Here is a 144,179-nt window from a genome sequence, read left to right as displayed (position 1 = left end):
CGTCAACTGTGATGCAAGCTACTATCAACGCAAATCGGCTTCCAAAATTCCGAGAGAGGCTCGCCGCCGGAACGATGTATTCTGTCTCTGGCTTCGACGTGGTTCGCTGTTGCTCAGAACTTCAAGCTTGCGGACTCTTCTTTGATGATTCGGTTTAACGAATCAACTGAGTTTGACGTGCTAGCTGATCCGGTCTCACCATTACCTGTAGAGGGATGCCGGTTCCGTAACCAAACTGAGTTAGTTGGTTTGGCCAATACTAACACTTAGCTTCCAGGTACGGATGTGGTTATATAAATGTTTGTTTTGTATATTGCCTTTGTGCTATATGGATTAGTGTCTGTTTACCACGTAGCTTGCTTATATCGATTTTGGAATCTGTAGATATTATTGGTGAGATCATGGCAGTGAAGAGCACCGTGTCTGACCCTCCGGCGGACAAAAATCGTGTCATGGTCACCGTTAAACTAGACAAGTGATTTAGATTTTACTTTTGAACCTTCAATATTTGCTTATTCGTTTTAACTACACTAATGGTTGTTACAAATATGCAGTGATGTGTCTATTACTCTTAGCATGTTCGACGTTCAAGCCGTAGCTTTTCACCAAAAGCTTGGAGGCATGCGTGGTGATCTTAAAGTGATTGTTGCAACGAGCATAAATCCGAAGATGGTCGGAGGTATTCTGTTGTTTGTTTCGTACGGTGTCATGTGATATATGTAGAATCCTGTTTCTTATTTTTTTTCTATGATGTGTAGGTCGTTTATTCCTCAACGCGACATCAGGAACGCATGTCAATTACGATAAGGAGACAAATGCAGGGGAGTCTTTCTTTACAGGTAAGCTTAGCATGTATTGAGTGTGTAAGCATATGTTGTAAGTTTGTGATGCTGACGTTCATATATTTATGTACAGACTGGTGGCTAGAGACACAGGTCTTCCGGCCGCTGCACCACTGCTAAGGTTTTATGCCAAGGTTGAGCCTGTGACAATTGCTGAGCTTAACAATTTTATCACCACTGCTCAGTCACAGGTAATTAGTTTAACCTTGGCGCATTCGTGTGTATATATATTGGTTTTGTAATTTTGGACTGCATGTGATGTTGATGTATAAACCGTAGGAAATCGACTTCTTATGCACTGGGAGAGTTTCCCGAGCTGAAGCGGACAAGGGGTGGTGCTATGTTGCATGCTCTAAGTGCAGTAAGAAGTTGCAGCGCACTGTCACTTCGTTTGAATGTGCGCGTTGCAATAATACTAATGCTGTCGGGTCTCTTCGGTATGTAGCAAATTTGGTATAATATAATAGTTGGACGCTTTTCTGATCACATGCATCACACTAAGTACACTTCTATTTATTTGTTTTTTTAGTTATTGTGTTGAGATGGTTATAACGGATGATACTGCGGAAGGGACATTCGTTTGTTTTCATGGTATGATGGCTAAGCTGCACAATCTCAGGGCAAGTGAGGCTGTTCAGATATTGGTAAGCTATACGTGTGCTTCTTTATGTAGTTATTATATAACGTCACTAACACGTTTTCGGATTCCATCTGATAACAAGGCCGAGGAAGGAGTGAACCCTGAGTCCGTGGTGCCTCCGTTCGTTGCTGAAATGGAAGGCAAGACCTACACTTTCCAGGTCCGAATCACGTCATACAATTTCACCGTCAATCATCAGACGTTCACCGTCTCGCGTATCATCAATGAGGTTGAGCGTGCACCATCTCCTGACTTTGTCGATGATGTAAGTACAATGTTCGTTATGATGTTTCGTTATTAGCATATGCAATGTCTAACAATCTGAGTGTATCAGGGAGGTGATGACGATGATGATGATGATGCGCCGGATGGGACGACCAGTGGTGAGAAATCTGCTTCCGGCAAGGGCGGTAGTGAGACATCAAAGAGTGCTGGAAAGAAGCCAGTTGGAAATGTGCGCAAGAGGGCGCGTGTTGATTGATATGGATCGTCAGTGATCATCTTTCCATGTTCTGAATTCTAATAATGTTTTCACATTCTACTTATTTTTGGATTTTATCTATTTATGTTATAGATTTTCTTCTTTCACTTTCCTTTGTTTCTTTCTTTGTGGTTGTTATAAAATGATCTTTTGAATTGGTGGTTGATTTATTTTCGGTGAGTTAGTCAATTTTAATGATTATAATTATAAATATATATATATCCAGAAATTGTGATAACAATAGATACGAGTGTGAAAATTATTTGTGTTTTATGTTATGTGCATGAGTGTACGTCCATAATCATGTTATGGATTACAAAAACTTAAGTTTTTGGTTGTGTGCATGAGTATACGTCTACAATCCATAATATGATTATCTATGTTTCCCATGTGTTCACGTAAGTTTTTTCTGATTTTTTTTTTGTATCTTAGTGTTGTCGCAGATTAACTTATCGCATTAATTAATATTTTGGGGGTGGTGAGATGGCTATTCACACGTCTTCAAGACTGAATCATTTCTTTGGGACGTGATTCGACTATTCACATTGTATGTAACAAATGTTTGTAAAGCTTATAAAATAGTTGGGCCTTTGCATATATAAGAAAAAGTCGGACCTGGTATAACAAAATTTTATATGGTTTACGATTTCATTAACTTCCGCTGGGTCTTTTCCTTGAACATAAAGCTACGCACCATTTAATATTCTGTCTTACTATACAAATAATAATGCGGTTCCTACTCTAATACATAACATTATATTAAAATATTGGACTCTAATAAATGGCATAAAATATTTATCAAAATGGCATAAAATATTTAGTCTTCAAATACAATAACAATTTATATTTAATATTTATTTTAACTATTTACATAATTTTTAAAAAATCATCCCGCCCGTAGGGCGGGCCGACACTAGTGATTATATAAAGAAAACATAACTGTATGCATATTAAAAAAGTCAAATATATATATATATATATATATATTTATATTTAGTTTATCAATACTATATATTTTAAATATTTATTATATAAGTTCACCATTTGCAAAGCGCAGGTTATCCTAGTTCAGATGATTCTAAAAGATAGTTATATGAAGAAAAGGGATGCAAAACTGAGAAGAATGAGTCCGAAAGAAACTAGATTAAAGTCAATGCAATAATCTTTTGAGAGGATTAGAACTGAGATGAATGCTAATTTTTCTGCTGCTTCCGAGAAGAGACATGATTTTATAAGTGAAGAAAAATTCAGATCTTTTAGTTCTCGGTTAAGTATGAAAAAGTTTCAGGTCATCAATAGTTCTTTAGTTCCAGTGCTGATGAGGATGATAACAAGGATGATAACAGATATCCCTTTTATATTATTTGAGGAGCATTAATTTAAACTAACATTGACATCATGTGTTATTAACCAAATTGCCATTTCTTAGGTGTCAACACTAGAATCACTCTCACACTCTTTAATTAAATACCCTCTCCTTATTAGACTAATTACATATATTACCATTATTCATTACAATATAGCTTAACATAATATATTATATGACTCCTATCTAAATAACTGATAACTCATTTGATCATTCATTACCCATTTCTCACGCGGCCTCCTTCGTATTAATAAAAAAAAATTATTATTGATTTTCGTAGTCACTTTATGTTTCTATATCCGTCAAGTAGATACAAATATATTAGTAAAAGTAGTATAACACAGGTTTTAGTTCAAAAATATTTCTCATCTATCTTGAGACGCCTATCATCTTTATAATATAAATACAAATAAAATCGAATATAGCTCGAAACGCCTATCATCTTTGAGAATATAAAAATCTCAAGTATAAATCTGTTTTTGTATAAGTAAGAAAGTTCGTCTCACTTAAATGATATCAACTATAAAACAATTTTAATATCTTCAAATTGTAGAAGAAGCTATATAACTGCTTGATCTATATGGTTTGTATTAATTTTCTTATTTCAGAAGTTCTTATTGTCCAATGGTCATATGTTATTTTTTTTTATATCAACCTCACATATATAAACTCATTATAGGTATAGTTATATTGAATATATAAAAAAATGTATTAAGCTATAGACTTAACAGGTTAGCTACGTATGTTATTATGTTGAATTTGAAAAATTTATTAGTCCGCTTGGACAAATAAAATTAGATATCAATTCAAAATTTTCATTGATTGCCTTTTTAAGTGATTAAGTATTTATCGGTAATTACGGTTGTATATAAAGAAAGTTAGATTATTCTGATTGGACAAATTAAATTACATATCAATTCCTAATTTTAATTGATTGATTTTTTTTATAATCATTAATCATTCATCTGCAATTACGGTTGTATATAAAGAAAGTTAGATTTAAAACTGAGTTACGGCTTTACACCTTCAATCTACTTCAAAAACTAATATTTTTAAATCTACTTCAATTACACCTAACCAGTTACACAAGTTTTTTTGGGAAAAAAACTACATTATATAAATCTGCATAATTTCGTTCAATATTTTATTATATCTAATATTTGTGACTACTTTTTTTACTTTATAATATCTATAGATTAAAGTAATAATCTCTTTTAATCACTCATTCCGCACAGGGCGCAGATTATTAAGTTAAAGACCAACTTTGAATTGTTAACTACGTCAAATTTAGAATGGGAATGTGATTGTCACTGATTGATTTTTACATTTAATTTGATTGACCAGCACCACATTAATTTCCTATAATACAACAATCAAATAATGTATGATAAGGAACAAAGGAAGTAATATATTCAGATTTCGATTTGAAATAGAAAATTTGATTGTGGCAATTAATGATAGCGAGTATACCCTAGACCTAGGCGTCTTGCATATATAAATACTAGGCCTTATATCTACATCTCCTCACCATTCTCTCCTTCTCAAAACATCTTTACTACTACGATCTAGCATTCACAACAGTCATAGAATTGTTTAACCATCAATTTCTAATTTATTTTTATTTTCTTATATTTTGTTTTTGAAGGGTTTTATTAGTTTATTGCTTATGTTTCATTTTATTTCTACTTCAGAATTTATTTATATTAGTATTTGCTTACTCTTATTATTTATTAATTCAGCTCCACGACCTATAATTCAATTAAACAAACAAAAATACAAGTTAAAAAAAAAAAAAGATTAAATGGTTAGTGAAACGCACAATTTTCTTTAAAGTTTTTAAAATATGTAGTATTTCTTTCTATGGTTTCTACCTTTATAATAACTATTAATTAAAAGTGATAATCTCTTTAGATCTACTCACTCTGCGCATGGCGCGGGTTATCACCTAGTTGTATTATTGTTTGTAATGTGATGTGATTAACTCTTTTCAATCTTTTATACTGCTTCCTATAAATACAGCATCTTATAAGCTCGTTGCAAAGCGATGGAGAAGACGTAAGAGATAAGACAGTCAGTAGCCAATCCATCGGAAAGAGTGATTCTAGGAGCTCCCAGATTATAAAAGCTCCATCCCCGAACGAGACTCAAAACCATCAGGTAAATTTCAAACACTCACATTACTTGTTGAGAGGGAGAAGAACAACAGTAACCCTCTACTTCAACCTTTTTTAGTAAAAAAAAATAACAAATGGCTCCATCATTGGGTTTAGTGTTAAGTTGAATGCTCTTAATATTTCTTCACGTAATTTCGCCCCATAAATAATGGTTTCTTAATTATAATTCTTCAAATAAAACCACAGACCCCTTAGAGCAATATGCATGATTTCTTTCTCACTTCCTCTTATTATATATTCAATGCTAAACTCTATTTTACCTTCTGAAATTTTGTGCAAATACTGAATTTCGTACATACACCGTATGGCCAAAAAAGTTCATCAACAAAACATTAATAAAAGGACAACAAAACCTCATAGTTACTGCTATTAAAGCTTCAATTCAAAAACAAAACAACAACGAACATAAACCCATATAGATATGATCAATCATTCCTGAAACTTGGTAAGAAACAACGAGCTTCAGAGAATGAAACAGTGGAAGATGGTAGTTGTTCAACCTTGTTTGTATCGAGATTGAATACAAAGATGTCAGTGTCATACCAATTTATCTCATGAGCAGCAAAGTAAATGGAGTTCTTAGTGACGCCTTCTTGTTCCTTAGCAAGCACTGTAATACCCAAATCTAAAATAATCGCTTCGACTATTGTAGTTTTTGGTGCTAACTATTGCGATTCTTTGTTTACATATCTGATTGTCAACCAGTATAATTCTTAGGGGGGTTACTGGGCAAAGAATTCTAGAGGAATTATTAAATTTTGAGATTCCACTGTTATTGGTTTGTGAATTTTTAAAATCTACATAGAATCCATTGATATTGGGGTGATGATTTTTAAATTCCACTCAAAATCTTTAATTATTGGAAAAGTTTAGTTTTCATTGATTTTAAGATTCTTTTTAAATCTATTGTTATTGGGATGTAAATTTTCTTTGCTTTTACTCATAGTACTCAACTTTGAGAATATCATCTATACCCATAAGATTTCTGAAATCAATGTAATAAAATACACTCACATACAAAAACTCAAATTGAAGAATGAAATAATAAACAAATCACAACTTTAACATAATACAATTCACAACTTACAAAAATAGAAAAATATTAAAAAATTTAAATAAAAATTGTAAAAATTATTTTAAAAAGCACTTTCGATTTTTTTTTAAAAAAAATTAAAAATAAAAATTCAAAATTTCTTTACAAAAAATACAAATTTAAAGCATATATTTCGAAATTATATAAAAAATATTTTTTATTATTTATATATCTATAAAGTAAGAAGTAGAAATTAATTTTTTGGTCATTTTATTTCTTGAGATCTTTTTTGTGACAAATTTTTTTTTAAAGTTGTTTAAGAATTGCCTTAATTGAAATGATTTTATTTCTTTTTTTTTGTACCACCATAATTTCTTACTTCAAAAGTTAATAACAATCAATAGAATTCTATACACAAGTAATGAAAATCTATGTAAAAGTATTTGATAAAAATTTTAAAATCTAGTTAACTCGTAAAATCCTCTCAACTATTAAAATCATCAAATTTCACAAAATTATACTGGTTGACAATCAGATATGTAAACAAGAATCGCAATAGTTAGCACCAAAAATTACAATAGTCGAAGCGATTATTTTAGATTTGGGAATTACAGTGCTTGCTAAGGAACAAGAAGGCGTCACTAGTAACTCCATTTACTTCGCATATTATTAGTCTTCTTTATAAGGAGTTGTGGTATTAACAAACTACATCAAAAAAATAACAACAGTCACACATAACTATAAAAGAGAGAGATTCATTGCTTTAAAAAAACACATATGAACACGGAAATTCCTATTTGTTATTATTATATCTTAGCTTAGACTTGAAAAATTGGAATACAGCTGAATACAAGATATTTTTGTAGCACATCCACGTATTTATTTGAAAACAATTGTAAATAGTTTTCTATAAAATATGATATATTTATTTTATAAAATATGATAAGTTTATTTTATAATATAAATTTGCATGCGAGTTCCTTATCTAGTTTACATAGCAGCAAACCTATTTATATAAAAACATATAGGATCAATCATTCCTGAAACTTGGTAAGAACCAATGAGCTTCATAGAATGAAACAGTGGAAGAAAAAAGTTGTGGTAGTTGTTCAACCTTCTTTGTATCGAGATGGAATACAAATATTTCAGTGTCGTACCAATTTATCTCATGAGCAGCGAAGTAAATTGAGTTACTAGTGACACCTTCCAGGTCCTTAGCAAGCACCGTAATACCCAAATCTAAAATAATCGCTTCATCTCCCAAAGAAAAAATTTTCTCCCACTTAATCTTCCCATCTGATGAATCCATCTTAAAGATTCTAAAGTTCCATGTCTCAGACATAAAAGGACTTTTGCTCCTAACAATTAAGACATGTCCTCGTAAAGTGACTACCACATTATTCCTCCTGCGAACCTCTTGGACGGGTAATGGAATTCGAGGCAATCTTATCCGTGTTATTTTTTGTAGTTTTACGCATCCCCCTCCTAGGCTAACTCCGGAAACTTGCAGCGGAGATTCACCACCAGAAAAGTCGAAAACACAGAGTTCATCAATGGTGAGACAAAATTGCTTGTGATCTTTGAATACCATGTCTCGGATACCTGACAACCTTTCCGAGATTTGTTTCCACGAGTTATAACTTTTCTTCAAATAAACGAGAGTATCTCCTATAACAAGGTAATCTTTGGTTTTATCGTTTATCCACAATATCGGAGAGTAAAATCGTCGTCAATCCGATGATGTAGGAGGTAAATTGATCCTCTCGCAGGTTAAAAGATTTAAAATATAAACAGGGTCTTCCCTGTTTGCGTAATTACTAGGATCCATCAAAAGCCAGCTTCCACAAGTCGCCAAACATAAACTATCTGCAAAGTCATCGCCAAGATGGTGAGTTTTGTAGAGCTTTTCTTCTTTATCTTCAGGATTTAACAAGAGACAGTAATTCTTTTTCTCGGGATTAGAATCATCTAAGGGATCTTATTGTTCGGCTTAGATTGTCTCGCACCAGATAGCCAAGACGAACAAACTGATCTTGCTCGTTCGAAATCAGCAAATCCAAGGCGCTCGAAGATCAGTTGCATGAGATCACTCCCTCAAAAAAGACTATAATACTCCATCTGTTTCATAGTGTCATTTTGACCTTGTGCACACAAATTAAGAAACAATTAATTTTGTATATTTCCTATATAAAATACAATTACCTATACACCTAACCATATTTAAACCAATAGAAAAATAAATCACGGCATAAAATTAATAAAATTTGCATTAAAAATCGAAAACGACACTTATTTTGTAACGAAAATTTTTTCTACAACGACACTTAATATGAAACGGAGGGAGTAATATATTAAGAGATAATAACTCCATATCTTTAAGTAGCCTAGCCTACAGCTTTTATTATTAAAGAAACAAAAGTTGTTGTATTTGGCAATAATCTTCTTTTTTTTTAAATACTTATTTGGCAATAATCATTTATTTGTTTATCTAATGATTAAAAATCTGGAAAACATTAATTTGATGCATATCCATAAGACATGAGTATACCTTTTTTATTTATACAAAGAAAATCATACTTTAATACTTTGTAGCAAATATAATCAATATATGGTAGTTGATTTTCCCTTACTCATGCGCACATAGAAATATTGACAACATAAATATATTTTAAAGTATTAATATTATTATTTAATTCAATTATTTTGTAATTAATAGGTACCATTTGTTTAAAGAATAGATATATTATTTTAATTAGACATGTAATTTAGATATATAATATCTAGTCTATTTAGTTAATACTTGTGTATTTTTAATTGTATTTACTTCTTAAATTTAACCACAATATTTTTTGTGCTGAAATAAATTGCAATTTTCGTTAATTTCAGTTGTATTTTTTTAATCTTAAATATGCATGTATACTTTCTTATTCTTTTGTATAAATTGATATTTTTTTATTTATAAAAATAGTAAAAATAAAATAAAATGATGACTAGTACAAAGTTTTATAATAGAAAATAAAATTTTGGAAAAATTGTCAGTGTACTTGGTGTAATATGGTGGTAAATATCTAATATGTCAATAATATCACCATCTTTATGTTAATTCATGTCACATATACAAAGTAAAAATTAATATGGTGAAAACTACATAATCAGGTTTAATTGATTTTATCATTAATAAATAGGGTCAAAAAAAAAGTCGCACCTCTTCTCTCCCAAAGGCGACAAAACAGAACAAACTTTTCTCGGCGATAACTACCGGCCGGCACCGACTCCGGCGTCGGTTCGTACTCGTTTTTAATTATTGTTTTCAATTTATCTGTGTTATAGTGTATTGTATCATTAAGTATGGTTTCATCGAAATCATTATCTTCGACGTATTTTCGTTTCAAGCGACATGTCTTCTCGTCACAGTGTCTCTTCCCTTCCCGCCGCCGTGGTGAAATTGTCTCGTCATGGACAAACAGTCTGGTGGTTATCTATTGGTTCATTGCGCCGGTATGGGATTTGGATCAGATCTTTCACGAATTCAGTTTCTCCCTAATTGGTGAGTCTATTACCTCCTTAACTGTTGAGTATCATCTTCGGACAAACAGAACTTGGATGTTCTGCGTTGTCGGCGTGTTTCCGTGGCTAGTCAGGCACGACGGTTTATTATCTCCCATAAGTTCCTCAAAAGAATCACTAGTCCTTTGGAACAAAAGAAGGAATCTTAAACCGCCATGGCTGTGGGGACTAATATGGATATCATATTCGTTTAAGAATTTGATATGGATGATTGTGTCTTCACTACGTCAAGGAGATGGGTCACGTCTTTACTTGATAATAGGAGGAAAGATGGATTGGTTGTGCGAAGACATGTGGTGGAAGATGATGGTTTCAAATGATTATCAAGGTCAATATGAGGGGTTTCTTTGGAAATGGATAGAGATTACAACAAAACATGTTATCTCGTGCAGCGGGAGTGTATGGAATGGGTAACGATATAACAAATGGATCGTGCCTCCTGATCTATTAAGTGATGAAAGGTGTTGGATCACAATGGATGACAGCCAAACACAAGATCATATAAGACCGAGAACAACAATAGAAAAAGTTAGCGAATCAGTCTATCCTGCAATAGAGTTAGGAAGCATCGTGTTATTACTTTTCTATTATCATGTTCAGCTTAAAAATGTATTTGTTGTATGTTTCGATTCTGGTTCTCTGTTAACTCTCTTTTGATATTAATAAAGTTAAGATGTTTAAAAAAAAAAGGGGTCAAACTGTAATTAATAAAACTTGAACCACATTTTAAAAAATTAGATCCGACCCAAGACATCTAACCCAGCCATATTAACTCGTCTTTCCCTAAATCATTTCCCAGACAACTAACCTAGAAAGAAAATCACGAGGATAAAGCAATTGTCCGATAGCTGCAACATAAATAAAACACCATATGATCAAAATTCAGAAAAGAGATGCAGACAATAATGGAGAGAGAGAGAATAAGGATTACGCTGCTACGCTGTACCAATCCATATCCCTTGAGTCGTCTCCTCCTCTTCCTCAGAATCTGAGCCGCAACAAGATGAATCAATATCGGCTCCGCGGTGAAGAAAATAAAGCTCCGATGAGTAACACATCGTGCCATTGCCGTTTGAGCTTTGCTATTTCTATGCCACCTCAATTTCTACTAGCATTCCTTAAGATGCTAAGCTAAGCACAAAAGCCTCTTTTAATGGCTCTATGGGTTGAAGCCAAGTTTCATCCTTGGAGTTACAGTCTTACAGATGCATTTGTAGTGAGTTTTATTCTTCTATGGTTCTCCTTCCCATCTCACACTCTGTTTTCTCTCTCCGAAAGTCTCAATCTTTTCATTGTTTGTAACTTCGATAGGTGATTCTGGGTTAGTTGTCGGAAATAATTTAGGGGAAGATAAGCTAATATGGCTTGGGTCGGGTTAGATGTATTGGGTCGGATCTGATTTTTTAAAATATGGTTGTTAATTATAGATCGACCCATTTAATAATGCTAAAATCAATCGAACCAGATTATCTAGTTTCCACCCTATTAATTGTTACTTTGTACATGTGGCATGAATTAAGATTAATTAACATAAAGATGATGATGTTATCCCCTATATATTAAAAGAGAAGCATTAGAACATATTTTTGTAGCCACATGTCATCACCACAATCATTCTTAGAATCATTAGAAAAATATATTGGTCCATATAAATATATAATAAGCTTTTTATTAAACTAACCATAAATTAATCATAAATGTTCTTCATTGTTTCCTTAAATAAAAATCACGGAATTACCTAATGTGGCTAAAGTATATATGACAATTAATGATTTGAATAATAAAGATTTGATAAAACTTAGTCTATTCTCTATCATTTAAAAAAAAATAACTTATTAAAATAAATTAAACAACCACATTAACTATATAATAAAAAATTAGATTTTTTTTCCTGTATGTTGTATTTTGAATTTTTAAAAACGAATATAAATGACTAAGGGGGTGTTAGGGGACTTAGATTTTTATAGAGATTTGTTAAATTTGGAAAGAGATGTAGAGAATTTTGTATATTGTGAAAATCTATGAAAATAAAGTAATGTAATGATTCTAAGAATTCAAGGTAAACATGTAGTATTCTCAAAATCTTAATTTGTGAGTTAAAATGATAAGAATTCAATTCCCAATAACACTTACTTTAATAGATTTGTAGAATCATTAAAATCTAAACTTTTTGAATAATAAATGATTTTGTATAGAATTATAGAATCATCAAACCAATAACAATAGATTTTAATGAGAATATGAGAATCTATAAACCAATAACACTAGATTTAGACTCATTATAAATCTCATCCCCACTAACACCCCCTAAAGTTGTTAAAAACCTCACATTGAAATTTTGTGATCCATAGTTTAAAATTTATGTTATAACAAGATACAAATGATTACGAAATTACATAAAATTTATGTTATAACAAGATACAAATTATTAAGAAATTACATAAGTAGAAAAAAGTGTTTGTCTGGATTAATAAAATTTATTTAAGTATTTGTACCAATTTAATTATATGTAATAGTTACTAAATTTTTAATTATTCAATATATATTTATTATTTCATAATATGTAAAAAATATATAATACTTAAAAGTAATTTATATATAATATTTATCCCGCGCAAGGCGCGGGTCTTAACCTAGTTGACATATTATAATACTTGACATGTTTATCACCATATTATACAATAGATGGTGTAGTTGGCAATTTTTTTTTCTAAATTTTTTGAAAACTCACAAACGGATATTAATATTTACAAAATATTTTTTTTAAAAAAATTCTAAGTAACTTTATACTATAAATATATAAAATATAGATTAAAATATTATAAATAATCTGAACATAAAAATTGATATTGGTTTATGTATTCTTATTATAGATCTATTATGTTGCATAAATATATAAAAATATAAAAAATAAAAATATTAAGCCTTAAATTAATTTTTAATAGTCTGAGAAACTAGACTGATATAAACATTTGATTGACATAAATTATTAAATATTTTTTAATAATGGCAATAAGATACAGTATTTTAACTCATTAAGGGTATCTATTTAAGTAACCATTGTAAAGGATATAATACTTTTTAATGAAATCTAACCATAAAATTAATTATTAAATAATAAAGGATGACTCATAGCCTAACTCAAGTGTTGTGATGTTTATTAAATAATATATAATAGAATTCTAAAATAAAATCTTGAGAATTCTAAAATAAAATCTAAAGAACATTTTCCAAACGGTAAACTGTATAAACATGCATAAAAGATATACACACAGAAAGCATGTACGTTTCGTGTATAACAGAAAGGCATAAAAAGGTAGACACGTAATAAACACTTAAATATGGGGCAAAACGTAACGTCATCAACCTGGCATCTGGCCTCGTAGTCTGAAGGTAAAGGAACCTTGGTTGAGGTGTCCGCCATCACGAGTTCGAGCTCTGACCATAGCCGATTTAACATGGTTTCCGTTTGTCTTCCAAGACCTTTCTCGCCAGTTCCAGTTGGACGTTGTGGAATAGTCGGACTAAGTGAGAGATCCGGATATCTGGATTATCAAAAAAAAAAAAAACAAAACAAAAACGTAACGTCATCTTTTTTTTGTAGTTATAAAATTAAGGGCTTATTTGCTAAATAACCAAAAAAATAAGGGAAATTGGATTTTTAGAAAGAGAGGAGAGAGAGATAGGAAGAGAAAGTAAGAGAGAGGAGGTGTTTTTAGTTAGTTAATGAATTTTGGTTTTTGTTGTATATAGTGAATGCAATTTCCCTAAAATTAAACAAGTTTGTAGTTATAAATTTCGCTCGTTTCTTAGAGCACCCTTATCGCACGTCTTTAGTGGGTTTCTACTGCTAATTATCATTAAAAAGAAAATCAAAAAGAGAAATAAACAGGAGAGGCGTTCCTTATTTGGAGTAAGGAAAGAGACGTTTATTCATGACACGTGTGGGTAAAGTGAGAGGAGAGAGGAGGAGCATGGCTTCGGTTTCGTGATCTGGTTCTGTTCTCTCTCTTTCTCCGAAACCTCTCCATCTTCGTCTTCTCTCTCAGAGACGATTTTCTCTGTCCCCGTGGTTCCTCGACGAAACGGCGGTACTCCCTGTCTCCGTGGCTCATCGGCTTCCTTGAATCGTGTCTCCGTGGCTCGTCGATGAAACGAAGAGTCTCTCTCTTCGTGGCTCCTCGATCAACCGACAACGGACGTCTCTCTCTTCGTGCCTCCTCGAGTTCATCGCCGATTGGGTAATATCCCTCTCCGTGGGTCTCCTGGACGGCGAAGGACGGCTCTGTCTCTTGAGATACTTGAATCGGAAGGTAAATGTCTTGTTGTTTCATCAATCATGCATGTTATAGATTAGACTTGTTCTTGTTGTGATCGGAAGTTTTATTTGTTTGTAGGTTCGATTTGGTCTGGCGGTGGCTCACGTCAACGGCGAGGGAGGTCTCTGTCGAAGGCTCTCCGCGAATCGCTCAGGTAAAGCTTCTGTTGCATCTTCTTCAATCATACATGTGGGTTTGTTTGTTGCAAGTTTAAAAATGTAGATTTGGCTTCTTTCTCGTTAATAATATTTATGATTCAATCTCATTTTGATGGTTGCAAGTTGCAAAATGTAGATTTAGCTTTTTTATGGTGATTAATATTTATTTTGTTTCTGTTTTTGTGTGGTGAGATGAAGAGATCAACTCCCGTTTGATGTGTTCAGTGGAAAGAGAGCTTGGGAAGGTTCATCAATACGGTCATTGGACAAAAGAATTCGCAGCATGACGGGTTAGTCTTTCTCTATTTCCTCTGCTCTGAAATTAAAAGGTCTAGCTTGTTGTCTGTAATGAAATGGTGTAGCTTGTCGTCTGTAATGAAATGGTGTAGGTTCTGGTGAATTCAATTTAGGGTAGTTAATGGTGCTTTAGCCGTAGATTATGGTTGTCTCACAGTAATAAATGGAATTGATTGTCTTGTTTGTGCTATTTCAAATTGAAAAAGCATTGTTTGTTGTTTGTTGTTAGATATATGTCAAGTCATATAATGAGAAGTGTTGTTTCCAGCTGGGTGTGAAAGATGATTAAATTAGATAGCGTTGTTGTTTGGGTGTGTTGAATGTCACAGAGCTTTGTTTATTTAAAGCTCTTCCTTATCGTGTATAGACAACAGATGTATGCGGCTTCTAGTTCCTTCTCCTCTATCTCTTCCTTCTCCTCTATCTCCTCTTTATCCTCTTTCTCCTCTTTCTCCGCTCTCCTTGACTTGGAAAATGGATTTCAGGACTCGGCAAATTTTGTTGACTTACTTAATAGTCAGCAAAATGTTGTCTTTGGCAGTCAAGGAAGTGTTTCACTCTCTTCCTCGCAACCCCCATCCGTAGGCAGTCAACGTAACGACCTTCCAGCTGAGCATAAGGAACGAAAGACGTGGACGGTCACAGAAGATATAGTGCTTATTAGCGCGTGGTTAAACACGAGCAAAGATCCAGTTGTAGGCAATGAGCAAAGGGGAGACTCTTTCTGGATAAGAGTAGCAACATACTTTTCGGCTAGTCCCAAGGTTGCTGAGAGTGATAAAAGAGGGCGTAATCAATGCAAGCAACGTGGGCACAAGCTGAATGAAGTCGTTGGCAAGTTTTGTGGGGCTTATGAAGCAGCAACCAGAGAGAAAAGCAGTGGTATGAATGATAATGATGTTCTCAAATTAGCCCACGAAATCTACTTCAACAACCATAAAAAGAAGTTCACACTTGAACATGCTTGGAACTCTCTTCGCAATGACCAGAAGTGGTGTCAACTCTCTACAGAGAAAAATGATAGCAGCTCGAAAAGGAGGAAGTTTGTGGATGGTTCACATTCTGTAAGCTCTCAGATGAATGAAAATGATGCTGTAGATGGTGATGAAGGTCGTCCCTTGGGTGTTAAGGCAGCAAAAAGGCGTGGGAAGAAGGCGGTCGTTGAGGGGAAGGATCGGGAAGATTTTGATCATATGTGGGAACTGAAGAAGGAGGATTTGATCCTGAGGCAATCACACTCGAAGATGAACCTACTTTCCCAAATTGTTGCAAAACAAGGAGACCTAGATGATGCAGAAGAAGTTCTAAAGAAGAAGCTCATAGAAGCGTTGGTGTCTGTCGGGATCTAAGTGTAACTTCTCGGTTATGTTTTTCTTTTGCTTGTCTGCTTAATCTAAGTGTTCTTGCTTGTCTTAAAAAATGTGTTCTTGTTTCTTCTTGCTTGTAAAATATTTTGTGTTCTTGTTTCTTCTTGCTTGTAAAATATTTTGTGTTGTTGTGTTCTTGCTTAACCTAAGTGTTCTTGCTTGTCTTAAAAAATGTCTTGTCTCTTGCTTGTTCTTCATATAGATATTATGCCTCTGTCTTGTTTTTGATACTGATTTCATCTCTCTGTCTTGTTCTTGTGACTTTCAGGAGCGTTGGGAGTGGAAGAAGCTTGCATTACTGGGACTTGACAGTGTCTACTTATTGTAATCTAGTGTCACGGACTGGTGTGTGTCGTCACGGAGTTATGTACGCATGTGTAGTGTAGCACTTTTCAAGTCACAGACTTATGTATGCATGTGGAGTCTAGTACTCTAGTCTTGTCTTTTTCTTGTTTAGTGTAGTCACAGACTTGAGTCTTTTTCTTGCGTGTCATTTTGTAACCTTATGTAACCTTGACAACTTAATGTTCTCTCTTCTCACCATACAAAACGAGGAAAACATTAGATCAAAAAAAACTTCATTTTCAATCAACTTCATTTTCAATCAAACTACATAACGATCAAAACATTTGATCAAACCAACATCATTTTCTATCCCTTTCCTTCTTTCTTCGCAGCATCCAATTTCCCTCTTCTCACCATACCAACTTCATTTTCTATCCGTGTGATCAAACCAAATATCATTTTCCCTCTTCTTGTTTGGATCATAAATATGGCTTCCTCTTCTCAAATTTTTTTTCAAGATCCGATGGATGATGCATTTGATGAAGCTTTTGATCAATATTTTGAGCAAACCTTTGAGAAATTTACCAATCGTCTTCAAGAAGAAACAAGGAAAGAAAGGAAAAAAAGAATTTATATCGAAAGAAATCGCGAAGAAGGACATATTCATTTGTGGAATGATTATTTCAGCGATACTCCCACGTATCCCGAAAATTTGTTTCGACGAAGTTTTAGAATGAACAAGCCATTGTTTATGCACATTGTTGATCGTCTCTCCAACGAAGTTCAATACTTTCAACAAACGCATGATGGTCTCGGAAGGATCAGTCTCTCTCCCCTTCAAAAGTGTACTGCAGCCATTCGTGTCTTGGCATATGGTTCTTCGGCTGATACGGTCGACGAATACCTCCGGCTAGGTGAAACAACAACTCGGTTATGTGTAGAACATTTCGTGGAAGGAATAATAAATTTGTTAGACGATGAATGCCTAAGAAGACCAACACCGGCTGATCTTGAACGTCTACTTCATGTTGGAGAGTACCGTGGATTTCCCGGAATGATAGGAAGCATCGATTGTATGCATTGGGAGTGGAAGAATTGTCCCACCGCTTGGAAAGGGCAATATTATCGTGGTTCGGGTAAACCAACAATCGTTTTAGAAGCGTTTGCTTCATACGATCTCTGGATATGGCAAGCATTTTTTGGACTTCCAGGTACATTAAATGATATCAAGGTTCTTGATCGTTCACCTGTTTTTGATGACATAATTCAAGGTTATGCTCCGAATGTCACATTTTCTGTCAATGGAAGACAGTATCATATGGCTCACATTTTCAGTCAATGGAAGACAGTATCATATGGTTTACTATGTCACCGATGGTATTTATCCGAAATGGACAACTTTTATCCAATCAATTTCTTTACCACAAGCGCCGAAAGCAGTTTTATTTGCTCAATGTCAAGAAGTTGTCAAAAAAGATGTCGAGCGTGCTTTTAGAGTCTTGCAAGCTCGCTTTGCCATTGTTAAAAATCCGGTGCTCTTTTGGGATAAAGTTAAAAAAGGGAAGATTATGAAAGCATGTATCATACTCCATAATATGATAGTAGAAGACGAACGAGATGGATACTCTCTAAATCATGTTTCAGAGTCTTTCCAAGGAGAAGAAAACGGAAGTTCACATGTTGATCTCGATATTGATAGAGATATCCCTTCAAATATCGCAAATATGATGGATGCTCGAGAAGGAATTCATGATAACCCAATACATCACCAACTGAAATATGATTTAGTTGAGCATATATAGGATAAATTTGGCGGTTGAAGACGACAACTAAGCTCGGATGCTTTTTTCAAATTATTCTCGTTTATTTTACTAATCTTTGTTTTTATGTTTTTACTTAAAAATCTATGTTTAAATGTTATCTTTTAATTAAAAATTTCTAATAAAATAAGTTTAATAATTTTTTATTATTAAGAAACCTTAAATTAGAGACTTGCAATGGAGGGACACAAAATCTCAAGGTTTTAACTATGTCTCTTATTCAACCTTTCTCTTTAAATGCTATTAAAAAAAGATTAAGAGACGCCTAAGAACATGTTTATTGCGGTTGTTTAGGAGAGTTGCTTAGGTAAATTAAGATTAAAAATAAATGAAAAACATGAATTAAGCAAAGGGGTGTTGCCTAATTATTAGTACCGTGAAGCGTCCGTCCCTCGGTGCCACGCGTCGGAGCTTCATTGGATAGAGGAGAGAGAGAGGACACGGGTTGCGTCTCTTTTGTTTCTTTTCGTTTTTTCCTTCTTTCTTTCTTCCTTCTCTCTTCTCCGAGGCGATCAAATGGCGATTTCACTTCTTGACGGTGGCTCTCCTCAACGAAACAGTATCTCTCTCGGTGGGGCTTGTCGGCAAATGAAAACGGCGTTCCTCTATCGGTTCCTCTCCTCGACCAAGGAAAACAGCGAGATCTCCTTCGTGGTGGCTCTTCTCCGAGGAAGCAAAATGGTGACTGCTGATGCTCAGACAAATCGAAAGGTAAAGATTAGTTTTAATGTTTGAAAATTTCAATTATGCATGGCTTAAATAATTTCAATTAGATTGTTCTCTGTCATATTGAATCATAACGATTTCATTCTTCTGATTTTTTTTGTCTTTGTGTCTTGAGGTGAATTGATCAAGAGACATGATCGAGGCTGGAACTTTCTCTTTGTCAGACAAAACACCCACGATAGTTAATGAAGGTAAAACCTCTGTCTTTGATCTTTTGAATTGGATAAATACTTGATCTTTGCTCTGTTGAATTGGTTAAACCGTTGTTTTTATTGGTTGGTGTTGTGTGAGTTCAGTTGTGATTGTATTAGAATTTTATTGCTGTCTTGAATTGGTTGGTTTTTTGTGGTTAACTTTCTGTTTGAGTTCTTGTTCTTGAACCGTAATAAATTACGTTAGGTTAGAGTTGTGTTAAGATAATAAATTAAAAGTACGGTTGTGTTAAGATAATATATTGAAGTTTTGGTTTGTTAGATATGGATGGTGTAGTGTGATAATTGTGTTAGATATATGTCCACTCGGGTTTGGTTGTGATCAATGCTTCTCTTCCTTCTATTAAACTGTGTCCTTCTCCTCTTTCTTAAACAACCCGAACCCCACTTCCTCCCCTTTGTTCTTTAATTTATCTTTTCTTTTCCATCCTAGGATATGGATTCCAATCCATATAGACATAATCCAAATTTTGTTGATCTTCTAAATAGTCAACAAGATGTGGCCTTTGGTTCCTATGAAGATAGTGTCGAGCTATCTTCAAGCCAAGTTCCTTTTCTTCCCACTCAAGGTACAGCTGATTCGAACTTCGTTGGAAACACTCCTCCTGACCGTAAGGAACGAAGGAAGTGGACGCCTTCGGATGATATGTTGCTCATTAGCTCGTGGTTAAACACGAGCAAGGATGCAGTGGTTAACAATGAGCAAAAATTAGGCGCTTTCTGGTCAAGAGTAGCAGCGTATTTTTCAGCGAGTCAGGTCTCTGGAGGCAACAGAGAGAGGGAAATCATTGTAAGCATCGTTGGCACAAGATAAATGAACAAGTTTGCAAGTTCTGTGGCGCCTATGAAGCTGCAACAAGGGAGAGAAGTAGTGGCCAGAACGAGAATGATGTGGTGAAACGTGCGCATGAATTTTTTTTCAACAACTATAATAAGAGATTTCTCCTTGAACATGCTTGGGAGGAGCTGAGGAACGATCAGAAGTGGTGTGAGCTTTCATCTTCCAAAAACGCAGGAAGCTCAGAAAAAAGAAAGGTTGATGAGGACGGGGCAGACTGTTCAAGCTCTCAACCAAGTGAAACAATGCGTCCAGAGGGAGTTAAAGCCGCTAAGGCCCGTGGTAAGAAGACAGTGGTTGAGGAGAATGCACAGAAGGAGAATGCGGCCAAGGAGTTTCAGTCTATGGTGTCATTAAAACAACAAGACTTGGTCTTGAAAGATCGCTTGTCTAAGAACATGCTTCTAGACAGTTTAATTAGCAACTCCAAAGGACCGGAGAGAATCAGAGAGTTGAAAATCGATTCTCTCCCAACTCCAAAGACGACCATCCGCCACGAAACCAGTCTCATAACCTCGCCGTGAAGCCACCAGAAGAAGAGACGTCTCCCAAATTGAAGATCTCGCGTGCGACCTCGCACCGGAAAGAAACCCAACGGCAGGACCACGAGAATATCAGAGAGAGGACTATGGATCTAGCGAACAGCAAGGAGAAAAGAGGAAAAAGGGGGAGGAGGGGGTCCTCCGGCGGCCGCACGCGCGCGGACGCGCCGAAGACAGACGACTGTTGCTTTTGGAGTTCTGTGGTCGGGGAGGAGGAGGGGATAGAGGAGAGAGAAAAAAATTTTGGATAACATTACATGCGTTTTCTTTTATCAACAGTATGTATTATTTCCTAAGCATAATTTACATTTATGTGTTGCGTGTTTATAAGCTGCAAAAATCCACGCGTGGTTTTAGGGGGTGATAGTGGGTACTAATATTAAGATTGAAATCTTATGCATGGTAGATTTTTGGGGGTACTTGGTATGAGAATGTTTTCATAGTCTGTCTGATGTTTGCCATATGTGACAGTTTCTCTATATGTATAACGATGGTAACGTTATCATACATATTATTATTGATGTTGGAGCTTCTCGACATATCATCGGTGGTGACAGTTTTTAATATATCATCTTTGACGGGGGAACCATCGACATATAATCAATGAGGGTTATACGTCGAAAGCTATCACCATCAAATATGTTATGTCAAAACCCATCACTAATAAGAGTGATAGGTGCCTCGTTAGTCGTTAACAATCTAGTTATGGTAAAATTCATTGCGATTATTGGGGTCAAAAACGGTCATGACGAAATTAACACCCGAAAATCCTCGGAAATCGTATTTCCGAAAAGATAGTAAAATAAATAATATGATTTTCGTAAAAATTAACCGAAGAAGTATCCTTGAAGGCTCAAAGTGGACAAACCAAACTCGGTCATTGCGCAATTACCGCACATGCACGCTGTCCGGTCGCTACGTAGCGACCGAGCTCGAGCCAAAGCTTGGTCGCTACGTAGCGACCGAGCGCTCATCCCGCTCGGTCGCTACGTAGCGACCAAGCTCGAGCCAAAGCTCGGAATGCGGTAGAACGATCGCATGATCTCGAGGAACTCGTCTGTACTCCTGCTTGGTGCCTCTTTCTCGATCGCACGATGGGTCGGGACCGGGAACGACTTTTCTTTGGGAGGAGTCATCGAACCGTAATGCGTAACCCACAACGCCTCATTCTCGCAGGATCTACCGAGTGAGGCACGAACTCTATCTTCGGAACAAGGAGCTCTTCATGAGCACTTGCGGACGAAGACCCTTTCCTCGCAATCTTTTTCTTACTCGACATTTTATACTTCTCTTTTGGGAAAATAGAAGGAAAGGATGGAGAGAAAGAAAAAAAGTTTTTCTTAAGAGAAATCTTAGAAAAACAAGAAAGTGAAAAAAATGTGAAGAAATAACTCCACTTTCTTATAGGCATGAGAATTTACTATTCAAACTCGGACTTTCGGATATTAATTCCATCCAACACGCCTAACTTGCCAAACATGCCTAACCGAACGATAGGACCCTACGATGCATGGTCCTAACGGGCTGGGAGGCTAACTGTTGGGGTCAAAAACGGTCATGATGGAATTAACACCCGAAAACCCTCGGAAATCGTATTTTCGAAAAGATAGTAAGAGAAAAATATGATTTTTGTAAAAATTAACCAATACGAAATTTTAACGAAGAAGTATCCTTGAAGGCTCAAAGTGGACAAACCAAGCTCGGTCATTGCGCAACTACCGCACATGCACGCTGTCCGGTCGCTACGTAGCGACAGAGCTCGAACCAAAGCTCGTTCGCTACGTAGCGACCGAGCGTCCAACCCGCTCGGTTGCTCCGTAGCGACCGAGCGCTCGTCCCGCTCAGTCGCTACGTAGCGACCGAGCTCGAGCCAAAGCTCGGTCGCTACGTAGCGACCAAGCTCGAGCCAAAGCTCGGTCTCTACGTAGCAACCGAGCGCTCGTCCCGCTCGGTCGCTACGTAGCATACGGGCTCAAGCCAAAGCTCGATCGCTACGTAGCGACCGAGCTCTTCCGAAACGTCAATACGACACCAGTCCATACATTCTCGTCAAACCTTCGATGCTATCTCCCGAAGACCGTAGCAAACTCGGTCCATGTTTTTCGCTATTCTAAACCATCGATCAAACTTTGCGGATTAAAACCGCGGAAAGTTCGTTCTTTATCGAAAGAAGTCGCAGTAAACGCTTCGAGTCGGAAGACGGCCCAAAGGGACCTAAAACACGACTCGAGGCCCACCCTACGATTTCTAAAACCAAAAGCCCGTAAACCGTAGCACGGTTTATGCTTGGCGCGCAAGGAATGATAAATGTCAAGTTTCCTCGGATAAATACGAAATTTTGAGGATAATTATGAAGATCGGGAAAAAAAGAATATCTCCATTTTATGCTATGACGGCTTAAGGGCAGAAGAGTAAAAGCGTAAACCGACCTTAGAGCAAGTATATAAGGAGTCCTAGGCGAGAGGCATGGAGAGAGACTTTTTTCAGAGCAAACTTAGCACTTAGAGCATTTAGGCAATTTTTCGTTTTTGTTATTTTGAGCTGCGACTCAATTAGGTTTAGCCGTCTTAGGGTTGCTAGAACTAGGAATCTCGCCGACAGCTCTCGAGCCCAGGCTTATACGTTGTTGTAAACGCTCATACGCAAATTCAGAATAAGATCTACTTTGCTCTTTCAATTTTTTTATACTTTATCGTTGTTATTCTCGTGTTCTGATTGCTTGACGTGTGGTATTAGCAGATATCCGGGTGCTCTGGGAAATTAGGGTTTTCCTAGTTTCTTTATTTAAACGGAAATCGACAGTGCAAATTTCGATTCCCACAGCGATAAAAATTATGACGAGAGAAAAAGAGTACAGCGAGGTAATCTCTCTCTGAAAATAATGAATATAGTTTTTTTTTCATAGGTCATACAGATGTTACATTTCCATTTTGATACCGTAGATGTATTTTCGAAATGTTGTAATGAAAAATGCATGTGTAAACAATCAGCCAGATTATCGCATATTCACTTTTTAAATTTTCTCGAGTTCCCATATGTACAAAATACTTTTTGAAGGGATGTGCTTTATTATGTTGCTTATGATAAAGTTTTGTTTGAGTTGAGCGACATAAATTGAGTTATTTTCAAAAAAATTGTTGGTTCTTTTTTAATGACTATTCGACTTGATTTTTGCATGTAGTAAATCATTCACTTCAGCCGCACACATTCTTGATATGTTTTATGAAGCGCAATAGTTTCTACTTGATTCAGATATTGCAACCAAGAACTTCAAGATAACTGATCATCCTTATAAAAATTCCAACTTTAAATATATTAACCAAAGCAGAAAGTTCGAATTAGGTAATTACATACAAAACGCTTCTTTACAATTAACAAACAAAGATTTCGATATTCCTTGCAGACGCATCAACTCAAAAACACATAAACACAACCTCTTCAATACCTGCCACACCTGCTACGCTCATCTATCTTAGTATTAAAATTTTAAAACTTAAATATTATGAAATATATTTTTATGTGGAATATTACATAAAATGGCACTGAATTTAATATTGATCCTAAGTTTTCATTGATGGGCGTTTTTGTCATTTAATATATATTTACCTAAGCATAATATATATTGAAGTGTAATTTGAGATTTTCAAAAAGCTTAAGCAAATACAGATATACTATCTGGAGTAGTAGAATTATATTATCTGAATTAAACATAATATTAACAAAATAAAATATAAAATTTATATAAACCTCCCGCAGCTTATCGCATGTAGTACATGGTTAAAGCTTAAATTCAAGGGAAATCTGTTTTTTTAGAGCAAAAAAATAGTAACTATGTCCCTTTAGACTAATCTGTACTACTTTATGTCCTATTAGACTAATTTTTTCAAAAATGGCAGTAATGCCCTTAAAATTGTAATTTTTTTAAAAAGATAAATAATGAGTTCGACAAGCGGGATCGATCGATCCAGCTTTACAAGTTACAGTGGATCGATCGATCCCGATAATTATTCAGAACAAAAAAACGCGAAATATATACTGATCGACCTGGTCCATTTCACTCGATCGGCGAAGGTCGATTCTTTACAGATCGACCGATCCACTAAGGATAGATCGATCGATCCCGTGCCCAGGAAAGAATCCCAAATCGATTTTTTTGGTTTTGTATGATTATATCCGGGTTGATTCCCACTTGATTTGAACCGACTAAGCATGATTTCAACTCTTTAAACTCGATTTCTCTGGGACGAAATCCTTAATTTCCCATTCACGAACAAAGGGGGAGAAAATCAAATTCTCACCCAAACTCGATTTGTCGTTTTTTTTTGTTCTTTTTCGTTTTTTTTTTTTTTTTTTTTAAAAAAATCGATTTTTTAAAAAAATATAAAAGTGAATATTCTCAAATATTTTGTTTCCATATTTTTAGGAACTGATTTCTTATCCGTAGAATACAACTAATATGTAGAAATCAATTTCTACAGTTTTGTAGAATTATAGTAATTTTTAGAATTTGATTTCTACATGTTTTAGATTTATAGTAAATCTGTAGAAGTCGGTTTCTACATGTTTTAGAATTAGATTAATGTGTAGATTTTGATTTCTAAGAACTTTAGAATGGTAGGTTAAGCGCGGAATGTGTATTCTACATATTTGTAGAATACTCCTATTTACGTAGATCACGTATTCTAAACATTGTAGATTCAATGAAAAAAGTAGATTTCGTTTTCTACTTCGTAGAATGTCATTTCTACTTTTTTTAGAACATAATCTGAAATTTATAATTTTAACTTTTTTATAACTGGAAAATATACCATTAAGTTCATATAGGTATTTTAACAAATGTTACTATTTTTCCAAATTTTTTTTGTTTGTAAAACTATTTATTAAAATTATTTTCATAAATATTAAAGGGTATTATAGGAAAATATGACACAAAATATAGATTAGTCTAAAGGGACATAGTTACTATTTTTTTGCTCTAAAAAAACAGTTTTCCCTAAATTCAAAACAACAACGAAGGGTAGATATGGATCAAACATTCATGAAACTTGGTAAGAACCAACGAACTGTAGAGAATGAAAGAGATGAAGAAACAAGTTGAGGTAGTTTTTCAACCTTCTTCGTATCGAGATTTAATACAAAGATTTCAGTGTCGTCCAAATTTATCTGATCACCAGTGAAGTAAATGGAGTTACTAGTGACGCCTTCCTGGTCCTTAGCCAGCACTGTAATACCCAAATCCAAAATAATTGCCTCATCTCCCAAAGAAACAATTTCCTCTAACCCCTTTGATGAATAGATTTTAAAGTTCCATGTTTCGGACATAAAAGGACTTTCGCTCTTAACAATTAAGACATCTCCTCGTACAGTGACTACCACATTCTTCCTCCTGCGAACCGCTTGGACATGCCATGGAATTCGAGGCAATCTCATCCGGCCGCCTTTTTTTGCTAGTTTTACGCATCCCCCTCCTACGCTAACTTTGGAAGCTTGTAGCGGAAATTCACCAGAAAAGTCGAAAATTTGGAGTTCATCATTGGTGAGACAATAGAGCTTGCAATCTTTGAATACCATGTCTCGGATACCTGACAACTGTTCCGGGATTTGTTTCCACGATTTATCACCTTTCTTGAAATAAACTAGAGTTTCTCCTATAACAAGGTATTCTTTGGTTTTATCGTCTATCCATAATATCGGAGAGTCAAGTCGTTGATCCGATGTTATAGGTAGTAGATTGATCCTCTCTCGGGTTAAGAGATTTAAAATGTAAAGAGGATTTTCATGACAATACTCCATCAAAAGCCAGCTTCTACAAGTCGCCAGACAAGAACTCTTTGCAAAGTCGTCGCCAAGATGTTGGGTTTTGTAGAGCTTTCCTTCTGTATCTTCAGGATTGAACAAGAGACAGTAATTCTTTTCCTCGGGGAAAATAATCATCCAAGGGATCTTATTGTTTGGCGTAGATTTTCCCGAACCAGTTTGCCAAGATGAACAAACTGATTTAGCTCGTTCAAAATCAGCAAATCCAAGGCGCTCGAAGATCAATCGCATGATATCTAGAGGAAGCTCGGACCAGCAACAGAGTTTTCTTTTTGGTCCTGGTCGAGTGACTGCCATAGCAGAGGCAACGTGAGAGGCCATCCGGCGGAATCTGGGAGAAAAGTAGGTTTTTCTCTCTCTTTCTATTGGAGAAAGTTTATAAAGAGCTAACTTAGAGACGTAGATAACTCTTATATATTTAGGTCAGGGTTATCGGTTACCCTGTAAATAAGATAAGCATGCGTTTCCATCACGGATATTATGTTATTTTATAATTTATATATTACTATAAAAGAAATACTATTGTGCTAAGGCCTAAGGCTATAACGGTGGTGAAGCCATCTGACGAAACTTTAACGGTAAAGCCTTCCATTTTGGGAGAAAATATTTGATGTTTCTTTATCTATCATATTTTTTTTTTGACTTTTCTATATAATCATTAAAGCTGATATTATAAAAATTAAATTAGTTAATTTAACATTTAACCAACTAATAATATTTTTTTTACATATCTTTTACGTATCTTTTGCATATCTTTTTAATTTGATAATAAATAATTATTTATTGTTCAAAAGTTTACAAAAATATTTTCTACTCTAACTTTTGAAAAGTATTATAAATATTTATATATGTCTTTAATAGCCTACAGCTTCATTTTTAAGGAAACAAAAAACTTGTATTTGGCAATAATCATTTATTTGTTTATATAATGATTACAAATTTTGGAAAACCTTAATTGATGCATGTCCATAAGACATATGTATATTAGTAAAAAAATATTATACCCTTTTGTCACTGAACATTTGAGTACAATTTAGCAAAAAAAAAATGGGGAAATTGTTTTTTTTTTTAAACCAAAAAATGGTCACTATGTTTCTTTAGACTAATTTCTATTTTTTTTACCATTTTTGCCTCTAATGCCCTTTTGTATTTTGAATAATAAATGAAATAAATAGTTTTATAACCTAAAGAAAATTTGAAAAATAGTAACTATTTATAAAATACCTATATGAACTTACTTATACTTTTTTCTAGTTGTAAAAATGTTTAAATAATAATTTCAGATTATGTTCTGCATAAAGTAAAATTGGCATTCTACAAAGTAGAACATGAATTCCACTTATTTTATTGAATCTACTATGTTTAGAATAAACATTCTACGCTTAACATATTACTCTAAAATCTGTAGAAATCAGAATCCACAGATTACTATAAATCTAAAAGATGTAGAAACTGATTTCTACATATTTACTAGAAATCTAAAACCTGTAGAAATCAAAATCTACACATTGCTATAAATCTGAAAACCAGTAGAAACCGAGTTCTACAAATTTATTGTGTTCTACGAATAAATATAATTAGTTCCTAAAAATATGGAAAAAAAATATTTGGAAATATTTTGTTTCCTTATATGAAAAAATAAAAATAAAATACTATTTAACAGAAAAATTGAAATTTTTAAAAAAGAAATTAAAAAACGAAATTTTAAAAAATCGAAATTATATTTTTTTTAAATTTGAAAATATTCTGTTTCCTTATATGTAAAAATCAAGATTTAAAAAAAAAAACTAAAATTTTTAAAAGAAATAAAAAAAATTAAAAATATATATATTTTGTTAAATTTAATTACAAATTAAAAATTAAAAATTTAAGGGTAGTATTACCATTTTGAAAGTAATTAGTCTATTGAAACATAAAATATATGAGATTAACCTAATGAGACATAGTTACCATTTTTTGGCCTAAAAACACTATTTTCCCAAAAAAATATTTAGCAAAAACATTTGAGTACATTTCCAAAATCAGATCTTAAGAATATTTTCGGAACGGCAAACTATAAACACACGCATGTCCATAAGACACATGTATATTAGTAAAACAAAATATTATACCCTTTTGTCACTGAGCATTTGAGGACATTTTAGCAAAAAAAAAATATTTAGCAAAAACATTTGAGTACATTTCTAAAATCAGATCTTAAGAATATTTTCGGAACGGCAAACTATAAACACACGCATAAAAGATGTACACACACAAAAATCATGTACGCAAGAAATCATACATAAGGTGTGTGTTTAAAATGCATGTTCGTTTCGAGTATAACAAAAACGCATAAAAAGTTAAGACATGTAAAGAACACTTTTTTTTTTTTGGTAAAATGTTAAGCTTACCATTTTCTGAGAAGAGAATACAGTGTTGTTGTTGAACAACTTATTACAAGGAGGAAACAGAAGAAGAAGTACAGAAAAAAGACAATACGAGAACTAAGGACAACAGAAGACAAAGCAGAACACCGAGAGACTGCGAGAGACTGAAAGACAGGCCGACTAAGGCGGGAAGAAAGAGCGAGATGAGAGGAACAGCAGCAAGTAGGAGGCTGATCCCTCACGAGGCGGTGGCAGCGAAAGGAGACGATCCCTCATCAAGCGGTCAACCCTGGAGATGATCGCAGCTTCGGTAGATGATACTTGACGGAAGATGCGATGGTTCCTCTCATTCCACAGACAGTAAACAATGACCTGCGCCAAAAGCTTAATAACAGTTGCAGCACCAGGACAAGAGGCAATGTAGGGCCTGTCGATGATGGTGATAACAGAGTCTGGGGAGACCGGCGGAGTAGAAAACATCCATCCAGCAAAATGAGACCAAACTGCTGAGGAAAAAGTACAGTTGAAGAACATATGAGCATGAGATTCCAGACCCGAGGAGCAGAGGGTACATGCTGCTGGGACCGTCATTCCCCATGAGATTAGCCTGTCCCTAGTAGGCAACCTTGCTAACACTGTCATCCAAGATACAAAGGAGAATCTAGGAACCGCTTCTTTGAACCAAACAAGATTACACCAAGGAACGACAGGAGATCTTTGTCTCAAGAGATTCCACGTTGCTTTTGATGAAAATCTCTTAGAGAAAGACCAATCAGCCCAATCACCATTCCGCCAAAGGAAAACGTCCTTCCCGCGCGAGTCTGATGGAGGCTGCATAGTTGAGAGAACCAGTTGAAGAGTTTCAGCTTCGTGAGATCGAGCTGGAGGAAGAAACCAATCTCCATTGGCTGCAGCCGAGGAGACAGTAGAATGTAACGGGATTTGTAAATCCCTCGGCCCTCTAGCACCAAAGACAGAGATTAGGGGTCCAAGGTCAGTCCACCAGTCGTACCAGAAGCTGGCAGTCTTGCCATCACCCACGTTACATCTCATCAAGTCATTTAGTTTCGGCTTCAACTGCAGCATCCTGTTTACTGAGGATGAGAGATTAGATGAAGTCGAAACTGTCCAAAACCTTTGGTCACAGAGAACATTGTGACGCAGCCAAGCGACCCAAATGGAGCCAGATTCAGAGAAAAAGTTCCAAACTCTTTTGAGTTCGAAGATAAGTTGAAATTCCTCTAACCTTCTTATACCAAGGCCTCCCTCATTCTTAGGCTTACAGATATCTTCCCAGCTAACTCGAGCACCGGAAGCCGAAGTTGTTCTATTTTTCCACAGAAAAGAGGCACACATTGAATCTACGGTTGCGTAGAACCTCTTTGGGAGGGAGAAGACCGAGCTCCAGAAGTTTACCATCCCATAAATCACTGAAGACACAAGAGTAATCTTTCCTGCGAAGGAGAGGGTCTTGACAGTCCACGAGTTTAACTTCGTAGATATCCTCTCCAGAAATGGCTGAAGTGTTGCATAGCTGATCTTCTTCGGACTGAGAGGTAGACCTAGATACCGGGTAGGGAATGAGCCTCTTTTAAAGCCTGTGATGTCGCTTATGACAGTAGCCTGCAGGTCCGTGTATCCCCCGAAGAAAATTTCTGATTTCTCAGCGTTCATGTCCAGACCAGTCCAAGATTTAAACCCTGCCATGACGTCTTTTACCCCCGAGATGGAAAATCTAGAGCCGTCAGTGAAGACCAGAAGGTCGTCCGCAAACAGTAAGTGGGTAACTCGCGGAGTTAAACAGTTCGGGTGCACTCTGAAGGCTCCATCCTCTACAGCTTTTTCCAAAAGTTTGGACAACACCTCCATGACCATAATGAAGAGATAAGGTGAGATAGCATCACCTTGGCGGAGGCCTTTCTTACCCGGGAAGAAGCCAGCAAGTTCTCCATTGATGGCTACAGAAAATCTTGGCGTGGATATGCATTCTCTGATCCAAGTAACAAAGATGGGAGGGAAGCCTTGAGCCTGCAGCACTTTGATGACAAAATCCCAGCAAATTGTGTCGAACGCCTTCCGGATATCTATCTTGAGCATGCTACTTTTACCACAGGTAGGGGATTCATATTTCCTGATCAACTCAACTGCTAAGAGCACATTTTCACCCAAACTGCGGCCCTTAAGAACACTTAATACACTATTTCATGTTTACGTGGAAGATGATCTGATGAAGAACACAATTAATGTATGCATTCATCAATTCTCTTCAAGACCATTATACAAAGATTAACCAGGCGGCTCTCCACATAGTATAGCAAACCCAGTCTTTCACGAATGCATGAAACACATAAGAGTGTTAACATATCTCTATTCATAGGGCATCATAAAAATAAAGGCATAAAATTTTAAGTAAGCTTGGAGCATCAAGAAAAATTTGGAAATGTTGGACACTGAATAGGACACATGTACATAAGATTTATGCATATCGTAAGTTCATAATTTTAGAAGAAAAACATACACTTTTTCTATATTTACAAATTTCATCAAATCTTAAATAAGAATACGGTATCTTCATTATTTGCAAAATGTATCAAATATGCTGGAGTCGTTTTGTTTCTTTGGGAGATGAGGCGATTATTTTGGATTTAGGTATTACAGTGCTTGCTAAGGACTAGGAAGGCGTCATTAGGAATTCCATTTACTTCACTGGTGATGAGATAAATTGGTACAACACTGAAATCTTTGTATTCAATCTCGATACAAAGAAGGTTGAACAACTACCACAACTTGTTTCTTCCTCTGTTTCATTCTCTAGTTGGTTCTTACCAAGTTTCAGGAATGATTGATCACTATCTATTGGGCTTTCTCTTCTTTGTTTTGTTTTTGATTAAAGCATTAATAAAAATTGATAATATTTTATTGATTATTATTTTTATCCCGACCTTCATGATTATCTATAAAGGCCAGCCATAATGATATTGGGCCTGCGTATAAAGCCCAAATGGAGGAAATGAAGAAGACCGTTCTGTCTTTGTCGGCTTCAGAGAAACAGAGCAAGCATCTCTTACGTGAGCATGGTACGAACAGGCCAGCTCACTGTGTCACGACAAAGAACAGATTTGAATGTTTGGACAGCTGTGCTGTAGTGGATAGAACTTAACCTAATTTTGATGAATGTATATAAAGATGTAAAGGGCTAGTCTTTGCCGTCAAGTTGAAAGAGTTAATAAAGAACAAGTTTTCATCTTTGTCTTGTCTTTGTTTCTTGACATTCACATGGTATCAGAGCCATGGAAGAGGCTTCATAAACGTTTTCAACTCCAACATTGAGTATCTCTCATTGTGTTACTCTGAAGCTCTCATCTTCGAACTATTATCTCTGGAAGACTCAGTTCGAATCGTTCCTTTCGAGTCAGTCTCTGCTTGGTTACATAGATGGATCTACTCTGCGCCCAACACCTACAGTCACAAGAAGACACGGTGATGATGTTACAGAAGAACCAAATCCAGATTTCGTCAAATGGGTTCGTAAAGATCAGTTGGTGATGGCGTGGTTGTTTGGGTCTCTGTCAGAAGAAGCTCTACGTTCTGTGTATGGTCTACACTCAGTGCAGGAAGTATGGCTCAGTCTAGCGAAGAAGTACAACAGAGTCTCTGGAACATGCAAGTTAGATCTACAACGTAAACTACAAGGTATGTCCAAAGGGTCAAAGTCTATGACTGAGTACTTAGGAGAAGTCAAAGGTGTCTGTGATCAACTGGACTCTATAGGAAGTATACTTACTGATCAGGAGATGATTTATGGAGCACTCAGTGGGTTAGGCAAAGAGTATGAATCTATCTGCACTGTGATAGAACATTCCATGGACGTTGTTCCACACATGAGTTTTGAAGATGATGTGTTCAAGTTGGTTGCTTTTGATGAGGAACTTCAGACGTTCACTCAACAACCTGAAGTCAATCCCCACTTAGCCTTTCACGCTGGAAGAGGTTACAACACTCGAGGTCGTGGAAGCTATAATCATCGAGGAGGTTACCGTGGTCGTGGTAACATGTCATACTCCACCAGAGGAAGAGGTTTTCAACAACAATTCTCAGGAGGTTCTGGATCAAACACAAACACAAGACCTACTTGTCAAATCTGTGGGAGATATGGTCACACTGCTGCTCGCTGCTACAATAGATTTGATCAGGATTTTCAAACACCAAACAACATTCACACCACTCTTGCTACAATGAAAGTCTCTGATCAAGGTCACCACTCAGGACATGAATGGTACCCGGACTCAGCCGCAACAGCTCACATTACCAGCAACAGTGGACAACTCCAGTCATCAGAACCTTACTTTGGAAATGATCAAGTCATGGTCGGTAATGGAGACTACTTACTAATCACCCATGTAGGCTCTATCGCTCTTCAAACACCCCAAGGTACCTTACCTCTTAATGATGTGTTGATATGTCCTGGTATATCTAAGTCACTGTTGTCAGTTTCCAAGTTAACGTCTGACTATCCTTGTGAGTTCACCTTCGACTGTGATTCTGTATGTGTTAAGGACAAAGCAACAAAGAGGGTGATAACTCAAGGACAAAGACTTAAAGATCTCTATGTGCTGAAGGAACTGCAGTTTCAAGCATTCTATTCAACCAGACAGCAAGCAGCGAGTGATGGTGTGTGTCATAAAAGGCTTGGTCATACAAATGCGGATGTTCTTCAGCATCTCTCCAGAAGTCTAGCAATAGTTATGAATAACACAAGCTCACGTCTCTGTTGTGATGCTTGTCATTTAGGAAAGAGCTCCAAGCTTCCCTTTGTAGACTCTGTTTCTGTCTCTAGTCATCCATTAGAAATGATTCATTGTGATTTGTCGGGACCTAGTCATGTGGTTTCATCCCAGGGGTTCACTTGGTTTTATCCCCTCAAGCTCAAGTCTGACTTCTTTTCTATCTTTCTCCGGTTTCAAACAATGGTTGAGAACCAATACAAGCATCATATGCAACACTTGCAGACTTGTGGTATTAAGCAGCTTGTGTCCTGTCCCCACACTCCGCAGCAAAACGGCTTGGCAGAGAGGAAACATCGACACATAACTCACATAACTGAACTTGCGATCACAATGATGTTTGAGAGTAAAGTGCCACAACAGCTATGGGTGGAGGCGTTCTTCACTTCAGCATTTCTTGGTAACTTATTGCCATCATCTGTTCTCAAATATAGAAAGAGTCCATATGAAGTGCTCAATGGAACAGCTCCGGTCTACACTTCACTAAGAGTTTTTGGGTGCAAATGTTATCCTTATCTCAGACCATATATGAAGAATAAAATGGATCCAAAGTCACTTGTGTGTGTGTTCTTGGGATACAAAAAAAGATATAAGGGATATCGGTGCTTATATCCACCTACTGGGAAGGTTTTCATCTCAAGACATGTCTTGTTTGATGAAAATCATTTTCCTTTTGGAGATATGTATAGTCGCTTTCACAAACAGTCAGATTCAACATTGTTAAATGCTTGGAGGAGTGTGAATCTGGTACAAGAAGAAGAATATAGAGAAGTTGAAGTAGTTGAAGATGATTTACCTTCGCTTGTCACAAGACAAGTGATAGTTCAAATGCCACCAAGTCTAGTGCCTCAGAATCAAAATGGTGAGGACTCAACAACTGAGACTGCATCAACCTCTTCTAATTCTCAGTCTGATACTGATAACGATGAAGCTGAACAGATAGTTCTACCAGTTCCAGCTGTGCAAAATCCTCATCCTATGACTACAAGAGCTAGAGCTGATATTATCAAACCAAACCCAAGATACGCAATGGTAACCATCAAAACAGACTGTCCTGAGCCTAAAAGTGTCAAAGCAGCTTTGAAAGATCCAAGGTGGAACGGAGCAATGCAAGAAGAGACAAATAACATGGAAGAAACAGAGACATATGAATTGGTTCCACCAGAAGAAGATCAACACCCGGTTGGCTGTGGATGGGTTTACAAGATAAAACTAAATGCTGATGGTACAGTTTTGAAACCTAGAGCTCGTTTGGTTGCCAGAGGAAACAAACAAGAAGAAGGAGTTGATTTTTTGGAGACATTTAGTCCAGTTGTTAAAACCGCTACTATAAGGACAGTGTTACATGTTGTAGTTACAAAGAAATGGAAGATCAAGCAGCTTGATGTTCAGAATGCATTTCTTCATGGAGATCTAAAGTAGTCAGTGTATATGATGCATCCTCTCGGTTTTGAGGATCCAACGAGACCAGATCATGTGTGCAAGTTGAAGAAAGCCATCTATGGTCTTAAACAAGCACCAAGGGCTTGGTTTGATAAGTTTAGCAACTTCTTACTAGAGTTTGAGTTTCAGTGTAGCTTTCCAGACCCTTCTATGTTCATCTATCATAAAGATAAATATGTTATTTATCTGTTACTATATGTAGATGATATGATTTTAACAGGAAACAACGAGATCTTGCTGACAGTTCTCCTTGAAAAGCTCAATTCAGTCTTCTGTATGAAGGACATCGGATCAATACACTACTTTCTTGGAATTCAAGTGCATCAGTGTAATGATGGTTTGTTCCTAAATCAGTCAAAGTATGCTCAAGATCTTCTAGTAACTGCTGGTATGAGAGACTGCTCACCCATGCCTACTCCGCTCCCAATGAAGCTAGATAATCTTCCTGGTCATGATGAACTATTCCCTGAGCCATCATACTTCAGAAGTCTTGCTGGTAAACTACAGTACCTAACTCTGACAAGACCTAATCTTCAATTTTCAGTCAACTACATATGCCAGAAGATGCATCAACCAAGTGTTTCGGATTTTAGTCTACTAAAGCGAATCTTGCGTTATGTTAAGGGAACATTTGATATGGGGATCAGTATTAAAGGTCACACTGATTCTACTCTGGTATGTTACAGTGATTCCGACTGGGCTGGATGCAAAGATACTCGTCGCTCAACTGGTGGATTCTGTACAATGTTGGGAACTAATGTGATTTCATGGTCAGCTAAATGACATGATATTGTATCCAAGTCTTCCACGGAGGCAGAGTATCGAACGATGCCAGCAGCAACATCAGAGATAGTATGGTTACAAAATCTACTGAAGATAATGGGATTACAGCAAAGAGTAACTCCTATGTTATTGTGCGACAATCTGTCTTTCAGTCTGCCTTACCGCCAATCCGATGTTTCATAAACGGACGAAGCATTTTGATGTCGATTTCCATTATGTCAGAGAGAGGGTTGCAATGAAGGCTTTGGAGGTGAAACACATCCCCGCGACGATGCAAATTGCGGATGTCTTTACCAAATCTTTATCGCATGAATCATTTTTCAAATGGCGTAACAAACTTGGAGTCTCCGTGCCGTATACGCCAAGTTTGAGGGGGAGTAAAGGCCATAATGATATTGGGCCTGCGTATAAAGCCCAAATGGAGGAAATGAAGAAGACCGTTCTGTCTTTGTCGGCTTCAGAGAAACAGAGCAAGCATCTCTTACGTGAGCATGGTACGAACAGACCAGCTCACTGTGTCAAGACAAAGAACAGATTTGAATGTTTGGACAGTTGTGCTGTAGTGGATAGAGCTTAACCTAATTTTGATGAATGTATATAAAGATGTAAAGGGCTAGTCTTTGCCGTCAAGTTGAAAGAGTTAATAAAGAACAAGTTTTCATCTTTGTCTTGTCTTTGTTTCTTGCCATTCACAATCTAAACTCCAAGCTACTATGCCGATAATATGGGACAACAACTGGTTTGTGGCATGACTTAAATGTGCATAAGAGCTTTTCCTTGTATGTTACTAAATCAATTCCTTTCTCGACATTTATTTATTTTTTGTAACGTGGCTTTCATATTTAGAGTTCGCAATGCTTTTTTCTTGACAAAAGTACGAGTAGTTGAATTTTGTCACATGCACTGGAATGCTTAGGTAGGTGAAGCACGTAGTAGAATATGATTAAGTTGGTAAACAATTCCCACGATCCTTTATGGATTAAATGAGTCCTATTATACCTATATGGATGAACATGAAATCGACATTCAAAGAGTATTCGTGTATATATATTATCCTCTAATATTAGTTAAATATTTATATTGATCATTTAGCTCATAGTCCATTCTTATTTCAAACCTCATAAATGTAATAAATAATAGTACTGTGTTAGTTACATATTCATATCAATATACACAATGAACAGGTTGCTTTTGTTGAGTTTACGGAGGTAATTACCTCTTTAGTTAAAACTAAAATAGTTAATAATAAGGCCGGCTCCGAGGAAAGAAATGTTGATTGCTGGAGAGGATTGGCCTTATGATCCAGAGAGGAAAGCGATGAGGATTGAGGACGAATAGGAAATGTCATAAGTGCCACAGAATCTCAGCTGAGAAAAGAGAGAGGATTGCGAAGCTGATGCTGGAGATACCTCATATGCTTGTTGATTACCAGAAGAGAAGGTGGGAGAAGAAGATGAAGGAAGAAGAGAAAGCTAAAAAAGACAAGTGATTTGATGAGATTTTGTTAATAAAGCTAATATCGTGTTTCGACATAAACCATAAATATATTATGATAATCTTATCAAACTAAGGCAGTAAGCTATATTTTCTTGTAAATTAGAAATTAGATAAATAATTAGTTCTTATCTTAATCAGATTTCTAGAATAAAATAAAATCTATAAATAGAATTTGAATAACAATTAGCGTCAAAAAATATGTTTCGTATTATCGAAAATGAGTTACATATTCGAGAAAAAAGATTTGTGCGGCCAATGTTGACCAAGCTTCTGTACCACACGACCAAAACTGACGCAAGCAATGATAAAAAAGAGATGCCGCCACTTAAAATAAAAAAAGGTGTCCAGATTCAATGAACCTAGTTTCACCTGCTTCTTTTATAACCCCTCATTTGTTCAGACAGAGAGATCTCAAACCAAACAAAACAACACTTAGATCGTACAATTGTCTGAAAATTTTATAAAATAAATCTTGTTTTGTGTGAAATGGCACTAGCAATCAACGTTTCTTCATCTTCTTCTTCGATCTCAACCTCTAGCTTCCCTTCTTCAGACCTCAAAGCTCCACAAATCGGTTCGTTGAGGTTATCAGATCGTATCAATGTCTCATCAGCGTCTCTAAGTATATCCGGGAAACGATCCTCGGTGAAAGCTCTGAACGTGCAGTCAATCACAAAGGAATCCATGGTTCCTCCTCAAGCAGCATCCATGGTTGCTTCTGGTAAGTTATTTTAAATCGGATCTTGGTTTAGTTTTTGTTGGTTTAGTATATATATATATGCTAATGATCTTGTCCTCCTTTTTCTACAAAAACAGAGATTAGAAAGAAAGTAGATGTGATCGACGTGGAAGACTTTGAGGAGCTAGCAAAGAAGCTAGAAACTGCTTCTCCTCTTGAAATCATGGACAAGGCTCTTGAAAAATTCGGAAACGACATTGCAATTGCGTTTAGGTAATAAATCATTATAATATTTAAACTTTTTTCAGTTAATAACGTTTTTTGCTAATTTATTTTTTGTTTTTTTTGTTATCAGTGGAGCTGAAGACGTTGCTCTTATTGAGTATGCTCATTTAACAGGAAGACCTTACAGAGTATTCAGCTTAGACACAGGGAGGTTGAATCCAGAAACATACAGACTCTTCGACACCGTGGAGAAACACTACGGTATTCGAATCGAGTACATGTTTCCTGACGCTGTCGAGGTTCAAGCTTTGGTTAGAAACAAAGGTTTGTTCTCTTTCTACGAAGACGGTCACCAAGAGTGTTGCCGTATCAGAAAAGTGAGACCGTTGAGGCGTGCTTTAAAAGGTTTACGCGCTTGGATCACCGGACAAAGAAAAGATCAATCACCAGGGACAAGATCAGAGATCCCTGTGGTTCAGGTTGATCCAGTTTTCGAAGGACTAGACGGTGGAGCTGGTAGCTTGGTGAAGTGGAACCCCGTTGCGAACGTAGAAGGGAACGATGTTTGGAGCTTCTTGAGGACTATGGATGTTCCCGTCAACACGCTGCACGCTGCGGGGTATGTTTCCATAGGGTGCGAGCCGTGCACGAGGGCGGTTTTGCCAGGTCAGCATGAGAGAGAAGGGAGGTGGTGGTGGGAAGACGCTAAGGCGAAAGAGTGTGGGCTTCACAAAGGGAACATCAAAGAGAGTAGCAACGGAAACAACGCAGCGGTTAATGGCAATGGGACAACGTCAACGGTCGATGATATTTTCAAAAGCGAGAACGTTGTGAGTTTGAGCAGGCAAGGGATTGAGAATCTGATGAAGCTGGAGAACAGGAAGGAGGCGTGGATCGTTGTGCTTTACGCGCCTTGGTGCCCGTTTTGCCAAGCGATGGAGGCTTCGTTCGATGAGTTGGCAGATAAGTTGAAGGGAGGAGATGGCGTGAAGGTGGCTAAGTTTAGAGCGGACGGTGAGCAAAAGGAGTTTGCTAAGAGTGAGTTGCAGCTAGGGAGCTTTCCGACTATACTTGTGTTCCCAAAGAACTCTTCGAGACCTATCAAGTATCCTTCTGAGAAGAGGGATGTTGATTCTTTGACATCTTTCTTGAATCTTGTTAGGTAAAACTGTTGAAAATCCGTCGACTTTACGATGTGAAAGAGATGAGTTAAATTCAGTCTTGTTCCAGAATGCTAGAACAGATGAAGATCATGAGATCGTCTACTGAATGTATAGTTGTGGTTAAAATGTTTGCTTTTGTGCTTATAATTTTATTTTACCAAACTTCTCAGCTTTGTACTTTGTTTGCTTATGTGATCGTGTAAACAAGTTTTCCAACATGGTTTTAATATTGGAGTGTAAAAGAATGTAAAAAAAAGGTTTCTAAATATTATAAATCCAAAACATGAAAAGCAAAGCAAAAGCCAGATAGAAGGAAGAGGAATGTACATCTTATCTTCCTAGTTTATGTATATACATCATCAAAAGTCATGAAAAGATTGAAAGTTTTATTCAATGAGCAATAAGAGATCCAAAAGTGTTCTCTCCACTGTAAGTCATGTAGAGGAACCCATCTTCATCTTTGTGCTCTTCATAGATTGCAGACATCAATGCAGCTGGTAATTAATAAACAAGAGACATGAGACTTTTTAAAATTACTTTGATCATGAATGTTATCAAGTCTTGAAAGAGTCCACTTACCAGTTGGAGGCAATGTGTTTTTGACAAAGACAAAGATTGCTTTCTCAGCACCAAGCTTGATTCTTTTGCGAACCACGTAAACAAATTGACCAACCGTTAGGTCTGCTGGGACGAGATACCTAAGCAAACAATATTTGTGTGTTGATTAAGCATACATAATCTTCAGGATTAGAGAGAAGATGAACTAAGCAAATAACTTACTTCTTCTTGTCAATATCAGGAACATCACTTTGTCCAGCCTTTTCAACAATCACCTATACAATATAAGTTTCTAAGATTAGAACAATGCTTAACCAAAATTAGTAAAAGAATATTATGTTTAAGTTAATCAAGTGAGAGCGTACAGGGACTCTGTCAGGGTACTTCTCTCTGATTCGAGTAGCTTCACCCATCCTTGCTTCTGATTTAACAAAATAACAAAGCAAAAAATCAAACCACATTAGAATAAATCTGGCGTTTAGAGAATAACTAGGCTTTGGTTTAGTCTTAATTAGTATTACTAGGAAGCAAGAAAGAACACAAACAGAGAGAGAGGAATAAAAATCATATGCAAAAGTTGAACCAAAACAAGGTTCTGTAAATTTTACCGACAAAACTAAACGACCTGAAGCTTATGTTCTGTAACTTAAAAACTCAGAAACTTATGTTCGGTAATAAAAGAACTTAAGAAACAAAAACGAGAGGATCTGAGGAACTAACCGAGAGGATGAGAAAGCTTGAAGGAACTCTTAGCCATGGCCATTCGATCTGACTCTGGAAATTTCAAACACGCAAAGATCATAATCTCGAGATTTATAAAACACGATCTATGATTAAACTCGACCTTATGCGAGATCAAGAAATTAATAAACAGAGAACAACCCTAGAAACATACCCGAAGAAGAAACTGTATGCGATTCGTCGAAACTTAGGGTTCTGCTGGAGAAAAAACGATTTGATAAGGATAAGAAGTCAATATCAAAAGAGGCTAAAGAGTATTAAAACTAAACCAAAAAGTAAATAATTGATTTAGGGCTTTCTAAAAGGGTTGCCTACACGGAACCGTTACTTCCACTGTTTGTGGAATCGTTAACCACTTGGCTTAGTATTTTGATAGTTGATTGGACGACAAGCAATCTCTTACACCTGTCTTACATCAGCACCGTGGAATTATTTCGAGCCTTTTGGGCTCAAGTGGGCCTTATTATTCGGTTAGTTGTATAGCTTCTCATATATTTCATAGTGTTAAGCTAATGGCACAATTGTCATCACAGAAACAAAATTTTAAATTTCGGAAGAGTCAATTATAGAATAAATAAATCATGTATAAAGAATGTTGGTTTTGGGCATATATCAATGAAACATTGGCCTTCACGTAACGGGGTTGCTGGTTGCTGCTACTTTTTTTTGGGTAAAAATAGTTGCTGCTACTTGCTAGCAAAGCTGACTCTAAGTGAGAATATAGATAGGATCGAAGTACAGAAACTAAACTGAATTTTACTTGAAGTACAGAAAAATTTGTTGAAGATTGAAAAAACTAGTTATGTTTATAAACTATCTATATTATTAAAAGAGAAGTACTCATTAAAAATACCCCTTAATTTTTAAATTTAATTACACTTTCATGCCATTGAGAATTAAATTGAATTTTCTATTTTAATGTTTTTCTTTTTCAATTAGATTAATGTGTTTTCCTCAAATAAATTTGAGTTAAATGTAATTAAATCAACTTTAAAATACATCTATATTAACAAACTATTGAAACAACCTAAACTATGAAAAACAATTTAGTAGCTAGCTTCCACGCTTTTGGTCTTATAATATGTATACATTACTATATATAAACAAAATTAATGCTTATTACTATAACTTACCAATAAAATATTGTGCAAATATATTAGACATGATTCACTTATGTTATAAACTTCCTTATTATAAACTTTTTGGAATATTAGCATTAATTTTTTTTAATAAAAAAAGAATATTTCAGCAATATCAGCTTCATATTTTGAATATAAAATTAACTTTATTCCCATGGTTTTAGTTAAAATAGACGGGTCAATTTATATCCCGTCTAGTTGGGTTTTTAGAATAGTTGTAACTCATTTTTAGTTTGACCCAAACGTATAATATACTAATAATATATTTCAATTATACAATTAAATATGAAAGAAATATCAATATAAATTTGATCCAACATAGTATATTAATATATATATATATATATATATTTACATCCAATTTTTTTGTATAGTTACATAACTGTTCTAACACACATTTAATAAAACACGATACGTTAACAAAATATATGATATATGATTATGATATACATAAATTGTTACATAAACAACGGTGCGGTCACACGGATCAAGCTCTAGTGTTTTGTTAATAAAATGAACAAACTAAACCAATGCCCAACCATAGTGCAGTTAATAATATATTAGTTTGAAATAAATATTGGGAACCCAATAAATATTAGTGCCTTATTAAAGTAAAAACATTCTGAAAGTGATTTGTAAGAGAAATTAAACAAATTTCAAATATTATAAACATATTAAAAAAAATAAACAGATTTCAAACAAAACAAAACAAAATGATTTTCAGCTGTAAGAGAATTTCAAACTAAATATCCAAAACTAAAACCCGAAATGGGTCAAAGATACCCATCACCTAGCAACACCATCTCTACTTGATAGGACTTATACAGCAATGAAAAGGGAAAGCTAATGAGCAATATGGCACGAGCCCTTAATCTTATGTCGGACCAAAAATGATAGTATCATCACCAACATTTTCTCCTTGATCGAGCACAGCAAATGGCGAGTAGATCGAGGGGTTCTCAAAATTCATTATCAAAGGTTCCAAAGGATATGCCATTTTCCGAAAATTAAAATCTTAAGCTTATTAATACAAACTCACAACATAAGAAAAAATGATATGGGTCCCATGCATGGGCTTGACAAGTCATCCTCATCGTCATCATACTTATCTAAAAAATCTAAAAACCTAACAACAAAAAACAAGAAAGAGAACTCAACCATATTGGTATAGTCATGATTCCCTACATGATGATAACGACAATAACATTGCATTTTTAAATAAATCATGTGGATACCATAAAGTTTAGGTTTAAATTCATGATAATGAGATGGTATGGTGGGGGTAAAGAGAGTTACGAGATATTGATCATGCTCTCCATACCAGGACATAACTATGGTGGCGATGATGTGGATGTGACGTTCGATTCCAAGAAGCCTGTCTTGGTTAAGACAGCATTTCTTGTTTTGCTGAGATCTCTTCCTTTGAGTGTTCTTCCAATTCCTTCACACATGGAGAAAGATGAGATCTGCGTTCTTGCAAGTCTTTTTGCCAGCAGTTCGTGTGGAGGAACCATTGAGTCTTCATCATCATCTTCATCATGAGTGGCCCACGAATGCAAATGGTTGCTTCTGGTGCTCTTCTTCGTATTCCCATAAATCTTGGACCAGTCAGGAACATTCATTGGAGCAGATGACTGTTTTTCCCCCGAGACCTCCTTACCCTTAGGAATGTACCTTGCAGAAGAAGAAGAAGCGGCTGAGAAGAGATTGCTACCTTTGGAAATTCTCATTTGAGGACCTTGAGTTTCCTTTTCTCTCAAAACTGACCACACATCTTCTTCTTGAAACTCTTCTCCCCCTTCCATTGTCACTCAAGAAAACCCTACTGCTGTATATTTCTTCTTATAGCTGCAACTAAGTGTTATTCTTCCTCCTGAAACCATGAAAATACTCCAACATTTTATCTTAAGACCAAGAGAAAGAAGAGATAGAGATAAGGAGAGAAAGAGGAGAGAGAGGGAGATAATTAAATTACCTGAGAGAAGCAGAGGAAGATTCAGTGAAAATATGATGTATAAAAATGTGAACCATAAACAACATTAAACAATCTCTCTTTGCTGGCAAATGAGAGACAGATAGGTCATTGATTGCTTCAAGGGAATCAAAAGCCTCCACAATAGGCAGAGGATTCATAAAGATCCAAAACTGTAATAATTTCGTACTTTTTTGGGGTGCCATAACTATGAATTAAATCTATAATAAATAAAATAATTAAAAGGTTGGATCATAGAGGAGTGGTAGCCTTTGGTACTATTTCTACTAAGACCTGCCAAAATTATTGATAGAGTCTGATTCATGCAAGAAGACAAATAAACTGTACTATAAGAAAAGACTTGCTTTATCTCAATCTTTTTCCTAACCCACATTGTACTCTCTAATCATTTTTATCTATACAGATTTTGTTAGTAATTAAAGAGGAAATATCATATATGTAAAAAAATTCTCTCCAAAAAGGGCTTATTCGTTCTATATTATCCCTTTTTTGAGAATCTTTGCTTAATTGTTTCTTTTAAACAAGTTTTTTTTTTAAGATTCTTGGTTTTCTATTGCGAAGTACGTATTACTGAAAAGGTGTTCTAGAAAGATACTCTATAGTATTTATCACACCAAAAATCTGAATCCCGTGTTCGTACACACACGTAAATACATCAAACTTTTTGGTGGGGTAAGAATCAAATGGATTTGTAGTTTCTGAAAATCAATTTGTTAGGCTATCCAATCAAACGCTTCGTGGGTCTCCTCGCAAGGGATGTTATTCGAAAGCACGATGTATGGAAAAGTGTAGTTTTCATATAACACCTCTAAATTGTAAAGTTTCTTATTTAACCTCTCCAGTTTTAAAAACTCGAGTCCGAACTTAAGAAAAAGCCTCAAAGAATATATTTTGAATCAACAAATTGACCCTTTAAAAGGAACATATAATATTATTCCTTACAAAGCTCATGACTTCATGTACATTGAAAGTGTAGAAACTATGAAATTAGAATGATATGTATATGTTGGAACATATGGGGCTTTAACCGTTTGGCTGTAAATTCGAGTTGTGGACGATGGCTTTTTTAGCTTATGAGTTTTGAGTTATAACATGAAAATTATCAATCTACAAGAGAAGAATAGAAGTGCAGAATGTGTTGAACATGAGACGGTATATTGGGAACTCTTTCTCGATCGGCTGCATGTGACGATGGTTTTATAGGCTTCTAGCTATACTCTTTTGAGTAGTTATTCACTCCAATCACTAGGGCTGGGCAAAAAATCCGGATCCGAAGAACCGAACCGAATCCAACCCGAAAAAGTAATATTGAATCCGAATCGAAATTTATTAAATATCTGAATGGGTTTTCAATTTTGGTATTTAAAAAACATAACCGAACCTGATCTGAATCGAAGTATTTCGGATACCCTAACGTATCCGAATTAGATTTTAAATATATTAGTTATTTTTAGATTTAATATATATAAAAATATCCATAATAGATCAGATATTTTTAAGTTATCCAAAATACTTGAAAATATTTACAAATATTCAAAATTAAAAGTGTAAAATAGCTAAACAATATTCAAAACACCAAAAATATTTAAAATATCTATTGATTATCTATCTAAACATTTAAACCAAACAAATTTTTATGTTAAATTTAGGTATGATGGCATATGTTATTCAAAGTTATATGTAATATTTATTTTGTTTTAAAATTTTGGGAAATTTGAATTTTATAGTGAATTTAAAATTTTTAAAAATTATTTAAACGGGTTATCCGAACTCGATCCGAATTCGCAAAGATCCGAACCGAACCCGAACCGAAATTTATAAAAACCCGAATGAAGTTAAAATCTTTAATCCCAAAAATCTGAAACTCAAATAGATCCAAACCGAAGTATCCGAACTCTCACCGTCAATCACATTGGTGACAAGCTGACATTGACATAATTCAAATGACTACATAAGTTTGGGTTTCTTTATACTATATGGGCTTTGCTCAGTCTCATTTAATGTTGGTTCTTTATTACATTAACTTGTGGGCTTATCATTTGAAACAGAAACTAGACCTGAGAAGATTTGTAAAACACTCAATTTTATCATCTCCTACTTTTAATAGAAAGATTTTTATATTACAAAAAAACAAATGCAGGATTTAAAGTGGTACTAAAAGTTGAATAAATTATCAAGAATATATATAAAGATATACAAGGACTACGTCCTCTGGAAACCTTGGCTCCTACTTGTTAGTGGAAGCTGAGGATGAAGCTTCCTAAAGTCAATTAAATTAAGTTTTCGTTCAGCGTAACCTACCTTTTGTAAAGTTCTACGCACTATTCAAGAAAAATGGTGGGGTTGAAGCCGAGGATGAAGCTTCCTGAGAAGATTAGACTGATCTCTTTGCTGTGAAATTTTGATGTAGATACATTGATATCGATCACTACTTTCTTGAAGATGCTTCTGTTCTTCCTTGCCTTTTTCCTTCTTTGAATAGACCCAACTATAGAGAGAAGGCTGAATACATTATCATTAGGTATAGGAGAGGTATTTATACAGAGTTGTACATAGGGTAAATACAAGTATTATGTAATTACAAAGAGAGTCTCTAAGTATAACTTATTTCCTTAACACGCCCCCTCAAGATGGTGATGCTGGAGCAACACCAATCTTGCCTCGCATGATCTGAAAAGGAGTTCGAGCCAATGGTTTCGTCAGACCATCTGCGAGTTGATCCTTAGTTGATACGTGAGCTACACGCAATACCCCCAACTGAATCATGGCGCGAACAAAGTGATAATCAATGGCTATATGTTTCATCCGGGAGTGAAATACTGGATTGGCACATAAGTAAGTCGCACCAATATTATCACAGTAGACAGTGGGAGTTGCAGGTACGCTGATGCCGAGCTCGGTGAGAAGAGAACATATCCATTGGAGCTCAGACGCTGTATTGGCTACAGCTCGATACTCTGCCTCAGTAGAGGAGCGAGCGACATCCTTCTGTTTCTTGGAAGTCCATGATACAGGGTGAGAGCCAATGTAGATGATATAAGCGTTGGTAGAGACACAGTCATCAGAATCTCCAGCCCAGTCCGCGTCGGAGAATGCATGAAGAACTGTCGTGTTCTTTCTGCGCAAGAAGAGACCATGGGACAAGGTTCCTGAGAGATAACGAAGAACTCGTTTGAGAGCTTGCCAATGATCAACGGTTGGCTGATGCATGAATTGTGAGAGCCGGTTCACGGCATATGAGATGTCTGGTCGCGTAAGCGCTAGGTACTGCAGACTACCAACCAGCTGACGATATTCGTGAGGATCGGACAGCGGGGAGCCAGAGTTCAGAGTGAGCTTCGGATGTGTGGGAAGAGGTGTGGCTACAGGCTTAGCATGAAGCATGTTAGCCTTGACAAGAAGATCGGTGATGTACTTCTTTTGCATTAAGTGCATGCCTTGTGGAGTACGTATCGTCTCAATGCCTAAGAAGTAGCTGAGGTTTCCCATATCTTTGATCGAAAAACGATTAGCAAGGCTGGTGATAACACGCTGAATCATTTCTGAGTCGCTGCCAGTGACCAAGATATCATCAACGTAAACCAAGACATATATGAATTTCCCTTGGACCTTCAAGATGAAGAGAGAAGTGTCAGAGAGAGAGTTTTGAAAGCCAGACGTCAGGAGAAATGTTCGTAGCTCAGAGTACCAAGCCCTTGGAGCTTGCTTCAAACCGTAAATTGCTTTCCTCAAACGACATACATGTGAAGGCCGATTAGAGTCTGTGAATCCAGGTGGTTGAGCCATGAACACTTCTTCATTCAAATGACCTTGGAGAAATGCCGTATTGACATCAATCTGTCGCACATGCCAGTCATGTGTCACCGCCAAACCCAAGACAATTCTGATCGTAGTCGCTTTAATCACTGGACTGAAGGTGTCCATATAGTCAACACCGTGCTGTTGGTGAAAGCCTTTTGCCACAATACGTGCCTTGTATTTAGCAATACTCCCGTCTGGATTATATTTGATCGTAAAGACCCATCGACAGCCAACGATATTCATCGTCTCAGTAGCAGCTACAAGATCCCAAGTGTGATTATCATTGGTTGAGGTGAACTCTGAGCTCATCGCTTTTCGCCAGTGTTCATGTTTGATAGCCTGCTGCCAAGTAGAAGGAATCCAGTGAGGATCACAATGTAGAGCTGCAGTTAAATTATACCTGGTAACCGGTTTCACAATATTGTTACGTGAACGTGTCGTCATGGAGTGACGTGGAGGTTCCGGTTGGGAACTAGGACCAGCAGAGGTATTTGTGGAAACCAGTACAGGAGCTGCAGCTTCTTGATCATGAGACGATGAAGAGGGAGGAAGTGAAGCAGAGTCATTAGCCGGAGCAGAGGAGCTCGATGACTGTTGTGGTGAAGGCGACGGTGATGGTGAAGAATCACCACTAGGAGAAGGATTACTCTGAGACACCGTTGGAGATTGTACGAGTGGCGGAGGGACAGGGATTGTGGTAAAAGGAGGAGAGGGTTCGGGTGGAATTGTTTCAGGAACTGGAGAGGATGGTGAGGCATGGAGTTTAGCAAAGGGGAATTGGGTTTCATTAAACCGCACATGGCGAGATATATATAAACGACCAGAAGCAGGATCAAGACACTGATAAGCACTTTGAGTTAAAGAATAGCCAACAAAAACACAAGGAGATGATCTGTGCTCAAGCTTATTAGGCGCATAAGGGCGGAGCCATGGAAAACACAAGCAACCAAAGGTTCTGAGTTTGTGATAGTTTGGTGGGATAGCAAAGAGCTTTTGGTATGGGGAAATATTGGACAGAACTGGTGTGGGTAATCTGTTTATGAGGAAGACAGCAGTGGCAAAAGCAAGAGGCCAATAGGTGAGAGGCATGTGGGCTGAGGACAACAAGGATAAACCAGTTTCAACAACATGTCTGTGTTTTCGTTCAGACAAGCCATTGTGCTCAGGTGTGTGAGGAGGGGTAGTAAGATGAGTAACACCATGAGCAGAAAGGAATTGGCGAAGAGCAATAAACTCACCACCATTATCAGTATAGAGGTTGTGAAGTTGGGTTTTGAACTTGGTTTCGGCTAAGGGTTTGAATTTGAGGAAGATCTCTTTAACTTGAGATTTGGTTTGAAGGGGAAAGAGCCATGTATAACGAGTGAAATGGTCTACTAGAACCAGATAGTATTTGAAGTTTTGAGTGGAAGTAATAGGAGATTGCCATACATCAGAAAACACATACTCAAGAGGGTGAGTAGAAACAATGGTAGTTTGATGAAAAGGGAGCTTGTGGGTTTTATTCAATAGGCAATCATTGCATGGAGAAACACTCGAATTTTTATTGAAACATGGCAAAGAAAAGCTGGAAACAATTGTTTTAAGAGTAGAAGAAGTGGGGTGGCCTAATCTATGATGCCACTGAAAAATAGTTGTCTTGGTATCAGGATAAGAGGCGTGAGAGGCAGAGGGTTGAGGTTTGGATAGAGGCCACTCATACAGATCACCCTTCGTGTAGCCTTGGAGCAACCGGATTCCCGTTGTGAGATCCTTCACCTGAAAACAAGAAGGAAAGAATTCCACAGAGACTTGATTAGCATTGCACAGTCTATATACTGATATCAAGTTCTTGTTAACATTTGGCACACATAAAATATCTTGCAATTTGAGTGATCGCACTGGCGTAAAGATTGAAGAAGAACCAGTATGTGTAATACTCAAACCTGAACCGTCTGCGATCGCAACTTCATCACCACCGTGATATGGTTGGTGGATGGCTAAGTTACTGAGATCAGAAGTGAGGTGATGCGTTGCACCACTGTCAAGAAGCCATGCGTTCGGGTTGTAGAGCGAGGCTTGAGCAGCATTAGCTCGCGGCTGCCAGGCAGAAGCAGGAGGTAGAGTCTGTTGTTGAGCCATGTAAGGCGAGTTTCCACCTTGGAGTTGTGGACATCTCCGAGCACTGTGCCCAAAAACACTACAAATTTGACACTTCCCCTGATAGCCACGGTTCTGTGATTGCTGAGGGTGAGGATTGAACGGTTGTTGCTGATGAGATGAACTCCCACGGTAGCCTCCACGACGATAGTTGTTGTTGTTGCGATTGTTGGAAGGACCTTTGTAGTTGGTGAAGTTCGCAGTGACTGGAACAGAGGATACTTCAGCAGAGGCAGCCTGAAGTTTAGCTTCATGATTGAGAAGCTTCTCATGAATCTCAGTCAGGGAGGGTAGAGTGTCACGACCTTCTATCTGATCAGCTACCGTCTTGTACTCCTCGGAGAGACCAGCAAGGATGTGTTCAATTTGGTCTTCAGAGTCGAGAGCTTTTCCCAGGAGAGCGAGTTCATCAAAGCGAGTTGTAAGTCCCTGAAAGTACTCATTAATGGACTTAGTTCCTTTCTTCCACAAACGTATCTGTTGGCGAATCTGTTGAACATGGCCACGACTAGGCTTCGCATAGGTAGCTTGGAGAATGGTCCAGATCTCTGTTGCCGTTGTAGCAGTCGAGAGAATAGGTTGGAGAGTTACCGTGATGGCTCCAAGAAGTGAACTGTAGATCAAGCGATCTTGACGTTTCCACAACGTGTAGGAAGGGTTGGGAGTGATTGATCCGTCTTCAGCGGTGATGGTAGGCGTCGGAACAACACCAGATCCATCGAGAAAACCAGCCAAATCATATCCATCTAGGAGAGCTTGAACCTGTCTACTCCACATAAGAAAGTTGGAGTTGGTGAGCTTTGTGACGTTTGTCATATTGATGTTGAGAAGAGTCGGGGTATTGGAAACAGTGATGGTCTCACTGTGTGAAGCCGGGGTGGTGGAGCTACCAGACATGGTGAGGCTCGAGACAAGAAAATTTTTGAAATAAAAAGAGGCGGCTTAGATAGATGGCTCTGATACCATATAGAGAGAAGGCTGAATACATTATCATTAGGTATAGGAGAGGTATTTATACAGAGTTGTACATAGGGTAAATACAAGTATTATGTAATTACAAAGAGAGTCTCTAAGTATAACTTATTTCCTTAACACCAACCACTACAAAGAATGGTGGACACCTTCAACTTTAGGCACTGTTATTATGACCGGTGAAATTATTTCCACAAAGTCTCTCTAAGTTTTACGGAGTCAACGTTTTATGTCCCATTGTTTAATTACACAAAAGCCTCTTTGTTTCACTTTTTGCTCCACAAATGGATTTCTCTCTTAACATCGTTGCTGCTGCAATAGGCTTCTTCTTGATTTTCCGGAAACTCAGATCCCATCATGAAAACGAAGAATCTGATTCTTCTTCTTTGTCTACTTCATCAACTCCATCTTCTTCATCAGTTTCTCCATCTTCTTCCTCTCACGTCTGGTTACACGATGTCTTTCCGAGCTTCCGCGGGGAAGATGTCCGCGATAACTTTCTTAGTCACATTAAAAAGGAGTTCAAAAGAAAGACAATCACATTTTTCAACGATAATGGGATCAGGAGAGGAGAATCCATCGCTCCCGAACTCATACGGGCGATTAGAGGATCTAAGATTGCGATCGTCTTGCTCTCTAAGAATTACGCTTCTTCTAAGTGGTGTCTTGAGGAGTTGGTGGAGATTATGAAGTGCAGGGAGGAGCTGCGTCAAACTGTGATTGCTATTTTCTATAAAGTAGATCCATCTGATGTAAAGAAGCTGACCGGTGATTTTGGGGAGGTGTTCAGGAAAACTTGTAAGGGTAAAGCTAAGGAGGAGATTAGGAGGTGGGAACAAGCTTTGGAGAAAGTGGCCGTAATAGCTGGTTACCATTTATCCAACTGGTTTGTCCGCTTAACTTTTACTTGCTATCTTTCAAACACATCCAACATATTATATGTATTGAGAAATACAATAATTCAAAAAATAAAAAAAAAAACAGTTTCTATATAACATGATTTAAGAAATCTGGTGTTAAAAACATCACAGAGTTTAGGTTTACGAATGATCTCCTTCTAAAATTATAGAAGCCTAAAAAAATTATTGCATTTAAAAAAAAAAAAAAGGTCTCGGTGATAATTTTAGATTACAAAATGTGAATCGAAACGTGAAAGTTTGTTAGTTTGTTTGTTTTTTATTGAAAGTTTCTTATATATGTAAAAATAATTTGCTTATCTTTTATACAAAAATTTAAAATAAAAACCCCTAAAATTTGATCATTGATCTCTTTATCTTTTTTGTTTGTTTTTGATTATGTATTGAAAATTTTCAAATGATGTATATATTCATCTTTGTGGATTCATCTTTTCCCTTGTTAGGGATAATGAAGCATCAATGGTCGAAGAAATTGCCACTAACATTTCAAATGAGCTGATTAAATTTGTGCCATCAAGTGATTTCAAAGGTTTTGTTGGGATGGAAGCTCATATGAAAGAGATGGAGCCGTTCTTACTCTTAGGCTCCATAAAAGTGAGGATGATAGGGATTTGGGGTCCTTCTGGAATTGGTAAGAGTACGATCGCCAGAGTTCTATTTAGCCAACACTCTCACGAGTTCCAGCTTAGTGTCTTCATGGAGAACATCAAAAGACGTTGTCCAGGACCTTGTTCTGATGAATATAGTGCGAAACTGCAATTACAAGAAGAGTTCCTATCTAAAATAGTCAACCAGGAGGATATCAAGATTCATCATTTAGGAGTTGCGCCAGACAAGTTAAAAGACAAGAAAGTGCTTGTCGTTCTCGATGATGTAGACCATTTGATGCAACTAAATGCCATGGCGAAAGACCTTCACTGGTTTGGTCCTGGAAGCCGGATTATTGTCACAACGCAAGATAAAAAAATATTGACTGCACATGGGATTGAACATATTTACAAGGTTGAGTTTCCAGGTTTCCATGAAGCTCTTGAAATCTTCTGCATGAATGCTTTTGGTCAAAAGTACCCAGATGGTGACTTCGAGGAACTTGCTTGGGAAGTAACAGAACTTGTTGGTAAGCTCCCTCTGGGACTAAAGGTAATAGGATCTTATTTCAAAGGAATGGCCAAGCAAGAGTGGGAAGAGGAACTACCAAGGTTAAGAACTAGACTTGATGGAGAAATAGAAAGTAGTTTAAAGTTAAGTTATGATGCCTTATGCGTTGATGATCAAGATTTATTTCTTCATTTAGCTTGCTTTTTCAACAATGAGCTGATTGAGAAAGTGGAAGAGTATCTTGCAAGGAATTTTGTAGGTGTGAAAGGTCGTCTACGGGTTTTAGTTGAGAAATCATTCATATCCGTTGACGGAGGATATATAAAGATCCATGATTTGCTAGCACGTTTAGGTAGAGAAATAGTTCGTAAACAATCCATTCATGAACCTGGGCAGCGTCAGTTTTTGGCTGATGTTGGAGATATATGCCAAGTACTACGAAATGAGACACTAGTAAGTTTTCCACATTAGTAGTTCACTGCGTTTTCCCTACAAAATTTGATTTAAAAAAAAATCAGAGTTCTTTTTGCAGGGTAGTCGAAGTGTTATAGGCATAGATTTGAAGCTTTCAGAGTTGAAGACTGAGTTGAAGATAAGTGACAGGGCCTTTGAAAGAATGTTCAATGTTCAATTCTTAAGACTTGCGTATTCAGATTCTGGTTCTGGACGTCCCAAACAGACATGTCAATCCAGCATAGATCTAATGACACGTCTGCCTCCAAATCTTATACCTTTGGATTCTGATTTAAATTCTGATTCTGGACGTCCCAAACAGACATGCCATCACAGCGTAGATCTAATGACATGTCTGCCTCCAAATCTTAGACTTTTGCATTGGGATTTTTTTCCTATGACATGTCTGCCTTCAAATTTTATTCCGGAGTTCCTGGTGGAGTTAGCCTTGCGTAAAAGCAACTACCTTGAAAAATTGTGGGAAGGACTGCGTCTTCTTTTTATTGATGTTTTTTCTTTTCTGTACAGACAATCAGAAATCTCAAATGGATGTATTTGTCCGATTCCAAAAATCTAAAGGAGCTTCCTGATCTCTCAACTGCTATTAATCTCATAAGATTGGATCTTAGTCATTGCTCAAGTCTAGTGAGACTTCCATTTTTTTCTGGGAATGCCATAATTAAACTCGAAGAACTGAATCTCTTTGGATGTACAAGTCTGATAGAACTCCCCTCTTCTATGGAAAACGCCACTAATCTCGAGGAATTGGATCTCACGGGATGCTTACATCTAGCTAAGCTCCCGTCGTCTATTGGTAATCTCAAGAAATTGTTTCTCAAGGATTGCTCAAGTTTGGTGGAGCTTCCATCTTCTGTTATAAATTCCCTGAATCTCATGGTTTTTACGTTTAGTGGATGTTCAAATCTTGTGGAGCTCCCTTCCTATCTTAGTAATGCCGATGATCACAAGGAATTTGATTTGAGTGGATGCTCAAGTCTACTAGAGCTCCCCTATTCTATTGGAAATATGATTAAACTCAGGAAGTTGTCTCTCAGTGGATGCTCGAGTCTACTGGAGCTCCCCCCTTCTATCGGAAATATGATTAATCTCCAGCAGTTGTATCTCAGTGGATGCTCGAGTCTACAGGAGCTCCCCTCTTCTATCGGAAATATGACTAATCTCATGGAGTTGCGTCTCAATGGATGCTCAAGTCTACGGAAGCTCCCCTCTTCTATTGGATATATGATTAATCTCATGAAATTGCGTCTCAGTGGATGCTCAAGTCTTGTGGAACTCCCATCTTCTATTGGATATATGAATAATCTCAAGAAGTTATCTCTCCATAGATGCTCAAAGCTAAAGGCCCTTCCGATCAACATCAACATGAAATCTCTTGATGAGGTTGATCTCACTGACTGCTCGTCATTGAAAAGTTTTCCCGAGATTTCCACAAACATCAGAGTTCTAAAGCTCACTGGAACTTCAATAGAAGAATTCCCTCCATCAATCATGTCATGGCCTCATCTTCGTGAGTTACATTTGCCATATTTTGAAAACCTCAAGAAATCCCAGCAAGCTTTTGATTGCATCACGAAGTTACACTTGGGAGATACAAGAATACAAGAAATTGCTCCATGGGTCAAGGAAATGTCTCGTCTACGTTATCTTGTAATCAAGGGATGCACGAAGCTGGTTTCTCTTCCACAGCTTCCGGACTCCTTAAAGATCCTAGTCGCAGACAATTGTGAGTCCCTCGAGAGACTAGATTGCTCTTTTTACAAGACAAAGTTTCATGGGCTCAGCTTTGTTAACTGCTTTGGACTGAATCAAGAAGCAAGAGAGATTATCATCAACACATGGACAAGAGACTTTGCAATTTTTCCAGGAGAAACAATGCCTACATATTTCATTTACCGAGCCACCAGGAGTTCCCTGTCAATGACGTGGAATGGATTAGATACACAGTACTTTCCTACGTCCTTGAGATTTAAAGCTTGCCTCTTGCTGGTTTATAAGGGTGACGTAGATGCTGGTGATTGGTGCTGGCCTGATATATCTTATTGCATCAAGGACAAACTGAATGGCGTTAAATCTGGTTATGTAGCTTATGCTTATTCATGGCACCGCTCTTCTCCAACTTCAAAGGAGCATCTACTGGTATTCAAAATTGAAGAAAAAGTGGGCTCCCCCGAATTAGCCTTTGAGTTCAGATCCCATGACAAAAATTGGGAGATTGAGGAATGCGGGCTACGTCCTCTGGAGAGTTGGAAACAATTGCTTTGGAATCCTTGGCTCCCTCACGTTCATGGAAGCTGAGATAAAAACAAATCACATTTTCATTAATAACTTGTAACAAAAAAAAAAATCTTCATCTTTAGCACTCTGGTTGGCTCTCAAAAATCAATCTTATATATTAAAAAGAAGTCACAATCTTGATTCATCTGTGATTTAAAAAAAAAAAAGGATCTAATGTACTTATTCCTAGAAAATCATGTTACATTTAATCTATAATCTTATCATTTAAATTTTGAGCATACCAAAAAACTTTATTGGGCGATCAATAATTAGATTTAAACAATAGATGATCCATTGAATTTATAGATAATATAAATTAAATAAATATAATTTAATGTTTTAATTTTATACCTCCATATGATAAATATTTTAATATTTGTCGATGTTAACTTTTAAAACGATAAAGATTTTTTTTAAAAATAACAAAAATATTATCTAACAATGATTAATCTTTACTAGCTTAAACCAATGAAAACAAATTTTAAACTATATAGTTTATTTTAAAAATTAAACAAAAAATAAATATTTAATTATTTACTCGATAATATAAATCTATGAAGCGAAAAGTTTAATTTTTTAAAAACTTTCTAAATTTGTGAAATGTTACAATATCTTCGAATATGACAATAAAACAATATTTTACTAATTTTTATATGCATAGTTACGATTTTAATAGTGAAATAATAATCTGAAAATATATATATAGAAGAAGATAAAAATACATGTGAAAGTTTGAAACAATCTATTCAATGAAAAAAATATACCGTAAACTTATTATATTATAATATACACAATTTAGAATTAAAAACAAAATATTTATATAAAAATAAATGAAAACAAAAACCCGTGCGGTTGTGCGGATCAAGATCTAGTTTATTATTATTATTGTATCAGGAATTTTAAAAGCTTATAAAATCATTGTAAAACGGTATTAATCATATGTAAAAGTATTAAATATTTATGAAGCTTTATAAATCGGTTATAGAGTAATGTATTACAATTTATAAATTTGTTTTAAAAGTTTATATATCAATATAAAAAATGTATAATGATAATAAATATTTTAAAACATTTAATGATTTTTAGTGATAAAACCTCTCAACTATTTTTTGAATCGTAAAAAAACCCTCAACTAAGTTTTCAACATTATAAACCCTTAACTTATAAATCGTTAACGTATGTCACCATTCGTTATGATTTTTTAAACAGAGGATAACATATGTTAACGAAATTAAAGTTGATGGTTTATTTCAGAGAATTTTTAGCAAAGAGTTTTTTTAAGGATTATTTTTAGTCGAGGAGTTTAATTACTAGAAAAAGAAAGATATGGTGACAGAGTGAAAAATTGGTGGTGACAAAGGTGTTGATTGTATTTGTATAGATGGAAGTGATTAAAACATGATGACCTTTGATTTGTGTCCGTCAATAATACTAAGAGAACAGAAGCAGAGATCTGAAAGTAGAAGAAGAATAAAAAAAAAAAGTTTACCAGTTGATTGTCAAAGTAGTTTGGCATATATTAAAGAAAATATATATGGGAGGACCTCTCTCTTCTTTCCTCTGTTCTCTCTCTCGTATCCTTCACAGAGGAGAAGAGATGAGGTTTATAATTTTGGTTTTTGTTTTCTGATCTTAGATCAGACTTCCCTTCGGTTTGCCGATATATATATTCCGGTAGCGGATGATAATAAATTTCCAGAGGCCGGATTTTGTTGTGTTTTTTGTTTCTCAAATCAAACCGATGGTGTTCTTTACTCTTCATCATTTATCATCGAGTTTTGGTTTGATTATCTCTATCCTTTCACTTGGTTACATCTAAATCCCGATTGGCTGTTGATTAGATGTCTTATTTCGCTGGTTGAGTTTGATGGTCTCGTTAAGTCACCCTGAAGAGCGGATTCAGTAGATGTTGGCGTTCTAGTAACGGTCCGACGAAGAGTCCTCCTTCAATTCGACTTAAGCTTCCTCGGTGTCTCATACGGTGGACTAAGGCCTCGGAGTCTGGCGTGAAAGGTGATCGGGATTAGAAGTGAGGTTCATCGGAGTCTGGCGTCGAAATGGGTGTTAATGGTGACTTAGCCGGTGGTGCGATGTCGGATTTCTTTCTACACGGAGGCGCGTTCGAAGTTACAAGATCACAGGTGGTTCGGAATGTTGAGGAAGATAGGTTCAGATCACAGGTTAATATCGATCTTGTAATTTAGTGGATAGTGTCCTAAACTTCTGATTTATCTTCTAAGCCCATTGGGCATTTCATTTCAAGGAAATGAATATGTTGACAAAAAAAATATATTGAATATTGTGGTCAATTATTATTGGTTAGTTACTGAATTATAATATATTTTTGAGCGATTTGCACATAAAATACCACCTAATTTGATAATTTGCAAAACTGGAAAAAGTGCCGGCCCAACCGTAAAGCCCAACTCCAAACCTTGCAAAATGACCATTTTGACCCTATTCCTCTGTTTGTTCACTTGTGAAGCGTAAAAATTTTGTAATGATGAAATGCATATAATGATGACTTATAATCTATATATACAAGCAACGTAAGTATTGGTGTAGCGCGTACAGGCCTGTTAAAAGCCAACAACAACTAACGAATACGGCATCACTAATTGACGACTTGCACATGAAATGAATAATAGACAATAACTTGAAAAAAAAATAGACAGTTACTTTGTGTGTTATCCCTATTTTTTTTTACTGATTTGTAAAAATACAAATTTATACAAAACTGTATTATTAATTAAAATATTAGAAAAGTATGTGTAGCCGGTTATGTCGAATATAAAATTGATTAATAAAAATGTAGCCGGATACTAAAAATACCGATTGGTAAAAATACAAATTTATACGAAGCTGTATTATTACTTAAAATATTAGAAAGTATGTGTAGCCGGTTATGTGTCGAATATAAAATTGATAATCAAAAATGTAGCCGGATATTAAAAACCTATTTTCTTACCAATTTGAAGAAATACAAATTTATATGAATCTGTATTATTACTTAAATATTAGAAAGTATGTTTAGCCGGCTATGTCAAATATGTACCGAATATAAAATTGATTAATAAAAATGTAGCCGGATACTAAAAATACAGATTGGTAAAAATACAAATTTTTACGAAGCTGTATTATTACTTAAAATATTAGAAAGTATGTGTAGCCGGTTATGTCGAATATAAAATTGATAATCAAAAATGTAGCCGGATATTAAAAACCTATTTTCTTACCAATTTGAAGAAATACAAATTTATATGAATCTGTATTATTACTTAAATATTAGAAAGTATGTTTAGCCGGCTATGTCGAATATGTAATTGGAAATAGAAAATGTAGCCGGATACTAAAATTGGTGTAGATATTTTTTTGTGCCATTGCATGTGTCATTATAATATTTACAGCATGCTAACTCTAATAAGGAAGAAATATAAAGTTTAATATCCGGATAATAAAAGCGTTGGTTCATACAAAAAACATGTAGCCGGATAATAAAAATGTTGATTCATTATAAAGTATATATAGCCTGATAAATACAAGTATGTTCGATAATGTATTTGTAGTTGTCTAGCTGCTATGTAAGTTCATATCTTAAATCTGAGCATTTTCTTTTCTGCTTTAAGCTTCTCATCTTCCTTTCCAACATTTTCAGGAGTTGAATTAGGACTTCGCTTGTTGGATTTTAACATATTCTCTATATCTTTGCACATGATGAGTCCTCACAGAAAAACTAGAATCATACATATTGAAAATATTCAGTTTCTACATGCTCCAGTTATTCAAGTGTTGCAGCAATTCTGGTATGCAGAGTAGGTGAGAGAATCAGGTCTAGCGAGCTCCAATCAATGAGTTCCATCCACGGGTGGTGAGAGAGGCCGTGGCGGAGAGATGAGATACATGAGAGGGATGTGCAGAAAGCGTGAGAGTTGATTTGTGTTGCGGTTGAGTGGCTTGTTGGTTGGTGGTTGGGAACGTCGCCGGAGAAGATATTGGTGTCGTCGTCTCTCTCATCACGCGTAATCATTAAAGAGAAATAAGGTTTTCGCAAATATTATTACATATTAGGCTTCGATATATGATAAGGGTAGTAAGGCCATTAAAAAAAACACGTCACTCCAAAAGCCAAAAATCCATCCTTGCAAATATGCAGGTTATGTTTGTATAGGAGTCCTAATTTCTCTATATTTTTTGGTCTTCGGGTGCAATTTTCCATACTTTCGTCGGTGACAATCGTTTCGTGTCAGTTACTCAATTATACATACGAATTTTTTTTTATTTTTTTTTTTTGACTAACGCACGTATTTTCCACACGTGTCTTTGTTTCATTGGCTACATTTCGTATCTAGAAATGGATATACTTGGTCCTCTCGCCACCACACAGATTGGTTATTTTTCCCTTTCATTTGCCATTCGGCGTCTCCTGCATATGCTTCTTCATATTGTTTTTGAAAATTCAGATTCCATCAAGAAAACCAAGAAATCAATTTTCCTTTTATCTACTTATTTCTTCAACTCCACTGTTTTGTTTTGTGATATACTAATACTTCATTCCCCAAAAAGAAAAGCTTTTCAAAAATGAGATTTCGATCGTTTTTGAAAGAAATTAAGAAACAGAGAAAGATAGTAGAAAAGAGAAAGAAGAGGAAAGCAGATGAGCTTTCAAATCCGATCGCTAAACCAGTGAGAAAGAAAATCCGATTGCAAAACCAGAGCCAAACTCAAGTCCCATCATCACCTCCGTCTCCTTTGTCTTCTTCTTCACCTCCGTCTTCGTTGTCTCCACTACCACCTCTGTCTGCCTTGTCTCCTTCATCGGCTCCATCTTCTTCCTCTCACGTCTGGTTACACGATGTCTTTCCGAGCTTCCGTGGGGAAGATGTCCGCAAAAACTTTCTTAGTCACATTAAAAAGGAGTTTAAGAGAAAGACAATCACATTTTTCAACGATAATGGGATCGAGAGAGGAGAGTCCATCGCTCCCGAACTCATACGGGGGATTAGAGGATCTAAGATTGCGATCATCTTGCTCTCTAAGAACTATGCTTCTTCTAAGTGGTGTCTTGAGGAGTTGGTGGAGATTATGAAGTGCAGGGAGGAGCTGGGTCAAACTGTGATGGCCATTTTCTATGAAGTTGATCCATCTGATGTAAAGAAGCTGAACGGTGATTTTGGGAAGGTGTTCAGAAAAACTTGTGAGGGTAAATCTAAGGAGGACATTAGGAGGTGGAAACAAGCTTTGGAGAAGGTGGCCACAATAGCTGGTTACCATTCATGCAACTGGTTTGTCCGCTTAACTTTTACTTGCCATCTTTCAAAATATTATATGTACAGAAAAAATTACTCAAAATAAACAACTTTTCAGCTTACTATATACATGCCTGACTATATGACATGATTTGAGAAATGTTCCAAAAATATGACAGAACTAGATGATAATAAGCGGGCATGAGCGGGATGAACTTTTTATACTAATGTTTGTTCATTAAATGGTTTTAACATTTTGCAACATTACAATCTTTATCGATTGTAAAATGATCAATACAAATGTTGGTAACTTAAATGCATCATCGTTGTTAAAGAGTTAACATATTATAGGTCATTTTAAGAACTTCATCTGTATAAACGGAAATTAAGTTTTGCGGATGACACAAATCACCAAAACTAGATAGATAATATCGATTGTAAAATGACCAAATGGGATTAGGTTTTTTGCTCTTGATTTGTTTGATATTGATTCTCCATAAGTGATTTCATTTTCTACCTCTATTAAATTTGGCTTTCGTTCTCGTTTATGTTTTACTGATATGAGTTTGTTTTTTTTAACTTATTATGTGAATTACATACGTATCAGTTTAAAAAGATAAACATCTTTAAAAATTAGTTCCACTCCAAAAAAATATCTAAGAATCAAATTTTTGAAGAAAATCACCGGCAAACTGTATTCACGGGTTAGTGTTCAAATATAATATATCAAGTTGTTATAGAATATAAGTGCACATCCAAAATATAAATGTCAAGACTAAGTTATTTAATTTGAATAAAATAATATATATAATGTTTCCAATATTAAAAATCATTTTGAGTTGAAGAAGTGTATTTATTAGATTGTCATGATCAAATAACATATTAGAAACCACTTATTTAAAAAATAATTTGTATACATAAAAGTATATACATTAGAGTAAGCACATAAATCAAAACCAATACCTTTTATTTATTTACAATCATGTTTTTGGTAAATAAATCAAATCAATCATTTTGACATAAATATATATAGTATATTTTGATATAAATATTTATTATTGATACTTCCTACTTATATGATTTTATTAACATTTGTATATTTGTTGTAACAAAAATTTAAATTATTAATCACAAATATTTAATGTGAGATTTTTCAATACAAATTTTAAAATTAAATTATTAATATTTGAATAATTTTTCAATGCAAATTTTGAAATTAACCTATTTTTATATAATATGATTCATAATCGTTAATTGCCATATATATGTTAATCATATTAGGTAATTTTGTAGTTTTTTTTAAGAAAAAATTGAAAATATTCTTTTGTACATTATTAATCAATCTTATAATTAATTTAATAAAAATTATAACATATATGGACCAACTTATTTTTTTCTAAAGAATTCTAAGAATCATCATAGTTTTGACACATGGCTACAAAAACATATTGTAATGCTCCATGATTAATATATAGGGGAAGTTGTGGTGTTTTGAAAATATTAGGATTTCGGTAATAATTTTGGAAAAAAATGTGAATTCTTGTTTTTTTCTAACCACAATATGTGAAAGTTTGTTGATTCAATTGTTTTTATAAAAAAAACCTCTTAAATTTGATCATGTCTGTATCAATTTTGTTTACAATAACTATTTTATTATGTATTCATGTTTTCTCTTTTTAGGGTTGATGAAGCTGCCATGATCGAGGATATATCCACCGATGTTTTTAACAAGCTGAATAATTCTGCACAATCGAGTGATTTCGACAATCTCGTTGGGATGAGTACTCATATGATAAAACTGAAACTGTTGCTACGCCTAGGCTCCAATGAAGTGAGGATGATAGGGATTTGGGGTCCTTCTGGAATTGGTAAGAGCACCATCGCCAGAGTTCTATTCAGCCATTACTCCCGTGAGTTCCAATTTAGTGTCTTTATGGAGAATATTAAAAGACGTTTTCCCAGACCTTACTATGATGAGTACAGTGCGAAACTGCAATTACAAAAAGAGTTCATGTACCAAATAGTCAACCAAGAAGATATGAAGATTCAGCATTTAGGAGTTGTGGAAGACAGGTTAAAAGACAAGAGAGTGCTTGCCATTCTTGATGACGTGGATCATTCGTTGCAAATAGAAGCCATAGCGAAAGAAGCTCGGTGGTTTGGTCCTGGAAGTAGGATAATAATCACAACACAAGATAAAAGTCTTTTAAATGCACGTAGGATTGACGATATCTACGAGGTGGAGTTTCCACCTGACGACGAGGCTCTTGAAATTTTCTGCATGTATGCTTTTGGCCAAAAGTCTCCACATGATGGATTTAAGGAACTTGCTTGGGAAGTTACAAAACTTGCCGGTAATCTCCCTTTGGGACTAAAGGTTATAGGATCTTATTTCGAAGGAAGGCCCAAGCAGGAGTGGGAAGAGGATTTACCAAGGTTAAGAAGTATACTTGATGGAGAAATAGAAAGTATTTTAAAGTTCAGTTACGATGCCCTATGCGTTGATGATCAAGATTTATTTCTTCATTTATCTTGCTTTTTCAACGATGAAACGCTTGAAATTGTGGAAGGGTGTCTTGAAAAGAATTTTGTTGGTGTGAAAGACTGAAAGGTCGTCTCCGTGGTTTAGCTGAGAAAGCTTTCATATCCTTCGAGGGGGGATATACAGAAATCCATGATTTGTTAGCACGTTTTGGTAGAGAGATTGTTCATAAACAATCCATTCGTGAACCTGGGCAGCGCCAGTTTTTGGTTGATGCTGGAGATATATGTCAAGTACTATGTAACGATACACTAGTAAGTTTTTCACATTAGCCGTTCTCTTCCTCCAAAATTTGATAAAATTCATCTTTGCTTATGTATCTTTTTTGTTTTGTTTTTGAACACACAAACTTTGCTTATGTATCTTTGGGTTCTTTTGCAGGGTAGTCGAAATGTTATAGGCATAGATTTGGACTTTTCAGAGTTGGATACGGAGTTGAAGATAAGTGACGGAGTTTTTGAAAGAATGTCCAATGTCCAATTCTTAAGAGTCAAAGACAGGAAGCCATATCCTTACAGCATAGACCCCATGACATGTCTGCCCCGAAATCTAAGAATTTTGCATTGGGATTATTTTCCGCTGACATGTCTGCCTTCTAATTTCAATCCAGAGTTCCTGGTGAAACTAATCTTGACTGAAAGCAACTACCTTGAGAAATTGTGGGAAGGAAATAAAGTAAGTAAAAATAATATTTGTAATATTACTTATCTTATTCGAATCTATTATTTGTCTTAATGGTCCGTCTTCTTTTATTGATGTTTTTCTTCTTCTTTTTTCCTGTACAGACGATTAGAAATCTCAAGTTGATGAATTTGTCGGACTCAGGAAATCTAAAGGAGCTTCCTGATCTCTCAACTGCTACAAATCTCCAAGAATTGAATCTTTATGGTTGCTCAAGTCTAACGGAGCTCCCCTTTTCTATTGGAAATGCTATCAATCTCCGGCGTTTGAATCTTAGTCATTGCTCAAGTCTAGTGGAGTTCCCCTCTTCTATGGAAAATGTCACTACTCTCGAGGAATTGCTTCTCACGGGATGCTCACATCTAGCTAATCTCCCACCTTCCATTGGTAATCTCAAGACGTTGTATCTCGAGAATTGCTCAAGTTTGGTGGCGCTTCCATCTTCTGTTAGAAATTCCTTTAATCTCAAGACTTTTTTTTCTAGTGGTTGCTTAAATCTTGTGGAGCTCCCTTTGTATATTCCCGCCAGTTACCTCAAGAAATTTGAATTGCGCGGATGCTCAAGTCTACGGGAGCTCCCTTCTTCTATTGGGAATATGACTAATCTTGAGGAGTTGTATCTTGGTGGATGCTCAAGTCTTGTTGAGCTCCCTTCTTCCATTGGGAATATGACTAATCTCAGGAAGTTGTCTCTTAATCTATGCTCAAACCTAACGGCCCTTCCCATCAATATCAACATGAAATCTCTTGATGAACTTGTTCTCACTGACTGCTCCTCATTGAAACTCTTTCCCGAGATTTCCACGAACATCAGCGTTCTAAAGCTCGCTGGAACTGCAATAGAAGAAGTCCCTCCATCAATCATGTCATGGCCTCATCTTCGTGAACTTGTAATCAAGGGATGCTCGAAGCTGGTGTCTCTTCCGCAGCTTCCGGACTCCTTAGAATTCCTAGTCGCAGACAATTGTGGGTCCCTCGAAAGACTCGGTTGTTCTTTTAACAAGAAAAAGTTTAACGCGCTCAGATTTGTTAACTGCTTTAAACTGAATCAAGAAGCAAGAGACCTTATCATCAACACATGGACAAGAGACTTTGCAACTTTGCCCGGAGAAACAGTGCCTACATATTTCAGTTACCGAGCCACCGGGAGTGCCCTGTCAATGACGTGGAATGGATTAGATACACTGTACTTTCCTACATCCTTGAGATTTAGAGTTTGCCTCTTGCTGGTCTATAAGGGTGATGCTGGTTATGGGCGCTGCCCTGAAATATCTTGTTGCATCAATGACAGACTCAATGGTGTTAAACCAGCTGGTTATTCTTCTTATAGGTTGGGCGCATTCTCTCCAACTTTAGGGGAGCATCTGTTCATATTCGAAATTGAAGGAACTGTGAGTGCCCCCGAGTTAGTCTTTGAGTTCGGAAACAACAACAACAAATGGGAGATTAAAGAATGCGGGATACATCCCCAAGAAACCTTGGCTCCCTCATGTTAATGGAAGCTGTGAAAAAACAAATCACATTTTCACCAAATAACTTCTTTTCTTAGAAAACCTTACTTTCAAGTTAATGTGCATCTTTTGCTCCATTTGTATAAGATTACTTGAAAGAACTTACCCGCTGTTGTCTTTGTCGAAGTATTGGAAGGCTTTGAATAAGTGCTCATCTTGATCCAGTCTGTATCTACGCAACGTCCCTGAGATAAGCCTGAAAATATAAAAAGGCATCTCAATCATTTTTAAGACGACTATAAGGAAGTATGCAAGCATGGAGAGAAATGGCCGAACTAACAGCTTCCATGAGCTGTTTAACTTCAGCTTCAGAGAGCTTAGAACCAGTCCGGTGTTAAGTTCTTCTTGAGTTAATGTTCAACTTTTGTCGGTATCCATATTAAGGAAACATGGTTTTAAGACCTTTAGTTTCTTCTTCTGATAGACTCTCTGCAATAATCTGCTAAACAAAATCAGAAACACAAGCAATGATCAGAGAGGCAAAACAGAAGAGAATGCTTACTTCCACAAGAGAAGTTTGTAGTTTTTCTTACCTTTAGAGCTAGCTTCTTAAGCTTGCTCATTGCTCGGAATTGCTTCATCATAGATAACGCAGCACTATCAATAGGATTGTCTGAAGCTTCACCCCCTCTGATCCAAGGATCTTCTATGAAGACATTAGAAAGCATGCTGATTACACAACCACACTTAATGTTTTGTTTTAAAAAGAGACTAAGTGGACTTTACAACAATTACATTACAGATTCACAAACCATATAAACTACAGAGATAAATAAATAAAACAATCAAAGAATATGTTAGCTTTATATTACCTTACCAAAAAGGAGGTACACCACAAAGCAAGATGTATAGAATAACCCCTGCACTCCAGATGCTGATCTACTTCTTGTAGCTTCGTCTTAATACTTCAGCAGCAACATAGAAAGCACACCAGATTATCAATTAAAAGGGCATAACTTGACAACGTAACTGTGTATCAAGCAGACAATTAATTACCCACACTAAAACTTGCAAAGCCTCTGTTTTGAAGCAGACCACTATGTACTAAATGAGATCAGATTCATAAACTCCAAGCATTCATTAGAATCTTAACAAAATCAGAAGACACATATTTGATTACACACCTCACCTTCTTCTATGAACACAGACAATCCAAAGTCAGTAGCTTTGAGCACAGCATCCTCATCTTTACTAGTAGCGAGAACAGTAAAAAGAAAAAGTTTCATACGCTCCGTTTGTTAACTGCTTTAAACTGAATCAAGAAGCAAGAGATTATCATCAACACATCCATAGGAAACCTGGCAGTTTTTTCCCGGAGAATCAGTGCCTGCATATTTCAATTATAAGCCTGACGTTGAGGCTTGTGACTGGAGGGAGATGAAAATCTCTTGTTGCATCAAGGACAAACTGAATGTTGTTAAATCTAGACATTCAACTTTATGGTTCAAATTCTTTCCAACTTCAAAGGAGCATCTGGTCGTATTCGAATTTGAAGAAGTATGAAATGGAAGATTGGAGAATTCGGGCTACGTCCTCTGAAATCTCATTTTCATTAGTTACTGTTTTTAAATCCTTAATTTTCAATTGATGTGCATTTTTTTCTGTATTAATTAGTGCAAGATTATCATTTTGTGATATTGAGTTTGAACAAAAATGTGTAGCCAAATATATGTTTATAAGAGTATGTGCATCATATAATTATTCGTTCCTTCTATACCTTGAATATCAAGCAAACAATTGTTAACAAAACAGAAACAAAATAAAAATGTCTGCAATCTGTCCCAAGTTAAATGAAGTTCCCATTCACCATCATCTGTTCTAAAACATATAATGAGATCAGATTCTTAAGTTATAAACTATTGTATGATCATAATCTTAAGAAATCTAAAACATTTGTTTATATTTAAATGATAAAGCAGAAGAAGAAAGTTGATTGCAGATACTTTATTAAACCTACTTTATTGTCAATAGAGTTGAAGCCCATGATGAAACTTCCAGAGAAGATTAATCTCTTTGCAGTGAAATTTCAAGTGTGAACTCATTAATATTTGATGTAGAGACACTGATGTCAATCACTACTTCCTTGAAGTTGCTTCAGCTCTTCCTTGCCTTTTCCTCCTTAGCATAGGATGCCCCCAACGCACTGTTCCCACTACAAAGAATGGTGGAGCCATGCATTACCTTTATCTGTGAATTTTTTTTTTGCCACAAAGTCTCTCTCAGTCAACGGAGTCAACTTTTCATGTAGCTTTGTTCAATTATACAAAAAGCATCTTTGTTTCACTCTTTGCTCCACAATCAGTAGCAAGCTCATTGATCCTTTTCCCCACCTCACAAATGGATTTCTCTCTTTTCCTTACCATCGTTGCTGCTGCAATAGGTTTCTTCGTGATTCGAAGATTCAGATTCAATCCAGAAAACAATGAAATCGATACCTCGTCTTTGTCTCCATCATCACCACCATCTTCTTTATCTTCTTTGTCTTTGTCTACTTCATCAACTCCATCTTCTTTATCTATTTCATCTTCTTCTCCTTCTTCTTCCTCTCATGTCTGGATACATGATGTCTTTCCGAGCTTCCGCGGGGAAGACGTCCGAAAAGACTTTCTCAGTCACGTTCAAAAGGAGTTTAAAAGAAAGGGAATCACGCTATTCAACGATAATGGGATCAAGAGAGGGGAGTCCATCGGTCCTGAACTCATACGGGGGATTAGAGAATCTAAGATTGCGATCGTCTTTCTCTCTAAGAACTATGCTTCTTCAAAGTGGTGTCTTGAGGAGCTGGCGGAGATTATGAAGTGCAGGGAGGAGCTGCGTCAAACTGTGATGGCCATTTTCTACAAAGTAGATCCTTCTGATGTAAAGAAGCTGACCGGTGATTTCGGAAGCGTTTTCAGAAAAACTTGCGAGGGTAAAGGTGAGGAGGACATTGGAAGATGGAAACAAGCTTTGGAGAAGGTGGCCACAATCGCTGGATACCATTCCTACAACTGGTTAGTCCGTTAGATTTTTATACTTGCTAAACTATCCAAAATATAATATTTACAGTCAAGTCACACAATTTAGGTGGACGGAAAGACCATTAAAGTCTACTGACTCTCTCCTAAATTTTTTAGAAACAAAATGCGAATTTTTTTAAGGGAAAATTACAAAAACAGAACAAAAATCCATCATTGCTGTTCTTTTGATATAAAACTTTTTTGTCATTTTTTTTTCTATATTGCTCTTTCCAATTCTAAAACTAATGAAATAAAGAGAATTATGAATAAAAAATTATAAAAAACAGAAACAATTAATAAATCACTCATATACACAAACTGATATATTTTTTAATTGAAAAACTTGATAAATTAAATTTTAAAACTACGTTCCACTAAAACTAGATTTCATATTCTACAAAAAAAATGAGTAAGTGAATTCTAAATTAAAAAAAATCATCTATTTTTTAGAACGAATAATTTACTTTTAATTAAACATCTAAAGTGTGAAAATGCGAATTCTACAAGTTATAAAGATAGTTACTTTTTTCCGAATGCAGTTTCTACTTTTATGAGGCATTCAAAAATTTTAAGAATGTGAAATTTAGACACAACTCCAACAGCTACATATGGTAAAATATGTTTATGGAATTTTTGTCTTGTTTCTACGCAGTGTAGAAAATGCATTCTATGGATAAGAAAACCTGATTTTGCGAAAATTTAGAAAGTTTAGTTGAAAAATATATTCTAAAAATATTTGGAATTCAATTGTGTATATCACAGGGAATACATAAATATTAGTGCCCATGCTATGTATGAGAATATTTTATTTTTAGTTGACATTATATATAAAAAATAATAATGGAATTTAAGTATATAATTATCGTAAACATATTATTATAAGTGTTACTTATTATAAATATTTAAGGTATTTCATAAAAGTTTAAGATATTTAAAATTTATAAAATTGTTAACATACATACAATAAAAACAATTTAATCGATATTTTGAAAATATCAGTTTGTAAATTTAAACGTACAATTTATAAAAAAATGAACGTTTTTTATGTTCATTAAATTTTTATTAATATATTTATTTCTTTTATTATTATTTTTTATAAAATTCTTTGGAATTCAATTGTTTATATCAAATTTTTTTATATTAATATAAAAGCGTTAAATATATTATGTTTGTTAATTTTTATTAATATATTATAAAATGTCGAATTAAAATTTTATATAAACATATTTTAAATTAATTGGTTATTTTTAATTCGTTTTTTAATATTTATATACTTTAAAATTTTATTTATTTGATTAATCAAAGGTTAGTTTTTGTTTATGAAAAAAATTATTACTAAAAAGACAATTTAATGATGATATTATACTAAAGAGACAATTATATTGAATTTTTGTTCTGTTTTGGCAAATTTTTTTTATTCACATAACGTGAAACTTCGTTATATTGGTCAACTAAATATTTAATTAGCATTGTAAATCTTGAATATAATTTATTTATTTATTTTTAAATTTCATATAATTCATTTAAATGACGTGAAATTTTTATTTAAGAACAATTTTGACCTGCATTATATAAATTTATTTTAAGGCAAATATTAAAAAATTTAATGATAAAAAATTGATTCTAAGTATTATTTTTAAATTTACTCTAGCTAAACATTCTTATATTTTTATTTCAAATTTAGTAGTAAAAATGAAACTTTACTTGACATGTCGAATATATTTAGTTTTAAAAAAGATGAAAAGTAATTTCAATATAAATGGAAGGATCTGTCTATATTTATGTCTGGGTAGAGTTTGTGTATAATACAGAACTAAAATTTTATAAAAAAAAATTTTTACTTTAATATATTAGTGATTCTAAATTTGATCCAGAATGTTTTTAAAAATATTACTAGATTCTTACTTTCAAATGCATGATTAATTTTTATAAAAATTATATTTTAATGTCTTTTATAATTATGTTTAATTTTTTTATGTATTTTATTTTAATTAATCTCATTAAATACATTAAATTTTTAAATTCTGAGAAACAATAATTTCTGCTATATGTTGAAAATTTATATGAAAATAACTTACCAAAATACAATTCCTGATTTACTATAGTTGGATAAGTATAGTTATGTTATCGTATATTTGTTAATAACGATAATCTTTATTTTGTGGAACTGAATATATCTATTGTTTGAGACTGTGAAGAGTAATTTTTTATATAAAATATAAACTATATTTAAAACTATATTATATTTGATTTCTTTAAATAATAATTTTAAAAATGTAATATCTTATTATTGATAAAATACACATTGTAAGTCTTATATGTATTTTACTTATTTATGATATATTATATATTTACTAAATAATATATTTTTATGTAAAATTTATTTATTTTAAATTTTAATTCATCTCATATTAATTCAAAATTTATTTACATTAATAAATTAAAATAGAAATGAAATGAAATAATTCACATTTTAAATGTATTTTACATTAGCCAAAAATTATTTTAATATTTTTATATTCGAAAGGAGCTAGTATGTTCTCTTACTCATATTATATTTAATAAATATATTTTCAAGCTAATTGAAACAACATGCAAAAAACTGATATCACAAAAGTATCAATTATAACATGATCTTGTATTTAATTAAGTAGTATAAATATTTTTTATTATTTTCTTTTATTAAGTTAGTATTTATTGATCTAATTTTAAATATTCAAATTTTTATAAATTTAATTTGATAAATTATTTATTGTTGATTTATAAATAATATAAATATGCGTTATTTTATGTACAAGTACCTAAATTTAATTTATAACTTATAAAATAATTGGTATATTAAGTCATTTTAATTATATATATTATTTGGTGTAGGTTTAAATAATTCTTCTGAAATTTATATAAAATATCATATATTTAAAAAATTTATCATGTAAGTTAAATTTATAGAGAAAATCCTCCTAAACAGCCTTTTTCTTTTATTTTTATATTGAACAGCTCTCAAATATCAAAGTGACCAAGTAAGGTTTAATTAAAGCACTAAAAATTACAACCTCATTATAATTTAATTTAACTGGTTTAATAAATATATATAAAATAATAAATATTAAAATAAAAAAATATTATTTTCACAATTGTTTGAACCTTTTCGAACATTCTCCAAATAAGGTTTTTTTTCCTTAAATCTGTAGGAAAAAGATTATTTAAAAAATATTTAGTAAGATATTCCTAAATATCTATGATATATTTTTGAATTATTAAAATGTTTTCTTCGAATTCATGAATGCCTTTGAAAATTTGTAATTAGACTTTTAATTAAACTTGTATGAATATTTAGGAAGGTCTTTCTAATTGTGGAAAGGTTTAGTAAACTTTTAGGAAGATATTATACATATTAAAAAATATCTAATTAATATATATATATATAATTCAAATCAGTAAGGTATTCGTGTATAAATATATCAAAGTTTTTCTAAATATACATTTAAAATGTATTTTTCGATATACATCTATGAAAGTTTTTTTAAATTTTTTATTAAAATATTATACACATTTATCAATATGTTCCTAAATACTAAGAAGATTTTATAGCTATTCAGTATTTTTTTCCCTTAAATATGCATATACACGTTGAGGAAACTAAACTTTCAATTTTTTTTTTAAAAAAAATTCATTTCTAAAAGATATTTGAAAATAAATTTGGAAAAAAATCAAAAAACATATTTCAAAAAAAATATTTGTAATTGTTTTATTTTATAATTTAACTATTTTTTATTAAATCTATCCTTAAAAGTGTTATAATTTTCATTTATTCCTTTAACAAAGCACCTTTTAATTTTTGTTTTGTTGTATATTCTGACTATTTGAAGCCATTTATAAATTTTTATGATATAATATAGAACTAAATCAATATTTTAATTGACTATTAGACATAAACAATATTACTATATTCAGATAACTCTTTTTAATTTTAAAAAGGCTTTTCAAAACCACAAAATTGAAAAAACATATTAAATTAATTCTCTGTGAAAGATCACTTGCTCTGTTTTCAAGTACATAATCACATATTATTTTAATATAATATTATATGTTTATTTGATACGATTTATAAAATAATACTATATTTGAAGGGTGTCTTTTTGTTATAAACAACTTTTTGTTATTATGTTACAAAATCGCATTATATCGAAAAACTGAAATGATATTTTTTTAAATTATATAACTTAAGAATTATTCCATTCGTTTCAAAATAATGTATATTTTAGAGTTTCACATATATTAAAAAACACATAAAGTTTTGATAATAAATATATTAATTTTCATGACTGACTATTTTCACAATTTTTAACCAATCAAAATTTATTAAATACAATTAATGTCTTCGAAGTATATAATTTATCATTATTACATGCATTGAAAATGTAAATATGTATCTTTTAGAAATATATTTGAGATGTTGTATATGAATACTTTCATGAATACACATAATATTCATGAAAGACTTATAAATATTAGACTGTTTAAAAAAAAATACATTAACTCTATTTCAAATAAGTACATGAAATGGTATAGGTGACAGGATTTTTGTTTGTTTTGAAAATATGCTATGTATGGTTCATAGTTATGACATAAATGCATGAATACTTGAATAGGTTCAATCATACGTTTGGTTTTCTCTTTTATAATTAGAACGCATATATTCGTGAACTTTGGTATGACATTTTGTTGTGAGAAAAGAGAATATATTAGTTGTTATATGAATGGCCCAAATGAGGGATATACATTGTGTACTATAGAATAAACCTGTATAAATCTATAATGTAAAAACATTAATCATAGTCTGTTTCACAGTATTATCAAATAATATAAATATCAGCTAATTAATATTTTATACTTTATTTTATCAAGTAAACATATATTGATGTAATTTATAATATAAAATATATTTTTAAAATTAAAATTAATTATCTTTGATTTAATATTTATTTTAAGAATATTTTATTAATTAAATTAATGCTAGAAAATCTAGGATATTGTTTTAATTTTGTGTGTATAATTACTTTAGTTTAGTTTAATTGGTAACAAATTCATCATCATTTTCTTTTTAAAAAGTGGTCACCTATTGAAACCTTAGTTTAATTATCTGTTTTAACCATTTTTTTTAATTTTATTGATTATGTATTTTAATTTTGGACTTATTTGCTAAATAACCTAAATCATAAGTGAAACTAAGTGCATGCTTATGATTTTGACATAATTAAGTAAGTAACAATTATGTCTCTTATGATCCGGTTATAACTCTCTCTCATACAAGTAGCAGGTAAAAGTAAAAAGGTAATGACACATCACTTAAATTAAATATGGTTAATAATGAGGCCACATCACACACATACAAACCACATCACCCAAATTAAATGAAGCCACATCATACACATACAAACCACATATATTTTATTGTTTCAGTAAATATGTAAAGGATAATAGAAAAACAATAGTTTGATAAATGGTGTAGTCCATTCATTTGTGTAAATATAATGATGTCGTTCTCCATTAAAAAAGAAATGTTGACAAATATGTAGATGATGTAATATGGTAAAGTTACAATGTCTTGCGTACTATTCTTTAAGGAATTGAATATCTCTAATCTAATTTGGATATGTCAACCTACATCCAAGATATAAATAATTTCTCACGTTTTCAAATATCAAGTGTACCCAGGTTCATACCACTATACTATATGGTGGATATAGTATAGTATGTTTATAATATGGTTTACTATATACCCAAATATAAACCCAAATAGAATGTATATAATATGGTTTACTATACTCAAACCTTTACTTAGTAAATCTAAACCCTAGGCAGGAACCTATAAACCCAAATACAATCTATAAATTGTTTTCCAATATTAAATACATGAAAGCACATTTACTTCAAATAAATAGATTAAGCTAAACTCTAATCAAGAAAATATAAACCCAAATAGAATATATATAATATGGTTTACTATACCCAAACCTTTACTTAGTAAATCTAAACCCTAAACTCTAATCACTAAACCCTAACTCAAATATAAACCCTAAACCCAAATATAAACACAAAACCCAAATAGAATATAACAAAATAAATAACATAGTACCTATTAGTGAAACTATAAAATATCTATGATTGCATGAAAGAAGTTAATGCTCACTCCAACCATACCCCCTCACCTTCTAAATACTAAACCTTACATTCTAGTCACTAAACCCTAATCCAAATATACCCTAAACCCTAAACCTAAATAAATAGATTAAGCTAAACCCTAATCAAAGAAGTATAAACCCAAATAGAATGTATATAATGTGGTTTACTATACCCAAACTTTTACTTAGTAAATCTAAACTCTAGGCAGAAACCTATAAACTCAAATACAATCTATAAATTGTTTTCTAATATTTAACACTTGAAATCACATTTACTTGGTTAGCATATTACATATCTTATATTCCATATATTTTAAGTAGTATAGTAAACGAATGTTCCAAATAATCAAATTTGTCCAACACTCGAAAAATAAATTTCATATTACAATCAATCACACAAATTGACAAAGAAGAGACCTATCAAATTTAAAAACATGACATATTATTACATTTTTAAAGAATAGTATAGAAATATGTCTCAAATAGTATGGTAACTGTACATAAGTAGTTATACTTAAAAATATATACTATACTATTCATTTCACCAAATATAGTATAGACGGCAAATTCATCTTCTTCAATTCTTTTTTTTTAGATAGGCTGATACATATTCATTTCGTTCACCACCATATATAGAGATCATCTTTATCTCCTCTCTTTTTTCTGACACGATGATGCTTTAACCGATTCGCCGTCGTTGTTCTTCACCACTAGATCTGTAAAACAAAAACATAAAGGAAAACAGAGTATGTAAACAAAATCATGATTGTGAGAATCAATTGATTTAGGAAAAAAAAAGGAGAAAAAAAAAGTTTTAATGTGTGCTCTCACCGTCTACGCTTTCATCGCTGTCTGTTCTTCACCACTAGATCTTTAAAACAAAAACAGAAACGAAAACAGAGTATGAAAACAAAAGTATAATTGTGAGAATCAATTGATTTTTAAAAAAAAATGAAAGAGTTGTTGTGTATGATCACCGTCTATGACTTCATCGTTGTCTCTTCTTTAGAATTGATTGTTGTTTTGGTGAAGTATTGAAAGAGAAAAATTATGTGACAGAAAAAAATGTATGATTTTTTTGATAATCTGAAGAAGAAAGAGAGATACTGGAAAGAGATGGTGGAGTAGAGACGTGGAGGTGGTGGTGATAGATTAGAAGATGTGGCTAAAATTTTTTTTATATTTTTTAATTATTTTTGTCAGCATGTTTCACCGGTTGGTTGCAAGGGTAATATGACAATAATCCATAATGTGTATAGTGTATATTGAAAAAACAGGGTTTTTAGTTAGTGGATGAATTATAAATTGTTTGATGGATGTAGGATGCAATTCCCCTTTAATTTTCATGACTTTTTTCTTTTGTTTAAGGGTTTAGTAATTTTTCATGACTTTAAATTGATGTATTCATCTTTCTCTTTGTTAGGGATAATGAAGCATCCATGGTCGAAACAATTGCCAGTGACGTTTCAAATGAGCTCTTTAATTTTGTGCCATCAAGGGATTTCGAAGTTTTTGTTGGCATGAGAGCTCATATGATAAATCTGAAACCGCTGTTGCTCCTAGGCACCAATGAAGTGAGGATGATAGGGATTTGGGGTCCTTCTGGGATTGGTAAGAGCACCATCGCCAGAGTTCTATTTAACCAACACTCTCATCAGTTCCCGTTTAGTGTCTTCATGGAGGAAATCAAGATACGTTATCGGGGACCTTATTACAATACGTACAGTGCAAAAATTCAATTACAGAAAGAGTTCCTGTCCCAACTAATCAACCAAAAAGATATCGAGATTCATCATTTAGAAGTTGTGTCAAACAGGTTAAAAGGCAAGAAAGTGTTTGTCGTTCTTGATGACGTGGACCATTTGTTGCAACTACAAGCCGTGGCGGAAAAAGCTGAGTGGTTTGGTCCTGGAAGTATAATTGTCATCACAACTCAAGATAAAAAGCTTTTGACTGCTCATGAAGTTAAATATATTTACGAGGTCGAGCTTCCACCTGACAAAGAGGCTCTTGAAATTTTCTGCAGGTATGCTTTTGGTCAAAAGTATCCACCTGATGGCTTCAAAGAACTTGCCTGGGAGGTTACAAATCTTGCTGGTAAGCTCCCTTTGGGACTGAGGGTTATGGGATCTCATTTCAAAGGAAGGCCCAAGCATGAATGGGAAGAGGGACTGCCAAGGTTAAGAACTAGACTTGATGGAGAAATAGAAAGTACTTTAAAGTTCAGTTATGATGCCTTATGCGATGACAATCAAGCTATATTTCTTCACTTAGCATGCTTTCTCAAAGGCGAATTGCCCGAAACTGTGGAAAGGTGTCTTGAAAAGAATTTTGTTGGTGTGAAAGGTTGTCTTCGTGTTTTAGCTGAGAAATCTTTCATATACTTCGAGTGGGGATGTATAAAGATGCATGATTTGCTAGCACTTTTGGGTAGAGAAATTGTTCGTAAAAAATCCATTCATGAACCTGGGCAGCGCCAGTTTTTGGTTGATGCTGGAGATATATGCCAAGTACTACGTGATGATGCACTAGTAAGTTGTCACATTAGTCGTTCACTGCATTTCTCCCTACAAAATTTTATAAAAAATCATATTTGTTTATGTATCTTTGGGTTCTTTTGCAGGGTAGTCGAAATGTTATAGGCATAGATTTGGTCCTTCCAAAGTTCGAGACAGAGTTGAAGATAAGTGACAGAGTTTTTAAAAGAATGCCCAATGTCCAATTCTTAAGAGTCAAATATCACAGTAAGCCATATCCTCACAGCATAGATCCCGTGAGATGTCTGCCCTCAAATCTAAGAATTTTGGATTGGGATTATTTTCCGATGACATGCCTGCCTTCTAATTTTAATCCAGAGTTCCTGGTGAAAATAATCTTGACTAAAAGCAACTTCCTTGAGAAATTGTGGGAAGGAAATAAAGTAAGTAAAAATAATATTTGTGCTATGTATTACTTATTTTATTTGAATATATTATTTGTCTTTTTGTACATGTACGTCAGCTGAAACGATTATCTTTATATTTGTCTTGACGGACCTTCTTTTATTGATGGTTTTCTTCTTCTCGTCTTGTATAGACGATTAGAAATCTCAGATCGTTGGATTTGAATGGTTCCAAAAATCTAAAGGAGCTACCTAATCTTTCAACTGCCACTAATCTGCAAAGCTTGTCTCTTTTTGGTTGCTCAAGTCTTACGGAGCTCCCCTTTTCTATTGGAAATGCTATCAATCTCCGGCGTTTGGATCTTAGTCATTGCTCAAGTCTAGTGGAGTTCCCCTCTTCTATGAAAAATGTCACTACTCTCGAGCAATTGCTTCTCTACGGATGCGTACATCTAGCTAATCTCCCACCTTCTATTGGTAATCTCAAGAAGTTGTATCTTCACAATTGCTCAAGTTTGGTTGAGCTTCCGTCTTCTGTTAGAAATTCCTTTAATCTCAAGACTTTTTTTTCTAGTGGTTGCTCAAATCTTGTGGAGCTCCCTCTGTATTTTGATAATGCCAATGGTGGCAAGAGATTGAATCTTAGTGGATGCTCAAGTCTACGGGAGCTCCCCTCTTCTATTGGGAATATGACTAATCTCATGGAGTTGGATCTTAGTGGATGCTCAAGTCTACGGGAGCTCTCCTCTTCTATTGGGAATATAACTAGTCTTGAAAAGTTGTATCTCAATGGATGTTCAAGTCTGGTAGAGCTCTCCTCTTCTATTGGGAATATGACTAATCTCATGAAGTTGTATCTGAGAGAATGCTCAAGTCTGAGAGAGCTCCCTTCTTCTATTGGGAATATGACTAATCTTGAAGAGTTGAATCTTATTGGATGCTCAAGTCTTGTTGAGCTCCCCTCTTCTATTGGGAATATGACTAATCTCATGGAGTTGGATCTGAGAAGATGCTCAAGTCTACGGGAGCTCCCCTCTTCTATTGGGAATATAACTAGTCTTGAAAAGTTGTATCTCAATGGATGTTCAAGTCTGGTAGAGCTCTCCTCTTCTATTGGGAATATGACTAGTCTCATGAAGTTGTATATGAGAGAATGCTCAAGTCTACGGGAGCTCCCTTCTTCTATTGGGAATATGACTAATCTTGAAGAGTTGAATCTTATTGGATGCACAAGTCTTGTTGAGCTCCCTTCTTCTATTGGAAATATGGCTAATCTCATGGAGTTGGATCTGAGAAGATGCTCAAGTCTGGTAGAGTTTCCCTCTTCCATTGGGAATATGACTAGTTGTAAGGAGTTGAATCTTAATGGATGCTCAAGTCTTGTAGAGCTCTCCTCTTCCATTGGGAATATGACTAGTCTTGAAGAATTGAATCTTAATGGATGCTCAAGTTTTGTGAAGCTCCCCTCTTCCGTTGGGGATATGAGTAATCTCAGGAAGTTGTATCTCGAAAATTGCTCAAATCTAACGGTCCTTCCGATCAATATCAACATGAAATCTCTTGATGAACTTGTTCTCACTGACTGCTCCTCATTGAAACTCTTTCCCGAGATTTCCACAAACATCAGAGTTCTAAAGCTCAGTGGAACTGCAATAGAAGAATTGCCTCCATCAATCATGTCATGGCCTCGTCTACGTGAACTTGTAATCAAGGGATGCACGAAGCTGGTGTCTCTTCCGCAGCTTCCGGACTCCTTAGAATTCCTAGTCGCAGACAATTGTGGGTCCCTCGAAAGACTCGATTGCTCTTTTAACAAGAAAAAATTTCATGCGCTCAGATTTGTCAACTGCTTTAAACTGAATCAAGAAGCAAGAGACCTTATCATCAACACATCGACAAGAGACCTTACAATTTTGCCCGGAGAAACAGTGCCTACATATTTCAGTTACCGAGCCACCGGGAGTTCCCTGTCAATGACGTGGAATGGATTAGATACAGAGCACTTTCCTACATCCTTGAGATTTAAAGCTTGCATCTTGGTGGTTTATAAGGGTGAAGTTGATGCTTATGATTGGGGCTGTCCTGAAATATGTTGTTGCATCACGGACGAACTCAATGGTGTTAAACATTATTCTCATAGATGGGTCAAATGGCCTCCAACTTCAGGGGAGCATCTGTTCGTATTTGAAATTGAAGACGCTGTGAGTGCCCCCGAGTTAGTCTTTGAGTTCGAATACGGCCAAGAAAATTGGGAGATTAAAGAATGTTGGATACATCCTCTGGAAACCTTGGCTCCCTCGTGTTAATGGAACCTGTGAAAAACAAATCACATTTTCACTAAATAACTTCTCTTTAGAAAACCTTACTTTCAAGTTGATGAGCATCTTTTGCTCTATTTTCTCTATTTGTATGCATATGTCGGGTTTGAGTACGAAACAAATGTGTCGGCATATATATGTAATGCATGTATGTGCATAATTATTCATAATAATGATGCAATTCCTTTTATATCGTAAATATCAAGCAAACAATTTGCTATCGTAATCTTTGTTGAAATGGATCAACAAAACAAAATCAAAACCGTTTCATCTCCCATACCAGAAGCAAACAAGTTTGGCTAAGACACAATTCTGCACTGGAAAAACGAGTAGAACCAGAAGAAATGATATCACTTCAAACCGCTCCTAAACTCAAGCTTCCCATTTGGAAAATCAAACACAGAGCACTACCAGTAGGTGACAGATTAGAGGCAAGACAGATCATAGCTGAGTCTACATGCGTTCATTGTGATGGTGTGGAAACTATAAAGCATCATTTCGGATATCTATCTTCTTTCTGATTTGCTTTGAGTCAGCTTCCTTTAGGTTTTGTCGTAGAGAATGTTTTAACTTTCGTAGCGAAGAAAGCTCTTGCAGACTTTTGTCTAAACCAGGAGGCTATACCGGCTCTGGTTTAAACCAATTTAATGAAATCGTTTGGTTGTGAACAAAAAAAAAAGAAGAATAAGTGCTCATCTTGATTCAGTCTGTAATCTATGCAACGTCCCTGAGATAAGCCTGAAAATATAAAAAAGGCTTCTCAATCATTTTTAAGACGACTATAAGGAAGTATGCAAGCATGGAGAGAAATGGCCGAACTAACAGCTTCCATGAGCTGTTTAACTTCAGCTTCAGAGAGCTTAGAACCAGTCCGGTGTTAAGTTCTTCTTGAGTTAATATTCAACTTTTGTCGGTATCCATATTAAGCAAACATGGTTTTAAGACCTTTAATTTCCTCTTCTGATAGACTCTCTGCAATAATCTGCTAAACAAAATCAGAAACACGACAGAAGAGAATGCTTACTTCCACAAGAGAAGTTGTGTTTCAACGAATGCTCAAGTCTACAGGAACTTCCATCTTCTATTGGAAATCTTCATGATTTGCGAATGTTGTCTCTGAAAGGTTGCTCAAGGCTAAAGGCCCTTCAACATGAAATCTCTTGATGAGGTTGATCTCACTGACTGCTCCTCGTTGAAAAGCTTTCCTATGATTTCCACAAACAATAGATTTCTAAAGCTCAATGGAACTGCAGTTGAAGAAATCCCTCCATCAACCAAGATATGGCCTCGTCTTCAAAAGTTACGTATGCCATACTCTGAAAACCTCGGTAGATCCCAGCATGCTTTTGTCCACATCGAGGAGCTGCACTTGAGCGACACAAGAATATAAGAAATTGCTCCATGGATCAAGGAAATGTGTCGTCTATATAAACTTGTAACCAAGGGATGCACGAAGCTGGTTTCGCTCCCACAGCTTCCAGCGTCATTAGCAATCCTTGATGCATACAACTGTGAGTCCCTCGAGAGACTAGATTGCTCTTTTAACAGGAAAAAGTTTCATACACTCAGCTTTGTTAACTTCTTTAAACTGAATCAAGAAGCAAGAGACCTTATCATCAACACATGGATAGGAAACATGGCAGTTTTTCCCGGAGAATCAGTGCCTGCATATTTCACTTACAAAGCCACCGGGAATTCATTATCCATGAAACGGAATGGATTAGATACACATTTTCGTTAACGCTTGAGATTTAAAGCTTGTGCTTGCTGGTTTAATAGGCCTGACGCTGAGGCTTGTGACTGGAGGGAGATGAAAATCTCTTGTTGCATCAAGGACAAACCAAATGTTGTTAAATCTACACATTCAACTTTATGGTTCGAATTCTATCCAACTTCAAAGGAGCATCTGGTCGTATTCGAATTTGAAGAAGTATAAAATGGAAGATTGAAGAATGCGGGCTACGTCCTCTGAAATCTCATTTTCATTAGTTACTGTTTTTAAATCCTTAATTTTCAATTGATGTGCATTTTTTTCTGTATTAATTAGTGTAAGATTATCATTGTGTGATATTGAGTTTGAACAAAAATGTGTAGCCAAATATATGTTTATAAGAGTATGTGCATCATATAAATTATTCATTCCTTCTATACCTTGAATATCAAGCAAACAATTGTTAACAAAACAGAAACAAAATAAAAATGTCTGCAATCTGTCCCAAGTCAGTTAAATGAAGTTCCCATTCACCATAACCTACTTTTTCTAAAGTTCTACACACGATCAAAGTTTCCATTCACCATCATCTGTGCTAAAACATATAATGAGATCAGATTCTTAGGTTATAAACTATTGTATGATCGTAATCTTAAGAAATCTAAAACATTTGTTTATATATTAATGATAAAGCAGAAGAAGAAAGTTGATTGCAGATACTTTGTTAAACCTACTTTCTTGTCAATAGAGTTGAAGCCCATGATGAAACTTCCAGAGAAGATTAATCTCTTTGCAGTGAAATTTCAAGTGTGAACTCATTAATATTGATGTAGAGACACTGATGTCAATCACTACTTCCTTGAAGTTGCTTCAGCTCTTCCTTGCCTTTTCCTCCTTAGCATAGGATGCCCCCAACGCACTGTTCCCACTACAAAGAATGGTGGAGCCATGCATTACCTTTATCTGTGAATTTTTTTTTGCCACAAAGTCTCTCTCAGTCAACGGAGTCAACTTTTCATCTCGCTTTGTTCAATTATACAAAAAGCATCTTTGTTTCACTCTTTGCTCCACAATCTGTAGCAAGCTCATTGATCCTTTTCCCCACCTCACAAATGGATTTCTCTCTTTTCCTTTGTTAGAAAGTGCCTTAGTCAAAGATGTTGCAAGGTGGTCAAGTGATTACGTAATCTATTTTGGTATGACTTGCATGTGGAAAGCAAGTAACTATGTTTAGACATCTGTAATATTACGTGGGTTGTGTTTTGAGAAGCCTTTGCTTCTAGGAAACCTTTAGATTATATATGTACTAAACTGTTGTAAAGTTGTAGACGAGAGTGTGAAATATCATAATAAAATTTACAAAACAACAAATTGGTATCAGAGCACTTTTCTTAAGGGATCTTTGATGGAAACAGAAACAAATTTCTCCAGTACACCACCTGTATTCGATGGTGAAAATTACCAAGCTTGGGCAGTTAGGATGACGGTTCATCTTGAAGCTCTTGATCTTTGGGAGGCTATAGAAGAAGATTATGAAGTGTTTCCCCTGCCTGAAAATCCCACACTAGCCCAGCTTAGAAATCACAAAGAAAAGAAGACAAGGAAGTCTAAAGCCAAGGCATGTTTATTCTCTGCTCTGTCAAGCACCATATTTACAAGAGTAATGAATCTAGGATCAGCAAAAAGCATTTGGGAATATCTCAAAAAAGAGTATGAAGGAAATGAAAGAACCAAGAACATGCAAATACTTAATCTGATTCGGGAGTTTGAGATTCAGAAAATGAAGGAAACAGAGACCATAAGAGAATATTCAAATAAGCTACTAAGTATTGTCAACAAGGTGAGATTGCTTGGTAAGGACTTCTCAGATGAAAGAATTGTAGAAAAGATTTTGGTATCCATACCTGAGAGATATGAATCTAAAATCTCTTCACTTGAAGAAACCAAAGATTTATCCAGTATCTCTTTAGCAGAATTGGTAAACGCAATGCAAGCTCAAGAGCAAAGACGATCAATGCGAGAAGAAGGATCAATGGAAGGAGCTTTTCAAGCAAATAATGAAACTCAAGAGGCTTTTCAAGCAAAGGGAGTTTCAGATAAACGGATATACAAACCTAATAGCAATGAAACCTGTCCTCACTGCAAGAAGACAGGTCATGAAGAAAGAAAGTGTTGGTGGAGACCAGATATTAAATGCAGAAAATGTGGTAAACTCGGTCATGTGGAGCGAGTTTGCAAGACACAACAAAAGGATGAAGCAAATGCTATGATTGAAGAAAATGAAGAAAAATTGTTTGTCGCAACAAGCTCTGTAGCAGCTAACCTCTCAAGTGATTCTTGGTTGATTGACAGTGGTTGTACAAACCATATGACCAACGATAAGGAACTGTTCAAGGTATTAGACACATCTGTTACTTCTAAAGTAAGAATTGGAAATGGTGATTTTCTTTCCGTTAAAGGGCAAGGAACGGTGGCCATCGAAAGTGTAACAGGTGTCAAGTATATTCAAGATGTTCTTTATGTGCCTCAAATCAATCAGAATCTACTAAGTGTTGGACAGTTGCTAGAGAAAGGCTTCAAAGTCATTTTTGAAGACAAATGGTGTTTGATACAAGATGCAAAAGGATGTGACTTGTTCAGAATTAGAATGAGATCGAAAAGCTTTCATCTAAACCTTATGGAGAAAGACCATATGGCTTACACAAGCACAATCAGCAATGCAAGTTTATGGCATAAACGGCTTGGTCACTTTCATCATGGTGGAATTCTTTATATGCAGAAAAACGACATGGTAAAAGGAATTCCATTGTTAGAAAGTGAGTTAGGAGATTGTTCATCTTGTCAATATGGGAAAATCACAAGAAAACCATTTCCTCAAACAACTTGGAGAGCTACAAAAAAGCTGCAGCTAGTACACACGGATGTTGGAGGTCCTATGAGCACACCATCCTTGAATGGTAGTAAGTACTATATTGTGTTCATTGATGATTACAGCAGATTTTGTTGGATTTACTTCATTAAATTCAAGAGTGAGGTACCTAACATATTCTGGAAATTCAAGGCTTGGGTGGAAAATCAAAGTGGTTGCAAGTTGCAAATTTTGAGGTCTGATAATGGGACTGAATACACAAATAAGACTTTTGGAAAGTTTTGTGAAGAATCCGGTATTGAGCATCAGTTTACAGCTCCATACAGCCCTCAACAAAATGGTGTAAGTGAGAGAAAAAATCGAAGCATTATGGAGATGACAAGATGCATGTTGCATGAAAAAGAGCTTCCAAAGAAGTTATGGGCAGAAGCTGCAAACACTGCAGTATTCTTACTCAATAGGTTACCAACAAGAGCCTTGGACAAAAAGACACCATATGAAGTCTGGTATGGGTACAAGCCAAACATGTGTAATCTGAAGACGTTTGGTTGTCTTTGTTTCACTCATGTTCCATATGTGAAACGAGATAAGCTTGACAAGAAGGCAGAACCTGGGGTGTTTGTTGGTTACAGTGATTCCTGCAAAGCTTACAGAATCTTTCATCCTCAAAATGAAAAGCTTTTGGTAAGCAGAGATGTGACTTTTATGGAAGATAAACAATGGAATTGGGAGCAATCAGATTCAGAACAGGTGCCTAGGATTCTACGAGACACTGGAGATAACATCGATGATATTCCAGTGAGAGGTACAAGATTACTGTCTGACATCTATCAAAATTGCAATATTGCTGTCTTTGAACCTGGTGAATATGAGGATGCTGAAAAGGATCAAAGCTGGGTTGAAGCAATGAATGAAGAGCTTAGAATGATTGATAAAAATGATACTTGGCAGCTAGTAGACAGGCCATCAGACAGAAAGATCATTGGTGTTAAATGGGTTTATAGGACCAAACTCAATGCTGATGGATCTATAAACAAGCATAAAGCCAGATTAGTGGCGAAGGGCTATAGCCAAATATATGGAGTGGATTTTTCAGAAACCTTTGCTCCAGTGGCAAGGTTAGACATGATACGAATGATGCTTGCATTGGCTGCTCAAAATACTTGGAAAGTATTTCATTTAGATGTCAAATCAGCTTTTCTAAATGGCTATCTTGAAGAAGAAATCTATGTAGAACAGCCTGCTGGGTTTAGAGTAAAGGAACAAGAGGATAAAGTCTATTTGTTGAAAAAAGCTTTGTATGGTCTTAGACAGGCACCAAGAGTATGGTACACAAGAATTGATGATCATCTTCAGAAGATGGGATTTGTCAAAAGTCAAAGTGAAGCTACATTTTATATCAAAGAGACAAGTGGTAATTTACTTGTGGTTTCCATTTATGTTGATGACCTGCTTGTGACCGGAAATAACGAGATGTTAGTGGGCGCTTTCAAGTCTGAAATTCTCAAAGCCTTTGAGATGACAGATCTCGGTTTGATGTCTTATTTTCTGGGAATGGAAGTGCAACAAAAAGGTGATGGAATTATTATACATCAAAGGAAGTATGCAAAAGAGATTCTTAAGAAGTTTCAGATGGAAGATTGCAAGAGAACAGACACACCAATGAATCAAAAGGAGAAATTCAGCAAAGAAGATGGAGCTGAAAAGATAGATGAAAATAAATACAGAAGCTTGATTGGTTGCTTGATGTATCTCACATCCACCAGACCTGACATAATGTTTTCTGTAAGTTCTCTCTCAAGGTTTATGCATTGTGCCAGTGAAATACATTTTCAAGCTGCAAAAAGAATCTTGAGATATGTTAGAGGAACAACAGAGTATGGCATCAAGTATACATGTTCTCACAGTCCCAAGCTTACTGGATTTTCTGATAGTGATTGGGCTGGATCTATTGATGATATGAGAAGCACAACAGGTTTCTGTTTCACTTTTGGATCAGGAATGTTTTCATGGTGTTCAAAGAAACAGGACGTTATAGCTCAGAGTACTGCAGAAGCAGAGTATGTTGCAGCAAATGCCTCGGTAAATCAAGCAGTTTGGATCAGAAAACTACTTACTGATCTACATATGGAGCAAGAGGAACCAACAGAGATATTTGTTGATAATCAAGCTGCTATTGCTATCTCAAAGGATTCTGTTTTTCATGGCAAAACCAAGCATTTCAATATCAAGCTGAATCATTTAAGAGAAGAACAGAAGAATGGAGAGATAAAGTTGGTGTACTGCAAAACAAATGATCAAATCGCTGATGTATTCACCAAAGCTTCACCAAAAGCAAGGTTTGAATATCTGAGAAACAAACTAGGTGTTTGCAGGAACTAAGGCAAGGAGGAGATTTGTTAGAAAGTGCCTTAGTCAAAGATGTTGCAAGGTGGTCAAGTGATTACGTAATCTATTTTGGTATGACTTGCATGTGGAAAGCAAGTAACTATGTTTAGACATCTGTAATATTACGTGGGTTGTGTTTTGAGAAGCCTTTGCTTCTAGGAAACCTTTAGATTATATATGTACTAAACTGTTGTAAAGTTGTAGACGAGAGTGTGAAATATCATAATAAAATTTACAAAACAACATCCTTACCATCGTTGCTGCTGCAATAGGTTTCTTCGTGATTCGAAGATTCAGATTCAATCCAGAAAACAATGAAATCGATACTTCGTCTTTGTCTCCATCATCACCACCATCTTCTTTATCTTCTAGGTCTTTGTCTACTTCATCAACTCCATCTGCTTTGTCTCCTTCATCGGCTTCTCCATCTTCTTCCTCTCATGTCTGGATGTACGATGTCTTTCCGAGCTTCCGTGGGGAAGATGTCCGCTACAACTTTCTCAGTCACATTAAAAAGGAGTTTGAAAGGAAGACAATCACATTTTTCAACGATAATGGGATCGAGAGAGGAGAATCCATCGCTCCTGAACTCATACAGGGGATTAGAGGATCTAAGATTGCGATCGTCTTGCTCTCTAAGAACTATGCTTCTTCAAAGTGGTGTCTTGAGGAGTTGGTGGAGATTATGAAGTGCAGGGAGGAGCTTGGTCAAACTGTGATTGCTATTTTCTACAAAGTAGATCCATCTGACGTAAAGAAGCTGACCGGAGACTTTGGGGAGGTTTTCAGAAAGACTTGTAAGGGTAAAGCTAAGGAGGAGATTAGGAGGTGGGAACAAGCTTTGGAGAAGGTGGCCGTAATAGCTGGTTACCATTTATCCAACTGGTTTGTCCGCTTAACTTTTACTTGCTATCTTTCAAACACATCCTACCTATGATACGTATAGAAAAATACTCAAAATATGAAACAAAAATAAACAAAATTTTCAAAAATATGACAGAGATTAGGTTCACGAAAAGTCCATAAAAGTTTACTACGGTACTCTCCTAAAATTTTAGAAACGTAATAAAGTTGTGGCGTTTTGAACTTTTTATTGATTTCCGTTATAATTTTGGAACAGAAAAAATGTAAGTTCTTCCATTTTTCTAGTCACATAATGTGAAAGTTATACATGCTTAATTTTTAGGGAAGTTTACTCAAATATACAATATTTTAGGACAATTGACTAAAACCATATAAATCTATTTTTTAATACTGACATTTTTCAAAAACCAAACGTGCCATTTTTTATGTTATAAGGAAAAAAGTATTTACAAGAATATCATTACTTTTTTATGCCACGTAATCAAAAATCCGGTGTCACGTAGGAATTCGGTTCCGTGTTTTCATTAAGTCGGCCATAAAGAGCTATATACGTCGTTACGGCGGAGTTATTGCTACGTTGCGGCTGAATTAAACAACGCGGCTGACTTAAGAGAAAACGGCTGACATAAGAACATAAATCAGCCGTTAGTTACGGCTGATTTACAGAAATCTGGCTGATTTATAGGATAACGGCTGACTTATGTACACAAGTTACGGCTGACTTATACATCGACGGTTTGATTTCTGGAAAATTTGGCTGAGTTGTAGTTAAGACAAGGCTGAGTTATGTTTCTACGGCTGAGTTAATGAACATCGACTAGCTGAGTTATTGAATTTACGGCCGACTTATGAGATTTTGTTACGGTTGAGTTATATTTAATCAGCCATCATTGGATGGATTAATAGTAAACTCAGCTCTACGGCTGACTTATTAACGAAAGAGTAATTACTAGAATATCATTTGTTTGACGACTGATTTATTTGACGATACGATTAACTTAAGATTTTTCATCCTAATTACAGCTGATTTATTAGCAAAAGATTAATTACTGAAATAGTATCCACGTTTTGGCTGACTTACATTATACATGAGGGCTGATTTATTTAGGCTGAGTGATATATTTGTTTGGCGGCTGACTAATCGATTTTCCATGTTATCCGCCATGTCATCAATTCGGATTTGCCATGTCATCACTAATGTTACAACAATAAAATAAGGGTCTATGTTATTCTTCATCTTCTTTATCTATCTTCATCAACTTATTATTTATCTTTCTCTGAGATTTTATGGTTCTGGTAATTTTTGTTTCCGCAACTGGCTCCAAAAACATAGATTTTTTAAAATTGAAAATTTGATAAAGATTTACTACAGTCGTCGTTGTTTTCGATAATGATTGGTTAAAGAAGAAGCTTTCCCTCCTCCAGGTTCATATATGGCGGTCCTATATCCTGTTGCTCCCTCTCTCATTGGATTCGTCGTCTTGCAGAAAAAAAAGACTCAAAGAAAGAGATGAAGAAGTTAAGTCCCGTAAATTGTAAGAAAAGATGAGAGTTGAACAAAAAAAATAAGAAAATGAGAAAAGACGAAGAAGATGATGAATTTGAAAGCTGAGTTTATATGTTTGATGACTCAGATGGTGCGTCATCTGAATATGATAACTTTAGTTCATACATTAAGTCTCCAACACATACGTTAGGGCTGAATTATCCTTACGTTATGGCCGAGTTATTCATACATTACGGCTGAGTTTATAATTTTTATAACTTTATAGTTTTAGGGCTTGAAATTCAAATTTAAGAAAAGATTAAAGTTTTAATATTGTTTTTAAATGATTAACTTTATAATTTTTATAACTTTATAATTCTATAGTTTAGGGTTTGAGGTTCAAATTTTAGAAAAGATTAAAGTTTTAATATTGTGTTCAGAGTAGAAGGAATGAGTTTGTTCCCGCCCAAAATATGAAACGTCGCGAAACAAATTACACTTGACGGCTGAGTTTTAGGAATGTTACAGCTGGCGTTTACCATTCAAATATGTTACGGCTGAGTTATGCATACTTTACAGCTGAGTTATGCATACATTACGGCTAAGTTATAATCAAATTACGGCTGAGTTATGCATACGTTACGACTGAGTTTATAATTTTTATAACTTTATAGTTCTATAGTTTTGGGTTTGAGGTTCAAATTTAAGAAAAGATTAAAGTTTTAATATTGTGTTCAAAAGATAAATTTTACAATTCTTATAACTTTATAGTTCTATAGTTTAGGGTTTGAGGTTCAAACTTAAGAAAATATTAAAGTTTAAATATTGTGCTCAGAGTTGAAGGAATGATTTTTTCCCGCCCAAAATATTTTTTCCCGCCCAAAATACGAAACGTCGTGAAACATATTACACTTAACGGCTGAGTTATAGGAACGTTACAGCTGACTTAAACCATTCAGATACGTTACGGCTGAGTTATGCATAATTTACAGCTGAGTTATGCATAGGTTACGACTGAGTTTATAATTTATATAACTTTATAGTTATATAGTTTTGGGTTTGAGGTTCAAATTTAAGAAAATATTAAAGTTTAAATATTGTGTTCAGAGTTGAAAGAATGAGTTTTTCCCGCCCAAAATATTTTTTCCCGCCCAAAATACGAAACGTCGTGAAACATATTACACTTAACGGCTGAGTTATATGAACGTTACGACTGGCTTATACCATTCAGATATGTTACGGCTGAATTATGTACACTTACAGCTGAGTTATGCATACGTTACGACTGAGTTTAATTATAAACCAACCCTAATCTAAAACCTAAAAACAAAAAAGCTTGCAGCCGTGTCGACAAAATCTAAACCTAACTAAACCACTGTGTGTTTCTTCCATATCACGAGAGCCGGGAGGTCATTATTGTCTTCTTCCTTCGCCACTGCAGTCTCGTTACCATGAGAGCTCCGACGTCTTCAAGCCACACAACGATTTTGTTATCTCCTCCACCATCAAGCTCTTCTGCCTTATCCACCTTTTAGTAACAAGAACAAATTCAAAACACAGAGAAAGAGCGAGAGAGATTGAAAGAGAGAGAGGTGACCAGTGTGGTGACAAGCGGTGGTAGTGGCGACTACGGTGAAGATTGAGACCGGCAAAATTGAATCTGAGAAACTGAAACAAGGACGACGTGGGCAAGTATAGATGGCGACGAGCTCAATATCCGTGATGATGGCGAAGACCAGTCTTCTTCGACACTTTCTCTTCTTCGCCGACAATCTTCTTTTCTTCTTTGACGTTTCTTCTTTTCTCACTTCTAAGATTTACAAACCAAATATACTAAGGCATAAAAAATGAATGATAATGTATGATTCTCTCTTGTTTAGAAGACAAAAAGTGAGAGAGATGAAAAAGATCTGAAACTGTAAAAAACTCCCGAAAAAAGAGAAGAGGAGAAGGAGACGTCAAATAGAAGAGAGAATGTGAAGAAAAAAATGCATTTTAAACCATTAGATCAAAACTAATCAATGGTCAAGAATTGTAATCCTTGTACTAAAAAATCTAACCAATGAGAAAGAAGTTAGAAGATAACCACTAGATGGATTTGTAGCCCTTAGATTAAAACAATCAATGGTTAATGTTTTAATTTTGATGGTTAAAATTATATTTTATATTAAAGTGTATTTTTTATAAAGCTTTAAATTTTAAAACTTGGATTTTATGATTATATTTTGATTTTTTTATGTGTGGTTTAAATATGAGGTTTAAAGTTTAGGGTATATAACCGAGTGAGTTTAAAGTTTGGTATATAGTGTTTTGGGTTTCGATTTAAGATTTAAGATTATATTTTTAAATAACAAAAATATTATAGTTTTAACATTTGTAGTTAGAATTTATGGTAGATGATTAATTTTTTTTTTTTTAAAGTTTGAAGTTTAATGTTTTATGGTATAGGTCAAAGTATGTGGTTCAGGGTTTAGGGTTAAAGGTTCGAAATATATATGGTTTGAGATCATGTTTTGAACATATTTAACTTTACAATATTATATTTAATATTTGTAGTTTAAATTTTAAAACGTTATAAAATATTATAATTTTATATCGAAAATATTGAACCCTTAGATTAAAATCAATCAATGGTCATGAAAAAAGCAATATAATTAGTAATTTTAGTTCTTTTCAATTTTTTTTAAAAAAATTGCTTAAATTTATAAAATGTAGTTACAGGTTTAAATCAAAATTTAAAATGGAACTTTAAATTAAATATTATTTTTTAAATGATTAAAATTTGAGTTTAACTTTAAACTATAAACCTAAACCTTAAACTTTAAATAATAATAAAAATATTCGATTTAATGTTCAAAGATAAACTTTAAATTTTTATAACTTTATAATTCTATAATTTATGGTTTGAGGTTTTATATTTAAGAAAATATTAAAGTTAGAGTCTTGTAAGTAAGAATTGTATAAGTGATTGTAAGAGAACATATATGTCAAGATCAAGTTAACGTCTCAACTTGAAATTCATGAAACTATACACATTCAGTTGATTTATATTCACTTGATATTGATAAGATGATCTTCAATATATCTTCTTAAAGTACTTGAATTCAGTTTTCCGATTTTAGGATCTGTCTGAGGTATTGCTGATTTATATAAACGATACGGCTGAGTTATCTAAACGATACGGCTGAGTTGTCTAAACATTTTCTGATTTTAGGGTATGTTTGAGGTATGGCTGAGTTTTGTAAACGACACGGCTGTGATATATAAACGACACAGATGAATAGTGTAAACATATGATGTTAGGAGTTTTCAAGGCTCCTAAGACAAATGCTGTAGTATAAAAGATTGTCGAACCAGTTCTGAGAGATATTAAAGCACCGAGAATGCAAGTAATCACTTAATCTAAGTGCAACCAATGATTTAGATGGGTTTTTAACTATGACTAATTAATAGGAATAACTAAACGATACTTTCTTAACTATTGGAAAAGAGAACTCATGGATATAGGGATTAGACATCGGGTGATCAAGCTTCGAACTAAAGATGGCAAACGATCAATCAATCTATTAACCTTAAGCTTAGACACAATCCTAAACAAACTCTATGTCTAGATGAATGTTCATTTACTTAACACAATTCAAGCATCAAATGTCTTTGGTTGAATATATGAAAGCAATCATTACTAACAAGTCTATTAGCTATCTTAGCATCTTTAACAACAAATGTCTTTGGCAAGGTATGCTAAAAGTCTAGGAGAGTTATCTCGGGCATTTCATCGAACACCTTTCGGGTGAGAAATGCCTAAGGATCAACAACTGAGTGGCCAACTCAGAAGATGCTTTATGTTCACTCTACTAGCAAGGCAATATGAATGATCTACACTAAAACATCCTAGTTCTAACCTAATCACCCTTAATCTCCCTAACCCATGAATTCAAAAGGTGATTACTCACTAATCTCCATGATTCCTCTTAAACCCATGGTGGATTTCAGATTAATCATGCAGAGAAACACAAAATATAAATAAGAACACAGAATTTCAATAATAAAACTGATCAATTGATTCAAAGAGATCACTTTCCAAAGGTTTTTGGTGGTTTTTCTAAGAACAAAGATGATCCCCCTCCTGGTGGCTTACAGAGTAATAAAACATAGGTTTAGAAAATAAAAACGTGCATAATGAAATGACCAAAATGCCCTTGAGAAAACACAAGTTCGAGCAGAAACAAAACACGGAGCGACCTCAGCCTGTCGCTCCGACAAGTCGCTCCAAGCTTCGGGAGCGACCTCGCTGTGTCGCTGCGAGAGGTCGCTCCGGGCTTGTTCTCGCGTCTCCGGGTGGTGAATTCGCGAGCGACTTCTTCCTGTCGCTCTGGGACGTCGCTCCAAGCTTCGGGAGCGACTTCAGCACGTCGCTCTGGAAGGTCGCTCCGAGCTTGTTCTCGCGTCTCCCAGTGATGAAAACGCGAGCGACCTTGCTGTGTCGCTCTGGATGAGTCGCTCCGGGATGTGGTGCACAGCGACCTCATGCCGTCGCTCCGAGAGGTCGCTCCAGCAGTGCTCGTCCAAAGCTCACTCTAATCACCTCCTTTTGAGCTCCAAATGCACTCAAATGTCTCCAGAAACTCCATGTGGTGCTCAACTACCTGATAGAGACATATGTATGCAAAATGCAACCTAGACATGGCTAAATCCTAAACTATATGATGAAAATGCACATGAATAAATGGATAAAACAATGTAAATATGCAAGATATCAACTCCCCCAAACTTGTTCTTTTACTTGTCCTCAAGTGAACTTTCTAGAACTTGCAAGGAGAGAGGTTTGAAGGTGGGAGCTCATAGCCAAAAGAAACACAACTAGCAAATATAATTAGCACACTCTCTTATTACACTCTAGCTTCTCTAGGCCTATCTCAAATCCTTTTGTCTCTACACTCATCATCAAGCATCCACACATTCAAATCAACCAACTATCACATTCATTAAGCACAAAACATCAGGTGAATTCTTGCAAATGGTCGATTGGTCCAAGTCATTTGGTTGGGTAAGGGAAGGCTTTTATTCAAGTGATTCAAGAGGTTCAAAACATATGATCTTTAAGGTGGTTTACTCTCAAAACAAGTAGCCTTGACATTGCACATAATATATCTAAGAAAGGGACCAACTCATGCATACAATGCTCAATCTCCATTGTTCTACCCTTTTCCCAAACATACAATTACACAATCATTCCCAAATGTCAAACCCAACTCACATCTCTCACCAAAGGATCTTAAGAACTTTAACTCTTCCTTTTTGAAATCTACAAGGGATTTTTCTACAACCTCAAAACATTTCTTAGCTCTTAACAACTTTGCTAGCCCCCTTTTCTTTCTTTTCTTTTTTTTTTTTTTCGATTTCTTTTCTTTCTTTTTTTTTTATTATTTTTTTTTTTAGGTTGGGGGCCAAGACTTTTCAAAACTAGAGCTAGAGGTTCTCTACTTATCCCAGAAAATCAATTCACTTAAGCACAAAGAGTCTATCCATTTTTACTTTTCATTTCTCCCAAATCATGATCACAACACTCGCCCTCCCACCTATAGCTAGACAATAGAGTGTCCAATCTAGCAAAAATGAAGATCAAGCATTGTCGTTCCCGATACTCTCAACATTATGCGCATGTAAGACTTTCCGAAGAAGGCCTCACTCATCAAACAATGAAAGCTTAAAAGGAAGGAAAGGTTTTGGGAGTGGTCTACCACTAGAGTTTGTCAAAAAGATTGGCATAAAAGATGTGACAACTCAAGTGTGTATAGCCATGACTCAGTACACAAAGGACCCTAAGCAAGAAGTATTAAGTTCATTCAGTTCAAATAAGGTTGTAGTTGGCTTCAAAGACTGAGTTTCAGCAATCAACAAGTTTCAAGAAGAGTTTTCAAGGCTCGAAACATACAAGTCTTTTCGAGAGGTGCATGGCTACTCAATGGTGCAACGTAGTGTTCTTTACAAGGCATTTAAAATCATTGCTCCCTATGCAAGTGAATGCAACCTATATGCTCTAGACTCTCCTAATGGTGCAAATGATGCAAACTAAATGAAAAATCCTTTTTTTTTTTTATGCAAATAGGCGTGCAATGCATGACTCAAATGAAACACAATCAAAGCAAACATGATCAAATGCTTGGTACCTCCCCCAAACTTGAGTTACACAGTCTCTGTGTTGTCAAAGAAAGAAGGAGATACCGAGAAGAAAACTAATATGCAGGAATGAAATGATATATACAAGGGAGTGAGAGAAGTACCTCCTATGGATAGTAGGTAGGGGCAGATGCCCCAGCATCGTCGTCGTCAGGAGGGAAGGTGGTGTAGTACCCACCGGATGCTGTACCGGAGCCTCCATACCATGGCTGGCTCTCAACCTCGTCAATCTCGTCCTCACTATCTGAAGAAGCAAGGGATGGGGATTTGTTGCCGGAAGTGGAAGGTTGAGTGGGTGGGTTTCTCCACTTACGCTGAAGCTGCGCAGCAGTGAGGGGGAAACCAAGAGCATCAGGCGGGGGTGGAGGTTGGGGGTTTGAGGTGTTCGCGAAAGCGAAATCAGCTGAGCTACATCCAGCTATTCCTCCCCTAGTTAAAACATCAGCTACTTTCTTCATGAACTTTGCTGAAGTCTTTGCCTGCTTCTTCACGGTCTTGCTGAGTGCCTTGCACTTATCCTTGAGCTTTTCTATCGTTCTGTCCTGAGCTTTGTTCCATCGCTGGAGGCGACCAATGTGGTCATGAGCATCACGGAGAGCTCCAGGAGGAAGGACTCCGTCATGGGGCTTGAAGTAGTAGCGCGGAGGTCCATAAATATGCTCAGGGGTGTCTGCAACAGGTGGTTCAGGTTGCACGGGGACACTCCTTCTCCTTGATGGAGCTGCTTGAATTGGATCGAGAGGCCCGTGTTCTCCAAGAAAGTATTCCTGGGGAATGTTGAAGCTGATAGCTCCAGGTATCTCTAAACTCGTCAGGTTCCGGTTTGGAAGAACCACCTCGACTGGCTTGCCGTACAAGTAGTAGTGGTAGACGTAGTCTTTCCCGTACATCCCACTGAAATAGGTGGCAATCCTCAAGTAGGTGCCATCAATGAACCTAGGCCCCGATGCGTCCTTTCCCAAGGGAACATTCAGAAATTGGAGCAGTGGTGTGATCATTCCGCCTATCCCTATCTTTGGGCGCGAATCAGTGGTGTACCACGCCCAGTCTCTGTAGTGTTCGAGACGGCCCACGAAGAAACTGACCACCCCAAATGTAGCATAGATATCAGTGCTGGGAAGGGGTAACACTCCGGGTTGAGTGTAGGGACGGATAGCAGGGCAGAGCAGTCGCATGTCTTCCTCAGTAACATTACCAGCTTGCTTCCGTGGGTAGAAAGCATGGACTAGCAATGTGTGGAGGTAGCGTACAGACGGGTGTCGGATGTGTGAGTTCTTGTCAGCCCCGGTGGAGTGTCTGTTTCCAGTGATCAACTTCCAAAGCTCTGTGGGAAGGTTTTCACATTTGGGAAGGGAGTGGTCTTCTAGGTCTTGGAACCCCATCACTCTCCCAATGTCTTTGAAGTTCATGTTGTACTCTCTTCCATTGACCTTGAAGCTGATTTTTCCCCATCCTTGCCTCACATGCGCCGTGTCGTGGTAAGTGACCACAAGAGAGGAGAGGAACTGACAAGTGACATCCTTGTAGAAAGGATAAGCCATGGTGAGGAGTTTCGGCATCTTCAAATGCCCCAGCATTGCCTCAATATCAGAGTCTAGACCCAACTCCTTCAGTAGGTTGAGGTCGGCGAACCTTGTTGGAACCCAGGTGACTCCATCCTTCAAATGATCGTACAGCTCCTCTACAGATGGAGTTTTCGCCCTATCTCGATCAACAGCAACCCCTTTGCCCTTTGACATCTTGGCTTTCTTCGTAGGTGCTGGCTCATCATCACTCTCAGTTTCACCTTCCTCATGGGTGGGAACCGCTACACTTTTCCCTGCCCTCTTCTCGTGTTCTTTCGATTTCCTTGCAGCCAACGTCTGTTGTCGCACAGTCCGCTGCGTTCCTGAGCCAGTTGGCTCGCTGGTTAAAGCTTTTCCTCTTTGTGCAAACTCTTGACTTTCGGCTTCTTGCCTCTCAGCTTCCAACCTGCCCTTTGTCTTCTTAACCATTTTCACCTGAAAAGTTACAAACTTGGAAAGGGATAAGTAGATGGAAGTGAAGAAAAAGAAGACTTTGCAAGCGAACATTTTGCAAGAATGAACTTAACAAATGAATTTCTCAGTTTAAACTCAAGTTCAGCACAATGCAACAATGTGACATCTTAACGCATCTAAAACACCCGCAAACACACCCAATTAAGGTCAAATTCAAAATTCCCCCAAATCCATGAACCCTAATTTGGCCAAAGTGCAAATTAAACTCAATTTCACCCTTAATTCAACAACCCAACTTGATAGATAAGCTTTCCCTAGTCTATTTCACCACAATCTAGCAAGAAAATGACCAAATTTCGACTTTCAAATTCTAGGGTTCATGGACCTACGAATTTGAATTTAAAAACTCAATACCTTGCTTTGGATGAAAGGAAATGGTGAAAGGGTGGTGAGGAATAGACTACAGGGGCGAAAGCTTGGATTTAGAAACAAGAACTAGTTGATTTGGGTGAGAATTTAGGAAGTTTTGGGAATTTTGGTGGGGGTGAGTTTGGAGAGAGTTTGTGAGTTTGTGAGAGGAGGGGAGAGTGAGAGAGATGAAATCGCTGGGGTTGGGGTAGGTTTAGGGTCGTCTGGTTCGGTTTAGGGTGGTTAGGATCGGTTTACTTGAATTAAACCGGGGTTTAGAGTTAGCAAACTTACCTGAACCGGTGCGGGAGCGACGTGAGGGTCTCGCTGGGAGAGGTCGCTCCCGAGGCGTTTCCTCGCGTCGCGAGTCGATGAAAACGCGAGCGACCTCGGAGTGTCGCTCCAGAAAGCTCGCTCTGAGCTGGAGCGACCTCGAGGTGTCGCTGTGAAACCTCGCTCCGCGTCAGTTCTTGAGTGCCCGTTCCGTCGAAATCGCGAGCGACGTGAGGGTGTCGCTCCCATAACGTCGCTCCCAGCTGGAGCGACCCTTCGACCTCGCTCCGAGACCTCGCTCTGAGGTGATTGTTTTCTCGAGACAACGACGAAAACGCGAGCGACTTCTAGGTGTCGCTCCCATAACCTCGCTCCCAGCTGGAGCGACCTCGAGGTGTCGCTGTGAGACCTCGCTCCCACGCACGACTCCTTCTCAAAACTGAACCGATCAAGTACCTGCATACAACTTCTCTCTCTCCTTTTTTTTTTTATGCAATAAGATGAGAAATGAAAAACACCAATGCAATATATACAAGGATACGCATGGGACTTCCTCCCAAGTGAGCTTGTTTAAAGTCCCGAGCTTGACTTTGCCTTCCTTTTAGATTAGGCCGGGGTAGGATCAGACAGTGGAGTGGAAACTCCATCTTCCTCTGGTGCATTGGCCATGTAGAGCTTAACCCTTTGTCCATTCACTGTGAAGTCTCTTCCATCAGTGCTCCACAAAACTATTGCTCCATATGGTCTAACCTCCTTGACCTTGAAAGGACCGGACCACCTTGACTTAAGCTTTCCTGGAAACAACTTCAGTCTAGAGTTGTAGAGAAGAACTTGGTCTCCTTCTTTAAACTCTCTCTTCAGGATATTCTTGTCATGGAAAGCTTTAGTCTTTTCCTTGTAGATTCTTGAGTTCTCAAAAGCATCCATTCTTATCTCATCAAGCTCGTGTAGCTGGAAGAGCCTTTTCTCCTTAGCACTCTTGATGTCAAAGTTCAGCAACTTTATTGCCCATAGTGCCTTGTACTCAAGTTCCACTGGCAGATGGCAAGCCTTCCCATACACTAGGTTGAAAGGTGTAGTGCCCAGTGGTGTCTTGTATGCTGTCCTATAAGCCCAAAGTGCATCGTCAAGCTTATTGGACCAATCCTTCCTTGTAATCCCCACAATCTTCTCCAGAATAGATTTGATCTCCCTGTTAGAAATCTCAACTTGTCCACTTGTTTGGGGATGATAAGGAGTTGCCACCTTGTGCTTCACACCGTTCTTCTTGAGAAGTCCCTCAAGCAGTTTGTTAATGAAGTGGGAACCTCCATCACTGATTACAACTCTTGGAACTCCAAACCTTGGGAAGATGATGCTCTTGAACATCTTGATTACAACTCTAGCATCATTGGTGGGGCTTGCAATGGCTTCCACCCATTTGGAGACATAATCAACAGCCACAAGGATATATTTGTTGCCAAAGGATGATGGAAAGGGGCCCATGAAGTCAATACCCCATACATCAAACACTTCAACTTCAAGGATTGGATTTTGAGGCATCTCATTCCTCTTGGTGATGTTCCCTCTTCTTTGGCAAGAATCACACTTCGAAACAAAGGCTTGTGTATCCTTGAACATGTGTGGCCACCAGAATCCAGCTTGTAATACTTTTGCAACTGTCTTGAAGGTGGCAAAGTGTCCTCCATAGGATGATCCATGACACTGTGCAAGGATCCCATCAATCTCCTCATTTGCAACCACTCTCCTATAAAGCTGATCTTTGCAGAGAATGTAGAGGTAGGGCTCGTCCCAGTAATATCTTTTCACATCCTTGTAGAACTTCTTCTTGGCATAGCCTACAAGATTCAAAGGCTCTCTTCCTGTGGCTAGGTAGTTAACCAAATCAGCATACCAAGGTTCTTTCTCCTCTGTTGCTTTGACCTCTTCCAGCTTCCTACCAGTCTCACAAACTGCTATCACTGCTTCGATAGCCATGATCTGCTCTTCAGGAAGTCCTTCGTCAATTGGGACACCAGACTCTATCCTCAACCTGGATAAATGATCAGCTACTCCATTCTCAACTCCAGGTTTGTCCTTGATCTCCATATCAAACTCTTGGAGCAAAAGGATCCACCTCAAAAGCCTGGGTTTTGCATCTTTCTTGGCTAGAAGGTGTCTCAAGGCAGCATGATCTGTGTAGACAATGACTTTAGACCCAACCAAGTAACTTCTGAACTTCTCGAAGGCAAAAACAATTGCCAGCATCTCCTTCTCTGTTGTGGCATACCTCATTTGAGCATCATTGAGGGTTTGGCTGGCGTAGTAGATCACATGGGTTTTGCCATTTTTCTTCTGCCCCAGAACAGCTCCCACAGCATAGTCACTGGCGTCACACATGATCTCAAAAGGGAGATCCCAATCAGGTGGCTGGACAATTGGGGCACTAACGAGTTCACCTTTCAGCTTCTTGAAAGCTTGTAGACATTCCACATCAAAACTGAAAGTAGCTTCCTTGCACAGCAGCCTGGTCAAAGGTCTAGTGATCATGGAGAAGTCCTTGATGAACCTCCTGTAGAATCCAGCATGACCAAGAAAACTCCGGATGTCTTTCACTGTCTTTGGTTGAGGCAGACCAACCATAACATCGATCTTGGCTTTATCCACCTCAATCCCCTTCTCTGAAATCTTGTGTCCTAGCACAATCCCTTCTTTGACCATGAAGTGACACTTCTCCCAATTCAGCACAAGGTTGGTGTCCTCACATCTCTGTAGGACCCTGCACAAATTTGACAAACAAGCAGAGAACGAAGATCCGTAGACAGAGAAATCATCCATGAATACCTCCACAACATCCTCAATCAGATCAGAGAAAATTGACATCATGCACCTTTGAAAGGTAGCTGGAGCATTACATAGACCAAATGGCATCCTTCGATATGCAAAGGTGCCATAGGGACATGTGAATGTCGTTTTCTCTTGATCATTGGGATGTATGGGGATTTGGAAAAATCCTGAGTACCCATCAAGGAAACAGTAGAATGGGTGATTTGCAAGTCTCTCAAGCATCTGATCAATAAATGGTAGTGGAAAATGATCCTTTCTAGATGCAGAGTTTAGTTTTCGGTAATCAATGCACATTCTATGACCTGTGATGGTTCTTGTTGGTATCAGTTCATCCTTGTCATTCTTGATCACAGTGATACCACCTTTCTTTGGTACAACATGCACAGGTGATACCCATTTAGAATCTGAGATAGGGTAAATAACACCAGCATCTAGGAGTTTAAGAATCTCTTTCTTTACAACATCCTTCAGGTTAGGATTTAACCTTCTTTGATGCTCGATAGAAGTCATTGATTCATCCTCAAGATGTATCCTATGCATGCACAAAGAGGGTGATATCCCCTTGATGTCATCTAGTGAGTAACCTATTGCCTTTCTAAATCTTTTAAGTGTTTTCAAAAGTTCAGATAGCTCATTCTCAGTAAGTTCACTACTCACAATGACAGGGTAAGTTTCATTAGGACCAAGGAATGCATACCTTACACCATGGGGAAGAGGTTTAAGCTCCACTTTAGGTGCCTTTAGTTCACTCCAGTCATCCTGCTGGTTGTCCTCTCGTTGAGTGACTGAGACTTGTTGGTGAACCATCTGTGGAAGCTCCTCATACTGGTCCTTACTGACAAACGCCTGGTGTGAATCCAGCATCATCCCATAGGCAGTACTCTCCAGGTTCTCGATCACCTCAGCCTCCTTCTCTACAGTTAAAGCATGCTGTAGAGGGTCCTCTAGTGACAACTCTTCTAGGAGTTCATCAGCAAGGGCATCCATCTCTTCGATGTAGAACACTTGGCCCTGAACTGTTGGCCTCCTCATTACTTCCTTGATGTCGAAATGCAGAACGTGCCCTTTACCCAGATGGAGATCAATCTTGCCTTCTTTCACATTAACAATAGCTCCTGCTGTGGCTAAGAAAGGTCTTCCAAGGATTAAAGGGTCTTGAGCTTCTTCACCCATTTCAAGCACCACAAAGTCTGTAGGGATCTCATAATTTCCAACCATCACTGGGAGGTCCTCTAAGATACCCACAGGGTACTTCACTGAACGATCAGCCAATACCAGAGAAAGTCTACACTTCTTGTACTGAGTGAAACCCAGCTTCTTAGCAACAGATAGGGGCATCAAGCTGACACTAGCTCCCAAATCGCAGAGACATCTATCAAATACCATAGGCCCTAGAGCGCAAGGTAATGTGAAGCATCCAGGATCTTCTAGCTTCTTTGGAATGACCAGCCTCTGAATGATAGCACTGCACTCATGAGTGAGAATCACCATGCCCTCCATCTCTTTCTTCTTTGCAGCTACAGCATCTTTGAGGAACTTGCTGTATTGAGGGATCAGCATGAAAGCATCTATAATGGGCATTGTGACTTGGACTTCACTCATTTGCTTGTCAAACAAAGCTTTGTACTTCTCTAGTAGCTGCCTCTTGAATCGACCTGGGAATGGGAGCTTGGGTTCATAGGCAGGAGGAACAAAAGAGTTCTCACTTGCAGGAGAGACGACTTCACCATCTTTAACTGTTTTCTTCTCTTCTCCAACCTTTCCCTTTCCTTTTGCTTCCACTATCTTTTCCAAGATCTCGTCATTGATCTTCTCATCAACAATCACCACTTCATCATCTATGGTGATGGCAACCCCCTCACTTTGTTTCTCAGCATCCTTGGTGAGAGTTCTCTGAGGTAACTCCTTACCACTTCTAAGAGTGATAGCTTTCATGGTTTCCTTTGGGTTTTGCTCAGATTTACCAGGTAGAGAACCTTGTTGGCGATTTTGTTGAGTGTTCATGGCAGCAAACTGGTTCTCCAAAGCTCTGAACTTGTTGTTGAGCTCATTGTAGCTCCCATCAATCTTTGAGTGAAGATTCTTCAACTCATAGCCAACATGCTTCTCACTTCTTGTTTGAGACTCCAGGATTTGTTTCAGTAGAGCATCAGTGCTGCTGACCTGAGGAGTGGAGGTAGAGGGATTAGATTGTTGTTGGGAAGAATGGTTGCCCTTGTTGTTGAAACCAGGAGGAGGGTTCTGCTGAGGTTGATAACTGCCTTGCTGATTGTTCCGAGGCTGATAACCACTCTGCTGGTTGTTGGAATAGGACTTCTGTTGGTAGTTGTTGTACTGAAAGTTGGGTTCTTTCTTGTACCAGCTACCATTGTTGTTGATGAAACACAGCTCTTCCTGACCTTCCAAACCCTCAACTTCATGGACAACAGCTGGTGTTTCTTGGCTTGGGTTGCCGACAAAGTGCAGCTGCTCTTGGGTAGCTTTATCAGCAAGGAGGATGTCTATCTTATCCTGTAGAGCCTTCAACTCCTTCCTCGTTTGCTTATCCTCAGTTCTACTGCTTCTGTCGTGGTCTCCACTGTAGACTGCATCACTCTTAACCATGTTGTCAACCAGCTCCTCTGCATCCTCCTCAGTTCGCCCCAAGAAGAACCCATTACTAGCTGTATCCAGTCTGGCTCTGTACTTAGGTAGAGCACCACGGTAGAATGTGCTCAGCAAACTCTCCTTAGAGAAACCATGGTGTGGGCATTGAGCTTGATAGCCCTTGAATCTCTCCCAGGCTTCACTGAAACCTTCCAAGCCCTTCTGTTGAAAGCTGGAGATCTCGTTTCTCAGCTTAGCAGTTCTTGAAGTAGAGAAGAACTTCTCCAAGAATGCTTTCTTGCAGTCATCCCAAGTGGTAATGGAGTCGCTGGGTAGAGACTTCTCCCACTGACGTGCCTTATCCCCCAAAGAGAAAGGGAATAGCTTGAGCTTTAAAGCATCTTCGGACACACCATTGGTTTTTGACAACCCACAGTAGCTGTCGAACCTGTCCAAGTGATCAAATGGATCCTCGAGAGCCAAGCCATGATACTTGTTGTTCTCGATCACGTTGAGGAGTCCTGACTTGATCTCAAAGTTGTTGGCTGCCACGGCGGGTGCTCGGATTCCCAATCTATGACCATGAATGTTGGGACGGTCGTAAGTGCCAATGGGGCGAGCTGCTCGCTGTTGGTTAGGTGGACCATTGTTGTTAGCGCCATTGACGCCTGCATCTTCTTGATGAACGTCTCCCATGTCAGTGTTCAGTCTCTGCAATTGAGCCTGATGGTCTTCTTCTCTTCTCTTTCTAGCACACTCTCTCTCTAAAGCTCTGATGTCTGCTGCTCTTGGAACTAGGTTTGATGGACCCTTGCTCCTCAAGTTCATACACCTGTAGATTAAAGGGAGGTGAAGAAGAGTTAGTAACAAAAGAAAATAAAAATGACTTAGTCTCAAGCAATTGACTAAATCTCAATGTTCAAATCGACTCAGAATTTGGCAACGGCGCCAATTTGATGTTAGGAGTTTTCAAGGCTCCTAAGACAAATGCTGTAGTATAAATGATTGTCGAACCAGTTCTGAGAGATATCTAAGCACCGAGAATGCAAGTAATCACTTAATCTAAGTGCAACCAATGATTTAGATGGGTTTTTAACTATGACTAATTAATAGGAATAACTAAACGATACTTTCTTAACTATTGGAAAAGAGAACTCATGGATATAGGGATTAGACATCGGGTGATCAAGCTTCGAACTAAAGATGGCAAACGATCAATCAATCTATTAACCTTAAGCTTAGACACAATCCTAAACAAACTCTATGTCTAGATGAATGTTCATTTACTTAACACAATTCAAGCATCAAATGTCTTTGGTTGAATATATGAAAGCAATCATTACTAACAAGTCTATTAGCTATCTTAGCATCTTTAACAACAAATGTCTTTGGCAAGGTATGCTAAAAGTCTAGGAGAGTTATCTCGGGCATTTCATCGAACACCTTTCGGGTGAGAAATGCCTAAGGATCAACAACTGAGTGGCCAACTCAGAAGATGCTTTATGTTCACTCTACTAGCAAGGCAATATGAATGATCTACACTAAAACATCCTAGTTCTAACCTAATCACCCTTAATCTCCCTAACCCATGAATTCAAAAGGTGATTACTCACTAATCTCCATGATTCCTCTTAAACCCATGGTGGATTTCAGATTAATCATGCAGAGAAACACAAAATATAAATAAGAACACAGAATTTCAATAATAAAACTGATCAATTGATTCAAAGAGATCACTTTCCAAAGGTTTTTGGTGGTTTTTCTAAGAACAAAGATGATCCCCCTCCTGGTGGCTTACAGAGTAATAAAACATAGGTTTAGAAAATAAAAACGTGCATAATGAAATGACCAAAATGCCCTTGAGAAAACACAAGTTCGAGCAGAAACAAAACACGGAGCGACCTCAGCCTGTCGCTCCGACAAGTCGCTCCAAGCTTCGGGAGCGACCTCGCTGTGTCGCTGCGAGAGGTCGCTCCGGGCTTGTTCTCGCGTCTCCGGGTGGTGAATTCGCGAGCGACTTCTTCCTGTCGCTCTGGGACGTCGCTCCAAGCTTCGGGAGCGACTTCAGCACGTCGCTCTGGAAGGTCGCTCCGAGCTTGTTCTCGCGTCTCCCAGTGATGAAAACGCGAGCGACCTTGCTGTGTCGCTCTGGATGAGTCGCTCCGGGATGTGGTGCACAGCGACCTCATGCCGTCGCTCCGAGAGGTCGCTCCAGCAGTGCTCGTCCAAAGCTCACTCTAATCACCTCCTTTTGAGCTCCAAATGCACTCAAATGTCTCCAGAAACTCCATGTGGTGCTCAACTACCTGATAGAGACATATGTATGCAAAATGCAACCTAGACATGGCTAAATCCTAAACTATATGATGAAAATGCACATGAATAAATGGATAAAACAATGTAAATATGCAAGATATCAACATAGCATAAATCAAACACACAATACATGAGTGAGTTATGTTTTTTTACATAGAAAACAAAAAATACATGTTTTCTGCACCATTCTGGTATTCATCCATGTATCCAAGCTTCAATGAACTCCTCTGTGTCGTCTCTGCTGAATCCGTCACTTCTTTTTGTCTCCTTTATTTTCTTTTTGTTCAAATTTCTCTTTCACTCAGATCTGAAAAAAAAATTAGATTATCCATATATGGGTATGAAATCACAAACAAACTTAATTAAATACATCCCACAATTACCGATCTGAGTGTTTTTTGGAATGTATTTGTCTTTTCTCCTCGAAATGCACACTTCTTATAACAAGGTTTTTGGAAATTGACGAGAAATAATTCAGCCATAACTGCATATATAAACCAGCCGTAAAAGAAAAATAACTCAGCCACAACATAAATTAAAACTCAGCCACAAACTCGAAAAACGCAGCAGAGAAGAGGATTTCAGGCGATTGCAGTGAAAAATATTTCGTAAAAACGATTGGAGACAACGATTTCGGGGAATATGATATCGGAGAAGACAAAACAGAGAGTTAGTTCGAGGAAGAGGCAGTAAACACAATGTCGATGATGATTTTAGGGAAGATGTGGTTAGGGTTCCTTTAGTTATTCGACGAAGTAGTGTTGTGTTATTGTTTTTTTTTTCAACGTTATGTAATTAAAGAGATGATTGATTGTTCTCTATTGATTATGTGGATATTTAATTAGTGATGTGGATTTAATATTTAAAAATGATTTCAATTAAAAAAAATTAAGCAAATGCCATTATTATCATTTACTAGGGGTATCAAAACACTCTAGTAATTTTTAAAATATATATAACACTCTAATAATAAACAAACTTTTTTTATAACATTCTAGTAATTTTCTCTAATTTTTATACAAAAATTAAAAATATAAAACTTTTATCATCTCTGTATCAATTTTGTCTCTGATTGTGTAGTAAATTTAATGAATATATAGTTGATGTTTTCATCTCTCCTCTTTCTAGGGATGATGAAGCTACCGTGATCGAGGATATATCCACATATGTTTTAAACAAGCTGGTTAATTCTCCACAACCGAGTCATTTCGACAATCTAGTTGGGATGAGTACTCATATGGAAAATCTGGAACTGTTGTTAAGCCTGGGCTCCAAGGAAGTGAGGATGGTAGGGATTTGGGGTCCTTCTGGAATTGGTAAGAGCACCATCGCCAGAGTTCTATTCAACCAACACTCTCATCAGTTCCAATTTAGTGTCTTTATGGAGAACATTAAAAGACTTTGGCCCAGACCTTATTACGATGAGTACAGTGTGAAACTGCAACTACAAGAAGAGTTCCTGTCCCGGGTAATCAACCAAAAAGATATCAAGATTCAGCAATTAGGAGTTGTGGAAGACAGGTTAAAGGACAAGAGAGTGCTTGCCATTCTTGATGACGTGGATCATTTGTTGCAAATAGAAGCCATAGCTAAAGAAGCTCGGTGGTTTGGTCCTGGAAGTTGGATAATCATCACAACACAAGATAAAAGGCTTTTATATGCACATGGAATTAACCAGATTTACGAGGTGGAGCTTCCACCTGACGAAGAGGCTCTTGAAATTTTCTGCATGAATGCTTTTTGTCAAAAATCTCCACCTGATGGCTTCAAGGAACTTGCCTGGGAAGTTACAAGACTTGCAGGTAAGCTCCCTTTGGGACTGAGGGTTATGGGATCTCATTTCAAAGGAAGGCCCAAGCATGAATGGGAAGAGGGACTACCAAGGTTAAGAACTAGACTTAATGGAGAAATTGAAAATACTTTAAAGTTCAGTTATGATGCCTTATGCGATGACGATCAAGCTATATTTCTTCACTTAGCATGCTTTCTCAAACACGATTGGCTTGAAACCGTGGAAAGGTGTCTTGAAAAGAATTTTGTTGGTGTGAAAGGTTGTCTTCGTGTTTTAGCTGAGAAATCTTTCATTTCCGCGGAGTGGGGATATATACAGATGCATGATTTGCTAGCACTTTTGGGTAGAGAAATTGTTCGTAAACAATCCATTCATGAACCTGGGCAGCGCCAGTTTTTGGTTGATGCTGGAGATATATGCCAAGTACTACGTGATGATACACTAGTAAGTTGTCACATTAGTCGTTCACTGCATTTCTCCCTACAGAATGTTAGAAAAAATCATATTTGTTTATGTTTCTTTGGGTTCTTTTGCAGGGTAGTCGAAATGTTATAGGCATAGATTTGGACCTTTCAAAGTTGTTGGAGACGGGGTTGAAGATAAGTGACAGAGTTTTTAAAAGAATGCCCAATGTCCAATTCTTAAGAGTGAAATATCACAGTAAGCCATATCCTCACAGCATAGATCCCGTGACATGTCTGCCCTCAAATCTAAGAATTTTGGATTGGGATTCTTTTCCGATGACATGCCTGCCTTCTAATTTTAATCCGGAGTTCCTGGTGGAAATAGTCTTGACTAAAAGCAACTTCCTTGAGAAATTGTGGGAAGGAAATAAAGTAAGTAAAAATAATATTTGTACTTTGTATTACTTATTTTATTCGAATCTATTATTTGTCTTTTTGTAAATGTACGTCAGCTGAAACGATATCTTTATATTTGTCTTGGCGGACCTTCTTTTATTGATGGTTTTCTTCTTCTTTTCCTTTACAGACGATTAGAAATCTTAAATTGATGAATTTGTCGAACTCCAAAAATCTAAAGGAGCTTCCCGATCTCTCAACTGCCACTAATCTGCAAACATTGGATCTTTCTGGTTGCTCAAGTCTAACTGAGCTCCCCTTTTCTATTGGAAATGCTATCAATCTCCGATATTTGGATCTTACAAATTGCTCAAGTCTAGTGGAGTTCCCCTCTTCTATGGAAAATGTCACTACTCTCGAGGAATTGTTTCTCAAGGATTGCTCAAGTTTGGTGGAGCTTCCATCTTCTGTTAGAAATTCCCTTAATCTCAAGGTTTTTACTTGTAGTGGTTGCTCAAATCTTGTGGAGCTCCCTCTGCATATTGATAATGCCAATGATCGCAAGAGATTGGATCTTAGTGGATGCTCAAGTCTACGGGAGCTCCCCTCTTCTATTGGGAATATGACTAATCTCATGGAGTTGGATCTGAGAGGATGCTCAAGTCTACGGGAGCTCCCCTCTTCTATTGGGAATATAACTAATCTTGAAAAGTTGTATCTCAATGGATGCTCAAGCCTTGTAGAGCTCTCCTCTTCTATTGGGAATATGACTAATCTCATGAAGTTGTATCTTTATGGATGCTCAAGTCTACGGGAGCTCCCCTCTTCTATTGGGAATATAACTAGTCTTGAGGAGTTGGATCTCTATGGATGCTCAAGTCTTGTTGAGCTCCCTTCTTCTATTGGAAATATGACTAATCTTGAAGAGTTGAATCTTATTGGATGCTCAAGTCTTGTTGAGCTCCCCTCTTCAATTGGGAATATGAGTAGTCTCATGAAGTTGTATCCGAGAGAATGCTCAAGTCTGGTAGAGTTTCCCTCTACCATTGGGAATATGACTAGTCGTAAGGAGTTGAATCTTAATGGATGCTCAAGTCTTGTAGAGCTCCCCGCTTCCATTGGGAATATGACTAGTCTTGAAGAATTGAATCTTAATGGATGCTCAAGTCTTGTGAAGCTCCCCTCTTCCGTTGGGGATATGAGTAATCTCAGGAAGTTGTATCTCGAAAGTTGCTCAAACCTAACGGTCCTTCCGATCAATATCAACATGAAATCTCTTGATGAACTTGTTCTCACTGACTGCTCGTCATTGAAAAGCTTTCCAGAGATTTCCACAAACATCAGAGTTCTAAAGCTCAGTGGAACTGCAATAGAAGAATTGCCTCCATCAATCATGTCATGGCCTCATCTTCGTGAACTTGTAATCAAGGGATGCTTGAAGCTGGTGTCTCTTCCGCAGCTTCCGGACTCCTTAGAATTCCTAGTCGCAGACAATTGTGGGTCCCTCGAAAGACTCGATTGCTCTTTTAACAAGAAAAAATTTCATGCGCTCAGATTTGTCAACTGCTTTAAACTGAATCAAGAAGCAAGAGACCTTATCATCAACACATCGACAAGAGACCTTACAATTTTGCCCGGAGAAACAGTGCCTACATATTTCAGTTACCGAGCCACCGGGAGTTCCCTGTCAATGACGTGGAATGGATTAGATACAGAGCACTTTCCTACATCCTTGAGATTTAAAGCTTGCATCTTGGTGGTTTATAAGGGTGAAGTTGATGCTTATGATTGGGGCTGTCCTGAAATATGTTGTTGCATCACGGACGAACTCAATGGTGTTAAACATTATTCTCATAGATGGGTCAAATGGCCTCCAACTTCAGGGGAGCATCTGTTCGTATTTGAAATTGAAGACGCTGTGAGTGCCCCCGAGTTAGTCTTTGAGTTCGAATACGGCCAAGAAAATTGGGAGATTAAAGAATGTTGGATACATCCTCTGGAAACCTTGGCTCCCTCGTGTTAATGGAACCTGTGAAAAACAAATCACATTTTCACTAAATAACTTCTCTTTAGAAAACCTTACTTTCAAGTTGATGAGCATCTTTTGCTCTATTTTCTCTATTTGTATGCATATGTCGGGTTTGAGTACGAAACAAATGTGTCGGCATATATATGTAATGCATGTATGTGCATAATTATTCATAATAATGATGCAATTCCTTTTATATCGTAAATATCAAGCAAACAATTTGCTATCGTAATCTTTGTTGAAATGGATCAACAAAACAAAATCAAAACCGTTTCATCTCCCATACCAGAAGCAAACAAGTTTGGCTAAGACACAATTCTGCACTGGAAAAACGAGTAGAACCAGAAGAAATGATATCACTTCAAACCGCTCCTAAACTCAAGCTTCCCATTTGGAAAATCAAACACAGAGCACTACCAGTAGGTGACAGATTAGAGGCAAGACAGATCATAGCTGAGTCTACATGCGTTCATTGTGATGGTGTGGAAACTATAAAGCATCATTTCGGATATCTATCTTCTTTCTGATTTGCTTTGAGTCAGCTTCCTTTAGGTTTTGTCGTAGAGAATGTTTTAACTTTCGTAGCGAAGAAAGCTCTTGCAGACTTTTGTCTAAACCAGGAGGCTATACCGGCTCTGGTTTAAACCAATTTAATGAAATCGTTTGGTTGTGAACAAAAAAAAAGAAGAATAAGTGCTCATCTTGATTCAGTCTGTAATCTATGCAACGTCCCTGAGATAAGCCTGAAAATATAAAAAAGGCTTCTCAATCATTTTTAAGACGACTATAAGGAAGTATGCAAGCATGGAGAGAAATGGCCGAACTAACAGCTTCCATGAGCTGTTTAACTTCAGCTTCAGAGAGCTTAGAACCAGTCCGGTGTTAAGTTCTTCTTGAGTTAATATTCAACTTTTGTCGGTATCCATATTAAGCAAACATGGTTTTAAGACCTTTAATTTCCTCTTCTGATAGACTCTCTGCAATAATCTGCTAAACAAAATCAGAAACACGACAGAAGAGAATGCTTACTTCCACAAGAGAAGTTGTGTTTCAACGAATGCTCAAGTCTACAGGAACTTCCATCTTCTATTGGAAATCTTCATGATTTGCGAATGTTGTCTCTGAAAGGTTGCTCAAGGCTAAAGGCCCTTCAACATGAAATCTCTTGATGAGGTTGATCTCACTGACTGCTCCTCGTTGAAAAGCTTTCCTATGATTTCCACAAACAATAGATTTCTAAAGCTCAATGGAACTGCAGTTGAAGAAATCCCTCCATCAACCAAGATATGGCCTCGTCTTCAAAAGTTACGTATGCCATACTCTGAAAACCTCGGTAGATCCCAGCATGCTTTTGTCCACATCGAGGAGCTGCACTTGAGCGACACAAGAATATAAGAAATTGCTCCATGGATCAAGGAAATGTGTCGTCTATATAAACTTGTAACCAAGGGATGCACGAAGCTGGTTTCGCTCCCACAGCTTCCAGCGTCATTAGCAATCCTTGATGCATACAACTGTGAGTCCCTCGAGAGACTAGATTGCTCTTTTAACAGGAAAAAGTTTCATACACTCAGCTTTGTTAACTTCTTTAAACTGAATCAAGAAGCAAGAGACCTTATCATCAACACATGGATAGGAAACATGGCAGTTTTTCCCGGAGAATCAGTGCCTGCATATTTCACTTACAAAGCCACCGGGAATTCCTTATCCATGAAATGGAATGGATTAGATACACATTTTCGTAAACGCTTGAGATTTAAAGCTTGTGCTTGCTGGTTTAATAGGCCTGACGTTGAGGCTTGTGACTGGAGGGAGATCAAAATCTCTTGTTGCATCAAGGACAAACTGAATGTTGTTAAATCTAGACATTCAACTTTATGGTTCAAATTCTTTCCAACTTCAAAGGAGCATCTGGTCGTATTCGAATTTGAAGAAGTATGAAATGGAAGATTGGAGAATGCTGGCTACGTCCTCTGAAATCTCATTTTCATTAGTTACTGTTTTTAAATCCTTAATTTCCAATTGATGTGCATTTTTTCTGTATTAATTAGTGCAAGATTATCATTTTGTGATATTGAGTTTGAACAAAAATGTGTAGCCAAATATATGTTTATAAGAGTATGTGCATCATATAAATTATTCATTCCTTCTATACCTTGAATATCAAGCAAACAATTGTTAACAAAACAGAAACAAAATAAAAATGTCTGCAATCTGTCCCAAGTCAGTTAAATGAAGTTCCCATTCACCATAACCTACTTTTTCTAAAGTTCTACACACGATCAAAGTTTCCATTCACCATCATCTGTGCTAAAACATATAATGAGATCAGATTCTTAGGTTATAAACTATTGTATGATCATAATCTTAAGAAATCTAAAACATTTGTTTATATATTAATGATAAAGCAGAAGAAGAAAGTTGATTGCAGATACTTTGTTAAACCTACTTTCTTGTCAATAGAGTTGAAGCCCATGATGAAACTTCCAGAGAAGATTAATCTCTTTGCAGTGAAATTTCAAGTGTGAACTCATTAATATTTGATGTAGAGACACTGATGTCAATCACTACTTCCTTGAAGTTGCTTCAGCTCTTCCTTGCCTTTTCCTCCTTAGCATAGGATGCCCCCAACGCACTGTTCCCACTACAAAGAATGGTGGAGCCATGCATTACCTTTATCTGTGAATTTTTTTTTGCCACAAAGTCTCTCTCAGTCAACGGAGTCAACTTTTCATGTAGCTTTGTTCAATTATACAAAAAGCATCTTTGTTTCACTCTTTGCTCCACAATCAGTAGCAAGCTCATTGATCCTTTTCCCCACCTCACAAATGGATTTCTCTCTTTTCCTTACCATCGTTGCTGCTGCAATAGGTTTCTTCGTGATTCGAAGATTCAGATTCAATCCAGAAAACAATGAAATCGATACTTCGTCTTTGTCTCCATCATCACCACCATCTTCTTTATCTTCTAGGTCTTTGTCTACTCCATCAACTCCATCTGCTTTGTCTCCTTCATCGGCTTCTCCATCTTCTTCCTCTCATGTCTGGATGTACGAAGTCTTTCCGAGCTTCCGTGGGGAAGATGTCCGCTACAACTTTCTCAGTCACATTAAAAAGGAGTTTGAAAGGAAGACAATCACATTTTTCAACGATAATGGGATCGAGAGAGGAGAATCCATCGCTCCTGAACTCATACAGGGGATTAGAGGATCTAAGATTGCGATCGTCTTGCTCTCTAAGAACTATGCTTCTTCAAAGTGGTGTCTTGAGGAGTTGGTGGAGATTATGAAGTGCAGGGAGGAGCTTGGTCAAACTGTGATTGCTATTTTCTACAAAGTAGATCCATCTGACGTAAAGAAGCTGACCGGAGACTTTGGGGAGGTTTTCAGAAAGACTTGTAAGGGTAAAGCTAAGGAGGAGATTAGGAGGTGGGAACAAGCTTTGGAGAAGGTGGCCGTAATAGCTGGTTACCATTTATCCAACTGGTTTGTCCGCTTAACTTTTACTTGCTATCTTTCAAACACATCCTACCTATGATACGTATAGAAAAATACTCAAAATATGAAACAAAAATAAACAAAATTTTCAAAAATATGACAGAGATTAGGTTCACGAAAAGTCCATAAAAGTTTACTACGGTACTCTCCTAAAATTTTAGAAACGTAATAAAGTTGTGGCGTTTTGAACTTTTTATTGATTTCCGTTATAATTTTGGAACAGAAAAAATGTAAGTTCTTCCATTTTTCTAGTCACATAATGTGAAAGTTATACATGCTTAATTTTTAGGGAAGTTTACTCAAATATACAATATTTTAGGACAATTGACTAAAACCATATAAATCTATTTTTTATTACTGACATTTTTCAAAAACCAAACGTGCCATTTTTTATGTTATGAGGAAAAACGTATTTACAAGAATGTCATTACTTTTTTATGCCACGTAATCAAAAATCCGGTGTCACGTAGGAATTCGGTTCCGTGTTTTCATTAAGTCGGCCATAAAGAGCTATATACGTCGTTACGGCGGAGTTATTGCTACGTTGCGGCTGAATTAAACAACGCGGCTGACTTAAGAGAAAACGGCTGACATAAGAACATAAATCAGCCGTTAGTTACGGCTGATTTACAGAAATCTGGCTGATTTATAGGATAACGGCTGACTTATGTACACAAGTTACGGCTGATTTATACATCGACGGTTTGATTTCTGGAAAATTTGGCTGAGTTGTAGTTAAGACAAGGCTGAGTTATGTTTCTACGGCTGAGTTAATGAACATCGACTAGCTGAGTTATTGAATTTACGGCCGACTTATGAGATTTTGTTACGGTTGAGTTATATTTAATCAGCCGTCATTGGATGGATTAATAGTAAACTCAGCTCTACGGCTGACTTATTAACGAAAGATTAATTACTAGAATATCATTTGTTTGACGACTGATTTATTTGACGATACGATTAACTTAAGATTTTTCATCCTAATTACAGCTGATTTATTAGCAAAAGATTAATTACTGAAATAGTATCCACGTTTCGGCTGACTTACATTATACATGAGGGCTGATTTATTTAGGTTGAGTGATATATTTGTTTGGCGGCTGACTAATCGATTTTCCATGTTATCCGCCATGTCATCAATTCGGATTTGCCATGTCATCACTAATGTTACAACAATAAAATAAGGGTCTATGTTATTCTTCATCTTCTTTATCTATCTTCATCAACTTATTACTTATCTTTCTCTGAGATCTTATGGTTCTGGTAATTTTTGTTTCCGCAACTGGCTCCAAAAACATAGATTTTTTAAAATTGAAAGTTTGATAAAGATTTACTACAGTCGTCGTTGTTTTCGATAATGATTGGTTAAAGAAGAAGCTTTCCCTCCTCCAGGTTCATATATGGCGGTCCTATATCCTGTTGCTCCCTCTCTCATTGGATTCGTCGTCTTGCAGAAAAAAAAGACTCAAAGAAAGAGATGAAGAAGTTAAGTCCCGTAAATTGTAAGAAAAGATGAGAGTTGAACAAAAAAAATAAGAAAATGAGAAAAGACGAAGAAGATGATGAATTTGAAAGCTGAGTTTATATGTTTGATGACTCAGATGGTGCGTCATCTGAATATGATAACTTTAGTTCATACATTAAGTCTCCAACACATACGTTAGGGCTGAATTATCCTTACGTTATGGCCGAGTTATTCATACATTACGGCTGAGTTTATAATTTTTATAACTTTATAGTTTTAGGGCTTGAAATTCAAATTTAAGAAAAGATTAAAGTTTTAATATTGTTTTTAAATGATTAACTTTATAATTTTTATAACTTTATAATTCTATAGTTTAGGGTTTGAGGTTCAAATTTTAGAAAAGATTAAAGTTTTAATATTGTGTTCAGAGTAGAAGGAATGAGTTTGTTCCCGCCCAAAATATGAAACGTCGCGAAACAAATTACACTTGACGGCTGAGTTTTAGGAATGTTACAGCTGGCGTTTACCATTCAAATATGTTACGGCTGAGTTATGCATACTTTACAGCTGAGTTATGCATACATTACGGCTAAGTTATAATCAAATTACGGCTGAGTTATGCATACGTTACGACTGAGTTTATAATTTTTATAACTTTATAGTTCTATAGTTTTGGGTTTGAGGTTCAAATTTAAGAAAAGATTAAAGTTTTAATATTGTGTTCAAAAGATAAATTTTACAATTCTTATAACTTTATAGTTCTATAGTTTAGGGTTTGAGGTTCAAACTTAAGAAAATATTAAAGTTTAAATATTGTGCTCAGAGTTGAAGGAATGATTTTTTCCCGCCCAAAATATTTTTTCCCGCCCAAAATACGAAACGTCGTGAAACATATTACACTTAACGGCTGAGTTATAGGAACGTTACAGCTGACTTAAACCATTCAGATACGTTACGGCTGAGTTATGCATAATTTACAGCTGAGTTATGCATAGTTTACGACTGAGTTTATAATTTATATAACTTTATAGTTATATAGTTTTGGGTTTGAGGTTCAAATTTAAGAAAATATTAAAGTTTAAATATTGTGTTCAGAGTTGAAAGAATGAGTTTTTCCCGCCCAAAATATTTTTTCCCGCCCAAAATACGAAACGTCGTGAAACATATTACACTTAACGGCTGAGTTATATGAACGTTACGACTGGCTTATACCATTCAGATATGTTACGGCTGAATTATGTACACTTACAGCTGAGTTATGCATACGTTACGACTGAGTTTAATTATAAACCAACCCTAATCTAAAACCTAAAAACAAAAAAGCTTGCAGCCGTGTCGACAAAATCTAAACCTAACTAAACCACTGTGTGTTTCTTCCATATCACGAGAGCCGGGAGGTCATTATTGTCTTCTTCCTTCGCCACTGCAGTCTCGTTACCATGAGAGCTCCGACGTCTTCAAGCCACACAACGATTTTGTTATCTCCTCCACCATCAAGCTCTTCTGCCTTATCCACCTTTTAGTAACAAGAACAAATTCAAAACACAGAGAAAGAGCAAGAGAGATTGAAAGAGAGAGAGGTGACCAGTGTGGTGACAAGCGGTGGTAGTGGCGACTACGGTGAAGATTGAGACCGGCAAAATTGAATCTGAGAAACTGAAACAAGGACGACGTCGGCAAGTATAGATGGCGACGAGCTCAATATCCGTGATGATGGCAAAGACCAGTCTTCTTCGACACTTTCTCTTCTTCGCCGACAATCTTCTTTTCTTCTTTGACGTTTCTTCTTTTCTCACTTCTAAGATTTACAAACCAAATATACTAAGGCATAAGAAATGAATGATAATGTATGATTCTCTCTTGTTTAGAAGACAAAAAGTGAGAGAGATGAAAAAGATCTGAAACTGTAAAAAACTCCCGAAAAAAGAGAAGAGGAGAAGGAGACGTCAAATAGAAGAGAGAATGTGAAGAAAAAAATGCATTTTAAACCATTAGATCAAAACTAATCAATGGTCAAGAATTGTAATCCTTGTACTAAAAAATCTAACCAATGAGAAAGAAGTTAGAAGATAACCACTAGATGGATTTGTAGCCCTTAGATTAAAACAATCAATGGTTAATGTTTTAATTTTGATGGTTAAAATTATATTTTATATTAAAGTGTATTTTTTATAAAGCTTTAAATTTTAAAACTTGGATTTTATGATTATATTTTGATTTTTTTATGTGTGGTTTAAATATGAAGTTTAAAGTTTAGGGTATATAACCGAGTGAGTTTAGGGTTTGGTATATAGTGTTTTGGGTTTCGATTTAAGATTTAAGATTATATTTTTAAATAACAAAAATATTATAGTTTTAACATGCTTAATTTTTATACCAAAATTAAAAATAGTAAACTTTTATCATCTCTGTATCAATTTTGTCTCTGATTGTGTGTAGTAAATTTAATGACTATATAGTTGATGTTTTCTTCTCTCCTCTTTCTAGGGATGATGAAGCTACCGTGATCGAGAATATATCAACATGTGTTTTAAACAAGCTGGTTAATTCTCCACAACCGAGTCATTTCGACAATCTAGTTGGGATGAGTACTCATATGGAAAATCTGGAACTGTTGTTAAGCCTGGGCTCCAAGGAAGTGAGGATGGTAGGGATTTGGGGTCCTTCTGGAATTGGTAAGAGCACCATCGCCAGAGTTCTATTCAACCAACACTCTCATCAGTTCCAATTTAGTGTCTTTATGGAGAACATTAAAAGACTTTGGCCCAGACCTTATTACGATGAGTACAGTGTGAAACTGCAACTACAAGAAGAGTTCCTGTCCCGGGTAATCAACCAAAAAGATATCAAGATTCAGCAATTAGGAGTTGTGGAAGACAGGTTAAAGGACAAGAGAGTGCTTGCCATTCTTGATGACGTGGATCATTCGTTGCAAATAGAAGCCATAGCTAAAGAAGCTCGGTGGTTTGGTCCTGGAAGTTGGATAATCATCACAACACAAGATAAAAGGCTTTTATATGCACATGGAATTAACCAGATTTACGAGGTGGAGCTTCCACCTGACGAAGAGGCTCTTGAAATTTTCTGCATGAATGCTTTTTGTCAAAAATCTCCACCTGATGGCTTCAAGGAACTTGCCTGGGAAGTTACAAGACTTGCAGGTAAGCTCCCTTTGGGACTGAGGGTTATGGGATCTCATTTCAAAGGAAGGCCCAAGCATGAATGGGAAGAGGGACTACCAAGGTTAAGAACTAGACTTAATGGAGAAATTGAAAATACTTTAAAGTTCAGTTATGATGCCTTATGCGATGACAATCAAGCTATATTTCTTCACTTAGCATGCTTTTTCATCAATGAGCCGATTGAAAACGTGGAACGGTGTCTTGAAAAAAAAATTGTTGGTGTGAAAGGTTGTCTTCGTGTTTTAGCTGAGAAATCTTTCATATCCTTTGAGTGGGGACGTATAAAGATGCATGATTTGCTAGCACTTTTGGGTAGAGAAATTGTTCGTAAACAATCCATTCATGAACCTGGGCAGCGTCAGTTTTTGGTTGATGCTGGAGATATATGCCAAGTACTACGAAACGATACACTAGTAAGTTTTCACATTAGTCATTTAATGCATTTCTCCCTATAAAAATCATATTTGTTTGTGTATCGTTGGGTTCTTTTGCAGGGTAGTCGAAATGTTATAGGCATAGATTTGGACCTTACAAAGTTGGAGACGGAGGTGAAGATAAGTGACAGAGTTTTTGAAAGAATGCCCAATGTCCAATTCTTAAGAGTCAAATATAGAAGTATTCAGAGAAAGCCATATCCTCACAGCATAGATCCCGTGACATGTCTGCCCCCAAATCTAATTATTCTGCATTGGGATTATTTTCCGATGACATGTCTCCCTTCTAATTTTAATCCGGAGTTCCTGACGAGAATAATCTTGACTGAAAACAACTACCTTGAGAAATTGTGGGAAGGAAATAAAGTAAGTAAAATTTGTACTTTTTATTCGAAATTATAATTTGTCTTTCTGTGCATATACGTTAGCTGAAAAAGGTTATCTTGTCTTAACGGACCGTCTTCTTTTATTGATATTTTTCCCCCCTTTTTTTCCTGTACAGACGATTAGAAATCTGAAATTGATGAATTTGTCGAACTCCAAAAATCTAAAGGAGCTTCCCGATCTCTCAACTGCCACTAATCTGCAAACATTGGAGCTTTCTGGTTGCTCAAGTCTTACGGAACTCCCCTTTTCTATTGGAAATGCTATCAATCTCCGGCGTTTGAATCTTAGTCATTGCTCAAGTCTGATGGAACTCCCCTCTTCTATGGAAAATGCCACTGATCTCGAGGAACTGAATCTCACGGGATGCTTACATCTAGCTAAGCTCCCATCCTCTATTGGTAATCTCAAGAAATTGTATCTCAAAGATTGCTCAAGTTTGGTGGAGCTTCCATCTTCTGTTAGAAATTCCATTAATCTCAAGAATTTTTCTTTTAATGGTTGCTCAAATCTTGTGGAGCTCCCTTTCTATCTTGGTAATGCCACTGATCTCCAGAGATTGTATTTGAGAGGATGTTCAAGTCTACAGGAGCTTCCTTCTTCTATTGGGAATATAACTCGTCTTGAGGAGTTGATTCTCGAAGAATGCTCAAGTCTTGTTGAGCTCCCTTCTTCTATCGGAAATATAACTAGTCTCGAGTACTTGAATCTTGATGCGTGTTCAAGTCTTGTGAAGCTCCCCTCTTCTATTGGAGATATAATCAATCTGAAGAACTTGTATCTTAATGGATGCTCAAGTCTTGTGGAACTCCCATCTTCTATTGGAAATATAAATTATCTCAAGAAGTTGTCTCTTAATGGATGCTCAAGTCTGGTAGAGCTCCCCTCTTCCATTGGGAATATGACTAGTCTTGAAGAGTTGAATCTTAATGGATGCTCAAGTCTTGTGGAACTTCCATCTTCTATTGGAAATATGAATAATCTCTGGATGTTGTATCTCGAAAGATGCTCCAACCTAACGGCCCTTCCGATCAATATCAACATGAAATCTCTTCGTGTACTTGCTCTCACAGACTGCTCGTCATTGAAAAGCTTTCCGGAGATTTCCACAAACATCAGAGTTCTAAAGCTCACTGGAACTGCAATAGAAGAAATCCCTCCATCAATCATGTCATGGCCATGGCTTTCTGAGTTAAATATGTCATACTTGGAGAACCTCAAGAAATCTCAGCATGCTTTATACCGCATCACGGACCTGCTTTTGAGTGATACAGGAATACAAGAAACTGCTCCATGGGTCAAGAAGGAAAGGTCTCGTATACGTGAACTTGTAATCAAGCGATGCACTGAGCAAGTTTCTTTTCCACAGGATTGTAAGTTCTGCAAGAGACATCATTTCTCTCTTTACAAGCACAAGTCTAATGTGTTCATCGTTATCAACTGCCTTAAACTGAATCAAGAAACAAGAGACCTTATCATCAAGACATCGACAAGAGACTTTACAATTCTGCCCGGAGAAACAGTGCCCACATATTTCAGTTACCGAGCCGCCGGGAGTTCCCTGTCAATGACGTGGAATGGATTAGATACAGAGTACTTTCCTACATCCTTGAGATTTAGAGCTTGCCTCTTGCTGGTTTATAAGGGTCACGTTGGTGGTCATCGGCAGTGGTCTGAAATAACTTATTGCATCAAGGACAAGCTCACTGGTGTTGAACGTTATTCTCATAGATTTGTCAACTTGCCTCCAACTCCAGACGACCATCTGTTCGTATTCGAAATTGAAGAAACTGTGAGTGCTCCTGAGTTAGTCTTTGAGTTTGGATTCACCAACAAAAATTGGGAGATTAAAAAATGCGGGCTACATCCTCTGGAAACTCCCTCATGTTAATGGAAGCTGTGAAAAACAAATCACATTTTCACTAATAACTTCTTTTTGAGAAAACCTTACTTTCAAGTTGATGTGCATCTTTTGCTCTATTTGTATAAGATTATCATTGTGCTATGTTGGGTTTGAGTACAAATGTATGTACCGGCATATATGTGTAATGCATGTATGTGCATAATCATAATAATGATGCAATTCCTTTTATATCGTAAATATCAAGCAAACAATTTGCTATCATAATTTTTGTTGAAATCGATTTAACAAAACAAAATTAAAACCGTTTCTGCAACACTTCTACACACAAGATTCTTGAGAAATGTTTAGTTCCACCTTTTCGATTAATCAATCAATAGACTGGAAGCATAGTTTGAAAACTAACATAATCTGTATCCACTTGCTATAACTTCTTTCATGCCTTGCTTCATCTCCCGTAATGCCAATACTCTCGTTCATGGCTGACTCTTAACTCATCCATTGTGATAAACCTGTGTAAGCCAGTTCCATCTTCGTTAAGTATATTTTCTCAGTTCCACTTGAAAGAACTTACCTGCTGTTGTCTTTGTCTATGTGTTGGACGGCTTTGAATAAGTTTCTCATCTTGATCCAGTCTGTATCTATGCAACGTCCCTGAGATATGTATCTATCCAGTCTGTATCTATAAAAAAGGCTTCTCAATCATTTTTAAGACGACTATGGAAGCATGGAAAGAAATGGCAGTACTAACAGCTTCCCTGAGCAGTTTTACTTCAGCTTCAGAGAGATTAGAACCAGTCCGGTGTTAAGTTCTTCTTGAGTTAATGTCGTTATCCATATTACGCAAACATGGTTTTAAGACCTTTAATTTCCTCTTCTGATAGACTCTCTGCAATAATCTGCTATACAAAATCAGAAACACAAGCAATGATCAGAGAGGCAAAACAGAAGAGAATGCTTACTTCCACAAGAGAAGTTTGTAGTTTTTCTTACCTTTGGAGCTAGCTTCTTAAGCTTGCTCATTGCTCGGAATTGCCTCATCAGAGATAACGCAGCACTATCAATTGGGTTGTCTGAAGCTTCACCCCCTCTGATCCAAGGATGTTCTATGAAGACATTAGAAAGCATGCTGATTACACAACCACGCTTAATGTTTTGTTTTAAAAAGAGACTAAGTGGACTTTTACTACAACTACATTATTACAGATTCACAAACCATATAAATTAAATAGTTAAATGGATAAAACAATCAAATAATACGCTAGCTTTATATTACCTGACCAAAAAAGAGGTACACCACAAAGCAAGATGTATAGAATAATCCCTGCACTCCAGATACTGATCTCCTTCTTGTAGCTTCGTCTTAATACTTCAGGAGCCACATAGAAAGCACTTCCTACTATATTCCTGTAAGCATACAACACACAAAATTATCAATTAAAATGGCATAACTTGACAATGTAACTGTGTATCAAGCCGACAATTAATTACCCATACTAAAACTTGCAAAGCCTCTGTTTTGAAGCATACCACTATGTACTAAATGAGATCAGATTCATATGTTATAGACTATATCTATAAACTTATAGCCACGACATAACTCCAAGCATTCATTAGAATCTTAACAAAACCAAAGACAAATATTTGATGATTACACATCACACCATCTTCTATGAACACAGACAATCCAAAGTCAGTAGCTTTGAGCATAGCATCCCCATTTTTACTAGTAGCAAGCAAGAATTCTCAGGCTTGAATTCACGTTGCATCCCTCCCATGGAAATGGCGAATCTGCACAACACTCATTTCCATCACAAGATGCACATCGACTGTCTATCCTCGTAAGCGCCTCTGACCTCGAGACGATGTCTTGCTTTCTTGATAGCTTCTTCTTGAGTATTGATTTGCATGCGTATGTTTTCCACGTTAAATTCTCGTTGCAAGTGTAGGTTATACCGAACTAGCTAGCCTCGTCCTAGTTCGTGATCCAATACGTTGAGTTTCTTGATTTCTTTAGAGGTTTTGCCAAGAAATGTCTATGTTTCTCGAACAGCGATGGATTTCAATTTCCTGATTAACGGGTTTGGATTCTTATTGTTGTGGTGGGTGGTGATGATGATGATATTTTGCTAGGATCAAGGTTGAATATTTTAGTTAGACAATATGAAGACATGCTTAGATCTCATTAAAAACATAGAATCGGAATATTCGTCAATACCGTTCGTCTGAAAAGATTAGTTGGGCTTCGGTTCAGATACTCTCGATCAATTCAATCACTATCATCCTCATCAGCATTGTAGCTAAATGAATTGTCTATTAGAGGAACCGTGTAAAAATCACAACGGGATCCAATCTAACGTTTCGGACTGTGACCCGTAGACCAGGCCTATTCCAGTACTAAATGTGAGCTTCTGAGTGAAATGCAAAAGTTTCAGTAGAACTATTGTCGCGTCAATACATCTAAATGCATAAAAACAATTCACCAGACTTGACTTTTCTTAGTAGAAATTTGTAATATATACTTTTGACCAGATTATTTTCATACAAAGAGCAAAGTGATCAAACTACAATGACCATGAATTTTTATATACAATTTGTACACGTGCAATACGCAAAAACTGGTGGAACAAAGAGACAGGAGAATCAAAAGCGTACGAAAAGTTCTTAGTTGGGGCTTTATTTAAGAACCGATTCTTAGTTTTTTTAATTAAAAGTTAAGAGACGGATTTTATATTCTGCTAAGAGCATGATTAATGGAGAATTCTTAAGGTGAGATTCTTAGCTTTTTTAGTAAAAAATTAAGAGATGGTTTCTTATATTCCAGTAAAAACTCCACTTTAAGAACCCCATTAATGATACTCTACCTTCCCATGCAAATGCAATAGCTTACAATCCTTTCTAAAAGTCAATGGTTTTAGTCAAAAAGCAGAAACCAAAAGAAATATATTTCTTTTCAAGAATTTGTTTTTTTTGTATAATTTAGTTCTTAGGTTTTTCACCTACTCTTGGAAACCATAGTACTCATTTGGTTACTATTCATTCGAGCACGTGAATCACTTATGTATCATCAAGTATAATATTCATCATATAAAATAATTATACTAGCATATTTAGTTAATGATATTTGGCGAAACCCTCTATCGAAACTTGATTCAATTGGTATACAAAATATTATTATCAACAGAATTTTGCATACGAACTACTATTCAGACGATGTCAACTCGAAAAAAAAAACATTTTTGTAAATCATTCAATCTAAGTGGACTTTATAATGTCCTGACTAAAACAGTAAACAACACATGTTAACCTAAGCAAAAAATAATTGAACTCAGCTCAGGAACAGTTTTACAGTGTGTATATAAAAATTTTCCACCACAAGACCATCTCTTTCTTTCTTTTTTTATCAAATGAAAAACGTTTTTTCTGTATATATACATTTCCAGCACAAAGGTACATCAGAGTCTTAATCAAGGAAAAGTAAATAAATATATATATTTTTTGTAAAAGGCCTAATTAAATAAATTTATACTTTCTTAATTAGAAAGAATGCTAATTAACAATAAAAATCGATAGTTTAGATTTACACATATAATCAAATTTAGTAAAGACACAGGTACATCAGAACAAAAAAATTATTCAACAGCTAAAATCATATTTGATTAAAATAAATACAACTACACATATTACTCTAACTAGTCTTTGGAAGTGCACGGCCGACACAATAGACAAAACATTTCAACAAGTAACGTTTGGTCCACTCCCGTCAACTTCACCAATTTGCTAATAATTTGATAATTATAGTTTTTGTCCACAGTCAACTATGCATATCAGAACTAGTGGGCATTAATATTAAATTATGTCAGTTATCATAAGAATTGGCTTAGAATTCATTTAAAATATCGTAGATTCTTTTCAGTATTGTAAATATAGGAACTATTTCTTTTCTTCTTTCTTAAAAAAATATAGGCACTATTTCAATAAACTTTAATACATTTTTCGAAAAGTTAAGCATACAAAAATATAGACAAACTTTGTTATTCTTGCATGATTCATGTGCACAATCATTACTGAGCACATCTATACTATTAAAAGAAAAAGATTTTTAAAAAATCTACTTAAACAAAATTATTGGACAATTTCATTAGATTTAACTATTTTTTTAATTTTACTTTATATTTCTTTAACTATATAAATAATTTACATAATTTAAATGAACTCTTTTATTATTCTCTCATAATCTATTATATAATTAATCTAACAATAAATCTTCATGAATATATGATAGATTATTCAAACATGTTTACACATGACGTAATTATTACCACATATAGTTCTATTAATAGTATAAAACTTTTAATGGTTTAGTTATGTTTAATATAGGTTATAGTGGAGAATCCTCTGGTGTATAACAATTTTTTTTTAATTTTTACGTGAATTGAAAACTAAAAATCTTAATGTCAACTATTCAACTATGAAACATTAATTTAATTAATTAAATGCAATCAATTATTAAGATTTGATCTTAGATTAACTAAATGATTAATTTTATAGTAAAAAAATACCAAATGGGTCTAAACGGGTTGGCGATTTAAGTGGAATTAGTAGCAAAAAAAGACTAGTTTAAATAGAACATGTTTATTTATTTTAAAAATTCTAACAATTCATATGATACGTTTTATTGAAATTTCACAAATATAAAATATCTTACGCGTTAAATCGGGTAGTTTAGGTTGTTTGAAAAAATATATAGGATAAATAATTAACTATCAATTATTTGAATAAAAATATTTGAGTCATTAATTTTTTTTGTTGCATAATTTGGTCTATAAATAGTATTTTTAGGATATTTGGTTATTTAGAAATTAAATATAATTAGTATCTGTAGGTATATAATTTGTATTTAAAAATTTTAAGTACTCATTTGGTTCTCAGTTCGGTTTCTATTATTTTTTTTCCACAAATTTAGGATATGCTCAGTTATTTATGAAATTTAGGTTAATTTTGTTTTTTTTTTCAGCTTGATACAATTCAGTGCACCCGGGTAAATGTACTCAAACCTATAAATTATCTTATATATAAATTATATAGAAAAAATTTATTTTAATTTCAAAAATAAATCTGTGCTTCCTAAGCGCGGATCAAAATCTAGTATTATAATTATACGGCATTGAACAATACAACAAATGAACAATAAATTAATTTACAGAAACAAAAATATGACGATTTTAATTCTAGTTTTCTAGTTAGATTTCTGACTAATTGAGACGAAATCAAAACTAAATTAGGAAATGACACGTTTAATTAAGGACCAATTAGAGTAGATGTTAAGTATAAGATTAAAAAATCCTTTCAATGTGCTCAATAGGACATGTTCAATGTTTTAAATGTGTTTTATTTTTTTGTTGTGGGTTGTGAAATTGTGAATACGAGTAATGTACTCAATATTGTAATAGGACATGTTCGTGATAGCAAGTATATAATAATAGGAGTATTATTCAGGATCATTTTTTATTTTCACATATCTTCGTAACAATTTTTGATCATATTTACTCTTTTGAGAAGGTATAATAAAATGTTATTCATTATTTTGTGAAATAGAAGTTTTTATAATTAAAAAAATTTGTAAAGAAAATAAGTTGTTGATTATCTTTTGCTTTTTTTTTATTAAGTAATTCAGTTACAAGGAGTGGATGAGGATGACAGAACTTTGGTCAACTAGTTACAACGTAACTTTGAAAAAGACATTCCACGTAAAGACTAATCAACCTTTGTCATCTCTCCCGACATGGCCGTACAAATCTAATCCTTTTCCTCAAGCCTTTTATCCATTTCTTTATTACAAAAAGAGAAACCTATTTCTTTGGTACACTATAAATACTTATAACCTTTCTTTAAGCTCTGAATCTCAGCAACTAAATCAATCACACAATAAAACAAAATAAAAACAAATAAAATGGGAAACTGCATATGTGTAATTAACAAAACAACGACAGAGAGAAGAAGGAGAAGAGGATCCACCGTGTTCCATGACGACGACGTGGTGGAAGAGAAGCTGCTCGGGGAAACAAGTAACGTGTCGTCATCAAGCTCTTCATCCACGTGTGGAGGAAGAGAGATTAAGATAAAGATGACGAGGAAAGAATTTGAAGATCTCATGAGAAACATTAGTTTGGAGGGATTGACGGCGGAAGAGGTTTTTTCTAACTTTCTTTCTGACGGGGGAGATCAAACCGGAACCGCCGCTGATCAATCCAATGATCACCAACGGCCGTGGAGACCAGCGTTACAGAGCATCCCTGAGATTGATTAATGTTTTTGTTTGGTGAATTGATTAGAAAAAGCTGAGTTTAATCACTTAATCAGTGATCTTAGCTAATTAAAAATTATGTACATGCTTCTTTTGTAATTATCTTTTCTTTTTCAACAAAATACATTTGGATGCAACATCCAGATGCTAATATATTAGAAATTTTGTTTGAATAATCTAATATTATTTGTAATGTTTTTCCAATTGTTTATTGTAAATAATGTTTGTAATATAATGTTCTGTTTGAATGCAAAATTAACTCCATCTTCTAAAAGAATTAATTTGTGTTAGATGCAACTTTAGTACCTAGATACCAGATTATTTTGTACATCACATTTAAATTTTTGTTATCCAAATGGTGCATTCCTAATAGAGGCACCTATTTGAACAGTTATTTATCTTATTAAAACTCAAGTACAAAATTGGAGTGTTTGGAGACTTGAATAAGATTATTAAAAAATTTTGGAGTGTTTGGAAACATGAATTGTAGTCTTTTAAAAAAAATTAATTTTGTTTGGAAACAAGGATAGTAGTATTAAGAAAAAAAGTAATGGGCTTATGTAATTAAGAAAAATTAAAAGTCCATCATATTATAAGAAACTATCTATCTAGGCCAGATTTAAAATATACGAAAACAGGTCGATCTAATTGCCTAAAACTTTTTCTTTTCTAAACTAACCATCAAACAAAATTTAAACTTTATACACATATTTCAAATCAAAATAATAATTTAAATTTCATTTATATCAAAAATTAATTAAAAAATAATACATATATTCAAAAATGGATTTTTACTAAACTATTTTTCAATAACCATTATAAAAAAATGTTGTCAATATATATAATAAAAATACAATACAACGCCCAATTTGAAATACCAACTCAAATTATAGTTTTTATATTTCATATTAAGTTTTAAAAATATAATATATGTAATTATTTATATGATGGTACGTATAAAATACTATTAATTATATGATTACTTATATGATGGTACGTATAAAATACGATTAATTATATGATGACAGTATACGATATATAATAGTGAATAGGGATGAGATTTCGGGCACCCATACGGGTTTGGTTCTGATCAGTTTGTGTTTCGGGTTTTCAGAGTCAAAGATTTAAGCCCTGTTAGGATGTTTCTAAATTTTGGTTTGAGTTTGATTCGGATCTTTGCGGATTTGGTTCACGTTTGGATAACCCATTTAAATTATTTTTAAAGTTTTAAATCATTATCTATTTTAAATTTCTCAAAATCTATAAATAAAATAATATATTACCTATAAATTTGAATAACATATGTCAGAATACCTAAGCTTAACATATCAATTGGCTTGATTTAAAATTTTGGATACGGAATCAATAATTATTTTAAGTATTTTTGGTGATTTGAGTATACTTTAACTATTGCAGATATTTAGTTTTGACTATCTATTTATATATTTTCAAGTATTTAAATCAATTTAAAAGTATCATTCTTAATGTTTTATATACGTTAAATATAAAAATAATTAATATATATATATATATAAGTATATAAATCTATTTTTAGATAAATTTGGGTACCCGAATACTTCGGTTCGGATCAGATTTGGTTCTCTAAATAACAAAATTTTGAATAATTCAAATATTTAATCAATTTATGTTCGGGTTTGGTACTATATTTTCGGATCGATATCGATTCTATTCCTTGGATTCATTTTGTAAAACCCTAATAATTACATGAAAAACAAATATCAACATATTTTTTAAAATATATATCTGCGCGCCTCAAAATCTAGTTGAAATTAAATCAAACGACATAAGGACAAGTGTTGATATATTCAATTATATCGTCTACAGCCAAAGTTGGTTTGGACTAAGAAAGCTCAGTCCATGTGTACACACATGTGTACGTCTGTCAGAGTAATGGAGGCATCAAAATTTACAATACTCAATTCAGTACGTTTACAGTAGATCAAAGTTTTTATAACCAGCTTTCCCTTCTACTTCTTTTTTTTTATCAAGGGAGACTTTCATAAAGCATAAACTCAAGCAAGAGAGTAATTCTTCACAAACAAAAGAGGCGATTTAGCTAGGCTATCAGCAACCCCATTTTGTCGGCAGGGAATGAAACAAAAATAGAGGGTACTAAAAGAAAAAAGCTAAATTGCAAATATCCTCCACAGCACCTCTATGTTCAACCTCCGTCGAGTTGGAGGATAGGATGGATACGAGCATCTTACAGTCTGAAAACACATTAAGCTTTCGGATTCCTAAAAATCCTCCAGGAAATTACGGGTCAATAAATCCGAGGGTTCTTTACTTATGAAATCAAATTGATATCCAAATGATTTGCTGGTTTTGTACTAAGGATCATGTTGTAGGAAATGGTATCAATGTGTACTGATAGCTTTTTTTTTTTGAACACGAACTTTCATTAAAAACCATAAAGAGTGTTAGGTAGGAACCATAAAGGCATCACCTACATACAGAGCATCCTTAGCTAACTTGTCTGCTAAAACATTAAGTTCTCGTGGGATCCAAACAAAAGTGATAGAATTGAAATAGGAAGATAGGATCTTAAGATCCGAGAGGATTCTATGAAGTTCAGCGAACTGTATTGCTCCTTTAGCTGCCTGTACCAGTTGGGAAGAGTCACACTCGACCCTGACGTGTTGAATCTCCATTTCCTTGCACATTAAGAGTGCTTCCCGCATCGCCAGACCCTCCGCTGCAAGTGGAGAGGAAACCGTGGGAGTATACTTCTTGAACTCTGCTCTTTGCCCGTCAGCTTGGAGTGTCCACCCGAGGCCTGCTGATCTGTCTTCATTTCTCCAAGCCGCATCGGTGCGAACGACAATGGAGTCTCCTGAGCTAGTAACTGGTGGGTTAGAATTTTTTCGAGAAGAACCCTTCTCCTTCAGAACGCTGATGTCCCATTCCCTCGCTGCTACAATAGCATTAGTCAAAGTACCTATTGGGGTTCTGGAGTTCCCGTCAAAGACCATCTTATTGCGATCCTTCCAGAGGGACCATAAAATCCATGGGGTTAGTTGGCCACCAACCAGACCCGTAGGAGGTAAGCAAGTTTTATCCGATAGGGAGTTCCAGACATCTCCTAAATCTATCACTCTTCTAGGATCAAAGCCATTTGCAAGTGGAGCCAGGTCCCATACCTGTTGTGCGTAATGGCAGTGAAACAGAAGATGAGGGATAGACTCAGGGAGGCCGCATCGTTTGCAGAGAGGATCAACATTCAGGTGTCGTTCCCGCAACCTTTCTCCCACAGGTAAGGCCTTTTTAAGAGCCTTCCATACAAACATTTTAACTTTGGGTGCCACTTTCAAATTCCAAACTGTCTTATACCATTGGGGTCCAGGGTTGTGCTGAGCTTGTTCTTGCTCCTCTAGCTCGCTGACTGCTGATAGGTAACCGGATTTAGTGGTATACAATCCTGATTTGGTTCCCAGCCATATCAGTTTATCCGCTGCTCCTAGGAGACTCGGCTTGAGGCATAAGATCTTGTCTTCGTATAGAGGGAGCACTTCTCTTATTTTGTTTGTGTCCCATTTGCCTGGTGCCGTGGAGAGCAAATCCGCCACTACCATGTCCGAGAGGTGTTCTGGGGGAGGTCCCATTGGGCTCTCTTGAGCGGTCATGCATAGCCATGGATCTTCCCACACATTGACCGATTGTCCATTGCCTATCACCCAACCCAAATTTTGCTTTAATAGATCCCTTCCAACAAGCAAGCTGCGCCACCCGTGGGAGGCATTGGAAGGAGGGGCACAGGTTAGGAGGTCTGCCTCCTTGCAATATTTGCCTAGAAGGGTCCTACCGAGCAGACCCATAGGCTGGTGCAGCACTCGCCAACTCAGTTTTGCTAAGAAAGCTTCATTGAAGCATTTAAAATTCCGAAAACCCAGACCCCCAAGGGCTTTTGGTTTCGATAACTTGTCCCAAGATATCCATGCCATCTTCTTCTTCCCCGGCTTGTCATCCCACCAAAACCGGGTGATGGCAGATTGAATCCGTTTTATCAGTGAAACCGGTAGCTGGAAACATGTCATAGAATGGGAGGGAATGCTTGAGAGGACACTTTGAAGCAACACCATCTTTCCGGCAGTCGAGAGATATTTATTTGACCAGGACTTAGCTTTCTGTTTTATTCTGTCTACAATGGATGTAAACAGGTCTCGCTTCTTCCGTCCGAACTGTTCCGGTAGACCTAAATATTTGCCCACTCCACCTTCCTTGACAATGTGAAGTTCGGCCTTTACTGCATCCTTGAGCGAACCCAGAGCTTTTCTAGAGAAGGTAATCGACGATTTGTCAACGTTTATTGCCTGTCCCGAAGCCTCTCCATATCGAGTGATTATCTTCTTGAGTGCTTGAGCGCTTGTTTTGTTAGCTTTGAGAAAGAACATCGTATCATCCGCAAATAGTAGATGATTTATGCGGGGACACCCCCGCGCAACTTTTATTCCTTCGATGCTCCCATCTTCTTGTGCTTTGTTACACAGGCCCGAGAGTATCTCGCTACATAGTATGAATATGTAGGGGGAAAGAGGGTCTCCTTGGCGGATGCCTCTACTCGGTACAACCTTTCCTCTATGCAAGCCGTTAATGAGAAAGGAGTAGGTAACTGTTGAAATGCACTGCATTATCAAACTGATCCAATGAGGGTGAAAACCCAATTGTTTCAGCACAAGGGAGATGAAATCCCATTCTAATCTGTCGTAAGCTTTGCTCATGGCTGTCTTCACTGCCATCGAGCACCTTTTCTCGGCCTTCGAAGTCTTGAGAAAGTGGAGAACCTCATGCGTAATCAGTACGTTATCCGAGATAGCCCTCCCTGGCACAAACGCCGACTGATTTTCTGATATGATCGAATCAAGTAGAGGTTGCAGTCTCCGGGTAAGGATCTTCGAGAACACTTTGTAGTAGACGTTACAAAGCGTGATGGGCCTATATTCCGATACTTTCTGGGGGCTGTCTACTTTGGGAATCAGCCGTATATGGGTTGAATTGATGTTGGCCGGTAAAGCTCCAGAGATGAAATACCCTTGCACCTCGCGTACAATATCTTCATCCACATCCTCCCAGTGCGCTTGGAAGAAGCTTGCCGAGAAACCATCGGGGCCGGGGGCCTTATCGGCGTGAATGGAAAACATAGCTTCCCGGATCTCCTGGGGTGATGGTATCTCGATGAGTTTATTGTTATCCGCCTCTGTGATCATCGGCTTGAGTGCGTATCGCACGATTGCTTCTCTCTCTCCCGACGACTCCGTCGAAGTAAATATATCGTCAAAGTAGCTGACAAAGATCTTCGAGATTTCTTCCTCCTTAAAGAAGCACTGTCCATCCTTGTTCTCTATAACAGAGAAAGCGTTAGCCCGCTTTCGGTTCTTCGTAGTGGCATGGAAGAAGCCCGTGTTCCGATCTCCTAGCTTCAACCAAAGGAGGAGACTCCTCTGTTTCCAAAACGCTTCCTCGGCTGCGTAGGCCGCATTTAACCTTTCAGTAATATCCTGGATCAGCGTCAAATTATTCTATGGGCTAGTCAGGGCGGCCTCAAGTTCGCATTTCTTCTCCTCGATGAGAAGTCTACTATTGCGTTGCTGCTTTTTGTTCCATTCGGTGATAGCCTTTCTGATCAGCGTGATCTTTGAACTTATAGTAGCCTGCCCTGCCTCCTTCCAGGCAGCTTTAACTAAGGCTTTTACCTCCTCATTGTCCTTGAGTCTCCTATCATATCGGAAGAGTCCCTTTCGCTTTTTAGAGTCCGGCTCAAAGAAAGATATAATGGGCTTATGGTCTGACCCTTCGTACTCAAGGTATTGGCATCTTGCCGTTGGGTAAAGCTCTGCCCAATAGCTGTTGGCGACGGCTCTGTCAAGCCTGCATCTTACAAAATGGGTTCCTCGTTGTCCTCGCCAGGATAGAGGGTCACCGGAATGGCGGAGATCAAAGAGATCTCCTTCCGAGAAGAAAGTACGGAGGTCAGAGAAAGAGCCCTCCGGTCTTGTCGGTCCTCCTAGCTTCTCACTATTGCTTATGAGATCGTTGAAATCCCCGGTTACAAACCAGGGAGCGTCCCTGTTTGAGGCCATATTGGTGAGGTGTGACCATTGCATTTGTCTCTGGTTTCTATCCGAATCACCATAGATAAAAGATGCAAAGAAAGGTTTTCCTTCATACTCAATATAAGTGTCAATGAGATTTGGGTTGGAATACAACACTTCAAGTTTAACATTAGATCTCCAAAAAAGCGCAAGTCCTCCCGCAGCTGTGTCAGACGGAGATACCAAGTGGTGATCATCATATCCCAACTTCTCGAATTTCTTGAGTACAAAGTCATTAGGGTTTTTTGACTCCATAAGGAAGAAAATGTCCGGATAGTCTTTTTTATCTCCCGGAGTCGTCGAACTGTCAAGGGATTCCCTAAACCTTGACAGTTCCAGCTAGCTATCGCTAAGGAGCGAGATCGACCGGGGTACGAAAACCCGGCTTCCTTCTTCGTGATGGAGGGATCAAAGTGCAGATTGGCTGGTCGTCGGAGTTCATCTGAGTTGCTGGCTGTCCAGAGGAGCGAGCTGTGTGGGAACCCCCTACTATAGCTTTGTTTCTTTTCTCTCCGGTGCCCTTAACTGATGGGTTCGGGTTCAGTTTCCTGCGAGCCGGAGGTGCCTTTGGGTTCGTAACCTTTCTCCTGCGGGTGCTGGTTCCTCCAATAGATTTCGGGCTGTCTTGGACCTTTCTCTTTCCTGGAGGGCGGCCAGGCTTTCGCTTTGCACTAATAACAGGGCCATCTTGGCGAGGGATGTCAACTGCTTCTGCAGTGCTTACAGGCAGTCCTAAGCACAGTATTGCAGGGGTTATTTCTAGCGATACAGGTCTTCTTCCTTCGCTCTCCGCCTCTTCTTCTATGTCTGTAATGATAGGAGGTCCTAGGCGGAGTACTGCTGGAATTCTTTCCTGAGCATGAGGGACTTTTTCTACCGGTTGGTCTATAGTAGGTGTGAGAGGAGTATCGAAGGTTGCCTGGACTATGCTTCTGGCTGCTTCCTCAGGTTCTCCACTAACTTCTGCTTGTCTCATACGTTCTCTTCGTGCGGCGCTTTCCGTTGGATCAGCACAAGTTGTATACTGTTTCATGACTTCTCTAACTTCTCCAAGCGTTGTAAGGAAAGCCTCCTGGGGTATCTCAGGTTGTACTTTTTGTCCTTTTTCCCGGGGAGTCCCCCTTAAAGGTTCCTCTTGGTGAGCATTCGTGGGTGCCAAGGAACGTTCCAGTTGAGTTTCACAGTTTGATCGCTGGACTTCACGATAGGTCTTGCCCGCATTTAGGTCTCCGTAGCGTGCGGGATGTCTGGACGAATGGGTGTTTGAACTTCCTTCCCTGTATCTGGAGTTGGGTCGTCTCTCCCCCTGGTAACGTCTAGACTGCAGCTCAATACTTCGATGAGAGCTTCTTGAAGCATACGAGTGGCGGTTTTCCAATCTGTGCTCATTCCTCGAGGCATGTCTAGTATCACGCTCTGTGGCTGCAGCGTATTCTTTCCGTCTGTAGCGCTGGGGGCTTGAGTGAGTATCCTCGCCACCTCCATACGCTTTTGGTCTCGCGGCTGAGAAGCGAAACATTTCCTTGTTCATGTTGTCATTTCCTGAGTTTTCCACTCGAGGAGGGTGCTTAGTCTGTGCGTCATTGCTTGCAAGAAGGGCTCTCCTTTGTGCCTTAACTTCAAGACAGTCCTTTACCTCGTGGTCTAGACGGAAGCAACATGAGCAATGCCGTTCGAGTCTCTCATAGACAAAAGTGGCCGTTACTTCGTCTCCATTGGAGTATTCAATAACAGATTTCTTTAAGAGGGGTAATCTACCATTGATTTGGACTCTGATTCTGATCATCTTTGATGTCACTTCTGCTTTCTCAAAGAGACCGATATCTTCACCTAAAGACCGAATAGTGCCTTCAGTCCATAGATGGACCGGAACTCCTTGGATTTGAATCCAGAATGGTATGAGAGATGGAAAGGTTGGAGAAGTTGTGGGTTTCCACCTTTGTAAGATGAACATCCATTTCGCAAAGTGGTAGGGTCTCTTCTCCAATACTAATATAAGATCTGACTCCAGATCAAACTGAAATTTGAACAAGCCTTGTCCAAAAGATCCGATCCCACCGGCTTGCGGTCTGTCTTCCAATGTTCGGTAAAGAAAGGAATGAGCGCCCAGACCTTTTGTACCGAGGGGTTTGTTACTTTCCCTATAAGTGTCAAGGAGTGCTGGCGAAGGAGACTAGAGTTATCTTCCTCCACTGCTTTGATACGGGCCTTCCGTGGTGCTTGCTCAGGGTTTAGAGCTAGACCTTTGCCCTTTTCTAAGGTCGAGTAGCGATTCTTCTCCATGTAGCGGTGTAGCGTTGAGTTTTGGCAAGGGTTTAGAGGTGTTTAAGCTTAGAAACAGAGTCAAGAGAGCTGGCAAATACCAGTTTACACAAAGATTCTTCTATCGTTTTAACTCTTTTTCTACTTCTGAAAACGTCTTCTTCTTCTTCTTCTTCTTTTCTGGTAACCACCAGTTTACACAAAAAAATTTTACTTGTCAGACGATGGGAGAGATTTTTCTACTCCTGTCTCGGAAAGTGTTGTAAGCTCCGGCCATTGTCTGAAGGTTGAACGGGGCTGCCATAGTGCGGAGACGGCAGTGAGCGGCGGTCCCTCCGACTCGGGTCGGGGGAAGAACCCGGCGGTTAAGGAAGCAGTCCGCTTTATTGACCAGCAGATACAAACTCAAGACAGGAAAAATTCAAAAAGTCGTAGGGATAATCAGAGGAGGCAGGCTCCAAACAGAGTAGAAACCACCGGTTGAGAGGGGGAGCTGACTACGCAGAAAAGGTAAGGACCTTTACCGGGAGTTGTGCCTGGGAGCGTTTTCCTTATTTATTTTCCTTTTATAAAAAAATAAAATAACAATGTGTACTGATAGCTATATTTGGGGTTATTAATATCAAATAATCAACTTTATTTTTTCCTTAAGCTGAAAGAGTATAAGCAAAACAGAGCAATAAGAACTCAGCTTAATAATTCAGGTATGGAGAAAAAAGCTAGTTCTAGCCCAAAGCAGAAGAAACATGGCTTCCAACCACCATTTTATTAAATATTTAATTAGCCATGAAATTAAAGAAAAATGTATTTAGTCTAATTGTTCAATGGTCAACTATTAGTCTATTATTATAAAAGCAAAAAATGTATTTAGTCTAATTGTTCAATTTGTGTGCCTATTTTTGGCTTTTGGTTTGTAACTTCTAAATCTCAGAGTGCGAGCTTTGACCTTTGAGTATAGAATCATGTTTTTTTTTATCAATACTACTTTGGAATCGTTGGGATACATCTATTTATTCTATTTTTTATTAAAAAAAAATGGTTTTCCATTCAGATTACACTGTATAAACTGTATGAGTTTTGGGAAGACAGTATTGTATTTTTAACATTTTCTTCAGTCCGGCTGATATCAAAACAACGATACAAAGACAACTCTCGTCCCCTTCCACCATGAAAACGTTCCTAATGTTTCATTACTGTCTCCTTTTTAGAAGTTACTCATGTTTCCACATACTGTGGGGATTAGAGACAATACTGCTCCATTTGGAAGTATTCGTAATTGTTTACATCGCATACGAATTGATGGACAAATCTTATGCAAATCTGCAAGGGAGATCAAGGTCGGAGGCAGCTCAGGTCCACAAAAAGGAGCTAGGGTCATGTAGTTTCTACTGGCTCAGTCTTGACTAGAAGATGAGGAAAGTTAACGACTAAAAGGTGGGCTTTGTTTTTTATCACATATCTTAGAATAGATGCTTTAAAAGTTGTGCTATTATGTCTTTTGTATTGCAGAAATAATGTTTACTTATATGAAATCTAGTCACTTGAATTAAAGGTAAATGCAATCTAGTCACTTGATTATCTTTCAATACAATAGAATGCTAATTGTTATTAGCTAACCCCTACCTCCTCATCACTGGACTTCAAAACTTTGACTTCTTCATCTCTGCTGTAAATCATTATTATTATTATTGATTGGAGTCGCTTTACTCTTGTTTTCTATATGCCAACTATAATATTTCCCCTAGTATTTTTGTGGTCCGGGCTTCAGGGGGGTACCAGTACCAGTACCACTTACCATGCATAGTCGTATTCTGAAAAGATGTGTTAAAACAACGTGACAATATTCTCATTTAATTTCTAACTACACATACCAAACTACACTTCAGGGGGGTACCAGTACCACTTACCATGCATAGTCGTATTCTGAAAAGATGTGTTAAAACAACGTGACAATATTCTCATTTAATTTCTATCTACACATACCAAACTACACTTGAGGACAAAATCCAGAAAGTCCTAGAAGAACAAAACATTTTCTCGTCTCCTGGCCCGGCCCTGTCCTAAAACCGAGGTAGCAAAGGCTTTAGACGCTAAATATAATAAGTATTTTATGGGCACCATGTTTTACTAAATTCTCTTCGGTCTAGAGGTTGTATTCTTCACTTCTTCTCTTACACTACATGAACCCACCTGACCATCTTTTGAATTCTTTTTTCCTTTTTTGATAATTGTCTCATTTTTTTCTTTTCTAAGAATAATAACAAACAACTAGCAATTTATTCATTCAAAGTTATTGAAGATTTTGTTACTTCTTCCAACCAGCTTAATTAATTTCTTGTATAAGCATATTAGACTAATTAAATGATATGTTATTAGATGCTAAACTTAATTAAATAAAATATAACCTTTTTTTTGGGGTTCATGTTTTGCTAAAATAGCTGTATGAATATGTTATTAACGTTAGTTGTTTATCTTCTACTGTTTCATTGTGATTGGTCTTTGTCGAAATAACTCTCAAATATTTTTTTTTCTTTGTTTTTCTTGTTTTGTAAGAATTTTGCAATTTTGTTAGAAACTTGAATTTTAAAACTATCATAAGGTTTGATATTTTCTAAAATTTTATGAGTACAATAATTAAGAAGGAACAACATTCAAGATGAGCTGCAAAATGTTATGATGTTTTTGTATTTTATTTCTTTAAAATATCATAAATTGTAATAATATTTGATACTATTTTGATTATAAATTAAAATTATAGTCGAATTTCACTATAGTTAAGGGCATCATTTTTTATTTGCTTTAGGCGCCGAGAGAGTCCGGACCGGCACTGCTCGTCTCACGCGTCGTGACACTTGCAATTAGCCACCAAATCAACCATATAAATAAATATATATATATATAGACTATGTGTTTTCATGACAGTAATACATTTTTAAATTTTAATTATATTTAAAAATGCAATTTTACTAGTGTTATAAATTTTTCTATTTTTTACCAATATTATAATATAAATTTTATTTAATTGAACATAAATTAAGTTAAAAGTATTTTGTTTATTTAATTATATTTAAGAAAATATATGTATATATCTATAATTATAATTTTAGACAAAATTTTATCAATTTTTTTGGTTAAATATATCAAATCAACTTATATAAAATGAAAAAACAAAATTTGATATAAAATTTAAATAATTTTTAAAAAGTCAAAACTAAACAGTATTTATAAAATTTGTATTTATATAAAATAAAATAATGATATTACGATTAAAAATTGTAACTTTTAAAAATATTGTAGAAAATTTTGGATATTTTAGTAATAAAATTTTTAATTATATAAAAAAAATTATATAATATTTCAAAATTTGTAATGTCATTTTTGAATATCTTTATTTCAAAGGCTCAGAAATACGTTTTGAAAGGATACGAAACATGTTCAAAAGGGTTCAAAAATGCGTTCAAAAGAGCTCAATAACATGTTTTGAATGGCTTAGAAATATGTTCTGAAGGGCTCAGAAATTTTTCTTATAGGGCTCGAAAACTTTTTTAAAGGGTTCTGAAACAATTTTAAAACATGTTTTAAATTTTGAAAGGATGAAAAACAGTTTATGCAGGATCCGAAAACAAACAATTTTAGAGTTACTCGAGTGATGTCTTGCAATTCCTCGAATGATCTCAAGTGTCATCACTCGAGTAATTCCAATCATTCGTTATAAAGCCATAAAACAAAATTTTATTTTATTTTATTTTTTGTTAATATTTTTTTCCAAATTACTTCATTATCAAAAATACAATATTTTCACATAAATATATACATATCATTATATATTTAAAACATGTAATTCAGTAAAAAGAAATTCCTTTTATATAAATAAAAATGTAATTTAATATAATATGTTGTTATAAATATGCTAATATAAAATTAAGTATTATATATAGGAATTTAATAATATAAAAGAAATTTAACTTTTTTTGTTAATATTTGTTTCTAAATCACCTTATAATCAAAAAGGTAGTATCTTTCACACACATATATATCATTCTATATTTAAAACCTGTAGTTTAATATTAAAATTTTTATCTTATATAAATAAAAAATAATTTAATATACAAAGGAAATAGAGAAATTCCCTACGATAACCATTTTTAAGTTTTTGTCACAAAAATACCACTCAAGAAAGAAAATGACCAAAATAAATTTTATTAAAGGATAAAAATACTTATTTATCCTAAGGTTAACTAATCTAGACTTAGGGTTTATAGTTAAGGGATAGGGTTTTGGGGATAGGATTTCAATTTTTTTAAAAAAAAGTTGAAAATTTCAAAATAAAAGGGGTCAATTTCTTCTTTGAGGGTTATTTTGTGACAAAATTTAAAAAGTGCTATTTGAGAGAATGAAATATCTTTAATACAAATAAAACTTCAATATTAATATTTATAACATGCACAAAGTTCTTTTATATAAATCAAAAAGGATATAATATAAAAGATAATAAATATAATATTAAAATATTTCAAATTTTTCAAATTTTTTAATTTAAAATTTATTATTTAATAAATAAAATATTATATATAAAGGAATCTAATATCAAAAAAAGAAATATATTAAATATAAAATTATTTAGCAATTTCTCTCGAATCTGCACATGTGGTTTAATAAAAAATAATTTTTATTTTAAAATCTCAAATTTGTGATTATCAAATTACAGGTTTTTTTAAATTACGTGAATAAATCACTTTTCCTTACTATTTTAAGTTAGTTAAAAACATCTTAATTACTATTTAATTTTATATTTAATCAATTTTAATCTCTAAATCAATAATTTTTTTAACTTAAAATTCTCAGTCCTAATATTATATGGATGTGCATATCTCTACAAATAAACATTTAATTCTTTCAAGTTTGAACCATTAACATGTATATTTGAATATCTAAGATTCTAACTCATTCATACAAATTATGTTTTCTTTGTAAAATCTACACCGTTCGTTTTTATTAGAGATCATTCATCTTTCAATAGATGAAAGATCAAAGAGTAATATCATAAAATGACTATGTAACTAAAAACCATTCAAATAATTTCAGTTGGCTACACATGTTGTCAAGACAACCGTAATAACATATAACTAGATTTTGACCCGTGCAACCGTACGGGTGTTTGTTTTCACTTTTCTATACATAAATTATTGTTTTAGAACATAAGTGATATATATTTTTAATGTTAATCATATACTTAAATATTTATATAACTATTTCAAATACAATAATTTTATAATTTACATGTTATAATTAATTAATTGTTTAAACTGTATGTATTTACTAATTCTTATTATATATTTATCTTATTGTATTTGCATTTATTTATTAAGCAAATTAATATATTAATGAAAATATATTTAAAAATTGTTTTGTATTTAATTTATGCTAAATTTTGAACCGTCTTTCAAAACTGGATTTCTTTTTACCAATATTAGATAATTTATTATTGTATATATAAAAGTCTAAGATATGTTAATTTTTAGATATGTATTATATGTTTGTTAATTTTAAGTTGTTCTATCATCATATTATATTTTAAATAAATAATTTATATTAATGAAAATAAAATTTATAAATTTATCAATTGAATATAATTTTATCATATTTATTTTAGTATAATAATTATATTTTAACATGATCATGACTATAAAGTAGATAAAATAGGATATAATTTATTTATTTTCATTTTCAAACGATAACTTAAAATACATTAAGTTATTGTTTAAACTTTTGTACACAGATTTATTAGAATTATTAAAATATAATATATCAATATATATTATATTTAAAATGAAAATATATTATGATTAAAGTAGTTACAAAGATTTTATATTATTAACTTTAAAGAAATACATGTTAAATTTTATACATGTATTATATAGTTTGATAATGTTAACCCATCTTACCAACATATTAGATTTTATTTTTGAACATAAATATTTTATAATTACGAAAATAAAATAAAGAAATATATAAATTTAATACAATTTTATTATATTTAGCTCAATATAATAATTTTATTTTAATATGATTGATTATGATTATATAATAAATAAAATATTATAGATTTTTTATTTTTAATTTTATATACTGAATATATTAATGTATAATAATATTTTAAACTAATTTCAAAATTAGCAAAAAATATTTAAATATAATTTTGAAAATGAAGATCTTGTAAAAATTTTTTTAAACAGATTTGTTAGAATTTTAAAATAAATATATTTATATTTAAAATGAAAAGATATCAAAAGATATTATGATTAAAATATTTTAAAATTTTGATTTATTATTAGTCTGAACTAAAATGTAATATGAATTTCTATGAATAGGTCCACTAGGTCCATTTTTTAAAAAATCACACATGAATCAAGGTTGTGACTTCTGTTTTAATATATAAGATAGAGTCCGTAATATATGATATTTCTCTAGGAACAAGATTTTTATTTAGAATGTAGCGCATACATTTTCCCATTAATGTTGCTTCACAAAAGAAAACCAAATATGTTGAGGTGTTATTCAATCAATGTTTTGTAATCCATCAAAATTTAAAATTTTAAGTTGATGGATTTTAAAATCTCTGCAATAGACCTTGGATTTTGAATTCAATGATTTGTTCATGAAACTTCATAAGAGAGGATTTGAAACAACTCAAAATACAAAGAATTTTAAAATTCTTGAAAGTTGAATAACACTAGATTTTAAAAACTAGATTTTAATCATTCATTAAATAACACTAGATTTTAAAACAGAATTTAAAATCATCATTTAAATAACAGCAGATTGTGTTTAGATTTAAACTCTCTTAAAATACAAGAAAGAATAGCACCACCGTAGTTATAAATATGTTTTCTAAAAAAATAAGTAGTTTTAATTGAAATTATATTTCTTTTTTTTAACATTTGGTTGTTTTTGATTAACAGCTTTAGTTAGAATGATAAATCTTCACTTTAATAAAATGGTCCTGATTTTTTCAGTGGGGGAATTTTGTTAGTTTATAAGTTTTATATGATTTGTGCGGTTTCAAAATTCACAAACCCCAATAATAAACAAAATATAAAACTATAATTAACATAACCATACAATTGATAAAATTATCTAAACCAAATTAAAATCAAATTAGAATTTGATAAACAAATATTATAATAATAGTAAATATTTTTTTAAAATCAATTACGTTAAAACATCCAATTTAATAACTCGTAAATTACAGTTAACTAAAATAATATAAAATATAAAACTAACTAAATAAATAATTTAATAAATAACTATATTTTTTTTGTTAATATTATAGATGCGGATAAATCACCTATATATATATATATATGATCAATATCGAACTTAGAAGGAAGGTCCAATCTTTAAAAGTTGTCAATGTTTTTAGATTTTCCTTCCTTCTCAACTATTTATATATTATCTTGTTTTTTTTATCAAAAATATATATTATCTAAAAACTACTAGTTTATGGGTTTATATAGTGGATCTAATCGAAAGAACACAATCATTATAATATGTTTGATTCCTTGAAAATATAGTTATTCTCGATTTATTTATTTTTGATAAAGTAACACAGAGTAGCCCAAAACAAAATTATTGCTTCCAACGCCCTGTATGATGCATCACATCACAAGTTGTCAATGCGCAAAAACTTCTTGTAATTAATGTCAAAGTTCGCTTGGTAGGCTGATGCGGACGACGGCTTTCTGTAAGACTAATCAAGATCCACACACTGCGCTATCGATAGTAAGTATTGGAACAGATCGGGTATCTAGACAATTTTAAGGTATTTGAATCCGGATCTTTATCCGGTAAATCCATAATTTTACTATTATTATCCGGATCCGGAATTTTCGGATATCCGGGCGTCTTATACCCTTCTGAAAATTGTATTATCCGGCGATTATCCGGATTCGGATCTAGATCCTTAAAATAAATAAAATAATAATATTAATATATATAAAATATTAACAGTAATTTAAAAATAAAAATATATATAATGTTTTTAATTATTTCTATGTATAATATTACAATATTTACATAAAATTTATATATACTGTTATAAAAATGAAAATATATTAAATAAAATTAGTTTATATATATATTACTATTTTTGAAATAGTTATTAATAAAACTTATGGATCCGGATATCTGGACTAAAAAGTCAAGATATCCGGATCCGGATCCGGTTTTGACGGATCCAACATTTTACTATCCGGATCCGGATTCCACTCCTCCGGAT

General features: G+C 35.8%; 9 protein-coding genes, 1 non-coding gene and 2 pseudogenes across 11 annotated transcripts in view; 8 read left to right on the top strand and 4 right to left on the bottom strand.

Moving 5' to 3' along the window:
- Positions 1-2,176, top strand: part of LOC106442609 — a 2,400-nt gene extending 224 nt beyond the window's left edge. Inside the window, exons 2-10 of the mRNA XM_048777060.1 lie at positions 19-239; positions 338-475; positions 555-679; positions 759-852; positions 916-1,033; positions 1,122-1,279; positions 1,372-1,486; positions 1,565-1,747; positions 1,817-2,176. Coding sequence (XP_048633017.1) covers positions 19-239; positions 338-475; positions 555-679; positions 759-852; positions 916-1,033; positions 1,122-1,279; positions 1,372-1,486; positions 1,565-1,747; positions 1,817-1,963 — 1,299 coding nt within the window. The 3' untranslated portion in view covers positions 1,964-2,176. The remainder of the gene's footprint in view (positions 1-18; positions 240-337; positions 476-554; positions 680-758; positions 853-915; positions 1,034-1,121; positions 1,280-1,371; positions 1,487-1,564; positions 1,748-1,816) is intronic.
- Positions 2,177-6,848: 4,672 nt separating this feature from the next.
- Positions 6,849-11,169, bottom strand: LOC106442610 (annotated as a pseudogene).
- Positions 11,170-24,309: 13,140 nt separating this feature from the next.
- Positions 24,310-26,880, bottom strand: LOC106444486 (F-box protein At1g69090). Its single transcript, XM_048777267.1, has 2 exons — positions 25,665-26,880; positions 24,310-24,455 (listed from the first exon to the last, which is right to left on the bottom strand). The coding sequence occupies exon 1, from the start codon at positions 26,803-26,805 to the stop codon at positions 25,696-25,698; it is 1,110 nt and encodes a 369-aa protein (XP_048633224.1). The 5' UTR covers positions 26,806-26,880; the 3' UTR covers positions 24,310-24,455; positions 25,665-25,695.
- A 10,829-nt stretch (positions 26,881-37,709) lies between these two features.
- LOC106440433 (5'-adenylylsulfate reductase 3, chloroplastic-like) lies at positions 37,710-39,690 on the top strand. The gene is made up of 3 exons (XM_013882092.3): positions 37,710-38,078; positions 38,174-38,309; positions 38,392-39,690. Exons 1-3 carry the CDS (start codon positions 37,844-37,846, stop codon positions 39,425-39,427), a joined length of 1,407 nt encoding a protein of 468 aa, XP_013737546.2. The 5' UTR covers positions 37,710-37,843; the 3' UTR covers positions 39,428-39,690.
- LOC106440434 (autophagy-related protein 8a) lies at positions 39,670-41,059 on the bottom strand. Of its 2 annotated transcripts, XM_013882094.3 has the most exons (6): positions 40,878-41,059; positions 40,703-40,756; positions 40,348-40,403; positions 40,205-40,257; positions 40,004-40,122; positions 39,670-39,918 (listed from the first exon to the last, which is right to left on the bottom strand). In XM_013882094.3, exons 2-6 carry the CDS (start codon positions 40,743-40,745, stop codon positions 39,815-39,817), a joined length of 375 nt encoding a protein of 124 aa, XP_013737548.1. In that variant the 5' UTR covers positions 40,746-40,756; positions 40,878-41,059; the 3' UTR covers positions 39,670-39,814. The 2 variants fall into 2 exon arrangements, with proteins under 2 accessions (XP_013737548.1, XP_013737547.1); XM_013882093.3 differs by lacking the exon at positions 40,878-41,059 and having other exon boundaries at positions 40,703-40,784.
- A 1,768-nt stretch (positions 41,060-42,827) lies between these two features.
- On the bottom strand, positions 42,828-44,040 carry BNAA03G45060D. Its single transcript, XM_013885960.3, has 2 exons — positions 43,838-44,040; positions 42,828-43,735 (listed from the first exon to the last, which is right to left on the bottom strand). The coding sequence occupies exon 2, from the start codon at positions 43,665-43,667 to the stop codon at positions 43,194-43,196; it is 474 nt and encodes a 157-aa protein (XP_013741414.2). The 5' UTR covers positions 43,668-43,735; positions 43,838-44,040; the 3' UTR covers positions 42,828-43,193.
- Positions 44,041-50,907: 6,867 nt separating this feature from the next.
- LOC106440435 (disease resistance protein TAO1) lies at positions 50,908-55,658 on the top strand. Its single transcript, XM_048777266.1, has 4 exons — positions 50,908-51,653; positions 52,128-53,235; positions 53,315-53,727; positions 53,763-55,658. Exons 1-4 carry the CDS (start codon positions 51,052-51,054, stop codon positions 55,549-55,551), a joined length of 3,912 nt encoding a protein of 1,303 aa, XP_048633223.1. The 5' UTR covers positions 50,908-51,051; the 3' UTR covers positions 55,552-55,658.
- Positions 55,659-59,936: 4,278 nt separating this feature from the next.
- On the top strand, positions 59,937-121,462 carry LOC106440436 (annotated as a pseudogene).
- On the top strand, positions 67,535-80,083 carry LOC125591167 (disease resistance protein TAO1-like). The gene is made up of 4 exons (XM_048764772.1): positions 67,535-68,503; positions 76,118-77,225; positions 77,318-77,614; positions 77,770-80,083. Exons 1-4 carry the CDS (start codon positions 67,848-67,850, stop codon positions 79,879-79,881), a joined length of 4,173 nt encoding a protein of 1,390 aa, XP_048620729.1. The 5' UTR covers positions 67,535-67,847; the 3' UTR covers positions 79,882-80,083.
- Positions 87,114-110,596, top strand: LOC125591164 (disease resistance protein TAO1-like). Its single transcript, XM_048764759.1, has 4 exons — positions 87,114-87,746; positions 106,908-108,015; positions 108,108-108,407; positions 108,562-110,596. Exons 1-4 carry the CDS (start codon positions 87,310-87,312, stop codon positions 110,392-110,394), a joined length of 3,678 nt encoding a protein of 1,225 aa, XP_048620716.1. The 5' UTR covers positions 87,114-87,309; the 3' UTR covers positions 110,395-110,596.
- On the top strand, positions 103,612-103,718 carry LOC125607724. The gene has a single exon (XR_007338795.1). It is a non-coding gene; the product is annotated as a small nucleolar RNA R71 (small nucleolar RNA).
- LOC125591166 (disease resistance protein TAO1-like) lies at positions 112,488-119,028 on the top strand. Its single transcript, XM_048764763.1, has 2 exons — positions 112,488-113,884; positions 117,849-119,028. The coding sequence occupies exons 1-2, from the start codon at positions 113,022-113,024 to the stop codon at positions 118,996-118,998; spliced, it is 2,013 nt and encodes a 670-aa protein (XP_048620720.1). The 5' UTR covers positions 112,488-113,021; the 3' UTR covers positions 118,999-119,028.
- Positions 121,463-144,179: the final 22,717 nt, after the last annotated feature.

The sequence above is a fragment of the Brassica napus genome, chromosome A3, assembly GCF_020379485.1.
Source record: "Brassica napus cultivar Da-Ae chromosome A3, Da-Ae, whole genome shotgun sequence".
In the NCBI taxonomy this organism is placed as follows: domain Eukaryota; kingdom Viridiplantae; phylum Streptophyta; class Magnoliopsida; order Brassicales; family Brassicaceae; genus Brassica; species Brassica napus.
This window is presented reverse-complemented; position numbering and strand designations above follow the sequence as displayed.

Coding starts and splice junctions, on each gene's coding strand:
- LOC106440435 (XM_048777266.1), top strand. CDS start 51,052: ATGGATTTCTCTCTTAACATCGTTGCTGCTGCAATAGGCTTCTTCTTG. Junction 51,654..52,127: donor GGTTACCATTTATCCAACTG/GTTTGTCCGCTT, acceptor TTCCCTTGTTAG/GGATAATGAAGCATCAATGG. Junction 53,236..53,314: donor TACTACGAAATGAGACACTA/GTAAGTTTTCCA, acceptor TTCTTTTTGCAG/GGTAGTCGAAGTGTTATAGG.
- LOC125591164 (XM_048764759.1), top strand. CDS start 87,310: ATGTACGATGTCTTTCCGAGCTTCCGTGGGGAAGATGTCCGCTACAAC. Junction 87,747..106,907: donor GGTTACCATTTATCCAACTG/GTTTGTCCGCTT, acceptor TCCTCTTTCTAG/GGATGATGAAGCTACCGTGA. Junction 108,408..108,561: donor AATTGTGGGAAGGAAATAAA/GTAAGTAAAAAT, acceptor TTTCCTTTACAG/ACGATTAGAAATCTTAAATT.
- LOC125591167 (XM_048764772.1), top strand. CDS start 67,848: ATGGATTTCTCTCTTTTCCTTACCATCGTTGCTGCTGCAATAGGTTTC. Junction 68,504..76,117: donor GGATACCATTCCTACAACTG/GTTAGTCCGTTA, acceptor TCTCTTTGTTAG/GGATAATGAAGCATCCATGG. Junction 77,615..77,769: donor AATTGTGGGAAGGAAATAAA/GTAAGTAAAAAT, acceptor CGTCTTGTATAG/ACGATTAGAAATCTCAGATC.
- LOC106440433 (XM_013882092.3), top strand. CDS start 37,844: ATGGCACTAGCAATCAACGTTTCTTCATCTTCTTCTTCGATCTCAACC. Junction 38,079..38,173: donor AGCATCCATGGTTGCTTCTG/GTAAGTTATTTT, acceptor CTACAAAAACAG/AGATTAGAAAGAAAGTAGAT. Junction 38,310..38,391: donor GACATTGCAATTGCGTTTAG/GTAATAAATCAT, acceptor TTTTGTTATCAG/TGGAGCTGAAGACGTTGCTC.
- LOC125591166 (XM_048764763.1), top strand. CDS start 113,022: ATGCCCCCAACGCACTGTTCCCACTACAAAGAATGGTGGAGCCATGCA. Junction 113,885..117,848: donor GGTTACCATTTATCCAACTG/GTTTGTCCGCTT, acceptor TCCTCTTTCTAG/GGATGATGAAGCTACCGTGA.
- BNAA03G45060D (XM_013885960.3), bottom strand. CDS start 43,667: ATGGAAGGGGGAGAAGAGTTTCAAGAAGAAGATGTGTGGTCAGTTTTG.
- LOC106444486 (XM_048777267.1), bottom strand. CDS start 26,805: ATGGCCTCTCACGTTGCCTCTGCTATGGCAGTCACTCGACCAGGACCA.
- LOC106440434 (XM_013882093.3), bottom strand. CDS start 40,784: ATGATCTTTGCGTGTTTGAAATTTCCAGAGTCAGATCGAATGGCCATG. Junction 40,404..40,702: donor CAAGCTTTCTCATCCTCTCG/GTTAGTTCCTCA, acceptor TTGTTAAATCAG/AAGCAAGGATGGGTGAAGCT. Junction 40,258..40,347: donor AGTACCCTGACAGAGTCCCT/GTACGCTCTCAC, acceptor TATATTGTATAG/GTGATTGTTGAAAAGGCTGG.